General features: G+C 43.5%; 1 protein-coding gene and 1 pseudogene across 3 annotated transcripts; both read left to right on the top strand.

Annotated features, from left to right (window-relative positions):
- The first annotated feature begins 37,869 nt into the window (after positions 1 to 37,869).
- On the top strand, positions 37,870 to 108,296 carry GRB2 (growth factor receptor bound protein 2). 2 transcript variants are annotated; one of them, XM_082679261.1, is made up of 6 exons: positions 37,870 to 38,062; positions 45,359 to 45,547; positions 95,786 to 95,883; positions 102,156 to 102,278; positions 105,268 to 105,436; positions 106,191 to 108,296. In XM_082679261.1, exons 2-6 carry the CDS (start codon positions 45,470 to 45,472, stop codon positions 106,374 to 106,376), a joined length of 654 nt encoding a protein of 217 aa, XP_082535387.1. In that variant the 5' UTR covers positions 37,870 to 38,062; positions 45,359 to 45,469; the 3' UTR covers positions 106,377 to 108,296. The 2 variants fall into 2 exon arrangements, with proteins under 2 accessions (XP_082535387.1, XP_082535386.1); XM_082679260.1 differs by having other exon boundaries at positions 45,332 to 45,547.
- A 5,220-nt stretch (positions 108,297 to 113,516) lies between these two features.
- Positions 113,517 to 113,830, top strand: LOC309838715 (ATP synthase subunit g, mitochondrial-like; annotated as a pseudogene). The gene has a single exon. The product of its transcript is annotated as an ATP synthase subunit g, mitochondrial-like (transcript).
- The last annotated feature ends 1,113 nt before the right edge of the window (positions 113,831 to 114,943 follow it).

Here is a 114,943-nt window from a genome sequence, read left to right as displayed (position 1 = left end):
CACGGCTTTCACCTAGGTTAGTTTTCCTATGGAATTATCCTAAAAAGATCAACGGGCCGTCCCGCCCCCCCGCCTTTCTTTTTAAAATAAGCCCTTTGCAGAGCGCCTGTGTCTCCAAAGCTCCCTCCTTGTTGCTGGGAACAAATACCTCGAGACACCTCCCTCAGAGACCTTGGAGGGAGTCCCTCTGGGACCAATACTGCTTCCAAACCGAAGCTGGAGAATCTAAGGCAATACTGCAGTTTTTCTCCTCAGCTCGGCTGAACTCTAAAGGGAAAAACAAGTTTAAAAAATTTTTTTTTCTAAATAATTAGAGAAGTCGCCTGGGAGACCTCTCTTGGGAAAACAAAGCAAGCCTGTGTCAGTATTTACTTCTGTTTTCCCAGAGATCTAAGTCTGGAGAGTTGTTTTTTTGCTTTTTAGGCTGTTTATAAAACTAGAAGAAGGTCATGGCTGGTCCTGGGAAGTAAGAGCCCCTTCTCCCTGTTAATGAATTTGATTATGTAATTAAATCTCTCTTGCTTTTCAGCTGGACAAGAAGGTGCCTAATCTTGTATGCCTAATCAGTGCCTAATCTTGTATGTTTGAACTGTTTTAGCTGTTGTCTAAAACTGGTAGAATCATGTCCCTTTCCTGAATACAAAAATCTTCTGCCGTTTATCTTCGCCAATAGAAAAAGTACGAATCTCTCTGCCTGACATCCAAAGCCCCTCATAAATCGACTTAGGCATACATTTCCAGGCTTAACTCCCCACAAACCAAACTACTCCTGCAGCCACATAGATTCACCACCATCCCCTAAATGCCTCTGGGACCCTCCCACCTCTGCTTCTTTGCCCAAGAGTTTCCCTGTGCTTTGTAGGCTCCTTCCTACCAATAAAATCAATGTTCAAATCCACACCCATCCTAAAAGTCTACCCCAAACACTACCTGCCCAAAAGCCTTCCCTGACTTTTAGTCATTGAAACTCTGTAGCACTGAGCTTTTCTTTGTGTCTCCACTGCTGCCTTTACAAAAGTATGCTTTGCACAGAATTATTTTTGTAAGACTTCAAGCAACCTGAAGGCAGCTGGCTTATTCTGGCAGTCCACACAGCACCTTATTTGGGGGCTGGTACCCAGTAAATGTTTGCTGAACTGAATTAGTCAATTGCCTGTATCTAATGTCTTTTCACTTCATCCCAGAAGGTTTATATGGCTGCATTTGGAAGGTTAGCAGGTGTAACATAGTCATTCTGCCCTGCTCCACTTTGTACCCCAGTCGCCTCTGGCCATCCTTTTTCTCTGTTCCGTTGGGTTTTATGAATATCACTCAACAAATTTGAACTGAGTGCCTACCAGTTTCAGGGGCTGTGCCACAGTCCTTCACTGTGCACTGACCATCCCCTCTGTCAATCCCCCCAGCTATAAAACTGCCTAAGATGGGACTTCCCTGGCGTTCCAGTGGTTAAGACTCCTTGCTTCTACTGCAGGGGGCACAGATTCCATCCCTTGTTAGGGAACTAGGATCCAGCATGCTGCACAGCATGGCCTAAAAAATAAAAATTAAAAAAAAAAAAACTTTGCCTAAGAAGTAAATCAAATCACTCGATCCAGGGCTTCCCTGGTGGTGCAGTGGTTGAGAGTCTGCCTGCCAATGCAGGGGACGCCGGTTCATGCCCTGGTCTGGGAAGATCCCACATGCCGCAGAGCGGCTGGGCCTGTGAGCCATGGCCGCTGAGCCTGCGCATCTGGAGCCTGGGCTCCGCAACGGGAGAGGCCACAACAGTGAGAGGCCTGCGTACTGCCAAAAAAAAAAAAATCACTCGATCCAAAACGTACTGATACACCCACTCTAAATTCACCCTGGCTAGACTTCTTGTGGCTTTGAGGTCTCTATGGCCATGTCTTCTTGGTTGTGTAGTAACCCCAGGCAGCTGTACCAATCCTTCTTCACTTTTCTGGAGCTTTCCCTATCTCTCCCTACCAAAATGACCTTGATGGGAAGACCAAGGGCTTCCAGGGGAGATGTCTCATCTGCTTCATCTACTCCTATTCCCCTTTCAACATACTTCCAGGGAAGAGATACTCCTCTTCCTTTCCCCATCTGTATCCTCAATCCCTTGCCTCACCCCAGCCTATTTCCCATCTCTAGGCTTAGCTTATGCTGTTTGCGGTGCCTGAAATGCCCTTCTCCTTTCTTTCGAACTCCCGATCATCCTTTAAGATCAGATTGGCTTGTCCCTGCTCTGTAGATAACTGTATCATTTCACTTACCACGTTGTTTTATATCTTCGACAGCAAAATAATATTAATAATACATTAGTATCCAAGGTCTCTCTCTCTCCTCCTGGATTCTGTCTGTGCCTGTTAGGTTGCCAGATCATTGCACAGTATCAGAAGAGTAGAGGAAAGGTAGGACTGAGAAAGGCAAGCCTTGAGTGATTGGGTTTACTTTGGATAGGATGCAGAGTTACTGGCAAGTGAGAGCAGTTGGGTTTGAAAAGGGAGCAGGAGAAAGTGAAGAGAGAAGAGCCAGGATGGTACGGGGTTAGGGAAGAGCCGGAGGAAGTTTGGAGAGAGGAAAAAGAGAAGCTTTAGAGCAGAGTGAGAAATGCCTTAGGGGAGTAGGTGGAATACCTTTCCCCTGTTAGTCTGATACTGTACAGTGAATGACCTGGGAACCTAACAGGTCAAGACAGAATCCCCCTTAGCAGAGAGGAGGAGGGAAAGAGAAACAAAGAATAGGATTTTAGGAAGGTTTCTCGTAAATCATTTATGTAATTCCCCCTTTGACGTTTTTCCCAAGAGACTACAATGAGTTCTGAAGGGCTTCCCTGGTGGCGCAGTGGTTGAGAGTCTGCCTGCCGATGCGGGGGACACGGGTTCGTGCCCCGGTCCGGGAGGATCCCGCAGGCCGCGGAGTGGCTGGGCCCGTGAGCCATGACCGCTGGGCCTGCGAGTCCGGAGCCTGTGCTCCGCAGCGGGAGAGGCCACAGCAGTGAGAGACCTGCGTAACGCAAAAAAAAAAAAAAAAGATCTGAAGTTGCTTTGCAATTACTTTTGAATGCCAATTATCATTTCTTTGTATGATTCTGTATAGATACTGGATGTATCCATCCCTAGGCTTTATGTAGTTAATAACATTGTCTAATTATATGTCATTTCTCTTCCTGTGAGCCCCTTGTGTCCAAGGACAATGTCTTCTTCATCTTTGTGTCACTGTCGATTAACAGAGTGCCTGGCACACAGTAGGTGTCTGATAAATGTTTGTTGAATAAGTGAGCTGGTGCTCAATTATCCTCTCTAGCATCTTTAGTTGCTTCCTGTCCATTGGATCCTTTCCCCTAGCTATATAAACTTTCATAGTTCTCATCTCTCCTTAGAACAAAAGAGAGAGGGGGAACAGTAGAGGGAAAAGAGAAGGAGAAGGGGAGAAGAAAGAAAAAGAGAATGAAGGAGGAGGAGAAAGAGGCCTTCAATACTAAATGGTCTGGGCTGTGTGACGCTCCTCTGCCATATAGCTAGTGAATCAACGAGCAAGAAATTCCCTCTCTGTGAACCTAAAACTGCTGTAAAAATATGAAATCTTAATAAAAAATTAATTAGAAAAAAAGGGGACTTCCCTGCCAGTCCAGTGGTTAAGACTCCATGCTTCCACGGCAGGGGGCACGGGTTCACAGCACAGCCAAAAGAAAAAAAAAAAAACCTCCCTCTCTGTCTGTGATGTTATGTCTCTGTTAGACTAGCCAGTGTAGTAACACCTGATGACTTCACCTTAGCTACTACAGTCAACAGAGAATCACTGCTTCCTTTATTATATTTTGTGGCCCTGGGGAATATTTAAGAGACGTAGCTGAAAAACTCAATGTCGTGTGACTCTAAGAACCATGTTTCAAATATTGTTAAATCAGCCTGGAATAAACTCCTTCAAGACTGACCAACGTGGGCTTCCCTATTGGCGCAGTGGTTAAGAATCCACCTGCCAATGCAGGGGACACGGGTTGGAGCCCTGGGCCGGGAAGATCCCACATGCCATGGAGCAACTAAGCCCATGCGCCACAACTACTGAGCCTGTGCTCTAGGGCCCATGTGCCACAGCTACTGAGCCCATGTGCCACAGCTACTGAAGCCCATGTGCCTAGAGCCCGTGCTCCGCAACAAGAGAAGCCACCGCAATGAGAAGCCCACAGACCGCAACGAAGAGTAATCCCTGCTCACCACAACTAGAGAAAGCCTGCACGCAGCAACGAAGACCCAATGCAGCCAAACAAAAAATACTGACCAACGACGTCATGCTGTGTTAGTCTACTTGCTAATCCGTCAGCAGCATTTACTGAGTTCCCTGCATGTGCCAGGCCTGGGGCTGGATGCTGGGCATAGGTGGAAAAAAAACCTGTCAGGATCACTGCCCTCAAGTGGTTATATTCTACTAGAGGAGACAAGACCTTAAGCAAGTAAATAGTTATGTCATCTCAAGTGTGCAAAGTGAAGCAAATGAGCATCTCTAATGGGATCCTGGTGACCACATCTTGGGTGGCTGGGGAAGGTGAGGGAGGAGGTGGCATGTGCAAAGGCCCTGAGGAAGGAGGGTATGAGACTGAGGAACTAAAGGGGATTCCTGCAGGAAAGGGGAAGAGTGGAGTGATGAGAGATGAAGCTGGAGAAGGAGGTGGCAACTCATTCGGGGTCTTCTGCACCACGTTAAGGGTTTTGACCTTTATTCTGAGAGCACCAAAAAGCCATTGGAGGGACTTCCCTGGTGGCGCAAGAATCTGCCTGCCAATGCAGGGAACATGGATTCGAGCCCTGGTCCAGGAAGATCCCACACACTGTGGAGCAACTAAGCCCGTGCGCCACAACTACTGAGCCTGCACTCTAGAGCCCCCGAGCCACAACTACTGAAGCCCGCGTGCCACAACCACTGAAGCCCGCGTGCCTAGAGCCTGTGCTCCACCACAAGAGAAGCCACCACAATGAGAAGCCCACGCACAGCAACGAAGACCCAACGCAGCCATTAATTAATTAATTAATTAAAAAAGGAAAAGCCATTGGAGCGTTTTAAGCGAAAGAGTACCTGCGATCCGATTGGTGTTTATAAAAATACTCAGGTTGGCTCCTGAGTAGAGAATGGATCATAAGGAAGCAAGAACAGCTTTGAGAGGCCCAGAGAGGAAGCCTGGCAGTAGTGTGAGCAACACTGTCCCTGTGCTAAACTGGTGGCTGCCTGGGTGGTGAGTAGATGTCTTAAGAGATCTTTAGCAGGTGAACTACGCAAAACTTAGTGATTGATTGGACTTAAGGTCTGGGGAGAAAGAGGGAAGGGTGACTCCTAGGTTTCTACGCCCTTGACCTCATATAGTGTCAGTTATAACGACAAAGCACCTGTTCAGCTCCAGGTGCTTCAGAAAGGCTAACTTAGAGCAAAGGACTGAACACAACATCAGCCAGAAAACATCACTGTTTGTTTGTGACTTCACTTCACCTCGATGGAAACATGGGAGGTGAGTAAGAAAATGTGAGCAACTCAGCAGGGCTGATTCAGGTTCTTGAACAAGGAGTGACACGCTGAATCCCATCCATGCAGAAACACGCTCCTCTCCCCTCGCACTGGAGCATCCTTCATCTTGCACCATCCTTTCAGCCTAATCAGGTGTTTAAAAGTGACAGGGTGAAATGGTGATTGTTTAGATTCCTGGGCTGAAATTCTTTTAACTTGTCTGAGCTAAACGCCCCAATCAATTAGAGTCCCTTGCCAGAAATCATACTTTCGGGGTCGACATTCTGCAAATGGCTAAGTGTTGATTGTTGCTGCAGCCGAAGCTTCAGACCCACCTATGGACACTTCCAGGCTCTTTGAAAGGAGGGACCAAATGATCAAAGGACGTGAGCAGACAATTTACATAAGAAGAAACCAAATATTAGGAATTGTTATTTTGGAAGAAAGATTCAATCTCACTAATAAGCAAAGAACGTTAAATTAAAACAAATCCAAGGAACTCCCTGGTGGTCCAGTGGTTAGGATTCGGCACTTTCACTGCTGAGGGCCCAGGTTCGTTCCCTGATCAGGGAACTAAGATCCCGCAAGCTGCGCGGTGTGGGACAGCCCCACAAAACAAGAAAAATGAAAACAAATCCAGAGGAGCCATTTCCCATTTGTTCAATTAAATAAAATAATAAAATTTAATAATGCTGAAACTGTAGTGAAACTGGTAGGTTTAAGCATTACTTTTTGATTGCAATCTACATTCTTATAATATCTGTACTGGGCAATCTGACAGCAGGTGATAAAGAACCATAAAATGATCAACTCTTGATTATCTCTTTTTATGTCAGTACAGCTTTAGGAAATAATTCCAAAGCTTTGTTTGGGTGGGTGGCAGATACAGCAACGAACAAGTAGATAAAAATCCCTCCCCTCACGGAGCTCCCATTGTAGTTGGAGACATGGGGGAGAGTTGCTGACAGATGAGTGTGTCAGATGATGGTAAATGGTATACAGAAAAATAGTTGGGGAGGTGAATGGAGAACACCAAGGGTTGGGATAGTTGGAGATGCGGTGACAAGAGAAGGCTTCACTGAGGACATATATTTGAGCAAACACCTGATTTAATGCATTTTGCACTTACTCTCATCTATAAATATCGTTGTGTATACAGCAGGGCTCTGAATGATGTTGGTCTGGACTTTGGGAATATAATTCAGCCCCTACCTGAATTCTCTGGATAACTTTTACAACCTTGTGGACTTTATTAGAAGTTATTTTGAACAGTGTGTATGTGTGTGTGTGTTTTAACATAGTCGTTTCTCTTGCAGGATCTGATGGCCAACACCTTGAATCTGTTAGCAGAGTGGGGTGGATATAAGGGGGGGGGGGCTTGTGGTATAAGTGGGGGCTTGATATGTCTCAACTCCTAAATATATTTGGTTTTTTGTTTCTTTGTTTATTCAAATGATGACAAAGTCTGGGGTGCGGCATGGGAGTCAAGGGCTGAAATAACATGGATGTTAGGGATTCTTATCTAAGAGGGCAGGAAACTTAGTAGCTAACCTGCAACTACAAGATAGTTGAGTTCTAGATATCAAAAGCACAACACCATGATCATAGTCAGCAATACTGTGTCATATAATTCCAATTGCTAAGAGACGAGATTTTTTTTCTTTTGGCCGAGCTGCACAGCTTGCAGGATCCTAGTTCCCCAACCAGAGGTTGAACCCAGGCCCTGAGCAGTGAAAGCGAAGAGTCCTAACCACTGGACCGCCAGGGAATTCTCTAAGAGGCTAGATCTTAAATGTTCTCAACACAAAAAAAGAAATGATAATTATGTGAGTTGATAGAGGTATTCAGTAACGCTACTATGGTGATCATCATCGCAATATATAAATGTATTAAGTCAACATGTTGTACCCTTTAAACTTACACAATGTCATCTGTCAAGTATATCTCAATTAACAACAAAAAAAAACTTGACATCTAAGCTCTTGGATGGGTTGTCCATACAGGGTCATGGTAGAACTTGGAGCAGAGTATGAAATGTGGGGTCACAGATGATTGCCAGATGGCATGCACCTCGAGAGAGGGAGTTTTCATGAGGAAGGAACCAGAATGGCCTGGAAGGAGTCAGGAAAAAAAAGCAAGGAAAACCATGCATCTGCTTCCCTTCCCAACTTGAGTTTGGGAGAATTCCGCCTCCCCTCAAGAGCTGCAGGAAAAGTGGCCTCTTCATGGGAAAGCCACTCCGTGGGTGAAGGAGGGGTTAGCACGAGCATCCTTTGAAGATGCTGAGGCTGTTAGAGATTTCCTCCTCAAAGAAACAAGGGCTTCAGATCACACAGGAGGAAGGTTTGGAGGGAGATAGCAGTGGAGGAAATGGCTCAGACTGGTATTTGGGGTCGTGCCTGAGGATAACTGGGATGTGAGGCCAGGTAAAATTATCTGGGATGTTGATTCTTGAGTGGGCAGCTCCTGTGTTCCTTCCTCAGCTGCCAAGAGCCTTTTGCCTCTAAGTTGTGAGTGATATTTTTAGGAGAAGCTGCTCCTCTAATATCTGCAGAAAGCTGTGGTGACGTCTCACTGACGAGGACCTTCTCTCGAGCCCTTTGACTCACTCGAGAGATCCTCTGGGGAAACTTTGTTGTAAATACTGAGAATGAGGCAATTCTGACACTTGTTTGTCCTCCTGAAGAGCAATCCTGAAAGAGGGACACAACTTTACAACACAATATGAACATCTGGCTGCATTCCCTTCCCGAGACTTAAATCTCCGGATGACGGTGAATATCCACACAAAGACTTGGTTCATAATACAGCAAATCCCCTACATACGAACAAGTTCCGTTCCGAGAGTGCGTTCGTAAATCCAATTTCTTCATAAGTCCAACAAAGCTAGCTTAGGTATCCAACTGACATAACCGGCTATATAGTACCGTACTGTAATAGGTTTATAATACTTTTCACACACATAATGCATAAAAAACAAACAAAAAATAAAACATTTTTAATCTTACAGTACAGTACCTTGAAAAGTACAGTAGTACAGTACAACAGCTGGCATACAGGGGCACGTTCACATCTTTGAAAGTTGCATACAACTTGAAGGTTCGTAGGCAGGGGACTTACTGTAGCTCCGAATGGGAGACTACTCAAATGTCCATCAGCAGGAGAATGGATAAACAATGGTGGCATGTTCACAAAAGGGAACACCCTGCAGCAGTAAAATAAACAAACCACCGATACACAATGTAAATGAATTTCACAGACATTATAGTGAAAGCAAGAAGTCAGACAGAGAAGATTACATACCATACAGTTCCATTTATATGAACATCTAGGACAGGGATGGGGGTGTGGATGAGGACCGGCTTCAAAGGGGCATGAGGGAAATTTGGGGGGATGAAGCAAATGTTCTATATCTAGATTAGAGTACAGAGTTACATAGGTTTATCTATCAAAACTCATCAAACTATACACTTAAAATCTGTATGTTTTAGTGTATCTAAATTACACCTCAGTAAGAAATACATATATATGTATATATTCTTATTGAGGTATAAGTTAATATATATAGATATATATGTATCTATAGATAAAGATACATTATAGATATATACATATATAGATATATATGTATCTATAGATAAAGACACATTACAGATATATACATATCTATATCTTTAAATACAAATATATCAATATAGCTAGAGGTATACATATATATATATATGCATATGTATAAGTATATATATATATATATATATAAAACGATCTCCTCAGCTGGGTGCGATGGTTGCCCCCAGGGTCATTTAGCAATGTCTGGAGACATTTTTGGTTGTCACGATTGGGGACTGCTATTGGCATCTAACGTGTAGAGGCCAGAAATGTTGCTAAGCAAGCCACAAGGCACAGGACAGCCCCCAAAACAGAGGTATCTGGTCCAAAACGTCAGTGGTACGAAGGCTGAGAAATCCCGTGTAGGCTCAGGTGAAAAGCCATCACTGCATCATCTTACTGACCTCTGGGTTTCCACGTAGGAGAGGCCAGTACGTTGTTTGCTTTCCAGAAATAACAGCAGTTCACTGACGCCCAGGTCTTCTGTGTGCCGCAAAGCAGCCGTTTTAATCTTCCAGAGTGAAGGCCATATTTCACTGCTTAGCGGTGGGGATTGAGACAGATCTACTCTGCCTGTTGTGGTCAGAGAGTCTGGTGCGTCTCGTGGAGGGGCTGCAGCAGAAAATCCTGTTAGAGGAGGTTGGGTCCGTTTTCTGAGGATCCATGAAAGTTATTATTACCTGAAGAAAAAGGAGAATGCTCCCTCCCCTCAAGCTTTTAAACAGAGAAATGAGACGGTCAGGTTTGGGAGGAAGAAAGATGAATTTGTAGAAGATGAACTCGAAAGAGGAGCCAGTGGAGACAGGAAGCCATCGGAGGTGGTCCAGATGTCAGGTGACAGGGCAGCCACCATCCTTACCCCCCACCCCAACCCCAGGCACCATCACCAGCACTTTACTTCCCAAACACCAACTCCAGGCTTCTCTGTCTGGCATTCTAGACTCCTTTTTGCACTGCTTCTTAGCACTTTAGGTGTAAATATCATGTCATTAACTAACTTTTAAGCTCTCTGAGAGCATGGACAGCACCTTACTGCTTTATAATTCCTCACAGATTATCACAATGACTGTTTACATGTACATTCATGTCCTTACAGTGACACCAAAAGTCCTGAAAAGGAAGGAAACTGTCTTCGTTTAGGAAAATACTTGATAAATATTTTAAGGAAAGATGAGACCCATAAGGCCTAGGTCAGCAAGGCCAAACAATAAGAGAATGAACCTAAATGCTCTGCATGAAAAAAATGAACATCAAAATTGGAGCTGGATGAGAAAGAAAGAAAAGAGCAGAGAGGAAGGCTGAACGATGTGAAGGGAGGTTGGAGCCTGAGAGGGCTTTTAGGAAAAAAACATACCCTGGTATGGATTTAAAGTTGCTCGTGTTTCGGGACTTTCCTGGCGGTCCAGTGGTTAGGACTCCGCGCTCTCACTGACGAGGGCCCAGTTCAATTCCTGGTCAGGGAACTAAGATCCTGCAAGCCTCATGGCGAGGCCAATAAATAAATAAATTAACTTAAATAAAGTTGCTTGTGTTTCTACAGTGTAAACCCCTGCATCTCCCCAGTCCGTCAACAGAGAGATCTACTCATACAGATGCCTGTGTGAGTTGTTTGGTTTAGTGAAAATGAAGGCGCAAGTGTATGGGTAACAGGAAGTACACCAGTGGGATTGTGGGAGAATCCCTGAAGTAAACCAGTTCAGCTGGGAACAAGAAAAGCTCATGAGAACATAAGACCCTGCAGAGAATTCTTTCGAATGGGGTTCAGGTTAAAGTTGTCTAGATCTAAAAGGACCAAGGAAGCCCCCTGCTGATATCTGAACTACATTTCCATCGCTGTCACAGGGGTCCTCTACCCTCGTAGGTATGCTCACAGGAGAAGGCAGCCAGCTTCCACCCAGTCCAAGAGAACATTGGCTTACCAACAGAGGGGGCCATATTAGTCAAACAGAGTGGAGCCCGTTAAAGAAACAGTAAAACATCTTGCAGAGGAGTGCTCTCTGTTAGTGAGCAGTCAGGACTGCAGAGGATAACAGACATGCTTCCTGGAACATAAACAGCTACTCCTGGCCCTCTCCTCTCTCTCGGAAGAATACATTTTTCTGCTGGCTTCTGGGTCACTCTGGTTTACCTCCTGCCTCACTTGTTACTCCTTCTGAATCCCCCTTACCAGCTCCTCCTCTGATCAGCCTCCAGATATTGGAGGGGAGGGCCTCCTCTCTTCTCTGCTAGAGTATCTCTCTAGGTGGCCAAATTCAGTCTTATGGTCCTAAATACCATGTACATGCTGATGAGTCCCACACTTATATCAGTCTTAATCTCTACTCTTAATCCCAGCTTCACTTACTTGACGCCTTCACTTGGATGTCTAACAGACATCTCAAATTTAAAGCATCCAGGGACTTCCCTGGTGGTGCAGTGGTTAAGAACCCGCCTGCCAATGCAGGGGACACGGGTTCAAGCCCTGGTTCGGGAAGATCCCACCTGCTGCGGAGCAACTAAGCCCGTGTGCTACAACTACTGAGCCTGCGCTCTAGAGCCTGCGAGCCACAACTACTGAAGCCCACACGCCTAGAGCCTGTGCTCTGCAAAAAGAGAAGCCCGCGCACCCCAACAAAGAGTAGCACCCGCTCGCCGCAACTAGAGAAGCCTGAGCAGGAACGCAGGCCCAACGCAGCCAGAAATAAACAAATAAATAAATAAATTTATGGAAAAAGATAATAAAGCCTCCAAAGTCAAGTTCATAGCCTCTTCCCTATACCAGCTTCCTTCTTCCAGTCCCCCCCACCACCACCACGTGCAGTAAGTGGTACTAGCAAATAGCCAGCTGCTCCAGCCACAACCTATCATCTTTGATTCCTTCCCTTTCTTTGCTTCCTGTATTTGATTATCAGCAAGGTTTATGGGCTCTAACTCCAAACTACAACCCTAATCTGTCTACTTCTCACTTCCAACTCTACCACCCTGGTTCAGGCCGCTATCAACACCTGCTCTACTCCTGCAACAACTCCTAATTATTGATAGCACCCTGCTTCTTCTCCGGCTACCCCCACCAATCCAGTCTCTGCACAGTGGCTAGGGGGATCTTTTTTTTTCTTTTAATATTTATTTATTTAGGCTGCGCCGGGTCTTAGTTGTGGCACGCGGGATTTTCGTTGTGGCGTGAGGACTCTTTAGTTGTGGCATGCGGAATTCTTAGTTGCAGCATGCATGTGGGATCTAGTTCCCCGACCAGGGATCGAACCCAGACTCCTGCATTGGGAGCGCAGAGTCTCATCCACTGGACCAAGAGGGAAGTCCCTAGAGGGATCTTTTTACAACATAAGTCACAACATGTTGCTCCTTTGCTTGAACTCCTTGAATGGCTTTCCATCATACTTAGACTAAAATCTCATGTCCTTACTATGATGTATTAGTTATCTATTGCTGTGTAACAAATTGCCCCCAAATTTGGTATTTTAAAAACAATAACCATCTATTATCTCAGACAGTTTCTATGAGTTGGGAATATGGGAGAATCTTGGCTGCATGATTCTGACTCTGGGGTCTCTCATGATGTTGCAGTCAAGATGCTGGCCGGTCATCTGAAGGCTTGATCGGGGCTACAAGACCCAAGGTGCCTGACTCATGTGTCTGGTAAGTTAATGCTGGTTGTTGGCAGGAGACCTCAGTTCCTCATCACATGGACCCTCCATAGGGCTGTATGAGTGGCCTCAGGACATGGCTGCTGGCTTCTCCCCAGAGCAAATGATCCAAGGCAGAACAAGGCAGAAGCTCCAATGTCTTTTGTGACCTCTCCTTGGAAGTCATGCTCCATCATTTCTACAATAGCCTACAGGTTACACAAGATAGCCCCACTCAATGTGGGGGGGACCACACAGGAAGTTAATACCAAGATGCAGGGATCACCGGGGACCACCTTGGAGGCTGCTGTCACACATGTCCTACAAGACCTTACATACTCTGATCCCTACTTCTATTTCCAATCTTATTTCCCACCACTGCCACCTTGCTGTTCAGCATGCTCCAGCTACACTGGCCTTCTTTCTTTTTCTCCGACACGCCTGGTATGTTCCTGCTTCAGGACCTTTGCACTTGCTGTTCCCAGAATGCCCTTCCCCAATAGGTTTTCTTTTATACATTTATTTATTTATATTTACTTTTGGCTACATTGTGTCTTCATTGCTGCACGCAGGCTTTTCTCTAGTTGCAGCGAGTGGGGGCCACTCTTTGTTGTGGTGTGCGGGCTTCTCATTGCTGTGGCCTCTCTTGTTGTGGAGCACAGGCTCTAGGCGCACAGACTTCAGTAGTCGGGGCACGTGGGCTCAGTAGTTGTGGCTCATGGGCTCCAGAGCACAGGCTCAGTAGTTGTGGCACACTGGCTTAGTTGCTCTGCAGCATGTGGGATCTTCCTGGACCAGGACTCGAACCTGTGTACCCTGCATTGGCAGGCGGATTCTTAACCACTGTGCCACCAGGGAAGTCCCCCAAGACGTTGTCATAACCAGAATGTCCCTTTCTCTGAGGGGACTCCCCTGACCCCCTATTTAACATGCCCCCAGTCACTATCCCACTAGCTTTTTATTTTTATTTTTTAGAGTACTGATCTCTCTCTGCTATATTTTCTTGTTTATTTGTTCATTGTCAGTCTCCTCCACTAGGATACATGCCTCATCTGAACAGGAAATTGAATCTATTTTGGTCATCACTGCCTTCCCAGCACTTAGAACAGTGCCTGGCACATAGTCATGACTTTGACAAATGAGTGAATGAAGGGCTTTCCAAGGTCTGATGAAATATCCACAAGAATATCCACCTGCTTCTGACTTCATGCTTTCTAAGCATCCTTCTGACAGCTTCTTGAGTCTCAGAACCAGCTAGGGGATGTCCAGGGAGACACATGTGACTAATAATAATATTAGCAATAGTTAACCCTTGTGTAGGGTTTACTATGTACTATGCACTGTCTGAAGTTCTCTACATAACTCATAATAACCCTATGAGGATAGAAATACTATCATTCCCATTTCAGAGGTGAGAAAAGTGAGGCCCAGAGGGTCCAAGTAGCTTACCATCAGATCACCTAGCTAATAAGTGATAGAGCAGGATTCAAGCCAGGCAGTCTGTCTCCAGAGGCCAAGTTTTTTTTTTTTTTTCAAACAGCTTTATTGAGATATAATTCATATGTCATGCAATTCAACCATTTAAAGGGTATCATTCAGTGGCTTTTAGTATATTCACAGAGCTGTGCAACCATCACCACACCAATTAGAGAACATTTTCAGCACCTCAGAAAGAAACCCTGGGGCTTCCCTGGTGGCTCAGTGGTTAAGAATCTGCCTGCCAATGCAGGGGACACGTGTTCGAGCCCTGGTTTGGGAAGATCCCACATGCTGCAGAGCAGCTAAGCCCATGTGCCACAACTGCTGAGCCTGTGCTCTAGAGCCTGCGAACCACAACTACTGAGCCCGCATGGCACAACTACTGAAGCCTGTGTGCCTAGAGCCTGTGCTCCCAACAAGAGAGTCCACTGCAGTGGGAAGCCCATGCACCGCAACAGGGAGAGAGCAACTGGAGAGAGCCTGCACGCAGCAACGAAGACCCAACGCAGTCAAAAATAAATAAATAATTTTTTTTTTTTTTTTTTTTTTTTTTGCGGTACGCGGGCCTCTCATCGTTGTGGCCTTTCCCGTTGCGGAGCACAGGCTCCGGATGCGCAGGCTCAGCAGCCATGGCTCACGGGCCCAGCCGCTCCGCGGCATGTGGGATCCTCCCCGACCGGGGCACGAACCCGTGTCCCCCACATCGGCAGGCGGACTCTCAACCACTGCGCCACCAGGGAAGCCCTAAATAATTTTTTTTAAAACTGATAAATAAAGAAACCCTGTTACCCCCTAGCACTCAATTCCACTTGTCCCCATCCTCCTCCCCCAGTCGTAGGCAGCCCCTAATCTACTTCCTATCTTTATGGGTATGTCTATTCTGGACATTTCACATAAATGGAATCACATAACCTGTGATATTTTGTGACTGACTTATTTCACTCAGCACAATGTTTTCAAGGTTCATCTGTGTTGTGATGTGTATCGGCACTCCATTCCTTTTTTTTCCTTTTTAAATATTTATTTATTTACTTGTTTGCGCCGGGTCTTAGTTGCGGTACGCGGGCTCCTTAGTTGTGGCATGCGAACTCTTAGTTGCGGCATGCATGTGGGATCTAGTTTCCTGGCCAGGGATCAAACCCGGGCCCCCTGCACTGGGAGCATGGAGTCTTAATCACTGCGCCACCATTCCACCATTAAAAGTCCCTCCATTCCTTTTAATTACTGAGTAATGTTCTAGTATGGATAGACCCCATTTTGTTTATCCATTCATCTGTTGGTGGCATTTGAGTTATTTCCACTCTTTGACTATTATGAATAATGTTGCTGTGAACATGTGTGTTCATTTTTGTGTGGATGTGTGTTTTCATTTCTTGAGTAGATAGACACCTAGGAGTGAAATTGCTGGGTCATGTGGATACGGAGACCAGGCTCTTAACTGCTTTGCTGTACAGCCTCCTGTAGCAAATGAATACCTCGAACCAGATGGTCAGTTTGGCTTAAACTCTATCAGTCTTGAGGGTCTTAGCACAACTGACACCTGCCAGACCATAGGGCCTGATCGCTTCTGGGTAACCTAAAACCCAAGTGGTGAGGGGTTGGCCTGAGAATGACAGAAAATTCCCCCAGAGGAAAAACCATTGCCAGTTGCAGATTCCTATGTAAGGTCCTTCCCCCACTTCCTTTTCTAAGGGGAGAAATGGGTTTGTATCCATTCACCTGCCATCTTCTCATCCATGGCTCTTTATGATCAAAGGCAGAAGCTTGGGAGGTGTCGGGTTAGTGTCTGGAGGTGCTGTCAATACCTGGAAATAGAATATTCCTGTTCCAAAAAAATTGGTCATTTTAGGGATCAAGTTCAGCTGAGGTCTTTCCCAGCCCTTCAGCTCAGGCTCACACCACCTTTCAGCCCCTTAGGAGCGAGGCTGCGTCCACTCTCAGTGATGGGTCTTTCCTCCCCAGGGAGCTTGTTCCAGCTTCCAGCATCAGGATGTACAGATGAAAGGAAGCTAGCTATGCAATCCGCAGGACCCACCAGCCTTAAAGAAGGGGCAGGATGGATTTGCCTGAGGGCAACACCTGGGACTTCCCCTTCAGGTGTCCCTGCTGAGCTCTGCATAATCCCTTGCCAGGTTGGCGGTGTCACATGCTTCAGCTGTGACTGCCACCTTGCCCACCTGAGGGGGCCAGCCTCAGGGGCTTACTGGCACAGTGAGGACTGAGTGATCAATGTCAGCTCATAAACACAGGTGCCCTTCCTGGGGAGGCACTCCGGGGCTCAGGAAAAGACGGCCCCATGACTGAGCAGTTCATCTGGGGTGTAAAGGTCAACAAACACAGGCTGTTGCCTTGGTTTTGTTTTGATTTTATCGTGGGTGTGGTGAGCGTGCTGTTCAGAACCAAACGAACTTTAGTATTCCCTGAATGTCTTTATTGGACTGAAGTTCAGGTCTGTTTGCAGTTCTCATAATAACCCTTGAACTCACTCGCCACCTTTCCTTTGGGTCCTCACAGAGCTTTTTACTGATGACCTAGGACATCCCTGTGAAATGGCCTGCAGAGTCAGTAACATCTTATCGTATACATAGCCTAGAAGGCAGAAATGCAGGACAACCGCGCCAAGTGGTTTTGCTCAGGATCGCATAATAAATGGGCTGTGGGATGAAGCTGAAAACAAGCCCTAAGCTTGTCATTCATCACACCCTTCCCACAGCCGGAGAGCTTAAGCCGAGTTTGCAAGGGGAAGGGGCACGAGGTGTAGGAGCAGATGCCTGCTGCGTGCACCCGCCCATGCCCCGGATCCCAGCTGATTCGAACGTGCCCTTCCAGCTTCTAGACTATAAGGGAAAATCCCAGCTTAACTTGAAGGTACAGTATGTAGCTGGGTTTTTTTGTCTTTATCCTCGATAAACAGCCAGGTGATTCCAGGCTATTCCAGGATCGCAGAGGAACAGTTCGGTTCAAGCTATTGATGTGTAGTCCACAGATTTAAAAACTGAAAAGTGATAAAGACCAAATTTACCTGATGGGAAAAAAAGGGAAAAAGCTTTAAATAAGAAAAGATACACATTTTTATATTCAGCATTGTAATATTAGTTGCTTGATATAACTCATAATTCCCAAGTTAAGAATGATGTTTAAGAGGCCAGCTGGGGAGAAAAATTATGTTCCTAAATGGTAAACATGTGAATTTCCTCTATGAAATGCATTCTCAGTGGAGGCGGTATTGCCCCTAGAGGGGAAAAAAAAAATCGGTTCTTTTTTTCTTTTTTAGATTCCATATATATGTGTTAGCATATGGTATTTGTTTTTCTCTTTCTGACTTACTTTACTCTGTATGACAGACTCTATGTCCATCCACCTCACTACAAATAACTCAATTTCGTTTCTTTTTATGACTGAGTAATATTCCACTGTATATATGTACCACATCTTCTTTACCCATTCATCTGTCGATGGACACTTAGGTTGCTTCCATGTCCTGGCTATTACAAGGTTCTAAGGAACCTAGGGGCAGGACAGGAATAAAGATGCAGATGTAGAGAATGGACTTGAGGACACGGGGAGGGGGAAGGGTAAGCTGGGACGAAGTGAGAGAGTAGCATTGACATATATATGCTACCAAATGTAAACTAGATAGCTAGTGGGAAGCAGCTGCATAGCACAGGGAGATCAGCTCGGTGCTCTGTGACCACCTAGAGGGGTGGGATAGAGAGGGTGGGAGGGAGACTCAAGAGGGAGAGGATATGGGGATATATGTATATGTACAGCTGATTCACTATGTTATACAGCAGAAACTAACACACCATTGTAAAGCAATTATACTCCAATAAAGATGTTAAAAAAAAATTGGTTCTTGGAAGATGAAATAAATGAGATTTTGTAAGAGTTTGTCGTCTTCCAAAACTTAACTCTGCCCAACACAATCTTATTTCTTAGTATTTAATTTCTGTCATGAAGGAGAATTTCATTTACTTTTTCCCTTTTGGGGGAAATAGTGAAAATTTAAAAACATTTTCAAACACTGCTCCAAGAGAAGGTCCCCTTTCTCATGGAAAGATTCCGCCAGCCACAGCACATCTTTAGCTCTGATTTTTTTCTACAAGTCAATTATTAATTGGGAGTCAGATTCCCAGGGTCAATCATTGGAATGAAGGCAGTCAGTCCTGCATAATCTGGAGGATGGCATCGTGCTGGGATTTGCCGGACAGAGATGGTGAACACTGGGAAAGAAGAGGGTCTCGGGGCTCAGGCTGTCTCCATCCCCTGTGCTTCCTGGCCACATGGTTCACTCCGGTGGTCGCTCTCACTTGCAAGTGGTTAAATTCAAGAGTGTCATGGATGCAAACTTTGAGAAGGAAGGTAGGAGAATTTCTTTTTCTGCTGGTGCTAAAACTGAATCACTGTGACCCTCATTATTTAAAATCAAGTGTATGTCCCAAAATACTCGACCTTGGACAGAACCTGACCAGGACTAGAGGAAGACAAGGACCCTCGCTTGATCCAATGAGATAATATATGTGAAGATCATGATTAGATGACATAATGCATGTGAAGATGCTTTTTTTGTGCAGGATCTTAGTTCCCCAACCAGGGATGGAACCCGTGCCCCCTGCAGTGGAAGCTCGGAGTCCTAACCACCAGACTGCAAAGTATATAAAGTATTTTGTAAATCCTCCCCCTAAAGATGTGAATAAGCTACATAAATAAAGGCAGGTTTATTTAAGGGTGATGAACAGATCCCTGCCTTGATTTCAACACAAAAACTTGGAATAATTGATGGATGTTTATGAAACTTCTCTATCTTTGGGTGACAGGGGCTCCGTGAGAGTGTGTGACATGTTATCAGCTGTTACTCCACCTGATATCTGCAGCCTCGTCTCGAATTGCTGGATGCTTAGTTATTTTTCATTACAATCCTGTCCTTTCTTCTTGTGTCCATAGAAACTACCAGTAATGCGGGGACTTGTCCTTTCACGGGGCCTCTAAGATTCTCACAGCTTTGCTCTGAGCCCGAGAGCTTTGCCCCTTTAGCCAGAAATAGGGCTGGTGCATGTACTGGTGGTGCCTTCTAAGTCAAACCCAAAGTGTCCCTTTTTCCATTTGAATGCTGCCTAAGATGTGTCCCACTGAGAGCGTCCTGGCTCAGGATTTGGTCCTGGGGGATTAGAGGCTTCATACTTTGATAAGCCGGAGAGTCAGTCGTTCTGCAGAATAATCAGTGCCTCCAACATAAAAAGGCACATGTACTCAGAACCCAGCTTTGCTCCCGTGCAAAGAATGTGCATTAAATACGTTGCATCACTTTTGTGCCTTTTAAGTGTTTGGTTGACAAAGGAATTTGTGAGGAAGTTCCTAATATGTTTGATACAGTTGACATATCAGTGTTCTTACAGTTACTGAGGCAGCAGGCTGTGAGGGTTACAAGTAGGGCCCAGTCAGATAAATTCAAGTTTGAATTGCAGATCTGATACTTACTGGCTCTCTCAAAGTGGGACCTCCTTGAAGCCTCAGTTTCCTCATCTGTAGAATTTGGGTAATAAGAGAACCTTCTCACTGGCTTGTGGGATTTTGGGGGGTTTTGCTGTTGTTGTTGATTTTGGCAGCACTACACAACTTGTGGGATCTTAGTTCCCCGACCAAGGATTGAACCCGGGCCCCCAGCAGTGAGAGTGCAGAGTCCTAACCACTGGACCACCAAGGAATTCCCTAGCTTGTTAAGTGAGATAATGAGATCATGAACAGAAGATGCTGAGCCCAGTGCCTAGGACATAATGAGTGTTCAGTCAAAGGTAGATGTGGTCCTTGTGATTGTTAGTGAAATGGGGAGGTGAGTAAGACAGGGGGGAAAACGTGATTTGGAAGAAAAGGAGCTAAGTGAAATTCCACACAGATTTTTACAAATCTTATGTTTAAAAAAAAATTACCGTATTTATTTTGGAATAGGTAATCCATGCACATAAATAATGCAAAAGAAACAAAGAGAGATGAAAAATAGGTCTCCCTCCTACCCCTTACCTCCCAGTTCCCCTCCCCTAGGCAACTAATATACCAATTTCCCGAGAATCCTCCCAGAAATTTTCAGTATTGAAAAAATTACTTTGAAATAGACTCACAGACATAGAAAACAACCTTATGGTTACCAAAGGGGGAAAGGGGTGTGTGTGGATAAATTAGGAGTTTGGAATTAACAGACACACACTACTGTATCTAAAATAGATAACCAACAAGGACCTACTGTGTAGCACAGGGAACTGTATTCAAGATCTTGTAATAACGTACAATGGAAAAGAGGCTGAAAAAGAATATGTGTGTGTGTGTGTTTGTGTGTGTGTGTGTGTCTATCTATCTATCTATATCTGAATCACTTTGCTCTATACCTGAAACTAACACAACATTGTAAATCAACTATACCTCAATTAAAAAAAATTACTTTGGAGGGAAATGAATTTTGGAGGGCAGAAGACTTTGATATAATAAAGACAGCTGCCTGTGTGTCGTGTTGGACCCCAAGTGGAGGGAGTATTTTGAAAGCATGTTTAGTTCTCTGCAGCCTGAGCCAGACTGGGTGAAGTCTTTCTAGCTATAATAAGACACATGGGCTCAGAAAAGCAATATGATTCAGAAGCGGGATTCACAGCTCCCGAAGCAGAGCCCCTCATGTTTGGTGAAGGATGTCAGGGCAGAGCAAAGCCATACTGTGAGATCTGAACTCTGGACTGTGGATTCATTCCCGACATTCCCCATGTGCCAAGCCCGCATTGTCGACATTCCCCTTGGGCTTAGGTCCTCTGCTCTCCTCTCGGACAGGGATCCTCGGGGTCACATAGTTTTGCCTTCAGCTGCTGGAGGGGCCAGAGGACAGGTTAGAGGAGACAATGATCAGAAACCAAGGATCCTTTCTTGCATTCTCCCCCTGGCCTGCTGGAGTCCAGTTTCCATTCTGTAAAATGCACAGATCTTATATTTACCCAGGATCCACTGGGGAAATTTAAACATGTGCAAGTCCCCAAATGCACCTGTTTAGTGGATAAACGGGGCTATTTGTTAACGGGGTATCTGTGCGTATATATGGAATCGAGGTATATATATGTCTCCAATCTTCTGTCAAGCAAATGGGTATTGAATCACCCAACTGAACGAGATTCTGTGACCTCGGTAACACATTCCGGTACGTAAGCCTACGTCAAAAAGTTCCCACTTGGATCTAACCTGAATTCACTAAGCTGAAATTTGTCTGGTATCCAGTCATTAAGGAAAATGGCAGTGATCATCTTCCATGTACTGGAAGACATTCATTAGCCTTTGTCCCTTTAATACTAAAGGAAAGTCCATCCAGGTTCTTTCATCTTCCATTTACATTCAATTTCTAACCTCTCAGTTACTGCTGTGACTGTCTGTATGCTCTCCTTTCTTGGCCTCCAAACCAGACCAGAACTTTCCCTGTTCAGAATATCAGGAAAGACCCCTGACATAGCATCTTTTACTCCATTTTTCGCTTCCCCTGCAGCCTCCAAGCCTTTGGAGCTGCTTGTCTGGTTCATCTTCAGTCTGCGTGTGTATAAGCTCAGCTATATAAAGCCGATTTTCCCCATCTGACATTCCTAAATATCAGAGTGAGTGAATAAATGACACTCCCTTCTGGTCTGTAGGCAGTTCTGGTATTTATATTGATCTGAACCCATGATGATGCTTGTAGAGTGTTAATTTTCCTAAAGTCCAAACACGTTAATTTGGGAGAGGGTGGAGGTTTGAGTTCTTGAGTTGAGCCAAAGACTGAGGGACGGAGTTGATTCCTAGACCCAGAAAGCCTGCTGGCAACCCTGTGAAACAAGTTGCTTTATCATTTTGGAGCTCAGAGCAGAAGAACAGAGATTGCCTTAGTAAACTTCCAGGGATTTTGTGACCAAGTAAAGTCTCATAAAACACTCAGCTGGACAAAAAAGAAGTACAAGAAGCGGGGCAGGGTGGGGGGATGAGGCAGAATTGGGAAAGCAAAAAGCATTAGAATTGATTTACAAGCAATCCTATCCTGTTTTCAAATAAAATGAGCCTTAAGGAAGCAGGTAAATGTACATTACTATTTCTCACAGCACCCTACTGTTATTATGGCTGAGGACCCTGAAGCTTAGTTAGATGAGATCAATTGTACCAAGTGCCCCATACAGCGCCCTGAAACATAGTTGGAAGTCAGGACAAGTTCGTTCTCTTCCTAATTGTATTGCTATTAACAAGAAGGGTTAAAGGAGTAATGGAGTTGACGTTCTGTTAGTTGCCAATTAAACCCTCAGCTATATTGCCGTATAAAACACAGGCAGTAAATTGCGTCTGTAGCCAAACTGCCCAGGGAGGGTTGTTCCCGGTGACAATCTGGTTTAAGTTGTCTGGCCACCTTGGGAGGGGCCTTGGGATGCCATTGAATCCCTGAAACCAGTCTTGTTTCTCTCAGTCCTGACAGTTTTCTTAGTGTCATAGTCCAGACGCCATAATAACAGTAATAATAACAGTGAACATTTCTTAAGAGTTTACTGAGGGCCAGGCTCTGACTTAAACACACTCCGTGCATTATTTCATTGAGGCGCCTAAGACAAAGTGTTCAGACACGGAGGATCCTTGCCAGAAAGGAGGACACCAGAAACCTGGCCGCTAAGCTATCAAAATCTGAAAAAGTTTGAGAAAGAGAGAATAAATTCCATAACGCTCTGCCCTTGGGTCATAAAACCAAGAGAATAGACTAGCAGAGACGAAAGATATTTCACACGAGAAGCAGGGAAAATGCAGCTTTGTGGTTTATTCAATAAATGGGGAAATATGACTTCTGTTCACTGGTAACCACAAAGAATTGAAACGAGCGGTTAAAGATTGAGGGGTTAAGGAGGGCGAGAGGGGAGGGTAGTCTTGTTTCTTCCTGATTTGTGTCTGATTCCAGGGAACTGGGGTTTCCATTGCGTAGGGTGCAACTGGATATTTCCTCCATGTTTCGTTGCTGGGACCTGGCAAACGGCATTTCCTGGCACTCGGAAGCAGCGAGTCCCGACAGCAGCGAGGTCGAATCCATTTTTGGAGCCAAACACCAGCATTCTTTTGCAGTGAGTTCTGCAACCTCAAGGTAGCGCTTCCCTAGAGTGACCTCTAGTGATGACCACAGGAGTTGCCCGATTTTCCAGCCTATGGAAGAATCCCCCTAAAAATATTGGACTCCTTGCGACAACAGAAGCCTCTTCCTTCTTTCCCTCACTAATTGCCCCGTGGAGGTGATGACAAGCAGGGCTGGCAACATGAGCAAGTTGAAGTCATTCCACTTGCTAATCAAAACCATGAAGTATGCTTTCATGTGAAACACAAAAGCCCTGAATGTTTGAATGTTCCCAGCCTTCCGACCGCAGCAGTGATCACCCTGCATTGGAATGAGACACTTGTCCACCTGCCAGGGGTGCAGCCTGCCTGGTCACAGGGTGGCAGTGAGTGTTTTCTCTCTAGAGAGGCCTTAAGACTTTGTAGGAAAAATAATGGTGATAATCTACAAACTGTTTTGAGATCGTTGGATGGTTGGTAATATAGGTGTGTCTACTCAGGAGCCAACAGCTAAAAGATACGGCCTGATGCGTTTTTGTTTTAATCAATTATTTACTTATTTTGAAATTTTATTTATTTTATTTATTTTTGGCTGCGTTGGGTCTTCGTTGCTGATGCACTTTTAATAACTATGGGAAATGGATCCATGTGGGATAGGTAAAATGAACATGGGGAAAACTGAGAGGTGTGTCTAAAAGGTTATGGCTCAATCATTTTGCAACACTTTTACAATGCGTTATCTTATTTTGCTTATTTGCTATTTTTCACAACCACTCTGTTTGGAGATGTATTATTTTCCCCATTTTTTCCCTGGTAAGGAAATTAAGTCACAAACAGATGATACCACATAACAGAGATTACAGTGACAGAAAGACTAGCACTGGAACTGCCTCTCTCGCCTTCAATCCTATGTTTATTTATACGCTGTGTCTCCTGGGTCAGTCCTCCCAACCTCAAACTGGAAACTGGGGTGTCATCCTTCGTTCCTCGCTCTCACTCACCTCTCACTTTCAACCCAACAGCAAGATGCAATCACGTGTCTCCACAATCCGCTGCTGCAACCTGAGGTTTCTCCCTGCAGTGAAGGTCTCAGGTCTGTCCATCCCCACAGTCCTTCTGTCCATCTCCAACACATCGTCCTAGTCCAAGCTCACTTAGATGGTTGAAACACGCTTCTGAAATTGTTGTTACATATTTATTTGTTGACTGATTTGTTGTCCACCTTTCCCCACGGATTATAAGCTCCATGAGAGCAGGAACCTTGTCCTTTTAAATTCACCAAAGCACCCCTAGGGCCAACCTCATAATGTGCATTCAATGTGTTTGTGGCATGAATGAGTGAAAGAAAACATGCTAATTCAGCAATTCCACAGCCTATTAAAATACTCATGTCTAGAGCCCAAACCCCAGAGAATTTTTTTCTTTTCTTTTCTTTTTTTAAGATTTAATGTAATTAATTAATTTTTTGGCTGCGTTGGGTCTTTGTTGCTGCCCGCAGGCTTTCTCTAGTTGTGGCGAGCAGGGGGCTACTCTTCGTTGCTGTGCACGGGCTTCTCCATGCAATGGCTTCTCTTGTTGCGGAGCACGGGCTCTAGGCGCGTGGGCTTCAGTAGTTGCGGCACGCAGGCTCAGTAGTTGTGGCTCACGGGCTCTAGAGTGCAGGCTCAGTAGTTGTGGTGCATGGGCTTGGTTGCTCCGCGGCATGTGAGATCTTCCCGGACCAGGGCTCGAACCCGTGTCCGCTGCACTGGCAGGCAGATTCTTAACCACTGCACCACCAGGGAAGTCCCAACCCCAGAGATTTTAATTTATCTGGGTTGGGGACAGGAATCAAGATAGTACTTTTTAGGACTTCCCTGGTAGTCCAGTGGGTAAGACTCCTCGCTCCCAGTGCGGGGGGCCTGGGTTCCATCCCTGGTCGGGGAACTAGATCCCGAATACCGCGACTAAAGATCCCGCATGCAGCAATGAAGATCCCTTGTGCTGCAACTAAGACCCGGCGCAGCCAAATAAATAAATACTTTTTAAAAAGTGTACAGTTCAGTGGCATTAAGTACATTCACGTCACGGTGCAACGATCACCACCATCCATCTCCAGAACATTTTTCATCTTCCCAAATGGAAACTCTCCCCTCCCCCTCCCCTCAGTCTCTGGTAACCACTATTCAATATTTTTAAATATTCATATTTGTAAATGTTTATAAATATTCATTATATTTTTTTTACAGCTCCCCAGCAGATTCTTTTTTTTTTTTTTTCTTTTAGCAGCTCTGTGTGAGGCATGCAGGATCTTAGGGACCAGGGATTGAGCCTGGGCCACGGAAGGGAAGGTGCTGAGTTAACCCCTGGACCATCAGGGAACTCCCCTCTAGCAGATTCTAACGTAAGGTCAGAATTGAGAAACGTGCACAGACAGTCCATCCAGTCCCATCTTTCAGGCCCTTGGCTTCCCTCCTGATTTCCAGCCATCTTTCCCTCCGCCCCACCTCAGCCACCCATTGCCATGGTCAGACCCTACAGCTTGTCATCACTACCAGCCACGGCTGACCATCCCCATTTCGAGTGTCCCATTGTCTAAGCCCCATCTTCTATCTTCCCAGCTCCTTTTTACTCTCGTTTCCCCACCCCAACAATCCTTTGGCCCCAGGGAAGCTTTAATCTATTCACCCTACTGCTTTTACACACACGTACACACACACAAACACACTCTCACACTTATTTCTCCCTTCTCTTTTTTTTTTTCTTTTTTCATTATGGTTAAATATACATACATAACATAAATTTACTGTTTTAACCATTTTTTTTTTTTTTTTTTTTTTTTTTTGCTGTGTTGGGTCTTCGTTTCTGTGCAAGGGCTTTCTCTAGTTGTGGCAAGTGTTTTAACCATTTTTAAGTGTACAACGCAGTGTGCAACCATCATCGCCACCCATAAGGTAAGATAAGAACTTTCTTCTCTCTCCAAACTGAAACTCAGTCCCCAACAAATACTCACTTCCCTTCCCCCTTTCTTTCTTGCCTGGCTTAGACACCAAGACCCATCCCTGTATCTGGTGCCTTGCATGCACCCTCCACACCCCGACCCCTCCCCTCTTTGGTGGTATTGGCCTGGCAAATCCCAAACAGGCAAAACCAAGTTCTTCACCTGCCCTGTGTCTGCAACCAGGCAGCTGAATGTAACTTGTTAAAAACAGGCAATCAGGCTGAGTGGCCTCTTTTAAATTTACACTCACAAATCTGAGTGGGACCCTAGCACCACCTGCAGTGTTACCTAAATCGACTTGATCCCCCCAGTCCAAAAGTTCAGTTTCATACCTTCTGATCAAAACAAACCTCCTGGGCTTCCCTGGTGGCACAGTGGTTAAGAATCTGCCTGCCAAGGCAGGGGACACGGGTTCAAGCCCTGGTCCGGGAAGATCCCACATGCTGTGGAGCAACTAAGCCCGTGCGCCACAACTACTGAAGCCCACGCGCCTAGAGCCCGTGCTCTGCAACAAGAGGAGCCACCGCAATGAGAAGCCCGCGCACCTCAACGAAGAGTAGCCCCTGCTCACAGCAACTAGAGAAAGCCCACGGGCAGCAACGAAGACCCAACGTAGCCAAAAAAACCTCCTGCACTCTTTTCCCCCTCCCCCACCTCAGGTGTCAACCCCTTGCATTTAACTGAGAGAACAGAAGCCGTCAGTATAGAAAGACTGCATCTGCCCACCACCACTGCCATCCACCCACCTACATCTGTTTTCACTTATGCCACTACTTGTCCATGAAAATGGACGAATTGCAAGGACTTTGCTTCTCAATTCCCGTCTCTCTCCTGTATCCTAAAGTCTCCCTCTCTACTAGATAATTCCCTTCAGCACACAAAGCATGCCCTAATAGGTCCTATATCTAAAATCTCTTTCTTGGCCATCCAAATCCCACTCTTTTTTTAAAATTGTATTTTATCGAAGTATACTTGATTTACAATGTTGTGTTAATTTCTGCTGTACAGCAAAGTGATTCAGTTATACATATATATACATTCTTTTTCATATTCTTTTCTTTTCCTTTTTTTTTTTTTTGTCTGCGTTGGGTCTTCGTTGCTGTGCGCGGGCTTTCTCTAGCTGCAGCGAGCGGGGGCTACACTACGTTGCAGTGTGCAGGCTTCTCATTGCAGTGGCTTCTCTTGTTGCAGAACACGGGCTCTAGGCGAGTGGGCTTCAGTAGTTGTGGCAAGCAGGCTCAGTAGTTGTAGCGCACGGGCTTAGTTGCTCCAGGGCATGTGGGGTCTTCGTGGACCAAGGATTGAACCCATGTGCCCTGCATTGGCAGGTGGATTCTTAACCACTGCACCACCAGGGAAGTCCCCATATTCTTTTCCATAATGGTTTATCACAGGATATTGAATATAGTTCCCTGTGCTAGACAGTAGGACCTTGCTGTTTATCCACCCTATATATAATAGTTTGCATCTGCTAACCCCAAGCTCCCAATCCTTCCCTCCCCCTTGGCAACCACAAATCTGTTCTTTATGTCTGTGAGTCTGTTTCTGTTTCATAGATAAGTTCACTTATGTCCTATTTTAGATTCCACATATAAGTGATATGGTATTTGTCTTTCTCTGACTTACTTCACTTAGTATAATAATCTCTAGGTCCATTTTTTTGGACTAATATCTACTATTTATTGGACAATTTGCAAAGCACTGTGCTACACATCACATACATTATTTCAACTGTTTCTCATGGAAGCCCTATGAGGTAGGTATTGTATCCACATCTTACAAAGAACTCAACACAAATGCAAATGGCATTATTTCATTCCTTTCTATGGCTAAGTAGTATTCCATTGTATATATGTACCACATCTTCTTTATCTGTTCATCTGTCAATGGACATTTATGTTGTTTCCATGTCCTGGCTATTGTGAATAGTGCTGCTGTGAACATAGGGGTGCGTGTGTCTTTTTGAATTATATTGTTTTGTCTGGATATGTAATCCCATAAGTGGAATTGCTGGATCATATGGCAACTCTATTTTCAGGGGTTTTTTTTTTTCTGGCCGTGCCCTGCAGCATGTGGGATCTTAGTTCCCTGACTAGGAATCGAACCCGGGCCCCCTGCATTGGAAGTGGGGAGTCTTAACTACTGGGCCTCCAGCGAAGTTCCTATTTTTAGTCTTTTGAGGAACCTCCATACTGTTCTCATAGTGGCTGCACCAATTTACATTCCCACCAACAGTGCAGGAGGGCTCCCCAAATCCTACTCTTTGCTCTGTTTTATAGCAAAACTCTTACAAAGAATTATCTGTACTTACTGCCTGCACTTGCTTACATTCCTTATTCTCTTTTCCCCCAATTCTTTCTCTAATCTCCTCCATCAGACTCTCACCCCACCAGCTATTGAGACTGTCCTTGTCAATATCACCCACAACCTCCATCTCTCTAAATTCAGTGGTTGACTCAGTTTTCACCTTGCCCATCCTCTAGCAACATTGGACACAGCTGCCTATCCCCTCCTTATGGAAACACTGAATTTCGCCATCCAGACATAGTCATAATATCTACCACGTATTGTTATTGTAGGGACTAAATGAAATAATGTACATAAAGCCCGTAGACTTTTCCTGGCCCCAAATTAGTGCTCAATCCCTGCCAGCTAGTCTTAAATATAATATTTTCATCTTTCATGGGAGGATGGGTTCATTTAATACTTGTCTAATTAAGACTTAGTTTGTAAAAAAAAAAAAAAAAAAATTAGGGAGTTCACTGGTGGTCCAGTGGTTAAGAATCAGCCTTCCAATGCAGGGGAGGTGGCTTCGATCCCTGGTCAGGGAATTAAGATCCCACATGCCACAGGGTAACTAAGCCTGCACGTCACAACAAAGAGCCCATGTGCCACAATGAAAAATCCCACGTGTCACAACTAAGACTCGACACAACCAAAAATAAATAAATAAAATTTTTTAAAAAAGAAAAAATTAAAAAGCCAAAGGACATCAGAGACTCAAATAAATTTTTTTAATGGGAAATTTTAAGGGAGAAGGAGAGGGAGAGTCTCATATGCAGAATATCTAATTTTAATAAAATATATAATAGAACCAATACTGGAGAAACTTCCTAGTATTAAAATCGCTAATGCTTCTTTCTCGCAGGCATAGGAACAGTGGGGACATTTCCACCCTTTGGATACATCACTTGCAATTTAGCTCAGGCCAAAATGGAATTGACTTCATCTCCTTAATGAACAGAACATATTCTAATGAAAGAGCCACATGGAAACTGAAACAGAAGGAATAGAGAAGGGCCACCCTCCTTGAACTTGACTCTGACATTGCTCCAGAGAGCTGTCAGGATCAGAGTCCATTTGCTTATCTGGACTTTTAGTTTTTAATTTATTTACAATGTGGTGCTAAGAAGTACCACCCGCCCAGACCTCGACCACGCCAATGGGCTTTACTGGCATTTCTCAGCCACAGGCAGCTTAAGACCCAGGGGAGTGCACTGGGGAAAGAGTCCCAAGTTCTCTCCTGCCCATAGCAACTCACATCCTGATTCCTGTAATCAAGGATACATTGGGAAGATCCCAGAATCCCCACGACTCAATTATTCAGTAAGTATTGTCTCTCAAAGCCTGGTCCAAAGATGACCAGGCTAAGAATTACCTGCAGCTGCTTATTTAAAATGCATATTTCTGAGCCCTTCCCAGACCTAATGAGTTGAATATCTCTGGGTCACTGGAGCTCGCATTTTAAACAGGTCTCCAGGCAATTCTCTTGTGCATTAAAATGTGAGCACTGCTACATTAGGGAAGAATTGTTGGCCCTTTTCTCCATTTTAAAAACTTGCTATTTGGTCTAGAGGGGCCTCAACTTGGTTCTACCTATTAGAATGCCAGCTACTCTTCAAGACAACTCAGATACCACATCCTCTGTGAAGCCTTCCTGGACTCCCTATCCCCAGGTTCTCTCTCCTGGACTCCTTTCACCCTGAGTCCAGTGCTCCAAAAGCACTTGTTATGCGGTATTGCATTATTTGGAGTCAGGCTTTATCACCACGGGAGTTTATAAAGTTCTTAGCGACACTGACTTGTAAAAATTCATTTTTCTACCCATCCATCCTTGTCCCTAGTTCCCAATCTTGCACACAGTGTTCAATAAAAATTAGTCACATAAATGAATATCGTTTGGTAAAACTGATTTGGCGAATGACCTAAGAGAAAAGAGGAGTGACGGCCGAGAATGTGGAAGGAAGGAGACAGATAAGAAAGAAATTACAGAATTATAGCTGGTTACTATACTATGACTGTCAATGCCTAAGAAAAGTGGCGAGTGAGCAATATTTTAAGAAAAGATAGGATGTTTTGGCATAAATGTCTCTTAGCGATAACCGAGGAAGTAAGTGCTCCCCAACAGGCATGCCTCTTCGTTTATCTTTTCTCTTTCCTTCCTCTTTCCTTCTTTCCCTTCCCCTGTTCCTTTCCAGCATTTCTCATCTACTTCCTCTCCCTTGTTTCCATTTACCTTCTTTTAAAAAAAACTTTTTTATGAGAACGTAATTGATTTTCAATGTTATGTTAGTTTCAGGTGTCTCCATTTACCTTCCTTAAAACTCCTTCTATCCTCCTACCATACCTTAAGCCAGCCTGTCATTTGGTTGTTAAACATTAATTACAAGGTGTCGACTGAAAAAAATGCACAACCTAAAGTGAAAAATTATGTTTTATTCAGCGGACATTCTGAGGACTTCAAGCCCAGGAGATAGGACTCTCAGATCACTCTGAGGGAAGGGGGGTGGGCCAGAATATATAGGAGTTTTTGCAACAAAGACCAGGTTGTCAGAACATCAAAAGATTACTGTTAATTAAAGAAAACCAGATATCTGCAAGTTAAGGAATTTAGCACTTTTCTGTGTATGGGAAGAGGCAAGAGTCTGGGCTCACTGAAATCATTCCTTTGAAATGCACCTCAGCTATCTGGGGCCAGTCTCCAGCTTTTCTCCATCCTGAACCCCCTCAGGGTGCACAGTTGGGGATGACGGCAGTACCTGAGGGCTTGGCAGTGGGCAGCCTGTTTGGCTCCAACGTGAGTTCCCTCAGGGCTCACCACGGGGGCAGCTGTAATGTGATGGCTTGATGGCTGCAACATCCTTTGTTTACTGATATGGCAGGCAATATATTTCATCCACACAGGCATTAGATTAGGTGTGAGGAGCCAGGAAAACAAAACATGGTCCCTGTCCTTGAGGAACTTGCAGTCTAAAGGGGAGAAGGACAAGCAAGCAGATGGCTCACATATGGTCTTACGAAAACAGGAATGATGGAGTTGCCAAGGGTGCTATGAGAACACATTGGAGGGACCAGAGCATCATGGGAGGCTTCCTGGTGGAGGTGGCACTGCGTTGACATTTGGAGGACAGACAGGAGCCAGGCGATGGCAGGGAAGGCAGGGAGAGGAGGCATTCTAGCCCGAAGGGGCAGTATGCACAAAAACTTGGAGGTAAGAGAATTGTACAGTCATTCAGGAAGCTGCAAGTCATCCAGAAGACTAGCTGAGGGCTTGGCAGTAGAAGAGTTGAAAGGGCTGAGGCTGGAGTTGCTGGCAGCGGCCAGCCACGAGGGCCATATGGGGCATGCTAAGGGCCTCCTCTGTGACCCCCTGATTTGACTTGTATTTCAGAGAGCCCACTCTGGCTGCATTGTAGTGACTTAGAAGGGGGCAGGATGATCGGTGAGCCCCCCAGGAAGGATGGTGGTGTGTGGACCAGGTGATGGAAACGGAGTCAGGAGGTAGAGGAAGGGAAGTCACAGGACTTGGTGTCCCAGTGGTAGGCTCAGCATCAGAGGCCACCCTCAAAGCTTGAGAGGTATGCTAGAGCAGAGGAGATTCTAAGATAAGAACTTCCAAGATCAATTAAACAGGTGGGAGTAGAATTTCAATGACCAATTTTGGTTGTCACTGGCTGCCTGGTTCCTTCCCACTAAAGAAAAACTCAGAACAGTGGTCTCAGAGGAGGTGCCTGAGATGGGCTTTCAAGGTTCAGTCAATGCCAGGGCAGTGTCCAGTTCTGACCGGCAGGTGGCACCACCACAGCTCACAGAAAGCAAAGTGAGAAACCCTTTCCGGCGACTCAAAATAACCGCAAACCCCAACCGAAAGGAGAGCCGTTTGGTGATTAATTTCTGCATTCCAAAGCGACTGATGTGGCCAATTTGTAATTAGCAAGTTTTGCTACAGTTGCAACAGCGTTTCATACCAGGGAGTGGCTTGTACCTCACAATTTGCCTCTTGCTCCCATTTCTTTTTGCTATTTAACACACATTCTAAATATTACTGCTTCTAGTGTGGATTTTTTCTCTGCATGCAATGATCTTGGGCAGCATTCTCTCAAGTTTCTGAGTCTGTGTCTGCATAGAGGAGTTTTTAATCGAAGAGGCAATGTAACAGATGTTGAAGGGTTTTTTTTTTTTTAAGTCATCCCCAATTGCTTCATTTCAACACGATTATTTTTACTTTTAAATGTTCCCTTCCAAATCTGGTCCATAGGCATATATTTTCACATAGACATACTCAGAGTCTGTTTTATCAATTTTAAAAGGAAGCGCATCATTTTTTTTCTTTTCCCTTAGGTATCTAGTCTCTTCTGAGATCTCACCCACTTCCTTAGCTTCAAATAACACATTCGCACAGAAAGGCAGCCACATCTTTATCTCTAGTCAACTTCCGGTATTTATTCATCCATCCCTCCCTCCATCCATTAATTCAGTCCAGGCACTGTGCTGGGGGCTGGGAATACACATGTGAGAAGGTGTGGTCCTGTTTGGGAGCTTGTAGAGCATTTGGTGGTGGATGGGGGAGGGGGGAGAGTGAAGAAACCATTATGCAGCAGTGAGATTGGAGGTCCAGTGGGAATTTTGAGGAAGAAACCTTAAAACTGACTTGGGGGCCTAAAGAAGGGGGAGAAGACCAACTGAGCAGAGGAAACTGAACGTGCAAAGATACAGACCCTCAAAAGATCATGACACCTTCCGGAAACCACAGTGGTTTAGAATTGGTGGAGTGTGTGTTGGCCAGAGACCGAGAGAGTGGGGCTGGCAGGCAGCGGCCAGATCCATGAGGGTCTTGCCCAGATCTTAGGACATTATCTTGTAGATGATAAAAGCTTAGTTCCAATTGATTTTTCACTCTGCAGCTAGAGTGTGAATGTATTTTGTAGATGAAAAGCTGACCACAGCCCACCCCGGCTTCAGTATCTCATAGAATCAAGTAGCAAGCGGGATCTTAGTTCCCCGACCAGGGATCAAGCCTGTGGAAGCGCGGAGTCCTAACCACTGGACGCCAGGGAAGTACTTCACGTCCCTAGTTTTTAGCAGCACTGGAAAGGCCCAGCATGCCCCTCTCCAAATGCTTCACCCGTGTGCCACATTCTTCATCCCAGCTGTAAATGGCTTCCTGGAGTACTCTCTTACTGTCTGGCCTTTGCACATGCTGTACACTCTCCTGGAATACTCTTTTCCTCTCAGGCTAACAGAGTCTCAGTTGGTCTTCCCTGATCCTGGACTAGGTCAGGTCCCCTGCCGTGTGCTCCCAAAGCTGCCAGTCCTGAGAGTGTTATATTCTCAGCGGTATGTCTTCCCCTTCAGACTGCGAGCTCTGTGACAGGTTATCCTGCTGTTTCCAGAGTAGATGCTCAGCTAATATTGTGGAGAGGAAGAATGAATGCACTGAGCTTTTGGACAGTGTACTGGATATTTCTACCTGCATGTCTCCCAGAATGATGAACCCTACATTTCCCAGACTGCGGCATCATCATCTTCTTGCCTGTCCCTTCCCTGTACATGCCCTGCCCCACCACTTCCTGCCCAGTCAGCTCCCCCTCCCTTTTAAAAAAATATTTATTTATTTATTTGGCTGCACTGGGTCTTAGTTGCGATATGCAGGATCTTTAGCTGCGGCATGCGAACTCTTAGTTGCAGCATGTGGGATCTAATTCCCTGTTGAGGGATTGAACTGGGCCCCCTGCGCTGGGAGCATGGAGTCTTAGCCACTGGACCACCAGGGAAGTCCCAGCTCCTCCTCTTTATTTTTTATTTTTTATAACAACTTTATTGGAGTATAATTGCTTTACAATGGTGTGTTAGTTTCTGCTGTATAACAAAGTGAATCAGCTGTACATAAAGATACATCCCCATATCTCCTCCCTCTTGCGTCTCCTTCCCACCCTCCCTATCCCACCCCTCTGGGTGGACACAAAGCACCGATCTGTCCTGTTTTAGAAGTAAGGAAGCTGAGATCCAGACTAACTGGCGACATGGCTGGTGAGTGGCAGTCAGGATTGGAACCCAGTTTTCTAGGCTTTAATCCATCCTTCCTCTATGGGGTGGATTAATCCGGGCCCCTGTGCCGTGGAACCTGGCACAGTGCCTCTGTCTGCTTTTCCCCATGCTGCCATCTGCCTGCCTATGGGGTTGCCTCTGACAGCTCAGCATTGTTGGGCAGTATTCTGGAAAGCCCCCCCCTCACTCATCCTTTACAAACATTTTGACCACATCTGCAAAGTTCCAGCTGTCTGGCTCCGCCCTGAATCCTGGCGTTTATGCTGATTTGGAAATTGGAATCAGTAGGCTAACTGTGGCTCTGCTGGTGGACTTTCACTTGGCAGGAACTGGCTCTTCATCCTGGGTGGTTTCCAGCAGGAATCCCCCTCTGCACTTCCTACCTGTGGAACCTAATCTCCATTTTTAACACGAGGCCTCTCGGATGCTGTGCAAACCGACTTTGACACTAGTGTGCAGTTAACCAGTGTTTACTGGAGGAGAGGCTCAGCAATGGAAAGGATCAGAGCTCCCCAGTCCTCACTCAGTGTTTTTCAGTTGATTAATGAAATGTGACTTGTGTTCTTCCTATTATCCAGCTCTAAAATGATATAATAATGTGTTAACGTTTGTGAGGTACCATATATACGTGTTGCTACAGTATCGACATTCCTTACAGGAAAGCTGTAGTAAAAGTCCAGCGTCCAAAAGTAGAGAAGACGTTGCCTGGATATTAGCAAATTTCAAGAACTTAACTTCTAGGCAGCACACTTTAAAAGGGATTTTTCTCTTCTGTCTCAGGAAATATGGCCACAACGTTTTCTTAAGAGAATCTGGCATTCGGGGAGTTTTTAATCTCAGAGAGACCTGTGTAGTTGGGGAAGGTTGCTGGGCTGTGAATGGGGACGAAGCACAGGGAAATGGGCAGTTTTCCAGCCTTGGTTTCATATCAACAAGCAGGAGTCCTTACTGCCCTACAGGGTGGGAGTCCTGGCAGAAATCCTCTGCAACTGCAAAAAGACAAAATCCACTTGGAAGGTAAAGCAGCAACAAAAGGGCTTCGGTTCTAATTACAGTGTTGTCAGGTTGAAGAAAAATGGTTGTGGGATAACAGGGAGATGAAAAACTTGGTTCTTAGTACAGTGGGTTTTCCTTGGGAAGCTTTAGTTCTTGATTCAACTTCTTACGCAGGTGTGGATCAACCGTGTCTTCCGTTGTGCTCTTTCTCCAGCTGTTTTGTAGATCAGCTGATGAACCATTTCCTGGTTTTTCAGAGGTTGGTAGAGGTCCTTGCTGTTCTTGTGCTTACTTGCTCGTTTGTTCCTTTATACATTTATTTATTCACTACATATTTTGAAAGTGTTTTTGCATTGACAGAAAATACAGGGACAAGCCCTGTTTTGTCACTCAGACCTGCTGGTTTGGATTCCTTTCACCTCTCTTCTCTGCTGATAGTGAGGGGAAGGGTCCTGCTAGTGTTGGAGGGTCTCCTGCAGAGGCGGAGTGTGGCTGTGTGTCACCGTGAGGGCAAGGACACTGGCCCCAGCTCCTCCTCTTGACTGGCAAATTTGTCTGCTGTTCTTCCCACTCAAAACGAAGAACTGCAACTTTTCCCTCACTTCCTTCTCCTCTGTGCTCAGCAGCTAAGTCCTTCCCTTTCATTTCTTTTTTTTTTTTTTCTGGCCACCATTCTAAAACAAAGTATCAAAGTGGGGGAAAAATATGGGTTTCAGAATAAGACAGGCCTAGGCTCAAATCTCAGATCTACTATATTTGGGTTTCCTTGGGTAAGTTTCTAACCTCTTTAAGTCTCAGTTTCCCAGTCTGTAAAATGGGGATATTATCCACCGTAGAAACTCTATGACTTTAGTATACATCGGGTGGTGAATAGATGGTCCTCTTGTTATTTTCACCTCATGTCAGGCATCTCTTGCTCAAAAACCTTCAGAGGTTGTTACTTGTCAATGAAGCCTAAACTGTACATCTTGGCCTTGCCTTTCATTATTCCTCCCCCTAAATCCTAAACTCTGGCCAATCTGAAATATTGGCTGACTCCATCCCTCTTTCCTCTCTGCTTTCATGTTGCAATTCAAACACCAAGTCCTCCCTGATTACCTGAGCACCAAGTAACTGGCTCCCTCCTCTGCAGTCCTGTATGTAGTTCAATGGCACTTAGGGCCAACTGTTTTGCCTTGCAGACTAGGCAACTCTCCTGTAGATGACAAATTGCTGAAAGCAGAGACTTGGTTGGGTTCATCTATCACCCTGCATAGTGCCTTACATGCAGCTGATGTGAAAGAACAATTCATTCTCCTTATTTCAATGGGCTTGTTTTCTCTATAGAATCAGATGTTTGGTTATTCTCACCTCTAACTATTTTGTTGGCTTCCAGGAAGCACCTTACCATTAGATGCTCTGTTCTCTCTTTTAACTGGAAAGAGCTTTTGGAACTGAAAAATAAAGAGTTACTCCTACAAGCCTCATCTGCCACTCCCCGGTTACGAATCGAACTACTTAGCATTGCACAGAACACGACTCTCACACCTCCGTTCCTTTGTACGTGCGTGACGTTCCCTTCACCTGGAATGCTATTGCCCGTGCTTCTCTGGCGAACTCCTACACATCCTCCAAGACTCGGCTCAGACGTCACCACAATCACCTTCTCTGGGTAGGCTTTTCTGAGATGGGCAGAGTAGCCCCCCCCCCCGCAACTTTTTAGCTTCCTCAGCACTCTCCAAATAATTCTAACAGGACTTAGGTATAATTTGTTTACTTTTCTTCCACTCTTCTAGAGTATAGAATCTAGACCCTGAATTCCTTGAGGGCCAGGATTTCTGTTCGTCGTTGTACCTTCTACGCTTAGCATGTATTAGGCGCTTGATTCAATCTATGAGCGACTGTGTTAATTCATCTAATACTGCAGAGTTTGTTCGGACCGGATTCTCAAATATTTCAAGACCTGGTCCTCTATTTGGAGTGCTTCACGCTGGAGGGAGATTCTCCCTCCAACCCCCCAGCCAAATTGCCTTGGTTTGGTGGAAGGGGAAAGGGCGTGGATAAGACTTACTCCTTCAAGGGTGAGCTCTATTTACCCGCTCTGGCACCGAGAGGGTTACAGCAAACCCGGGGGTGGAGCCCTGCCGGTGCCACCTGCTGAGGGGCGGCCCGGCGCCTGCGCCCTGGCCTATAGCTGGTCTACCTGCGGGGGCCTGGCCGAGGAGGAGCGCTTGCGCTCTGGGCCTTTTCCGCTGGGGGAAGTCTCGCGGGGGCGGGGCGGGGCGGGGCGGGGCCGCGCCGGGAAGTTCTCGCGGGACCGCGACGAGGAGCGGAAGCGAGGCGGCAGTACCGCTTCAGCGACCGGACGACGACGACGGCGGCGGCGGCGGCGACGGAGACTGTGGCGGTGACGGCGGCGAGAACAGTCGCTGCCCTCGGGGAGCAGCAGCGGGGTCGGCGGCCGCTCGCACCGTTGCGGAGGGGCCGGCCGGGCGCGGAGCGGAGCAGCTGCGCCACGGTGAGTACGGCCGGCGGCGGCGGCGCTGCTCCCGTACCCCTTCCTCCCCTCTCCGCAGCGGGAGTCGGCCCGGGGGGCCCGGGCCTGCGTACCGAGGGCTGCCGGGCCTGGAGGTCGGGACAGTGAGGAACGGGGCGGGGAGCGGAATCCCTGGGCTCCCCGGGAGCCCAGTTTCCCTTTCTGGGGCGCTTCCTTCCTGGGGACCTTTCCTCCCCTGTCCCTTGGCTCGGGACAGAGCTTCGGACCCCGGGGCAAGAGGCTGGGGGGCTCCTAATTAAATTTCGTGCCGTTTTCGTGGGGGTTTGCCCAGAAGGGGCCCAGGAGAAGCCCGAGAGCACGGGGTACTCATTCTGTGAGTCAGTCTGACTTGGTTCGGGAGGCGGGGGATTCGCAGAGGGCTGCAAATGTGATTGATGCTCCTTCGACCTGCACGGTCACCAAGTCACCGTCTCCTGGTGTTTCGGGGCCGAATTTTGGGAGGAAACCCACCAACCTTATTAATACTGTGAGTGAGGACGTTTGCTACTGGAGCCAGTCAAGATGCCTTTGCTTCTGTAGCGCCTTTTTTTTTTTTCTTTTTTGACTAGTCTCTGAAAAACATTGGTCAAGAAAAATAAGCAGCAGTTGATTGGAATGCTGCGAGGAAAGATTTCAGTAAGAGACGGGAGGGAATCACTGGTATTTTTCATTTGCAGCGCTCTCCGTGTCTATGATTTACATGTGAGTTGCAGCTTATTTAGGGAGTTAAACTAGGCTGGCTTCAGATGCAGTAAGAATATAATTTGCAGAGGAGCCAAGTGCCTCGCGGTCTGACTTTTGGTACTGTGGGTTATCAGAAAAAAGTGGGAAAGACACGAGAGAAATTAGCATTAGTTTCTTTGGCTTTCTAGTGCCTCTTTCGCTTTGTGCTGCCCAGTTGCCTTCCCTTTCTATTTCTCTCCATTCCACTGCGGACACTAAATGTTTACTCCTATAATGCAAGTCACTTGCCCCCTCCCCCCCTTTTTTTCTAATCTACTTCCCCTTCCTCCTTTTTGTCCCCTCTCTGGCATAATTTTTCGAGGTTTCGGCTCTTTGGCACAATTCGTTTTTTCCCTCATATAAAGATCCCGTTTCTCTCCCGGGAAGATGCCCTCTTTCCTGCTTTATTCTTCATTTTTGAGCGTCCACTGTGTTCCTTCAGTCTGCCAGAAGGGTTGCTAGAGAGCCATGGGAGACTTAACGTTCTCCCCCTGGGAACTGGGAGGCGCAAAGGATTGAATTCAGCTCTAAGTAATCAATACTGCCACTCGGTCACAGGTGTAGCTTGTGTTTTTGCGTTTTAATTGTTTTCTTCACTTTTAGATCATGTTGTTGTGCCTGCTCATGCTTTTCTTCTTATGTCTCTTTTATGTTAGTAAGGGAGATTGGGTCATTTTGGGGCTTGTGTGACTTCTTTTTGGCTTTTAGTGGGGGTGGTGAATGTTAAAAGCGAAAACCAACCATAGTCCTATATTACAATAGAATTAAGATAGCTTGAAACATTTAAGGGAATAGAATTTATTTAGACCATTGATGAATTAATTAAAGCTTGCCCATTGTAATAGTACTAATTTATTCTTTACCAGCCTTCTAAGATAAGGTGTCTTTTCCTGCATCTGTTACAATCAGCCTTCTTTGTTGTTGGGTTTGGTTTTTGTTTTTTTTTTGACAGAAAGAAAGAAATTTGTTCTCTTGCTCCTTCCTTTGTTCAAAATTTTCTGAATCCCAAAATTAAAAGTTAATTCTTGTAATCAGCTCTCTTTGATACTAAAAGAAAGCATTTAAATGTTTGAGGCAGTTTCCTTAGCCAGTGTATTCAGATTGGAGGGACTACTATTAGATTTTAAATACTAAGTTGGTGGTACTTAGAGATTTTTCTCAATAATTCCTGTTATGTTGCACGTTATGCCGCAACAATTCTAATTGTTACTTAGAACAGAAGAGTAATAGATTTTGGAGAAATGAAGTAATACAGAGTAGAGACCCGCCATGGTCTCCTGAGAGAAACTAATATTGATAGTTACTTGATTAATTCAGAAGAACTTTCCAGCACTCCTGAACGGCCATTGAGAGCCTTTCATTTTATTTGTCAAAGTTGGGTTTTTCCCAGTTATGCCAAGTGAATATGAATTATTGTCATTTTATGCAAAGACTTTGTAGTGCATTGTCTGAGATGCAAAGTTTAAAATCCAGTCAAGGCACCCTTACAGCACAGCAGTGATTTTTTAAATTTAGCATGCATAAGAATTACCTGTGAATCTTACTTAAAATTAGGTTCCGGGCTAAGGCCACTACCTTGCCGAACTCCAGAAGGCACCTCACAGTGAAATCAGTCCCTGAATGGGATGAGTTTGATGTAGCTGATCCAAGAACCAAAACTGTTGGTACAGGATGCACCCGTAAATTAATGAGACTGAAATGTGGCTTTAAATTACTCGAAGGTACACTTTCTGTATATACACAGTAAATGTTTAAAAGCCCAGTAGAATAAGTGACTATAGATGTGATTAGTTTTATATATGTGAATATTTGAGCATTGTTAGGACTTGATTTGGAGGTATTTAATTTTAGTTCATACTTAATAGACTGTTAATTTGCCTATCAGAGCGTTCCTCTGAGTCCATATGTAAATGGAAGTTCTAGATTTACTGAGAACATGTGGACCGATATTTGAAGAGGTACTGGTGATGCTGGTTTAATACCTCTTAGCACTTTATGCCAGGGACTCAGCATTTACAGGTGCTGTCTCTTTTAATTAGCAAAATGACCTTATAAGCTGTAGATGCTATTATTTTCCCCATTTTCTAGCTGAGGGACACTAGGGATTAGAAAATGTAAGTTATTTCTCCAGTGTTGCCCACCTAGTTAGTAAGTGGTACAGTGACAGTTGAATCCAGGTCTAACTCCAGAGCGCCAGTAAGATTTGTTTTTGTTTTTTCTGACTTACAAAAGCAATACATGCTTATAGTAAAGACAATGAAAATACAATTGAGGTGTATGGTACAGAAAGTAAAAATATTCTGTGAACTCGCTTCCAGAGGTAATCATTGTTAACCTTTTGAATTTTTTTTTTTTAGCACACACTGATGTATTATTTTATGGAAGTATGATAAACTAATTTTTCTGCAGTTTTAAAAAAAACTTGATAATAATGTATCTTGATATATAGAAAGATATTTCTTGTTATGCTCAGGGATACATGTATTTTGCACATGGTATTTGTGTCACTATTTTAGTGAGATAAATCTGGGACATGGCATTGCTTGTCCAAGGGTATGTATTTTATTTTATTTTTTATTTTTATTTTTTTTTTGTGGTACGCGGGCCTCTCACTGTTGTGGTCTCGCCTGTTGCGGAGCACAGGCTCCAGACGCGCAGGCTCAGCGGCCGTGGCTCACAGGCCCAGCCGCTCCGCGGCTTGTGGGCTCTTCCCGGACCGGGGCATGAACCCGTGTCCCCTGCATCGGCAGGCAGACTCTCAACCACTGCGCCACCAGGGAAGCCCAAGGGTATATATTTTAAATTTGTCAATAGATGCTGTAAAATTACTCTCCAAAAAGATTGAACTAATTAATTCCCTGACAGAGTGTGAGCTCTGTGGTGATTTTATTTTTATAATCCAGTACTAAGCCTATTGTTAGGCATATAGTAGCTGTTCAAAATGTTAATTTAGTCTGAGAATCTCTTTATCCATAGTATCGCAGAGACTGGATGTTATAAATCTTTAAAAAATTTGACAATTAGTAGGTGAAAGAAATCTCATTGTTTTAATTTGCCGATTTTTGTTTGTTTCGGTTTTTTTGGCTGCGCCATGAAGCTTGGGGGATTTCAGTTCCCCAACCAGGGACTGAACCCGGGCCATGGCAGTGTAAGCCTTAATTTTCCATTTTTAATAATGAAGACAAACATCTAATATGTTTTAAGTAGAGTCACGTTTTAACTTAGAGTGACTTAATGTCAGGCTCTGTCTGTAGCGCTTCATATATGTCTATTATCTGTATTACCTAATTCAATGCTCAGTGAATTTTATAAAGTTGGTGATATTATACCCATTTTACAGATGAGAAAACTGAGGCTTGTTTAAAAGCCTTGCCCAAAATTATAGCTGGTAAGCATCAAGGTCATTACTTGAACTTGGGGTCAGCCTGCCTTTACAAATGATGCAGGGTTAACACTAAGCTATACTGGCCCAGTGAAGTGTCGTGTATTTTATTTTCTGTGAATTTTGGGAAGAAGAGAGTTGAATGGAAGACAGAAAATAAAATCCTACAAATACCTTTAGGAGACTGCAGTTTACGATACAGTGCGTATTGCTTTAAATGAACAGTTCAAGCTGCTCTTGCCTTGTTAAAATTCTCTGCTTGTGATGGGCTGCAGGATGTGTGCTGGTAACAGTTCAGACATACTCTGTCATCAGGCTTCAGGGTTAAATGTACTCCCAGCCCATTTTCTTGAGAAATTTACAGCAACATATACTCTGTTAAAAACATTATACATTGTGTCCACTTTCAGATTTCTTTCTTCCTTTTAAAGTAATTAATGTGGTGTATGTGATAGAATTTTTTTGTCTTTAATGAAACACACCCTTTTGAATTTCTTGAGCCTGCATGTTTTTCAGTGGATAGCTTAAAACCTGGCCTTCTCAAGTTTTCTCTGTGAAACGCTAATTTTTACTTGGCATCACCGCAAAAGTATTGATTGGTTGGTTTTCATTCCTATTAAACTGTATCTTACAAAGCAATTGTTACTTGAAACACGATTTTCAAGAGTGTTGTCTGTTTAAGTTTTCTCTAGGAAACCTGTGGTAGATAAGTTGAGTAACAGCAGGAGAGCAAATGTTGAAAACTCTTGGTTTTTATGGTCTGGCTGTTCAGTCACACTGCAGCTGTCTGGAATCATGAATGACATAGAAGTTTATGCCCTGTACTGCATAGTACCTTGACAGTGACAGTGCTTTAGGTTTCTGTCTGATTTCTGTTTTTCAAAAATGAAACTTCTGAAGTTTTTTGGATCTGCGCAATTATTCTTCAACTTCCCATCATTGATACATAGTCCCAACAATCAGACCTGAAGACCAGTGAAAATAAATGGTCAGGTCAGGGTATGGAAAATATTGATAGGCATGTAGCGGAGATTTTGGAGCAGCTGTAAAAAGTTTTAATAGGTACACACTGGAAAGTAGGCAAAAAAGGAGAAACAGTTATTATTTCCGGGAAAAATTGAAGGAGTGTACTAGAAAGGAAGGTTGGTTACCATACATTATTTAAATCACCAGTGAACGATGTTTCGTAATGTAATAACTACTGCTTAAACCGGAATATGTGGCATTACTGGGATGGGGCAAGGCAGAATTGGCAGGGGTGGAACAGCTAAGTCCTCATCTTTCAGGTGATAGGTGATGGCTGGAATAAATTAAGAAACACCAGTAGAAGGGTGTTATTTAGAAATACTGGGAGTAAACATAAAGAGAAAGCTAAAATCAAAATTGAGGGTGATTGCTTGTGAGTGTTGGGATAGGGAATTGCTCTTTTTCATAAGCCTTTTAATGCTCTGACTTTTAAAATTATATGGATTCATTTGATAAATAAGTAACTGTGGTGAGTATAAGTAAAGGGTGTTTAAGGTCACACGAAAGTACTGAGACTAATCTTTTTTTTTAAATTTGCTGGGACTCTTTTTGCTTTCCTGTTTTAGAGCCAGCACAACATAGGATATCCTAGGTATGGCCTGATAGAATGAATAAACGTTGGTTTAGTTTATTAGTTTACCTGCAGTGGAATGTTTGGCCTTCAGAATTCGGCTGAAGGACTTTTTATTACCGGGTGATTCTTTCCTCCTTGGTAATACTCATTTCCCTCTAACCTTAGTATTCCCAACTGGTTTACTCCTTAGTCCTTTTGTAGCTATGCTTGATTAATGCCCCAGTTGTTAACTTTAGAACAAAAGAATAATAATCACTCGTGCCCCTCAAATGAGGTCTCTGCTAGGTGGTAATTATCCACCAAAGGGTGTCACTATAAATAATCTGTCCCCGTTCTGCCAGTGTCAGTGTTGTTTTCTGCTTTTATTTAGCCTGTATGAAAACAGTGACTGACAAAAGAAGAATGGGGCTTCGTTTTCCTTTAGTTACGGGAAGGTCTAGGTTGTGTCCCATATTCAGGGCTCGAGACTCCTCACTTCCTCAGTGATTGTACTGCCCAGCTTCACCATCACCTGGTACACTACCTAAGGGTTATTACAGAATCTTTGCCTGTGAAATGCAGTTTGGATCAGTCTAGTGCTCCCCTGGCTCTGAGAAAAGCACCTGTTCTCAGGGGTAACTGTGAGAGGCTTCTGTTTGGCTTTTGGGCAGTAGCTAAGATTCTGAAAAAGGGATTGCTTTCAAGTGTAGATTAGGACTTCAACCTTGCTCCGTAGGCTAGTTAGGAATAATGCAGAGGCAGCTTTTGGAATGCTGAACCTTGGACGTCTATTTTCAAGGGCTGTTGGGGCCCCCAAAGTGTTGGGGGTCTTCGAGGGATAGGGAGCCTTGTGCACGAGCAGGTCTCCACCCACCAAAGGCTCTGAGCTGGATTTCCTTTCTCTGGTTACCTGAGCTTGCCGATCACAGTTGGCAAGTGGAGAGGGAGAGTTGCCTATGCTGAGAGTAGCAAACTGAATAAGAAAGTAGTTCCTAGGGTCAGTTTCTTCCACTTTCCTAGGGGCAGACCAAGGTTTAGTTTCTGAGAACAGTTAAAGCAGCTCAGGACCACAGCCCACATTGCTGGCTTTTGACTGTGGATAGGGGACCCAACATTTTCAAAGCACCAGAAAGGTTGGCAGGGAGAAAGGAGGGAGAGAGGCCTCTATAACTGAGAAAAGTAGGGTGCCATCCCGAGGGCGAGGCCTTTCTTTGCGTGGATTGCATTTCGTGCCTGGAGAAGAGCGTGAGGGGCGAGGGAGGAAAGGCGGAGACCGTTCGGACTCCAGCCGGTTCCTGCACACCGAACACACCCAGCGGGAGGGAAGAGGAAGTGTGTTCTGGAATAGCTTGAGCAGCTGCCGCCATTGGCCGGCAGGCCTGTCAGTTGCCTGGGGACCGAGGCTGGAAAGAGGAAGGAGGAGCTCAGGGCTCCTGCCTGGAAGGGAGGGAGGAGGGCTGAGCCAGGCCGAGCCAGGGGGCGTGGGGGCTGGGACGGCAGGCCGACTGGCAGGGCGGGGCTGCCTTCGATCCGGCCACTTCTCTCAATCATTGCTCTTCTGATTCAGGGTGGCATTGTGTGTCCCGCCGTGCAGGAGCGAGTCCCAGCTGAGAGGCGAGGCTGAGCCCAGAGCACTGGGTTGCTTCAGCAGGGAAGACTCCCTTCCCCCCTGCTTCAGGCTGCTGAGCCCTGAGCCCCGCTCAGAATGGAAGCCATCGCCAAATATGACTTCAAAGCCACCGCAGACGACGAGCTGAGCTTCAAAAGGGGGGACATCCTCAAGGTAAGTGTTGATGCCCAGCAAACGCTCAGATGGCTTCTCCTTGTACTCACCTGCCTTCTTGTGCCCTGATAACACACAAAGAAGCTGTGCTTGTTCTTTTTTCATTGCCCACTTTTAACATTTACCATCCTGTGTGATTTGGAGAGCTAGATGCTGAGTAGAATATCAAACATGACTTCAGAGGGTTGGTGTGATGTGTGGTCTTTAACTGCCTTTGTGTGAATGCCTTGAGCATTTCTGTGCTTCTTGATATTGGTAATTCAAGTAAAGTCAGAGCAATATGGTTATAGTAAGGAAGCGTATGAGTAGATTGGGTTACCTGATCTACTAGAGTTATATAAAAAAAAGTGAGAGGATTTTTTTAAAAGACACAAATTTGAAGTATTTTTGTAAAAGCACTCAATTAGTCTTATCTTACATAGTCAAAAGATTTTTGCTTCTGGAATGTGATCCTAGTAGGTTAGAAATTAATTTCCCCTAGTTTAGAGAGGTGGTTAGAAGTACATGCCAAAACTCGTTAAAGAACCTCAGTGTATTCTTATTCTTTGTGAAGCAACTAATGGAGTTCTAAATGACAAGGTTCAACTTGCTGTTGTACCAGTCAGATTTCGATTTTCTTGAACTTGAGGGGCAGTTACCCCATATTAAACTCTGATTGCACCAATGAAACCTGCTGACAGTTTAAAAATAAGCTTCCTTACAGTTTGCAGCTCATTTTGAGCCCCACTATTTACATGAGGTTCGCCTTCCACCTGGCACGTGTTAATTATGTTGTTTACCCAGTTGACTCGAGCAGCTTGCTCTTTTGGATATGTAATTTATTTTTACATGGGTGGGTGTTATCAAATAGTGTATCAACTCTGAGAAAAACCTAAAATTTAATGTTTGAGTCTTCACTGTGTCTCAAGTTTTGACTTTTTTCCTCTAAACCTGATTATTGGAATTTGCCATCCATTTGTTTACTACTGTTGAATGAAATTATTAGGATTTTATAAAGAAGAAAGTGGAAATACAGAAATATGATTCTTTATAAAAGGACTAGTGACTTTTGTTTTTAAGTTTTGCAGACCTATGGAGAGTTGTTATTTTGTTCACTGCCCAAGGTGTAGAGTTCTGCTCTGAAGTTAGTTTTTGTAAACTACTACTGTACAGTAGTTTTTGTAATGTTAGAAATGTAGGTTGCACTTCATAGAAGGTGATAAAGAGCCCTTTAAGGAGAAGGAAACTGTGAGCTTTTTTTTTTTAACATCTTTATTGGAGTATAATTGCTTTACAATGGTGTGTTAGTTTCTGCTTTGTAACCAAGTGAATCAGTTATACATATACATATGTTCCCATATCTCTTCCCTCTTGTGTCTCCCTCCCTCCCACCCTCCCTATCCCACCCCTCTAGGTGGTCACAAAGCACCGAGCTGATCTCCCTGTGCTATGTGGCTGCTTCCCACTAGCTATCTATTTTACATTTGGTAGTGTATATATGTCCATGCCACTCTCTCACCTTGTCACAGCTTACCCTTCCCCCTCCCCATATCCTCAAGTCCATTCTCTAGTAGGTCTGTGTCTTTATTCCTGTCTTGCCCCTAGGTTCTTCATGACCTTTTTTTTTTTCCTTAGATTCCATATATATGTGTTAGCATATGGTATTTGTTTTTCTCTTTCTGACTTGCTTCACTCTGTATGACAGTATCTGGGTCCATCCACCTCACTACAAATAACTCAATTTCGTTTCTTTTTATGGCAGAGTAATATTCTATTGTATATATGTACCACATCTTCTTTATCCATTCATCTGTTGATGGACACTTAGGTTGCTTTCATGTCCTGGCTATTGTTAATAGCTGCAGTGAACATTTTGGTACATGACTCTTTTTGAATTATGGTTTTCTCAGGGTATATGCCCAGTAGTGGGATTGCTGGGTCGTATGGTAGTTCTATTTTAGTTTTTTAAGGAACCTCCATACTGTTCTCCATAGTGGCTGTGTCAATTTACATTCCCACCAACAGTGCAAGAGTGTTCCCTTTTCTCCACCCTCTCCAGCATTTATTGTTTCTAGATTTTTTGATGATGGCCGTTCTGACCGGTGTAAGATGATACCTCATTGTAGTTTTGATTTGCATTTCTCTAATGATTAATGATGTTGAGCATTCTTTCATGTGTTTGTTGGCAATCTGTATATCTTCTTTGGAGAAATGTCTATTTAGGTCTTCTGCCCATTTTTGGATTGGGTTGTTTGTTTTCTTTGATATTGAGCTGCATGAGCTGCTTGTAAATTTTGGAGATTAATCCTTTGTCAGTTGCTTCATTTGCAAATATTTTCTCGCATTCTGAGGTGTGTGTGAGCTTTTTGACTGTATTCTCAAAGTCAGCACTAAATTAATCAGAAAGCAGACAGAACCAGCTATAGGTTTTAGAGAGAAATACATCATCTGTTTCTATTTCTTTAGCTAGAAATCGGCAATCATAACTTAGACTACTAAATTACTCTGTATCATTGATGTACTGAGGAGATAATTTGGTGTTTTCTTAGGTGATTACTATTTTCAGCAGATAACCTGCTCCTGATATCATAATAAGATTGGCTACTCAGATAAAGGGAAAAAAGATTGGCTCCTCAAGTAGCCACGTTTGTCACTTGTACAAAAATGCTTTGGGGCCAAGCTTGGGGGTTTTTTTGGTTTGTTTGTTTACTGAAATACAAATTAGATTTCTCCATTAAGTAGAAACTTGAAACTTGAGCCTGGAAGTTCATATTTTTTCTCTTAGTCTATCCAGTTGCACATTTAGCACTAAAGCAACAAATCAAAACAAAACTGTGAACTTTGAGGTCTGTTTTAAAGAATTTTTAGACAAGAACTTTCCCTGTTTACTGCCACTAAATTTAGTCTTGGACCATGAACATTTTATAAGTTCTCCACCTTAAATTGGTAAACTTCGTGAACAAGTGTAATGTCCTTCTTTCCCATCCTACAATTAGGATGGTGCTGTTTAATATTCCCCCAGAAATTTTTATGATGGGAGAGAAAGTGAATCAGAGTGCTCACATTTACTTTCAGATTTTCTTTGGGGAGAGAGAAACATACATATATTTGGTTCTTTCCAGTTTGGCAGATAACTGGCATATGAAGTCATAATGCCATTATTGCTTTTGAATGGTGGCCGTTAGCTGTTTGTTAGTAATCTTGTGGCTTTACTCCAAAAAATAAGTGACGATACAGTAGTTGCCCTTTGTCTCATAATTCTGTGAAACAGCTGAGTGAAGAGGAGGGACATTGCTTTGTCTTAAGCACTATTAGTTTAAAAAAAAAAAAAAGGCAGCGTTTTCTTCTTTGATTATTCAGGGAGTAACTGGCTTCATTTGAGTGGCTCTGATTTGATTTGTTCACTCTTTAGGATGCTAGTTGTGAGCCAGATCATGTTTTGAAGTGTCTGGAAAGCACTGACCAGTTTCCCTCGATTGAAATATGGATCTATTTACCCTCTGTTGATAAAAGGGACATGTGCACGTGGGTACTGAGTACATTTTACTTGAAGATAATGAAATAGAAAGGGGCTCAGCCCTCTTCCCATGACCAGGTTCAGGATTACACCCTCTCACTGTCTTGGAGTTCCTGGTTAACTTTTGCTGAATGTTGACTCGTGTCTCCCAGCAGACCACTTCCTTACTCTCTGTCCACATGTTGACTTGTACTGCCCTGAGAAGAGAGAGCAAATTAAAAACATCTTACTGGAAGCCGTAAATAGAACTTAATGCTTGGATATATCTGCCTTTGTTAATTTCCCTCTTATAAAAGCTTGTGTTTTTCTTGGGGAGGGGTGGGGAGGGCACTGGGGCTAGGTATGGAAGAAATTGCTCTTCGTTCGTGGATGAAGTGAACCTAAATTTCCCCACCGTTGTAGGGCAGCCTTGAGATAGCCCCAGGGGTTCTCCACTGAAAATGAGGCCCCTGAATACTCTGCCCTAGGCACACAAAATGCCTGAGCTTACCTAAAAGTTGCGTTTGCCATCTAGAGGCTTCTGTACATGTATTGATACTTCAGACAGTGCTGCATAGGAATGAAGAGACTGTTCTGAGCTCTCAAACCTGTGCTCATTGCATTCTGTAGCTGGGTGGTTATTTTCTATCAAGACAGACCTTAGACTCTAGAAGAGAACCAACAGTAGATCATCTCAATATCTTCTTCTCTGCCTGGCACGAACTTCCTTTACCAGTTTCCTAAACCGCTTTAGAATTAGGTCTTGGGTTCAGGGCTGATGACACTATTTTACTGTTACATTTACAGAGCGTCTCCTTGAGCCACATCCTGGGGCAAGTTGCTTTGAGAGTTGGGGGAGAAATAGAAGATGTACTTTCTCCCTTCAGGAACTCTAAAATCAAATAAGAGAAGTGAGGTTAGTATGTGAAACAGTATGTGACAGTGTGTAAAATTAGAGGATCTGTATTTTTTAAAGATAAATTTATTTATTTATTTTTGGCTGCATTGTGTCTTCGTTGCTGCACATGGGCTTTCTCTAGTTGCAGCAAGGGGGGGGCTACTCTTCGTTGCACTTCGCAGGCTTCTCATTGCGGTGGCTTCTCTTGTTGCAGAGCACGGGCTCTAGACGCGCGGGCTTCAGTAGTTGTAGCACATGGGCTCAGTGGTTGTGGCTTGCGGGCTCTAGAGCACAGGCTCAGTAGTTGTGCCACATAGGCTTAGTTGCTCTGCGGCATGTGGGATCTTCCCGGACCAGGGCTTGAACCCGTGACCCCTGCAGTGGCAGGCGGATTCTTAACCACTGCGCCACCAGGGAAGCCCTAGAGGATCTTTAGAACAGGAAAAGACTTCCTTATTTTAAGGTGAGGAAATGGTGGCCCATGGAGGTGAATGATCTATCCAAGATCACAGCTATTAGTACTTAGTGCTGAACTGGTATTTAGCAGAATGCTGAAGTTGTGTTACACACTGTAACTGCCAGTGTAATTTTGAAGAGAAGAGATTGGTGAGAGCCGAAGTCCAAGAAAGCTGTGTGGAAGAGGCATGACTTGGACTGGACCTTGTGAAGACCAGGACAGGGCTAGGTGAGGACAAGGGAGGGGCGGGGGCTGTGCTTGTTGTGTTTAAGACAGGAATGCTAGAATAAGGTTATAGGCTGTGACGGAGTGGAAAATAAGGTAGAACTGGAGCCAGATAAGAAAAACCCAATAAGAGTTTGATCTTGTCCTTAAGGCTCTGAAGGTTATCAGCTGATGACGAAAGTGTCCTGTGTGTATAGTGGAAGTGTCCTGTGTGTATAGTGGATTGCAAGGAGGGAAGCCTGGAGTCCCAGCCTGGCAGGTTCCAGTAATCAGGTTGTGAGATAAGTGCCTGTACAGGTATAGGAGACTAGGAATGAAGGACAGGGGGTGCTTTGAGGAAAAGAAAAAATAACGGGATTTCTGCCTGTCAGCTGGGAGTATTTGAATAAGTCTCCTGTGTAACTGAGAAAAGAACGTCCATTGAGTATGCTCCTGAGAGCCAGGAATGTGAACTAGAGTGTGATTGGTTCCAGTTTTCACAACAGCTCTAAGTCCTGAATTTCAGTACATGAGTCTCATTTCAGGTGTTTGAACGATCAATCCTAAAAAATAAGAGGTTGGGATGGGGTTTTTTCTTCACTATTTCAAAGTACTGGTATCAGTATACTTTTTGAAGTATTTCTTTGCCTATTGATAAGAATTGTTATCAATCTTGTTAACTAAACTCAGAATATTGCATTTAATCTTTAAGAATGAGGACAGTTTGAGTTCTCTTACAACATAATTTGTTTGCCTTTCATCATATTCGTTTCCCCCCTGTCATCTGAATGGACTGTTTCCAAATAGGTGCTAAGAATGAACTTTCAGTTCCTGTACAAGACTCCTTTGGGGGTGGAGGGGGTTGCTGGCTGAAGACCAGTCGTCCCTGTTTGGAGAAAGAAATGTCTAAGGAAATGCACCGTTCCTTTGGGGTCTTCAGTTTTCACCTCTGTGAGCCATTATAGTTAAGTCATCATTGAATAGCTACTACTTATGAAGCATTTAATATGTGCCACAAAGTTATACGTGATTTCTAATTTTGGACATCAGAAGGTTGGCATTATTAGCCCCATCTTATGGGTGCAGAAGTTAAGTAACAGGCTCAGGTTCACACATCTAGTAAGAGGCAAAGCTGGGATTTGATCTTAGGCCTGGCTGCAGTGCTCCCCCTACAGTACATTAATTCCCCTGTTAACTGTCAGGTATGAGTAAACCAGAAATATAAGCTTATCTGCAGTCCTGAGTTACTCACCTGCCAGGCATGGACAGCTGTCTTACGGCACTGCTTCTACATAGTGACGTATTGGATATCCTATCTAAGTAAGCTGAGGTTAATAATAAAAGAAATGAAGGGGGAAAAAAAGGGTCATTTCACCTTTCGGATTAGCAAAGATGATAAAGACTGACCCCACCCTCTTTTGGCCAGGGTGTGGGGAAATGGGTACTGTCACCTCCTGCCAGTGGAGGTTTGTACGAATACAGTTGGTCTTTTTGAACATGGCTTGGTGATACATATTAGACCATAAAATGACCCAGCAGTTGCACTTTCAAGAATTCAATCTAAGGAAATTCACAAACAAGTTTTTTTTAAATGTAGACATGGGGGGGGGATGTTTATTTCAGTGAATCTGTGTGCCACCTGGAAATTTCTGCAATTAAATTATGAAATATCATTTCCAAGATATTAAAAGGTGTAAAAATAGGCATCTTCGAATACATGGAATTACCATATTATTAAAAAAAACCTTAAGTAGCCCATCAGTGGGAGGCTACATAAACAGATTATGGTGCTTGTAAAGTGGGATACTGTGAAGATGTTAATGTTGATGTAAAACTATATGAATACAGTATATGTGTTGCTCAGACAAGTGTTTATGGATCCTCTTTTAAAAAGTGAAAATATATCTAATTTATTGAGTTCTTAGTATATGTCTGTGCACTAAGCTAAGTATTTTACTTGTATTTTCTTTTAATCCTCACAATAATCCTATTAAGACAGATGCTATTATCCCCAATTTACTGATCAGGAACCTGAGGCTTATGTTAAGTAACTTGCCCAAGTTCACATTCAAATCCAGGCCGGTTAAGTCCAGATTCCATGTTCTTAACCACTACCCCGTGGGGCTTTTTTGTACCCAAATGAGGTCAGATGAGGGAGGGAGGGAGGGGGCGCGAGCCCATTTAGGGAAAATTGCTATCTATTTCATTTGCTTATTAAATACATAGACTTCTTTCTGAATGATCCCCTAAAAGGTAACAGTTATCTCCAAGGAGCTGGATTTCAGGTGATTCTTACTTCTTTCTTGTGCTTTTTTTTTTTTACATTACTTTAATTAATTTATCAGTTTTATTAAGTCAATACAGCTTTATTCAAATGGTAAGTAGTTAACATTTTGCATGTTTTACCTTGATGGTTATTCTAGGAAGTTAAAGTGCTCCGGTCAGGGCTTGGTTGGTTGTGTATTTTTAATGACTGAGATTTAACCTGCTGTTAGGCTAAAGTTCACTGTGCCTATCTATGTTCAGAGTCATAAAACTTAGACACCTTTTTAAAAAGTGACTCACAACACCTTTTGGAGGAAAATCTTGGTCTTTTTGGCAGATACTTCCTCTGTTTTACCTCCTAGTGTACGTGGAATGAGAGACACCTGTGGTATTGTGCTAAAGAACTGCTCCAGGGCTAGACCCACCTTCTTCTTCTGGCAGATCTGGCCTTTTGGTCTTGGGAAGCTGACTCTCCTTTGGTTCTCCCATCCTCAAAATGGGAACAATAGCGTCTACTTTCCTAGAGTCACAGTGAGGATTAAAAGAATTAATATGTTAGTGTGCTTAAAGCAGTGACGCGTAAAGTAGATAGTAATGCTACCTGCTATTAGTTTTATTAATGTTATTCAGACGCACAACTTTGATTAAGAGGATGTCAGTCCTACTGCTGGCTCAGGTAACTGTTAAGTCACATGACTCGACACATAAAACTGGCTGGGTGCTTGTCCTGATACTACCTCAAACTCAGAATTGTGCAAACTTTGTCCCAGAACTTAGCAGAAAGCATGGTATTGATGGAGGATTTTGTGAAAGACAAGTAGTTTCTCCATTCTTAAAAGTCTTTGGCCCTCTCTCAGGGTTAAACCTGAAAGCAAAGAGGTGGGTAACTGCACAGTGTCCTGTTGGGGACCTCACTTTTGTATATTTCTTGGGCTGAATAGAGCTTTGGGATTATGCTGTTGGCAAATATTAAGAAGTGATAGAAGAAACAGCCTTGGGAAAAATTCGTTGCTGTATTTACTCTAAGGATACTAAGGAATCTTTCATTATTATGTGTCCTCAGGGAGGACATGTGGGAGAACATTCTCTCTGGTCTCCATACCTAGAATAGGCGTATTTCCCCCTCAAACAACTTTTTTAAATCTTAAGGATGCTATAAATAATGCTTTGATATGTTTCCTTCTTTATCTTCTAGGAAAGCTTAGAGCCTACTATGGTCCCATTTCTAGCAGTCGCTCTTATACTTTCTGTCCTAATATTTTTGTTGAAACAGGTAGTAATTTTTAGTGGTAAATATTTAAAGTTTTTCTCACCCTAACAATGGCTTTGATTTTTAACTAATTTATTTATTCTTCAGTTTAACAGCAGACTTTTAAAATCTAGATTTAGCAAAATGGCAAAGCCTTTTGTAGTACTTTGCTTTTGAAAAAATACAAAAAGCATCAGTTTAGTTTTAAAGTGAGAGGAAATGCATTTTGGACCTTAAAACTGTAGACTTCACAGAGAACAAGAAATCAGTGTGTAGGCTTCCCTGGTGGCGCAGTGGTTGAGAGTCCGCCTGCCGATGGGGGGGACGTGGGTTCGTGCCCCGGTCCGGAGGATCCCACATGCCTCGGAGCGGCTGCGCCCGTGAGCCATGGCCGCTGAGCCTGCGCGTCTGGAGCCTGTGCTCTGCAACGACGGGAGCGGCCACAACAGTGAGAGGCCCACGTACTGCAAAAAAAAAAAAAAAAAAAAAGAAAGAAAGAAAGCAGTGTGTGTTTTCAGTCAGAATATTGATCATGCAATGTCTTTGTGTCATTTTGTAGATCTTTTATTTTCCTAGATAAATATGTATGGTTTGAAATGGATTGCTAGAGGAAAGAGAATAAATTTACAGCATTTTATTTTTTTGGTTTCATTGGGTCTTTGTTGCTGTGTGCGGGCTTTCTCTAGTTGCGGCGAGCGGGGGCTACTCTTCTTTGTGGTGCGCGGGCTTCTCATTGCGGTGGCTTCTCTGTGGCGGAGCACGGTCTCTAGGCGCACGGGTTTCAGTAGTTGTGACTCGCGGGCTCTAGAGTGCAGGCTCAGTAGCTGTGGCATGTAGGCTTAGTTGCTCCGCGACACGTGGGATCTTCCCAGACCAGGGCTCGAACCTGTGTCCCCTGCATTGGCAGGTGGATTCTTAACCATTGTGCCACCAGGGAAGTCCCTACAACATTTTATTGTCAATATTTCCATTTTTCCTTAACATTTAAAATTACTTTAATATACATTAATAGAAAAAAAGAGGAAATTCAAAATTCTGCACGAACTCCCCACTCCAGTATTCTTACTGTTGCAGATCTCTTCTAGGCTTTGTTATTGTATAAACATTTTTATACTGCTGTAATTATAGTGGCCTTAAAATACAACATATGTTACCATTTTCCTGTGTTTGTTTTACTAATTATTTTTAATGGTTTAATGTTTTAAAATATTTTTAAAGTTAATGTTCTATAATTGACTTAGCTATTTCCCCATTGCTGGATACTTAGCTTGTTTCTATTAAAAGTTTAGTTTATCATCTCAAAGGAGGCTTTTGATTATGTATGATGCTCTATTGTCCAAAAGGATTGAACAGATTACCTACTTGAGGTCAAGTTGAATGAGAATGGCCCATAATCTTAGTCAGAATACATAATAGTAGTGCAGCTAATGTTGGCTTCATTTTCTGACCTCCTTTAACAATAGAATATTATTTCACAGTTTGACAATGTTTTATAGGACTGTGAAATGATTTGTGAAATGATTAAACCTCTTCACTCAGCATCTAAGATACTTGACAACAGCATCTAGTTTTTCTGAAGCACGTTTTATTTTGTGCTGTTCCTTCAGGTGATTAATTTGCTTTTTTATAGCTGTGTCAAGTTAAGTTAATAAGTAATTTTGATAGCTGAGAAATTTGATGTGTACTCATAGATGTAGTTTTAATTCAGTTTTACTTCTCTGGTTGAATTAATCCCTTCTGGAGGGAGATAATCCATCCTCACTCATGTTTGGAAAAAGATGGAAAGACAGACAAACCAGCTTTGTTTAGTTGATGCTGCAAATGTTTAGCTTTAGAGCCAGAAGGCTCTGCTGAGAGCTTTTGAGAAAAAAGTGGAGTGATTTATTGAAACATCCTCATGCTCTTAACATGTACTGAGATATAAAGAAAAAACAAAACTATCTTGTTGGTTCTCTCTGGATGTTGGGATTATGGAGAACTGTCACTTTCTACAGCATGCATTTCTATAATGGATGTTTTTACAGGCATATATTAGTTTCTTAATCAGAAAAGCAGTAAAAACCAAAAACACCACAGTAGTTTTCTAGATGTAAATTTACAAGTCAACAAACATTTTAGGGTCTATTTTGATTTCTTAAAAGGAAAAAAAAAAATCAGCGTACAGCTTCATGGAGTAAATTTGTTCATTTCTTCTTGGTGAAGACAGCACAAGCATCTCCAAGTTATCTAGGACTGTTACATAGACTTTATGTAAAATAGAGAATACACAACAATAAACTAGAAGCGGGCTCGGCTCTTTTGCTTATGAACAAGTAAGATTGGCCCTAAAACTGGTCTTGCTGCCCAGATTTCTAGTTATATCTAGCTTATCTTTTCCCTGCACCTTATATGAAACTAACGTTATGTGCTTTCTTACTTACGTAATTTTGACTTAGGTCAGTCTCCAAACTGGATTATGGCTAGCAATGCAGCCAAATTGCAGTTCTTCCTAGGTTTAATGATCCATGTTGCCTTCCTTGTCTCCTGTCCATATTTAGTCATTTACATTTTATTTATCAACTCTATAAAAATGTTTGGCTCTGAAAGGTAAAATTAAGAGACAAAATAAAGATTTGCAGTTATTTGTGGGTTTTAGTTATCTGTTGTGCATTGAAAAATATCAGGTGTCTTCATTTCATGCTTTTAAAATGTTTATTAGAGTTATTGAAAAGTGTAAAAGAAAGGCCATAATCCCTCCTGTCACCCAGATAACTTTTTTTTTTTTTTTTTTTTTTTTTTTGCGGTACGCAGGCCTCTCACTGCTGTGGCCTCTCCTGTTGTGGAGCACAGGCTCCGGATGCGCAGGCTCGGTGGCCATGGCTCACGGGCCCAGCCGCTCCGCGGCACGTGGGATCTTCCCGGACCGGGGCACGAACCCGTGTCCCCTGCATCAGCAGGCAGATTCTCAACCACTGCGCCACCAGGAAAGCCCAAGATAACTTTTTGAAATAAAATAAAACAAATGTCGAACTCATTAGAAAATGTAAAAGGCAAATACTCTTACCAAAGAAAATAACTATTCTGTTTTTCTGTAACCTTTCAGGGAGAAAGACATTTAATGACTATAGCTATAGTTACTTTTACTGTACTTTCTGGGTACGATGAGAAGCACACAGAAACCATATTCAAAATTGTAATAATGAAAATAAGCAGGTACTTCATCTTTGGAAGGAAGGATGGGGTTTCTGTTTAAATGTACTGTACCTCTTTAGAAAAAAAGCAGTAGCTAGAAAGGTCACTTTGCCAGGCTATTAGAGAAGATCATAATGATTAAGACTTTAAAAGTCACATGTTAAAGCTGAGTCAGAGTAGATTTCGAACCTGAAATTGGTGTGAATTTTCCCAAAAGTTGTGCTGATATTGTCTACATCAGATATTCAGATGAATTTGTGACTAATGGCCTCACTTAGTGCTAGAAGTGGAAACTTGTAGCCCTGCAGGTCTTTCCTTGAGATTAATTACTTTATTGGTCTCCTAAATTTAGGTTACTGGTTGAGAAAGAACCAGTACTTTACTTGGAAAGTCATTCTCTTTGTGTTCAGATGCCCTTTATTTGCCTTCTTGGAGCACCTAATATAACTACATACATCTGAACAGCTGTTGTCCTTAAAGACTGTAGAAGTAATTTTCAAATTCAGTTATTAGTTTGTTGGTATTGTGTATCAAAGTGTAAGCTTTCTGCATGTTCTTTCCCTCCTCTTCTTTCTTATTAGATATTAAGGGCCTCGCAAAAGGGGCATGCTTCTCATTTGCATATTCTCAGATAACCTGATGAAAAATTATTGATCACCTGCTTTTGGGGGTGTTGGGTTTTATAAATAAAAGAATAGCAGCCTCAATTTGAAGTGAACTATGGCATGTTTTTCCTTTTAATATAAATGTTTATCTTGTGCTGTTGGTAGGAATGTAAATTGATAGAGCCACTATGGAGAACAGTACGGAGGTTCCTTAAAAAACTAAAAATAGAACTACCATATGACCCAGCAATCCCACTACTGGGCATATACCCTGAGAAAACCGTAATTCAAAGAGAGTCATGTTCCACAATGTTCATTGCAGCCCTATTTACAGTAGCCAGGACATGGAAGCAACCTAAGTGTCCATCGACAGATGAATGGATAAAGAAGATGTGGCACATATATATAATGGAATATTACTCAGCCATAAAAAGAAACAAAATTGAGTTATTTGTAGTGAGGTGGATGGACCTAGATACTGTCATACAGAGTTAAGTAAGTCAGAAAGAGAAAAATAAATACCATATGCTAACACATATCTCCATATATATATGGAATGTAAAAAAAAAATTGTTTCTGAAGAACCTAGAGGCAGCGCAGGAATAGAGACACAGAAGTAGAGAATGGACTTGAGGACACGGGGAGGGGGAAGGGTAAGCTGGGATGAAGTGAGAGAGTGGCATGGACTTACACATACTACCGAATGTAAAATAGATAGCTAGTGGGAAGCAGCCGCATAGCACAGGGAGATCAGCTCGGTGCTTTGTGACCACCTAGAGGGGTGGGATAGGGAGGGTGGGAGAGAGACGCAAGAGGGAGGAGATACGGGGATATATGTATATGTATACCTGATTCAGTGTTATACAGCAGAAACTAACACACTGTTGTAAAGCAATTATACTCCAATAAAGATGTTAAAGATAAAGTGATAGGAACTGAAAAAATATATATATATAAATGTTTATAAATACCTAGGCTGTAGCCTTAAATTTCCCTCTAAATGCTGCTTTAGTTGCTTCCCATAAATCTGGGTATGCAGTTGTTTTTGTTTTCATTAATTTCAAAATATTTTCTAATTTGTTGTTTTTTTCTTTGACCCATTGGTTATTTAGGAGTGTGTTGTTTAATTTCCACATATTTGTGAATTTCCCAGAATTTCTTCTGTTGTTGATTTCTATTTTAATTCCATTGTGCTTATAGAACATACTCTGATTTCAGTCCTTTTAAATTTTTGAGGCTTGTTTTATGGCCTGGCATTTGGTCTGTCCTGGAGAATGTTCTGCTGTGTGCTTGAGATGAATGTGTATTCTGCTTTTGTTGGTTGGAGTGTTCTCTAGATATCTGTTAGGTCTAGTCAGTTAATTATTTTTTCCTAGAGTATGTCATGATAGTTGTAGAATTTTGATGAATTCTTAAGAATACTTACCTAGTATCTTGGTGAATCATAGCAACAAATTGAGTATCTCCTAGGTTAAGGGTGTTATGCTTAGTGCAAAGGGTTGGAGGTATAGATAATATTTAGTAATACACTGTTTTAAGAGCTATGCTAGAGGTATGCACTGGGTGTTCTGAATGAAAACAGACTTGGTAAGACATGAGTATTGAAAAGTTTTCTGAGCTAACTTAGAAACACTCATGACTGCTTTGTCCATCCAGATATGCCTGACTTACTGAGGCCTTCTGTTTCTAACATTAGCGAAGCTTACTGTCAAACTCTCAAGAGTTGTTGGAGTTGTCCTAGAACACTTAAACTTGGAAGGTTAATTGCCTTTCATTGTATTTGGCAGTTAAAAAGTAGATATGAACCATATTGATACCAACGTGGCAGACGCAGATAGCATCAAAGTAATTATGACACTTCCTTCACGTTTTGTGAAAAACTTTAGATGAGTGCCATCAATCTCAAATTTTATGCCCATGACGCTACCACCCCACTTTTTAAGAAAATATTTTTATGGAAATAGGTTTCTATTACACATTTGCATGTAGAACATACTGAATAGTGTTTTTAAGTGGGGTTACTTTAAACTAGAACTTTCCAGGTATTGAAAATAGCATGAACTTTACACTAGTATTATGGTAACATCAGAAATGGAAAGGATTAAACATTTTATTTTCTCCAACACCATATGAATATGAATTATATTTAACAAGTTTGTGTATAGTCCAGAGTAATAGACACCTGAAATCTGCTATCTAGATGTTAGTTTCTAAAGTTTAAAAAGTCTGTGGTCAAAGAAGTGGAAAATGGAATACATTTTCATGAAGCTTTTGAAAAAAAATTACTCAAGTAAATAAAGAAGTTCAAGATGCCTCCTCGTAGACCTGAAAACATTTACTCAGTCGTTTATCAAATGTAAGTATGGAAGCCCCCAAATTCAGCATTCTGTTTACAGGGAGGATAGAATAAGATGTCAGTGCTACTTGTGCTCTCAGCCAGGGTCCCTCAACAGGATCTTCTCATTAAGATAAAAGTAAAACTGCTACAGCATCTTTACTGAACATATATATTTTTTAAACTTTTTTATATTGGAGTATAGTTGACTAACAATGTTGTGTTAGTTTCAGGTGCACAGCAAAGTGGTCCAGTTATACATATATCTGTATCTATCATTTTTCAAATTCTTTTCCTATTTAGGTTGTTACATAATATTGAGCAGAGTTCCCTTTGTGAACATAGTTTTTCTTAACATAGATTTTTAAATTTTAGAACATTTTTAGATTTACCAAAAAAAAATTGCAAAAGTAGCACAAAAAGATCCCATATATCTCACACCCAATTTCTCATTATTAACATTTTATATTAGTATAGTACATTTGTTACAATTAATGAGCCATTATTGATACATTATTATTAACTAAGGTCCTTATATTATTCAGATTTCGTTCATTTTTCCTAATGTCCTTTTTTCTGTTCCATGATCCCATCCAGGATGCCGCATTGTTTAGCTGTGTCTTCCTAAGCTCATCTTGGCTGTGTTGGCTGAACATAGATTTAAAAAATATATATATATATATACACACACACACACACACACACACACACACACACACACACGCTTAAAGTTTAATATTCTTTTGATTCTTTGATAGTCCCTACTTAATGAAGAATTATTTTCTAAAAGCTTATAAATTGGTGTTTCTGTGGAAGATGTTATTTCTCATGTAACGCTTATTGACATTTTAAGGTTGGACCACATAAGTATTTGGCTTCCATATGCCGAATATTTACCACACTCTTCTGTACTATAGCCACTGGCCTTATATGACTTATTTAAATTTAAATTAGCTAAAACATTCAGTTCTTCACTTGCGTTGGCCATGTTTCAAGATCTTAATAGCTACACGTGGCTAGTGGCTGCTGTATTGGACAGTGCAGATACAGGATATTTACGTCATTGTAGAAAGTTTTCTTGGACAGTGCTGCTGTAGAACGTCACCACCCAAATAACAGTGTTTTTGTGTTCAAAGTATTTTGGGTTTCACTTGGAAATGCTAGGAATCATATCCTCCCTCTTGTTGCAAACCATTAGTGGTTACTCTGGTCTTTGGAGGTGAGGCCCTTGGGTAGTACTGGGACGGGGGTGGGAAAGTAGGATGCTGCTGTGGACTAGCAGTAGAACTGGGGTAAGATTTTCTCTTTCTCGTGAGTTCTTCCCTGTCTGCACTACTCCCTCTCTTGAGAACCTTTGACTTCCCAAACCCTTTTCTCCACAGCCCTGCACCTTGTCTCCCCCAGCCCGTGCAGACAGAGGCAGATACTGGGAACTTGTTGTCATCTAGTGAAACCAGAGGAGTGCTCATAGAATGGCTCCACTGGGGTGACATGTAACATGTTGTTGAGTCCAGTGCTGGCTCTTCTAATTTGGGTTCCTTGTGTCATTGGATGTGTAATGTGGTCTTGAGCTGAATGTGCAGACAGCAGCATCTGAGGCACATCGAGAGAGCGGAGGCAGCATTTCTTTGAATTCAGCAAAACCATAATTATTGTGTTTTCAGAACTGTGTTTTACATAAATATCTTAGGCAAAGTCTTACTCTTGTTGTAGAGTCATTTTGTTTCTTTGGTTTAAACTGCACCAAAATTTTGCACAATTAAATATCCTCACCCCAAAAGCTCTACAGTGTTTCATTAGTGAACATATTTGCCAGTAATGTCAAATAATGGGTTGATTAATCTTTGACTATATTTAAACAATACTAGGTCAATTTTCAATTAGTTCCATCATTTCTCTGAACACTGAGCTATTTCACACCTTGTGGTCTTCAGACTTGGCGTTCCTTTTGTCTAGTGTAACCTTGGCCACCTTCCATTCTTTGTGACTTAGAGCAAGCCCACCCGAGCTCCAGAAGTCTTTCTCAACACTCTTCTCTCCCTCCGGTGCCCCAGCACTGCCCCTTAGTTGTGTACCTCTGGCCGTTGGCATATTTGTTTTCCCAGGCCTCAGATTCCTGTATGTCAGCATCTTGCACAGTGCCCAGCAACATGGTCATTTAGTTTGTTGGAACAGAAGAAACGTTGAAACCCACACCAGGTTCATTCCACTCAGTATGAATTGAGTCCAAGTTGGTATTGTCTTTGTTACCCGGTATTGCCCTGTCAGAGGTCAGACTTGGTTCTTATGTTGCCTCAGCTGTTTTTGCATTTATTTAGGTGACATAAACCAGAGATAGAAACTCTGGAATTTCTGCTGTAATTTTTTATTCTCTTATTTTTTCACCACCTTAGGCTTCTTAGCTACTTTTCCTTTAAATCTCTGTAAGGTATAATTACACTTTACTCTGCATGTGATCTAAAGAATATTCAATCAGCTTTATTTTTGTTACTGTCCAAAAAACATTCCCGGTTTCCACGAATTTTTGTTTTTGGACACTTATTTCATCTATAGTCGTGGCATTTTATTTCAGCAGATGGTTCATACACATGTAAGAAATATTGCTGTAGAAGGAGATTCTAAACATTTTGGCTTTCTCTCCTGAATTTGTTCTTTATTCTTTAAGTGTATAAGAAAAATGAGAAAAAAATTTACAGGAATAGTTTGAAGTAAGCCTGTTGATTTGTTCTAATTTACATAGTTTACACAACTCCCAGCCTTAGAGAGGAAGAACACTCTCAGGGGCTGGATCTCGGGAAGAAGAATCTTATCGGATGTTCTCCTGAGTTTACTTCACTGCTAACAATGAGGTGGGTTGGGGGAAGAATTTCTTCTTGTTTTTCAAGCTTTGCCAGAACACTTTGCTTACAAGCAACTGTGCGAACTCTTACTGGTGTCCCTGTATTTCCAGGGACGCTTTCTGACCTCCTGTTAGCGACACAGCTAGGACTAGCCATGTGCTTTGTGGTGCCAAACATAGCTGAAGCAAACCTGGAAGGCGTCCAACCTGAACAAGATCCTGAAGTCAGAACGAGCAAGTGGTGCAAATGCTCTTAGTCAGAGTCTGGAAAGTCTTCAGAAGAAATGAATGCAGGCGGATCTGACAGGCTGATGAAAATTTGTTCATAGACTGACATTTCAGTTCTTCTAGGTCCTGAGTAGTTGGCTTCAGTCAACAAGGCACCAGTATCTCCTTTTAAATTTGCTCATAGAAACCAGCTCTTGGAATGTATGCATCCTGGTGATAAACCTGGAGCTTGAATGTTGTTAAGATATTCAGAAAATAATGAATTTGCAGCTCTAGTAGGACCTGGCTTTAACTTTGACTCTGTAAGTCAATCTAAGCCTCAGCTTTAAGCATTCATTAATTTTAAGTGTTTGTGCCTTTTCGTTGGTAATATGATGGTTCATGTTTTGAGTAAATACTGCTATCCTTAAAGGAAAGGAGTACATATGTTTTGAGTTGTTTTTCTAATTGTGGTAAGTATACTAGAGGGTCAGTAAGTTCTTTTTTTCGGGGGGGGGGCTGCGTTGGGTCTTCATTGCTGCACGCAGGCTTTCTCTGGTTGTGGCGAGTGGGGGCTACTCTTTGTTGCGGTGCGCGGGCTTCTCGTTGCAGTGGCTTCTCTTGTTGCGGAGCACAGGCTCTAGGCGCGCAGGCTTCAGTAATTGTGGCTCACAGACTAGAGCGCAGGCTCAGTAGTTGTGGCTCATGGGCTTAGTTGCTCCGTGGCACGTGGGATCTTCCTGGACCAGGGATCAAACCTGCGTCCCCTGCATTGGCAGGCAGATTCTTAACCACTGCGCCACCACAGAAGTCCCAGGGTCAGTAAGTTCCTAAACACCATCGCTGTCTTGAGTGGTGCCATCTTAAATAGGCTGGTTGGCTAGAGTGAGAAAGTGAGCCTTTGACCAGCCCAGCCCATACCAGCCCACAGTCCTTGTCTCAAGAGTCTTACGTTGTGACTCTCTGGATGAGCGCAGAAGAAGCAAAGGAATAAACTGGCATTTTTCTCAATACCAGGGTAGATCAGCATCTTTCAGCTGAGTAAAGCAACATATGGTTGTTTATGCCTTCTTAAAGTTTTATATCTTCTGGTTGTGGCCTTATAGTGTAAAGAAACCTTCAGTTTTGCTAGAACTTTAAGCTGCTACTCCTTGTTCCAGCTTAAAATCATTTAAATAAGATAGTTTTGATATATCCCATTTTGAACTCTGAGGAATATCTAGTGGCACATTGACACAAAATGTAGAAAATCATAACATATTATATTGCTTTTTTTTTTCAGGTTCAACTAATATTTATTGCATACTTAACCCACACCAAGAACTGTGCCAGCACTCCCTTTATAATATCTCATCCAATCCTCTAAATAACCCTACAAAGAATATATTAGTATCCTCCATTTCTACAGCTGAGAAAACTTGACTAAAAAAAGTTAACTAATCTATGCAAGGTCACACAGCCAGTAACTAGAGACCCAGAAATGAAGTACAGGTAGCCTGACTTAAATTCTAGCATGCTTTCCACTGTTGATTAGACTGTCTCCTAAATTTCATCAATTCTTTAAAGTCAGATAATCTGTTACCATGTCCAAGGTACGTTTAAAAAAATCTCTAACACAGTTCAGGGAGATGGTGCTCTGACTGGGTGAGCTGAATATCTGGATTCATGTGGTAGTTCTGTATTTCATTATAAATTAATATATAGGTATTGTGGCTAACTGGCAAGTCTCTTGTGAGTTCCTGCTACACCTCTGGGGAAACTGACAAAATGGAGTTCCTGAAAAAGCAGAGAACCAGTGTTATCCAGATATGGTTTATTTTAAGGACTTTCCTTTACAGCAATATGGCTTCTTCTGCTTTGCTCTTTAGGCAGAGAAGGCTTTTAATTCAATGTCTGACTGATTTAAACTATGACACATTTCCTCCCTGACATATTACATTTCTCTCTTTTTATATACTACATTTAGGTTGGTCTGGAAGCTTTTGAGTGTGTGCCAAGTAGACAGTCTCAGTCTAGCGGGGACTTAGAGTTGAGCTGGTGAGGCTCTGTATACATATTTGTGAAACAGTTTGTAAAGAAGACAGTTATAGGAAGTATGTCTTCTGATTAAACGATGATTTAGAGGATTTATAGCAAGATAGAATCAGGTGTAGTGATTGTGTACTATAACTAAATAATTTTGGACTCAAGGTACTAGAAAATGGTAGCTTCCATCCGAGTAATCAGAGCCTTCTAGGTGGGAGGAACATGAGAACAGAGATGGACTTGAACATAGAGGTACCTTACTGAAGGTAAAGTTTTCATATGGGCCCAGAAAATTAGCTCTTATTGAGCTCAGACAGACTTGGGAGCCAGGCAGGCTCTGTACCAGGTACTTTGCTCTTTAATCCTCTCAACAGTTCAGTGAAAGAATTTTTTCCAGTGTGTTGACAGACGGGTTGAGTAACTTGTGTAAAATTGCACAGCTAATCGGTGGGAGAGTAGACTTTTGAGCAAAATCTGATCTCGTTCACATTTTGAACGGTGGACTGATCAGAAGGCAGGCATTTATGTTGATGAAACAGCAGCGTTTTCTAACAGGTCCTGGAACAGTGAGTTTACCCAAATGGTGTTTTAGAAAGACTGTTTTGAGTATTACAGGATTAAAGAGGAGAAAGATTAGAAGCAAGATGGAGCGTAGGGATGAAGAGCCCAGGCGGGAGCCAGACCATTTGGATTCAGACTTCAGCTTTGCTGTTTGCCATGGTTGTCATGATGTGCAAGTTTTTAAACTTCTTTGTGCCAAAATTTCCTCATTGGGAAAATGGGGATAATAATAGTACTTACCTCATCAGATTGTTGTGAGGATTAAATTAATTGAAACATGTAAGCAGTTAAAATGGCAAATATACAGTTAGTTATTATCAAATAGAAAGCAGTGGAGTGTTTTTGTTTTTTTGGGGGGCCGCACCTCGAGGCTTGTGGGATCTTAGTTCCCCGACCAGGGATCGAACCCAGGCCCTAGGCAGTGAGAGCACAGAATCCTAACCACTGGACTGCCAGGGAATTCTCAGAATGCAGTTTTGTTTCAGGCAAGCTGCTGAAATAAGTTAGTGGGAAGTCCAAATCTAGAGGGTGTTATAAGGGAAGAAATCACAGGACTGGGCAGGAGATGCAGTCGAGCCAGAGGATTCTGCAGCTTTGAGACTGGGGAGAGTATTGGTATCATCAACAGGATGGGAACTTGAGGAATTACCTAATTGGGGAAGATAAAGGATTGAATGCTAAACCATAGGAAGAGGTTGGACTAAAAATCTTGTGGACAGTGTAGGCCCTCCCCACTGCAGAATAGAGTGAGCAAGCAAGAAGCAGCCTTTATGTTGAGGAATAGGAGTCACCCCCCGAGACCGACTGCTCCGGGCAATTCCTGTTTCACTAGCTGTCTTGAAACAGAGTAATAGTTGGGAGTATGACCCTTTGTGGCAAATGCTGCATTCCATTGCTGTAGATTTTCTAAATTGGTTACAGTACAACTTTTTATTTGTGGCTAATAGTAAGAATAGTGTGGCCCTATTCATTTAGAAAAATTCAAGTGAGAATTCTCAGTTATAAGACCCTGAAGTACTGAAACCTTGGTTAATTTTATGCTCATTGTTAGCCCCATTATGCTGCTGTGCTTATTATGGCAGGCTTAGGAAAAGCGCCCTGCCGGGGTAAAAAGATCACAGGTTCAACAGCTCATTCATATAAACACAGGCACTCCTCCCCAGGTCCGGCAGAGAGGGACCTTTAACAGTGCTGTCCGTTGTCAAGGGAAAGTTCTGTGTTTGCCTCCATTTCATCAGAGTACTATCCATGTGCGATTCCCAAAACCTTGTTATACACTCAAAATGTGACTAGAAATAAGTTTCTCCACTTGTGCCGACTGACATGTATCAGGAGCTGTTTTACCTGGGAATCTTTGGCTTATTGGTGGTCTGTTTAGTTATGATTTAAGAACTATTGGTTGAATCTCTAGTGCAATAGTTCTTAACCTGTTTGGGGGCCATACCCCTTGGGACTCTATTAAAAGCTATTTCCCCTCTTCCAAATGTATATAAATAATCTGTATTTAGAACCTCTGCTTTATTTTATAATAGAATATGCTCGGCGTTGAGACAATTCAACATAAATGTAAAACAGTTCCTGCCCTCCAGTAATTTCGTATTTGGTTGAGTAGAAATGACTAATACAGAAGCAGTTATGTTTAAATGTAATAACATAAAGTGCCCAGGATTGTAGCATTATAGTAGGTTTTCAGTAAATGAGGTGGTTATTGTAATGGTTGCTAACTGTTGAAGGCATCAAGCATTCAGAGAAAGAAGTTGTTGGGGATTATAGGTAGGAAAGAAGAGAAGCACTGATCCTAAATGGCTAAGATTTGGACAGTAGATTTGGAAAAAGGAGAGTGGCATTTCAGGTGTCAGGATTCACAGAGAGTTGGCATGTCAATGGAATGAGTTTCAAAGACAGTGATCAATCTGACAGTCTCTTTTTTAATAATTAATATATATATGATAGTTAATGGTCAGTACCCAAGTCTAGCCCAATCCATTGCCCAGAAATAATCAGTTTATTATCTTTCCTAATAATCATTTTTTTCTGGACGTTTTTAAAATTAAAGGTCATACTGTATATGAAATTGCCTTTTTAAAAGATAAATATTTTCCCATTGTGTTAAGCCACTCTTGTTTGCAAATAACAGGATACATTACTCATACTAGTCTAAACAATAAAAAGTATGTATTGGTTTATATAATCAAAAAGTTCAAAAGTAGAATAGAGATCAGATATAGTTTGATCAGGGTTCAGCTCTGTATTTCCATGAGTTTTTGTAGCTATACCCTGTTCCACGTTAGCTTTGTTCTGAGGCTGGTTCCCCTTGTGACCAGTATGTCTATCGCCAGGGACCTTGACTAGAAGACATGTCGTTAACATCAGAGGGAGGGAGAAGTTTGCCCTTCCCACCTCCAGCAGGTGTTTTGAGATTTGGGTTGATTGGTATAGGTAACCAAGGACTGAGCTGGTCATTGTGGGTTAGGGGAGATAGACTTGCCCTGGGAGATTTGGTTGGGGGGTCAGTCCCACCCAAGCTTCATGGCTGCTTCATAGAGGCAGAATAGAGGTTGAGGAGACCACCCATTGTCTACCCGACCCGTCCTATTATAAACTCTTAGTAAATAACATTTGTGGGACTTCCCTGGTGGCACAGGGGTTAAGAATCCACCTGCCAATGCAGCAGACACGGGTTTGAGCCCTGGTCTGAAAAGATCCCATATGCCGCAGAGCAACAGTCTGTGAGCCACAACTACTGAGCCCGTGTGCCTAGAGCCCATTCTCTTGCTCTGCAACAGGAGAAGTCACCGCAGTGAGAAGCCCATGCGTCGCACCGAAGAGTAGCCCCCACTCGCTGTAACTAGAGAAAGCCTGGGCGCAGCAACAAAAGACCCAAAGCAGCCAAAAATAAATAAATAAATAAATTTGTTTTTTAAAAAAGTAACAGTTGTAACAGCTGCAGAGTATCTCATCGTATGTACCGTAATTTAACCATTTCACTACTGCTGTTGGACATTTTAGAGTGTTTCCTCCCCCATCGCCCCACTATTTTATTTTCTTATTTTTAAAAAGTTCTTTATTTATTTATTTATTTTGGCCACGTTGGGTGTTCGTTGCCGCACGCAGGCTTTCTCTAGTTGCGGCAAGCAGGGGCTACTCTTCGTTGCGGTGCGCGGGCTTCTCATTGCAGTGGCTTCTCTTATGGAGCATGGGCTCTAGGCGTGCGGGCTTCAGTAGTTGTGGCCAGTGGGCTCAGTAGTCGTGGCTCGCGGGCTCTAGAGCGTAGGCTCAGTAGTTATGGCGCACGGGCTTAGTTGCTCTGCGGCATGTGAGATCTTCCCGGACCACGGCTTGAACCTGTGTCCCCTGCATTGGCAGGCAGATTCTCAACCACTGTGCCACCAGGGAAGTCCCCCCCGCCACTATTTTAAAAAATGCTTAGGTGAACATCCTTATTATATTTAGAGGTATTTTAAAGAAGAGTAAAATTTAATACTTGATTAGACTTGGATATGAAAGAAAAGGAGAAATAATTGTGCAAATGGTAGTTTCATAGACAGACCTGATGAGTTGGATAGTAGGGAGACTTGGGAGGACGATTGGTTTTGGTTTTGGCATGTTGAGTGAGATCCATTCCTTGGGTGGTTCTGTTCATGCTCTTGGGCAACCCCTGGGTACCCACTGGTTATTAATTATTCCCTCTTACGTTCTTGTTTTACCTTTTAAAAACTCTAAATGTACTGATGGTGCTTTTTTTTTTCTTTTGCTCATTTTCTATCCCCCACTGTCTTGTTTCACTTTGATTTCAGCTTTTCACCGTGGTATAGATGGTACCAGGTGTTCATTTCACCTGAAGCCAGTCACTCCTAGCACAGTTGCAAAGGCAATATCTTGCCAGAATAGCCTGTACCTGCTACTCTCTTCCAGTTTTACTGTGTTTAGCTTCTATTAAAAACGCATAACTGATTTACTCTGAGTAAAAGGACAGCTTAATTTAATTCATTAAAGTAGGAGTTAGAATTTCTTTGATATAAGATTCTGTCCAGGAAGGTTTAAATGATTCTAATTTAGAGGGTTTTTGGTTTTGTTTTTTTTGAGACAGCTGAAAGTAGGAGATCTGGTGTAAGATGAGCCATTAGCTTCTGCCCCCTTCCTGGACTTTTTCCCAGTTTAAATGTAAGCATCTGGGTGGGCAGCAGATGGAGCTACTGTAGGATTGGTATCTGACACCTGCCAGCTTGTGAAGCTCACATATTCTCAGTATCACAATCATTTGATACTAGAACTGCTAGAGAATGTCCTAAAAATAAAGATAGCCAAGAGCAGAGGAGAGACTTAACAAGATTAGTTTGATCTTACTTTTTCTTCATGGTCTGCCATTAGATGTTTGGGTATATGGCTCAAAACTACCAAATAAAAAGAATTTTCATATTTGCAGACTGCACTGCCTTCCCAAAAAATGGGAGGAGTTATTCCGTTTGAAGATTGACCTGAGTAAATAAGTAGTTGGTAGATATCTTTTTCCTGTGTGGACCTCAAAAAACTTTTTGGGTTGGCTGAATTTCTCTGTCTGGATATTATGGGAAGATTAGGTTGGGTACCAGATGCTTGTATGTGAGACAGTTTAGAGTCATCGTACTATTCTGAGCTCATTGTCCATAGCATTCTTAATCCGAAATAACTCTGTTCCCTCAGCTGCAGAAAGTATAAAACCCTAATAGAAACCTAGCTAGATAATTGATTCTGTGACGTTTTAGACAGAAATAGTGCAGACAACACTCTTTGGGAGGCCTGTTAAGGACGGTGTAAAATAACGCATAGTGAGAAGTATGCACAGAGGTTACAAGCATGACTTAAGAATTGGTCAGACCTCAGTTCCAGTCCTACCTCTTCCATTAACAAGCTATCACTCCTTGGGCAAGTTCTCTGGCCTCTTTGAATGGGCCTTAGATTCCTCATCTGTAAAGCAGAATAATACCTACCGACCTTATGGAGTTGTTGTGAGGATGAAATGGCCTAATATGTCATGAATTCTGGCACATGATAAATGCTTAATAGATGTAAGCTGTGTTATTTTAGTAATTTATTAAAGGAGATAAACTCATTCACCAAACAGGCATCGAGTGTTTATATAGGTATGTGATAAAACTAGATACTACTTTGTGGTTGTACAGTTAGTTTCAGTTCACTAGTGGAGATGTGTACAAGGAGAGTGGTGGTGATAGATTTCACAAAGGATGGACATTACAGCTAAGATTTGGAGAGTAAGATAAGACTAGGTGAACAAATATGGAGGGAAGGGCATTCCAGGCAAAGAGGGCAGAGGCATGAAAACACAGAAGGTGAGGGGGAACAGCAGATGTTTGGCTATAGACAGGACGTGGGGTCTTCATGGGGGAAATGGCAGAGGTCGTTGGAGAGTTGGGCAGAAACTGGAGTTTGTATGCTGAACTAAGTACTGGACTTGATTCTCTGAGGGTAGGAAGTAATTGAAGGATGTTAAGCATGGAAGTAACATCAGTTGCATTTTAAGAGAGAAATTGTTATACCAGAGTGCTAAAGAAAGGGAAGTTAGGATATTGCACTGTGTAGAAGTGATAGACATTTTAATTGAAGATGACATCTATTTACATGATAGAAGGAACCAGACTTGGGGATGGATAAGGAAGAAGTCTGACTAAAGCAACTTGGTGGCTCTGGGTGCTATTAACTGGGAAAGGTAATATGGGAGATGGAATACTTTTTGGAACATCCTGAGTTCTATCTGGTTGTGGTTAAGTTTGAGGTGCTTGTGAGACATCCAAGGAAAGAGATTAGGTTGTTGAAGAGGTTGATTTGGGCTAGAGAAATTTGCGTATATCCAAGTAGAATATAGGCAGTAATGGAAGTTTGTGTGGAGGTGAGTTTTTTCTGAAGTGAAAATGTAGGCTTAGAACAATACCAAAAAGAGAACCTTGAGAAATGTCAAACATTTGAAGAGGAACTAGCAGTGATCAGTGCCATCCATGGAGGCATTCCTGCTGTCCCTGAAACAGAAAGAGGCCATTGTAAAACTTTACTAGGAATATCTTAGGTTGACTTTTTGGAATGCAGTCATTATATTGACTTTCTGGTACATAGGTCAGCTGTGTCTTTGTGTTCTTTGGCTGATTTGCTCTTAGGACAAAAATTCAGAGTTGTGATTTCATAAGAATGAGACTCAGTAAAACATTTTGCAGGTATAATATTTTTTGCATTTGTACTTTTGGGTTCCTGAAATAATGATCAAACAGTATATCTATCACTGCCCTCTAGATAATCCACATAGTTTTCCAAGGTGGGAAAGGTTTTCCAGAGAGAAAGCTTAAAAGCAGAAGGTGCTTTTGTGAGTGGAAATGATAGGATCCCCCTTAGGTGATTTTAGAGGTCAGGAGTATAAGACCTGACAGTCACTTCTTAGTGGGTGGGGATTGGCGCATAAAGAAGATAAGTTAGGTGTTCAAAACCTTTGAAGAAGGGTCTCTTGATTGTTAATTTTAGAATCCAGGGGATCTGTGTGATGGAAAATAATCTCCCTTTCCCCCCAAAACAGACACATACCCTTTGTGACAGGAATGGATTATGAAGTATGGCATGCAGAACAAACTCTCCACTCCTCACCTTTATTTTTGCTTCTGTTTCCTTCAAATACCCAACTCAAACAAACAGTTCTAAATTTTTTTTTTTTATCCTCTAGACTTACTTTTCTTCCTTCCTCTACTCCGCAAATGAGAAAGCCTTTAGCTTTTAACTGTAGTACTTCATTTGGCTGTCAGTGTTTATCACATTAGTAATTGGGTGATCTTGGCTGGAGGTGGGGGGCTGTAATGCCCTTTTGAAGATTGGCCCACACATCATTGTACTTAGGTGCCCACACAGAAGCAGAGGCAAAATGGCTGGATTTTGAATGCAAAAGCATGATACTGTGGGTGGGAGCATATATAGTTTTAGAATTTTTAAAGGCAAGACAAAGCCATGCACCTAATGGGCCGGTGGAATAACCTTTACAAAAGAGAATTTTTGTTTCTGTTTTTCTTGTCCTGCATCTGGCAATTTAAAATATTGAGAACAGGAATAAAGTGACAGTTGTTCAGCACCTGTATCTATCTCTTATTATTTTTAATATAATATTTTAAAAATAAATTTATTTATTTATTTTTGGCTGCCCTGGGTCTTCGTTGCTGCACATGGGCTTTCTCTAGTTGCAGCAAGCGGGGGCTACTCTTCGTTGCGGTGCATGGGCTTCTCATTGCAGTGGTGTCTCTTGTGGAGCACGGGCTCTAGGCATATGGGCTTAAGTAGTTGTGGCATGTGGGCTCGGTAGTTGTGGTGCACGGGCTTAGTTGGTCCGTGGCATGTGGGATCTTCCTGGACCAGGGCTCGAACCCCTGTCCCCTGCATTGGCAGGCGGACTCCCAACCACGGTGCCACCAGGGAAGTCTTCTATCTCTTATTGATAAAGATCAACACATTAAAAAAAAATCCGCTGGCTCCCAGATTGTTAATACTTCCTGACTTTTGTGTGTTCTGAGTAGTTTGGTGGAGGAGATGAGCTGGATCTTACCTTCTCAGCGGGAGTGATTTCTCCTCTCCCCCAAGGGGGAGAAATTTGGTGGTTGGAGGGTGAAAAAAACCTTACTCTTTTTATGCATACAGTACATAAATAGATATTCATGTATCTGTGAATCAAAATTTCATGGTGGGGGTGGTGGTGATGTTGGGTTTTTTTGTTTGTTTGTTTCGTTTTTTTAAAGGCTGAGAAATGTTGGGCCTTTTCATTCTGGTACCTGCAGTGCCTTGAGCCCCTGTGTCTCAGGATGTTAGTGTACCTTCTTTATTGTTCTCATCTCTAAACTGGCCTGAGGGTGACTAGCTCTGTCACTAATCTGAAGCGCTTCAGGAATGCTTATGGGTATTTTTAGGATTATGGCAAAACGTGATTCTAACACTTACCAAGAGTATGTATATAATGCTTCCAAAAATATATTTATACAGTTCATTGGGGAACTTTGAGATGGTTTAAACATCTGAAAATAAGCTGAGAAAAATACTAGGAGTGGGAAGACATGAATCCTAGGATATTTGCAACATTATAATTTACAATATTAATTTAATAGTCTGTATGAATGGAGTTGCTCAGTTAGTAACAGGCATGTAATGAGTGTAATATATTTTGCTCATGGAATCATGTTGTTTTCAGAGATGTTAAAACCTACTAAATTGGGAAGATTTTTCCCCCTAATTTGGTGAAGAGTTTATTGTCCCGCGTGCCTGCTCCCCACCCCACCCCAAACCATGGTTTTTAGGATGGTTCCTCAAACTGCCTCAAACATACCTTCATTCAAGATGTTTGGTATTTTGCAAGTAGATATATGAGAAGTAGTATGACGGTATGTCCTGGTAGATTAAGCAGTTGGTAAAGAAGTGATAACATTTATGATGACAATATTAAAGAGCCAAGTGTTTGGGCCCATTTGTCTTAGGATTTCTGTATCCCTACTCATGGCATAGTGGATTGTCTTGACCTATTTTTCTGTTCTTTTGCTGCCTGCAGGAAAAATACTTATCTTTGCCAGTCTGTAGTTTCCTCCCTCCCTTCCTTCCTTTTTTCCTTTTTCCCTTTTCCTTTTCCAGGAGGCAGATCAGCACGTTTTTAAGAACAAGCAGACCTGAATTTGAATTGAATTACAGTTTGTTTTTATTAACTGTGCAATCATCTATAAAATAAAAATACTCTCTCTGTGAAGGGTTGGCCTTAATATACATATAAAGGTCACATAACAGGTGCACAATACATTGTGCCTTTTTAAGTTCTAAGTTTAAAAAAGAACCTAGCATTCCAGCCCAGCACTCTTATTTCACAGGGGGTTTATATGAGGCCCAGACAAGCCAAGGGACCAGAGCAAGGTTAAAGGGAGGGGCAGCACTGATGCTACTAGATCTCAGTGTTCTTTTCACTCCAGTCCACTTTCCTTTTGTGTCACATCATTCCTTATTGTGCAGACACACGTGCTAATGGTGGTATTTTGTTTCCTGTGTGAACTAATGCTGAGTTTGACCTAAATTGCATGGGTAGAGATTACATTTGTGTAAATTCTTAAGGATAGTTCTGTGGAAGCCTTCTAAAATAGGATAGTTATCTTGCCTGTATTTGTGACTTCATTTACTAGGTTTTATAATAGGAAAATGAATTGGAAAATCTCCTAAAATCCCATCTGGTCCCTTGATTTTTATGTGAAGGACTGACAATTACCAGGAATTGTTCCAAACACATAAAACTGGTCCCTGTTGTCCAGAATAGTCTTTCTAAGATGTGTGTGTACAAGTGTGTGGGTGGGTGAGAGAGAAAACGAGAGAGAGAGAGACACACACACACTAAGTGCTTGAAATCTGTTGGAACCATACTTTTGAGATTTAAGCTACTGAAACATTTGCTTATTATGAATAAAAAGAAAACCAGGCATAAAAATTCATTATGTAATAATCACATTTCCTGATTTACATTTGGGAGATAGTTTATCATTTTTTCCCTGGTGGCGCAGTGGTTAAGAATCTGCCTGCCAGTTCAGGGGACACAGGTTCGATCCCTGGTGCAGGAAGATCCCACATGCCGAGGAGCAACTAAGCCCGTGCACCACAACTACTGAAGCCTGCATGCCTAGAGCCCGTGCTCCGCAACAAGAGAAGCCACCGCAATGAGAAGCCTGCGCACCGCAATGAAGAGTAGCCCCCGCTCAACACAACTAGAGAAAGCCTGGACGCAGCAAGGAAGACCCAACGCAGCCAAAAATAAATAAATAAATTGATTTAAAAAAAAAAAGAGAAGAGAGAAAGATCTAGAATATTTTTGTGACATACTATTTCGCCAACAAAGGTTTTTCTTGCAAGACATGCCCTTGAGGATACCAAGGTTAATAGATTGAGGCACCTGCCCTCAGCTCAATCTAGTAGAAAAGACAAGTAATTACAGTGCATTGAGACTAGTATGATGGTAGAACTGTGATAATAATACAAAGATCCGTGATTGCAGAGAGGAAGTGATCCTTAAATCTTGAGCTTGCCATCTTAGCCAGAGGAAACACATATACGAAGTCTGAAAATCATAAAACATCTTGGCAGTTGGGAAGCAGCTTGCAGTAGCTTTAGTATTGTTGGAATTTGGAGTTCAAGGAAGGAAATAGCAGGAAGACTGGAGAGTTAGGTGAGGGCCAGGTAATTGAAAGCTTCGTGTTCGGTGCTGTGCTACCTCACACCAGTCAGGAAATGCTGTGGACTTGGAGCAAACGATTGATGAGTTTTGCCATATTAGTCAAAGGTGAGCTCTCTGGAATTGATCATCTCTGTCCTTTCACTTAAGTTAGTTATTAGAATCACTGTCCACACAGATGAGTATAGAGTAAGAAAAATAGCTCTTGTTGGTAAGTAAATATTTAAACTAAAAATGTAGCCATTAGGCCTGTTAAGATGAATTGATTCCAAATTGCATTTTACCTAAATTGTTTTTTAAAATGCTTATATTTAACATTTGATTAGAGTTTTAAAGACCTAATTCATTTTACTAAGTATCTTCTACATTGTGGGTGGTTTGCTGCTGTTGGTGGTGGTGATGGTTGTTTTAGTCCCAATTCAAGTTGCATTATAGGCTCTCTCTACAGACATACTCATTCCCCACTCCCTTCCAGTGTTGGTGAGTGTTCAGTGTGTTACACAATACAAAGAACAGTAAACAAAGGTCACAATATGATCGGAGAATTTGTTGTCAACAAAGGTAGAACCGTCATTGAGAATAACAGACAATGAACACTTCCGCATTGTCCCAAAAAAGCTTGTGGCATTGGAAATGGTGTTCAGCTACTCTTCCTAAAGATACCTGCATCTAGAGCTCTGTTCACTCACTCTAAAGCAGAGTCTCTGTTGTCAAGCCTCACCCACTTCCAGTAGAGTTCCTAGGCTGCTTTCGTTTTGCCTCAATTTTAAATATGAATGCACAACCAAGGAGCACCAGATGTTAGAGGAATGGGAAACCATTGAAGCATTTTAAGCACACTGACAGTCCAGCTTTTTTTTTTTTTAACATAAGCTTTACTTTTAAGAACAGTTTTAGATTTACAGAAAAGTTGTACAAAGTGTTCAAGTATACCCCACACAAAATTTCCCCTATTCTTAGTATCTTATGTTAGTACGGTGTATTTTTTTTTTCTTACAATTAGTGAACCGATACTGATACATTATTATTAACTAAAGTCCATACTTTATCCAGATTTCCTTAGCTTTTCCCTAATGTCCTTTTTCTGTTACAGAATCCCAACTAGGATACCGCATTACACTTAGTTGTCGTGTTTGCTTAGATGACTCCTGGCTGTGACAGATCTGGTTTATATTTTTTCTTTTTATTTATAAATTTATTTACTTTATATATTTTTGGCTGCATTGGGTCTTCATTGCTGCGCATGGACTTTCTCTAGTTGAGGCGAGTGGGGGCTACTCTTGGTTGCGGTGCGCGGGCTTCTCATTGCAGTGGCTTCTCTTGTTGCGGAGCACAGGCTCTAGGCGTGTGCGCTTCAGTAGTTGCAGCACGCAGGCTCAGTAGTTGTGGCATGCAGGCTCAGTAGTTGTGGCCCTCGGGCTCTAGAACACAGGCTCAGTAGTTGTGGCACACAGGCTTAATTGCTCTGTGGCATGTAGGATCTTCCCAGACCAGGAATTAAACCTGTGTCCCCTGCATTGGCAGGCAGATTCTCAACCACTGCACCACCAGGGAAGCCCCTGGTTTACATTTTATTTGTTTGTTTATTATTTTTAAAACTTTTATTTATTATTTATGGCTGTGTTGGGTCTTCGTTGCTGCTCACGGGCTTCCTCTAGTTGCGGAGAGCTGGGGCTACTCTTTGATGCAGTGTGCAGGCTTCTCATTGCGGTGGCTTCTCTTGTTGTGGAGCACGGGCTCTAGGTGCTCAGGCTCAGTAGTTGCGGCATGTGGGCTCAGTAGTTGTGGCTCGCGGGCTCTAGAGCGCAGGCTCGGTAGTTGTGGAGCACGGGCTTAGTTACTCCGTGGCATGTGGGATCTTCCCAGACCAGGGCTCGAACCCGTGTCCCCTGCATTGGCAGGCGGATTCTTAACCACTGCACCACCAGGGAAGTCCTGGTTTACATTTTAATGATGTTATTCGGGTTTGCAGAATTGAGTACATTCTGAAGGGGACAAAGTGAAAGCAGTGAGACCAGTTAGGAAGCCACTATGTAATAATTCAAGCAAGAGATAATAGCAGCTTGGACTAGAGTTGTAGCAGTAGAAGTGGAGAGAAGGGTTTTTTTTGCTTTTTAAAAAACTTTTATTTTATTCATTCATTATTTATTTAGGCTGCGCCAAGTCTTAGTTGCCACACTTGGGATCTTCGTTGCAGCACGTGGGCTTCTTAGTTGCAGCATGCATGTGGGATCTAGTTTTCCCACGGGTTCAAACCCAGGCCCCATGCAGCGAGAGTGCAGAGTCTTACCCACTAGACCACCAGGGAAGTCCCTGGAGAGAAGGGTTTTGATTTAGGGTATGTAAAAGCCATTAGACTATATGAGAAAATTAAGGGGAATGAGAGTAGATAGAGAAGAAAATAGGTTCTGGGTTGGAGCCCTTGGGATCCTTTAAAAGTTAATGAGATAAGAAAGGCACTAAAGGGATTTCCCTGGTGGCACAGTGGTTAAGAATCCGCCTGCCAATGCAAGGGACACGGGTTTGATCCCTAGTCTGGGAAGATCCCACTTGCTGCGGAGCTACTAAGCCCGTGTGCCACTAGTGAAGCCCGCGTGCCACAGCTACTGAAGCCCGTGTGCCTACAGCCCGTGCTCCGCAGCGAGAGAAGCCACTGCAATGAGAAGCACGTGCACCTCAACGAAGAGTAGCCCCCACTCACCACAACTAGAGAAAGAAAGCCCGCATGCAACGAAGACCCAACGCAGCAAAAATAAATTTAAAAAAAAGACACTAGCAAAGGAGACCAAACAAGAGCGGCCAGTTAGATAGGAAGAAAACCTAGGATGTGTTGTGTCATAGAAGCCAAGAAAGTGTTTCAAGGCAGAGTAAATGATCACTGTATTATGTGCTTCTGATAGGCCAAGTCAAGTAAGGGTAGGGAATTGACCTTTGGATTCAGCAACAGGCCATCACTAGTGACCTCTGTGAGGAGTTTCCATGGAGTGGTGAGAGCAGAAGCATGCTTGGAGTGGGTTCAGCGAGAATGGGTTGGGACAGGGAAGGGGACATGGGGAAACTTGCCAGGGGGGTGGCGGTGGTTATGTAAATTTTACAGCAAAAGAAAACACTGCAAAGTAATATTTAACTGTTGTTAATAATATGTATGCAGAAGTATGTAGGAGAAAGCACTGATGTCTGCAACTTTGAGATACATTAAAAAATAAAATGGATTAATGGAAGGTTGCATAGATAGATATGTGATAAAACACATAATGGCATAATTTAGGTTGTGGGTAAATATGTGTTCATTGGAAAATTCTTTTAACTTTGCTCTACGTTTGAAAACTTTCATAATAAAATGTTGGGGATGGGGGAGAGAACAGGAGGAAAGAAATTGGAGACAGAATGTGAACAGCTATTCCGAGGAGTTTTTATGTAAAGGCAGTAGAATCAAAAGAAATCTGCTTTCATCCCGATCTCAAGAGTTGGGAGAAATAACAGCATGTTTATTTACTGATAGGAAAGATCCAGTAGAGACAAAAAATTGATGATGCAAAAAAAAAGAAAGGAAAAGTACTTCAGTGAAATGTCCTTGAGCAGGCAAAAAGGTGGGGTCTAGCACAGAAGTAGAATTTTCTTTTGTTAGGAGCATGGACAAAAGTAACAGAAGGCAGAGGGTAAGGATATAGGTATAAGCAGTTGTATACACGTGGTGGGAGCTTTTAAGGATCTCTTCTGTTTTTTCCGTGAAGTAGAAAGTAAGATCATCTGCTGGGAAGGATGGTGGAGGAGCTGTTGAAGCTCAAGGAGATAGGAAAATGAGATAGTCATCTAGGAGCGAGTGAATGGACTCAGGAGATACAGTGCGAGCCCACTTGAGGTCTTTCGTGAGGTCTAATAATTAATATTTAAAGTTTCAGAAGGAGAACAGTGCAAATGAAAGACACTATCAGTTTTTTTAAAAAGAAAGAAAAGATAACTTCTCATAGCTGATGGATGTGGATTTTTGGATGGGAAAGGACCACCAAGTCTACCCAGCAATATGTACAAAAATAGATCCATGCTCAGATAGGTTATGGTTAAGTTTCAAAATGACAAGAAGAAAGAAAAGGTTCTAAGAGCATCTAGAAAAAAGAAGCAAGTCTCTATAAAGAAATGATAATCAGATTGCCAGTGAACTTTGTACAAACAACTTCAAATACCAGAAAGCAGTGTCTTCCAAATGCTGAGGGAAAATGCTGTTCGGCCTAGAATTCCGTTGAATTCTACACCTCATTGAACTGGCGTTCAAGTATAAGCAAAGAATCAAGGCAATTTCAGACATGCCAGGACTGAAAACATTTGCTTCCTAAGCACCCTTTCTTGGGAAAGTATTAATATTAATGGTGCACTACCATAAAAACCAAGAATGAGGAAGACATGAATTCTAGGAATCAACACATCCAACCAGGGAAAGTATTGGAGGAAAATCCCAGAATGGTAGATCGATTGAAGAGTTAAATGGGTATTCCAGGCATTTTTATACACATACCATCCTTGAAAAGTTGTAATAATTTAAAAATATAATAAAGCCAGAAAAATTGTTTTAAGGCCATTAGAGCTCTAGGGAAAGCAGAAGGCCATCCAATAAAGGGAGTACAATTTTTAAAACCAGCTTAATTTTTATCCGCCAGAGCTGCAAACTGTAACTTCAACAATGAGAATTCACCTGTAGAAAGCAGGGCGTTTTGGGGACTTCCCTGGTGGTCTAGTGGGTAAGACTCCGCGCTCCCATTGCAGGGGGCCCGGGTTCGATCCCTGGTCAGAGAACTAGATCCCACATGCCGCAACTAAAGATCCCGCATGCAGCAACGAAGACCCAGCGCAGCACCCCCCCCCCAAAAAAAGCAGGGCATTTTGGTTCTAGTCAGTTCAGATTTGATAACTTAATCATTATAGATCTATTATGCATAGCCATTCATAGCCTTTGACTTCGCTGGGTGGGGGGTTATAAAGGCCTAATAATACTATTCCGTAGTGGCAAACAGTAGTCATACCTGAGTTGATCATAATATGGCTGATGATTTTTGTAATTTGGGGAAGCTAGTTGTTATTGTGGGCAAGAGAGCGAACCTCATATGCCTGGTTTCCCCTTGCATTTACCAGGCAGCACGGACGTTGTTCTGTTGGCTGACCCAGAATTGTGGAATGGGACACAAGTCTCCCAGTTTAAATACTACGTGAAATCAGGAAGTTGTCCTTGTAGTCTGGAATTGAGGGTCTGACAAGCCCATTGTTTGCATTAATACACCTATTATTTAGTCCTCTTAGTCCCTCTGTTCTCTGCAGGTTGTGACGTTTTGTGGGACGACAGTGCTGATTTTGTACATGGAACAGTCTGTAGGTGCTCAGATAAAACTACTAGGCGGAGCAAGGCTGGGCTTGTCTGCTTTTGATGGTACAGGCTGGGAACACAGCAGCCTGGTTGTTCTCCGGCTGCCCCCACCCCCCCCCCCCGCCCTCCCCCCAGGCCTCCCTGCGAACCTGCCCTCTGAGCCCAGCAGCTGCCTGAAGGAGGCCATGAAAGCTGGTTAATTACTAGACAGGCCTCCCTTGCAGCGGTAAAAGGAGGGGTAGTTAGTTTAGCCTGTCTGTTAACAACAGCTATGTTTGTCTCCAGTTCCGTTAGAGAGGTGCCTAGAAAAAGTTGTCACATCCTGAATTCTGATGTCTGTTTTCCTGATGAAAATGTCCATATTTGGGGTCACGTTTGGAAGTAGATAAAGTTTAATATGGGAGTAAGCATATGTCAGGGTATACTAGTTCAAATTGAGTATTTTCATAGATTCTAAACATTGCAAATTATAGTTATTTGAATTGGTTGTTTGAAAAAGTAATGTCAGTTTTGTGTAGATTTTTAATTATATAGCAATTAAAACATCACCTCAGCACAACTGAGGGATTATCACTTTTATAAATTTATTTTTTAGTTTTATTTATTTTTGGCTGCATTGGGTCTTCATTGCTGCACACCAGCTTTCTCTAGCTGTAGCAAGTGGGGACTACTCTTCATTGCGGTGCGCAGGCTTCTCATTACGGTGGCTTCTCTTGTTGCGGAGCATGGGCTCTAGGCGCGCGGGCTCAGTAGTTGTGGCTCATGGGCTCTAGAGCGCAGGCTCAGTAGTTGTGGCACACGGGCTTAGTTGCTCTGCGGTATGTGGGATCTTCCTGGACCAGGGCTCGAACCCATGTCCCCCGCATTGGCAGGCGGATTCTTAACCCCTGCGCCACCAGGGAAGCTTCGGGATTATCTCTTTTATACACTTTCTTTTTATTTATGGTGGAGAGTAAACTTTAAGTTTTAAATTATGTGACCTTGAGAAGCTAGTGATATGGCTTGAAATTTGATATCTGTTCCCTGTTCCTGGCAGAGGATGGAGGGGTAAATTTAGAGTCTTTAATGTGTATGGGTTTTTTAATGTTCATTTTAGGGTCTTTTCAAAACAGTCAGAATCCCCCCACCCTAGTCCAAATGTCCATCTGCTCTGGCCTGGCTTACTGCAGTAGCCCCGTAATTAAGTGGTCTTCCTGCTGCCACTTTCATCCCTCTCAGATCTTTGTATCACACAGAAACCAGAATCGTCATATTAAAGAGCAAATTCAGTCCATGGTTTCCCAGAATCCTTATTCTACCCTTCAGGGCCAGAGCCCTGCACAGTCTGGCCCAGTTCCCTTTCTCTCTAGCCTCCAAGGCTCTGCTTTTCACAAAACTCCCTTGGATTTGTCATTTCAGTTCTACACTGTGCTAAACTCCTTCTCACCCAAGAGCCTCTACTTACGCTCTTCTCTCTGCTTGGAATATTTCTCCTTGCTCTCATTTGTGTCCTCCATTCCCACCCCCAAACCTGGCTAAGACCTACTCATACTCAGGGTTTCTGGTTGAAATGTTACTGCCCAGGTGAGCTTTCCTTGACACACCTCTGCATAGTTCGATTAGGTCTCCCCAAGGTGTGCCCTCATACAGAGCACTCTGAACTTTTCATCGTAACTTATTATACCTGAAGTTATAATTACAATCCCTTCCCTACTATCTGCTCCTTGTAAGTAAGGATCATTTCCTTATTGTGGTATCCCCAGGACCTAGCACAGACGTTGACCCAAAATGGACACTCATACTTGTCTACTCCCTGAGTCTTAATATAGTACATCTTTGATTACTTTATTAGGATAGAGTCCTAAGAATGGCTGGGTTTTACTGGGTTAATAGGTATGAAAATTCATATCTTTGATACGTATGGCCAAATTGCTTTCAGTAAAACCATACACCTTTTTATACTCCCACCAGTACCATCCAGCCACCATCACTGAATATTAACTTATTTTTATCTTTGCCACTGTGATCATCCAAAAAGAAGAGGAAGGGGGGAGGTCTGTGAGATCTCTGAGTGATAGAAACAGAAGACTCGAGTAGGCCACTTGATCTAGTTATTCCAGTCATGACCACGTGATATCGGGTCCTTGAAGATTTCTGGGCTGTAAGACTTTAGCCTTCCTGGTGGCACTTGAGCACAGTGGAGGAGACAGCGAGGAGGGTGACTCGTCTTACGTGTTAGGCAGTAGTTTTCGTGCAGTGGAGTAGCATTGCCATGGTGATTACCTGTAGGAAGTGACTCTGCTTGACTGAGCCACATCCAGCCATCCACAGTGTCTGTAATTAGTTTGTCACTTAAACATGTGACAGCTCCATATCGCAGAAGGGCAGTGTGTAGCCTGGAGGAGGACAGCAAGTAAAGTGTGACTTAACAGCAACTCTCTTTTTTTGAACCCCATTTTAAAATATAAAAGGGAAGATGGCCTTGTTTACCACATACTCTTACACACTCTGTGTTGCTCTGCCTTTAGGTTCTTGCTCTACTCCTGCACTCTTGGAAGTTGCCCCTTTTCTCGTTTCTCCAGACATGAATTGAGTTTTCTGTATTAACTAAGCAGCTCACTTGGAAACATGTAGCTGTGAGTTCCATATTCAACTCAAAATCAGCAGTTTCCCTTATCCCACTTCTTACTTCTTCCCTCATTATTTACATACATAACTCCCTTATCTGTAGGGCAGGGATTGTGTCTTTCTGCCCCCACCCCCCCTTTAAATCCCGTTGCGGCTTCTTAGCAGAAAGCTTTCAGTGGAGTAGACACTCGAACATTAACTGAAGTGCAATTCGAAGAGGACAGCGACGGTAACTCATCAGGACAGCCTAGTAATGACCAGATTACAGATCCTAGATTTTCATACTTCCACCACCTTTCTCAATTCCCTGTAACTGTTTTAATAGTAAACAGAATTATTTAGCTGCGTAAGATGGTGGACCTCAAGGCTGTTTTACAGTTTTCTTCTCCCAAGTTGTTGGTAGAATTTGGATACTTCCTGTGATCTGTTTGCCTCATAACAAATGTCACTTTGTATAATGAAATATCTCCTCAGTGAGTTCCAAAGGATGGATAGAACTGATTTGAGAGGAATTTCAGTCAGGGTCCTGGTAGGAAACACATGACACATTTAAACTGGCTAATTTGAGGAGATTTTATTAATGAGACTATTTACAAGGTGTGGGCAGGGTTTCTCTAGAAACCACAGGGGACGGTACAGTGCCCAGAGCTAGTAACCGGGTTCCCATTTTGAGGCCTGCAGAAGACAGTGGGGCAAAGGAAGGGGGGAGGGGTGTTACCAGAACCTGGAGGAGGAAAGGACTGAGTCAAGAAGGCTGAGACTTTCAGTTGCGGGTCTAAGACTGTCCACAGAAGCCCCGGACAGGAAGCTGCCTTCTGCGGCCTCTCCACTGGGGAGCTGGGAAGCCTGTAGAAGAGCCTGCTGTTGTGGTCCATACAGGTGGAGGGCACAGAAGGGCAGAGGAGAATGTCAGCTGGATCTGGAGAGGCACGGGGGTACCATCTACCTTTTACAATTATGCTTTTTACTCACGGTGGCTTTAAAAGAGGGAAATTTGCCAGCAGCTCTATATAGCTGTTTTTCTAAAGTGCTTTTCAGAAAAAAAATTGGTGGCCAAGAGGGAGGCCACCGAGTCACATATGCCCACGAAGCTCTTTTGATTCCACCTCAGAAAAGTATCTTGAATCTGTCTCCTTCCCTCCACCACACTTTCCCACTGCAGTCCAAGCGCTGGCGGCTGTAGTTGTTCCCGCCTGGTCTTCCCTGCACTTCATTCTCACAGTGCAAACGTTGGAATGTTTGAAAAATGCAAACCTGAATGTCACTCTTCTGTGACTTATAGTTATCATCCTTAGCATACCCATTTGAACTTCCTAATTTGCACACTAGAGCCTTCTGACTAGACCATTTATAGGAGATACTCTGGGTGTCCCCTCAGGTGTTACTCACTGACCACATTCCCCGTCTCTCCCAGACTAGGGTAGGTCCCTCTCTTTTCCGCTTCCTAACCCTGTGCTTAACCTAACGTGAATCCACATTTTCAGTTTAGTGTTGTACTTATTAACCTGTTTAATTGCCTGCATTCACCTCCACCCTGGGAATGGGGTGGGGAATTACCACTGCACCCAAGTCCCTCTGTCTGTCATGTGGTTACAGACTCTCCTGCCATGGAGCTAGATTAGCTGCTTCAGAAAATTTTGGAACTAGGTTTTTTTTTAGTTCAGAATGGTAGCATTCTAGGTGTAAAGACCCCCCTAGCCTCGAGTGTTTCAGAACCATAGATCTTTTTTTTTTTTTAATACAGCAGTTTCTTATCAGTCATCTATTTTATACATATTAGTATATACATGTCAATGCCAATCTCCCAAGTCATCCCACCCACCTACCCCCAACACTTTCCCCCCTTGGTGTCCATACGTTTGTTCTCTACGTCTGTGTCTCTATTTCTGCCTTGCAAACCAGTTCATCTGTACCATTTTTCTAGATTCCATATATATGCATTAATATACAATATTTGTTTTTGTCTTTCTGACTTACTTCACTCTGTATGACAGTCTCTAGGTCCATCCACGTCTCTACAAATGACCCAGTTTCGTTCCTTTTTAAGAGCCATAGATCTTTATGCAGTTGCCAGTGATTAGCTGAGTGACTGATGCCTTTTTTTCTGTTACATTCTGTGAGGTGACTTTGGGGCACGGAATGACTAAATCAGTAGACCCTATTTAGTTCACATCTTGAATCAATAAGGCCTAAGTTAAACTTAATGACCTCTGTTGTCATTAATTTTGGGGCGGAGGAGGGCTTTTTGGGAGCTCCTGTTTTTGGTTTATTTGCTGAAGCAACAGGAAGTGAGTTAGATCTTAGAAGGGGGAGCTGATGAATGTAAGCAGGTTTGCCTGTCATCAGAGAACAGGCAACTGCTGCTCCCCTGGCTTAGGAGGCTTTGTTTGCTTTTTATTTAGTTTGGTGTTTTTGAGGAGAGGGTTGTAGAATTTAACCTAAAATTGAAAGCCTTCTGTTAATGAACAAGGAGAGTAGCTAAATACATATATATTGCTAAAGTAAAGAATTAGCCGTAGTTTCTGATTATTTTGGTTATTTCCAGTTAGGAGTTCTTATACCATTAGTAAAGGTTTTACTTTTCAACTTAAGGAAACTTAACCAATCTTTTAGTTAATGACTGCCAAGTGTGGCCAAGGAAACCATCCGTCCCTACGTTTGCTTGATAGCAAGTTGGGAAGTCGGCCATGTTCCTTCTACTCAAAGTTCTATACAAGCTGAGCAGAACTAAAGATGCAAACAAAGAATATAACCAGGGGGCAGGGGGGATAGGAAGAATATAACGTAGCTCACACTTCCCACAGGAAGTTTTCCTGTATCCCCTAAGCTGGACTTAGGTCTTTCCCTTCGGTGTTTGGAACGCAGATATTTTCTGTTGAATGGACATTTGCCACAGTACCTGTAATTCCCCGACTCCTGGAGTCCATCACACTGTGTTGCAACTAGCAGTTTACTAGATAGACTCTAAGCTCCCTGGGGAGAGAAGGGTGGCCATTGCATCCTAAGCTTACCTAGCTCAGGGCTTTGCACTCTTGTTGCAGAGTGCGTGCCTGGTACAGGCTGTCACATGATTGCTGAGTTTTTCAAATGTACAGAATCTTCTCTCTTGAAACTCCCTCATATTTATCTTTGTCTCTGCCCATCCCCTGCGCCCAGCTGCCCCAAATCCCTGCAGTTGAAATTCTGACACTCTTGAGAGCATTTCGCTCTTCTGTTGAGCAGTCAGCTACACTAAAGCAGGGTGTCTTCCACAAGACACAAAGCACAGACGACAGTTACTTTGAATGGAAACTCTTGGTACCCCTTTGGTATAAAGAGTTTATTTTGGGGTACTGCCTGTGCGTTTAGGTTTCACTGCCTCCAGATTCATCTGGGTGGAGTAATAGCTACATAAGTGTGAACAACCTTCCTGTTTTGTTAAAATGTCATGAGCAGCTTTTCTTAATGACAGCTGAACCTGGAAAGGTTGATAAGTGTCTGATTCGTTGTTTTGTTGTTGTTGTTTTTGAGATTTTTTTTGACGTGGACCATTTTTAAAGTCTATTGAATTTGTTACAATATTGCTTCTGTTTTGTTTTGATTTTTTGGCTGCGAGGCATGTGGGATCTTCGCTCCCTGACCAGGGATCAAGCCCGCACCCCCTGCATTGGAAGGCGAAGTCTTAACCACTGGACCGCCAGGGAAGTCCCTCTAATTCGTTTTTTGAACACTAAAATATTTCTCAGAGAAAGAAAAATATCCTGATTTGGTTATTCTTCTTACAATTATTCTTATAATAATAATTTGGTTAGTCATCTTAATTGTTCATCTTGCTACATATGTGAACATTATAAAGGAAGTCTTCCATTTTAAAAAATGTGTGAATGGCCCTGAACTCTTAATATAATCAGTGTGTGTGTGTGTGTGTGTGTGTGTGTGTGTGTGAGAGTGTGTGAGTGTGAGAGAGAGAGAGAGATCATTTTTCTTTCTACATCAACTTGGCTGCCATTCAAAAGAATAAAAAAGGTGAAGGTCTTCATGGTGTCCTTTGTAAAGCTTTTGGTGGAGGAGTTGTAGCTATAAAATTAACACTCTGCAAAAGTAAGTCACTAGTCAGACATGCAGGCTGAACCAGGCATCCTAACATTCCAGGAAGTGCCCCCATGCTGAGAGCTGTGAGTCGGGACACGTGTATAGATACAGAGCTGCAGCTCTTCCCTCCCTAGTCCACCCAAGGCATATTTTCTCAGTTTCATACTGAAATTTCCCTTCCCTGCCTACCCACCCCACCCTTACACTTTTTTATCTTGGAGAAAGTAGAAGCAGGTAGTGTTGTGGAAAAGATGTGGGGTACCCCGTTTTGAGGTGCTCGCCATAGAAGTTTTTTGGCAGTGATGTTTAAGGTACAGGAAGACTGATTGCCTCATTCTATTACTTCCTTTATTTTGCATCTCCTTGCGGGGAACAAATTCATGACAGTCAGTCTTCTTTCCAGGGTCTATTTAAGATGTTATTATTTTCACCAAGGAATTTCATGGTAATGTATAATGTGTGGTGCTCTTTCTGTTGTCCCTAGACCCAGCTAGCTCTGTGATCCTGTATGCATTACTTAGAACAAAGCCCCCACATACCAGTCAGTTCCTCAAAATATGCTAGATGCTATTCTGAGAACCATGGAGAATACCGATGAGAAGTGGCATGGAGCCAGCTTTAGGGTGCTTGCAGTCAAGTTTAGGAGAGGACCAAAGCATTCCAGTACACAGTACAAAGCAGTGGTAGACGAGATGTGAATAGATGAGGAAGAGAGGAAGCATGAGAGATGCAGTACAGTGTGTTTAGAGGTCGCTGAGTTGACTAGCCTGACTGAACTGAAAGGTTCATTTAGAGAAGTAGTGGGTGGGAAGAACTGAACGTAGGTGATGGCCAAATTATGAAAAGTGGAATGCCAAACTAAGAATAATTTGGATCCATAGAAGGCTACTTAAGACTTTTTAACAGAAAAACAGTGGTGTTTGAAGTGATTCAGAGCACTAAATAGATTGAGGTCAAACCAGGACAACCTTAAACTATGAAACCTGGACCTTTTGGGAGGTGGCGGGGCAGGGTGGGGGGTAGGCTTGGCCTCTTGATCCAGCAGTGTTTCCCTTTCAAACTGATGCCCATTGATAGCAGCTGTTTAGAGAGGGTAGAGAGAGCCTCTCAGGCAATGGGAAAAAAGGCACTGTTCCTGGGGTGTAACTGGTTTGTATTCAAATGGCAGTATATAAGTGATGAGTGATTTTTACCAATAGAAAATTTGGGAGTTTGGAGGTTTTCTTTCCTCTCCCTTCCTCCCTCTTTTTCTTTCTTTTCCTTTTAAAATTGTTAAGAGGGCAAAACCTAGCATGTGTCATTAGTGGTCAGAAGGTAAACTTGACCAACAAATGCCCTTTGGATTTCTTTAGTTTGGTAAATAGAATCCTTTCTTAAAAGGAAAATGATGTAAAAAATTGATTTAGGGCTCCTTGATCCCCAAAGAAATGAATCTTCTGGAAATACCCATTTCAAAGGGAACTAAAAAACACATTTCGTGGCACAGATATTATACTTTTGTTGAAAGAGTTCATCACCATAAGGTAAAAATACCCCCTTGATTTGATACCATTACATAAATTTGGAGTAACTCATCTACAGTGTGGGTGTTTTTCATGCTTTGGCACACAGTAGAGCAAGCAGCGCAGCCAAGATGTTTTTCATGTTGAGCAAAAACTTTAACAGATGGAGGTGGTGATTGTAGAGCACTTATTTAAAGTGTTAGGAATGAATCAGTGTGGTTTGAGGCTGAGGCAGTAATCCATACTAAGGGAGTCTGAGAAGTTGAAGAGCATCCTAATAATATATGTAACAGGCAGCTGAAGAGAACTGATTTTAAATGGCTCTCCCAGTACTGTTACCCTAGCCAGGGCCCTATAGAATTTTTCTTAGGGGTTAAAGTCTTTAAAAAGCCACTCTGTGTGCATGCGTGCGTGCGTGTGTGTGTGTTTTCCTTCCCTATTCTAAGAACTTGAAATTATGTGGTAGGGTCACCATAATTCTTTAAATTTGTCTTCAAGTCCTGGCAGTATTTCAGTGTTGCTTGTGTGGGATTGATTGATCTTTAAAGAGCTGGGGAAACTCACTGGCTTATGTAGAATTTCTGTAAAGCAGGGACCAGCTGTAAGTGGTATTTTTGTTTTTTAAGTGGTGGAAGAGCTTAAATATGTAATTGTTCCTATCTTTTATGCACAAATGCTCTTTCTTATAAATTGCTTCACAAATGCTATAAAACTTTGAATAATTTTTCCCTGAAGAAATGTTGAACCCTGTGCAAGCTGTTAGAATTAGAATGTATGTTGAAAGCTTTGATGGGACTACTGTTCTGGAACTGCATAGCTTTTTTTTTTTTTTTAATCATGATTCCTTCTTCTTTTTGTTTTGTTTTGTTTATTTACAGATGACTGCATATGTTCAGGCAAGAAAATACCCCCATATTTCAAAATACAGCAGTCTATAAACAAAATTCTTATCTACCATTTTCCTAAACGACACATTTTTTTTCCTGTAATTTGTATAGAAAATTAAGTGCAGTTCTTGTCTCCCAGGATTTAAGGGAGACAAGAACTCCCTTATGGGAGTTCAGGGAAGGGACAGGGAAGGGCATTACCTACTGTAATCCTCGAACTCAGCATTTAAAATTTTTTTTGAAGTAAACACAGAAGTTTTGTACTCTGTGTTTCCAGAGTATAACAAGAATCCCAATTCTCTGTTAATACGTGTGCTCTGGGTACCCATGGGCAGCATTACATCAAAGATACCTAATTTGGTAAAACTCAGCCCCAAGGATAGCCATGTTTTGTTAGATCTAATACTGCTAAATGTGTAAGGCAGAGTAACTACTGTGAAATAAATGTGTCCACTGCAACAGCTGGACGGTAGCTCTGTAGTGAGCCATGCTGCTCATTTTCTCATTTAACCCCCTCAGTAACACTGAGAGGTAGGTATTATCACCACTTTATAGATGGGAAACCAAAACTTAGAAAATGGCCGTATGCCCAAGGTCACATAGTTCATTGCTGGTGAAATTGGAATTTGAACCCATGTGTTTATTCGCCTCTTGAATCCTACCAGATCAGGTGCATCCGAAGGGGTCTGAGCCCTAAATCTTCGAGCTCTGGCTTTTTTTTCTTTCTTCTTTTTTAAACTATTTGGAAACCTTTAAATTGGTATTAGTAAAGATGGAAATTTGCATTGCCTTTAGAATGGTCTCAGTTTGGGGGTGGGGTGGTGGCAGCAGTGAATAAAGTTACCAGATTATATAATATAGAAAAGTAGAACATGTGGAATGCTCTGAGTTGTCCGTAGTGAAGAAAGTTTTATTTCTGGGAATTTTTTTCATAGGTTAGTGATGGCAAACTATCATGGTGGGGGTTTCTGAAGCCTCGTTTTGTTATTTTCTGCTCCGCTGTGTATTTTTGGTGTGAAAAGTTTGTACCGGAGGCGTATGAGGCCCTGGTGTGTGTTTCTTACATCTAAATTGGACCATAGTATTACTGTGTTCTCTTGACTGAAATACTTCTTTCAGTTGAAGTATGATATATGTGTAGAAAAGTTACATATCGTAAGTGCACAGTTCAGTGAATTTTCACAGACTGAATACACCCAACTTGCAGGTCAAGAAGTTTAACATTAGCAACAGCTCAAAAGCACCTATTGTGTCCCTTCCATCAACTGGAATATTTTAATTCTCCTGTGTGAACCTCACATCATTCCTTATCTTTTAGGTTTCTTCCTGATTGTGGCTCTAACATTGTCTTTCTGCAACCAGAAAAAGAACAAATAAAAACTTCACTGAAACTTGTCTCTTCCTCCTTTCATAATCTTATCTCTTGATCAGTCTGCTTCCGTTAAACCAAAGTGTTTTGATGGCTACAAAGTCATAACTTGAGGGAATATGGGGGTTGGCATAGAACATGCAGCTGTGGGGTAAGAGCTAAAAACATTCCTTGGAATTTTCAAAACGGAATGAAAATTTGGTGGTCGAACTCAACCATCTATTTGTTAAGAGGTAATGAATGAGCGAATGGTAAGTTGCCTGTGTTTTGGGGAAGTGGTGATAGGAGCAGTTCCTCCTTCTCAGAACTCTGATGGGGCCTTAACAGCTTACTTGTGAAGGATGTGAACTTTCATCTAAAGCCATAGCAAATTCAGTACAGTCTCTGTAGGTGCAAACTCATCCTCCACATGTGGTTCTGGTGCCCTTCCCTGCTCTACTTGAGATTCACTTATGTCAGTTTGTGCCCTTGGCTGTTTTTTGTTGTTTTTTTTTTGTGGTACGCGGGCCTCTCACTGCTGTTGCCTCTCTCATTGGGGAGCACAGGCTCCGGACGTGCAGGCTCAGTGGCCATGGCTTACGGGCCCAGCCGCTCCGCGGCATGTGGGATCCTCCCGGACCGGGGCACGAACCCATGTCCCCTGCATCGGCAGGCGGACTCTCAACCACTGTGCCACCAGGGAAGCCCCCCTTTGTTGTTTTAAGCATTTGAATAAAACTTAATTTTTAACTCTGAAATTATGCCATCCTGGGCTTTCAGGGCTTGCGTGTGAAAGCTGATGTACCAGCTGGGTAGAAAAACCTGATCCCAGGTGGCCCCAGGCTTGTCCTGTGCTTTGTCTCCCACAGAACCAATCTTTTCTTAAATTATCGAGTAAAGAGATTTACAGGCATGCACAGCCACACCTTGGCTTTCTGGCAAAGTGATATTCTAGATACTAGAATATTCTAGAGAACCAAAATTTTAGCCTCCCATGTATTCTGACATTACATTAAAAATAAAGCGGGCTTCCCTGGTGGTGCAGTGGTTGAGAGTCCGCCTGCTGATGCAGGGGACACGGGTTCGTGCCCCGATCTGGGAAGATCCCACATGCCGCGGAGCAGCTGGGCCCGTGAGCCATGGCCGCTGAGCCTGCGCGTCCGGAGCCTGTGCTCCGCAACAGAAGAGGCCACAACAGTGAGGGGCCCACGTACCGCAAAAAAAAAAAAAAAAAAAATCTAAGCATTGGTGAGTTCCCTGGTGTCCTAGTGGTTAGGATTCTGGGCTTTCACTGCCGTGGCGGGGGTTCAGTCCCTGGTTGGGGAACTGAGATCCCACAAGCCACCCGGCCAGTATTCTTCTTCTTCTTCTTCCTCCTCCTCCTCCTCCTCATCATCATCATCTAAACGTATTAGTTCCATTTTTCCCTACCTTCTTGGGGAGAAAAGCATACAAACACCAAGTATTAATTTTGTTCTGCAGAAAACCATAGTTCTAAAATGGTGCCAAATCTGGGAGTTGCCCTGGAGTTTCTTTTATTGTCGTGGGGCATTTTTTTAGGGGGAGGTTTGCCTCTGTCCTAACAAAGGTGACAAGAAGAACGTGCAGTGCTTCCCTAGTGGTGCAGTGGTTAAGAGCCCGCCTGCCAATGCTGGGGACACGGGTTTGAGCCCTGGTCCGGGAAGATCCCACATGCCACGAAGCAACGAAGCCTGTGCGCCACAACTACTGAAGCCTGTGTGCCACAACTACTGGAGCCTGTGCGCCTAGAGCCCGTGCTCCGCAACGAGAAGCCACCGCAATGAGAAGCCTGCGCACTGCAACAAAGGGTTAGCCCCCGCTTACCACAACTAGAGAAAGCCTGCGTGCAGCAACGAAGACCCAATGCAGCCAAAAATAAATAAATTTAAAAAAAAAAGAAGAACATGTGGTTGGTTCTAAGAACTCCTGGCGTGTAGAACCTTTTCTGCAAGGTTATTGGTCACAAATTAAAACTGGCCTTTTCCAAGTGATTACCTTATTCTGTTTTCATGTCCAAATGGGCCATAATGCTTTATAAGATAATTACTAGACCACATTTTTCTTCCAGCCCTTCTTTTTGGTAGACAACAAAATCCTGGCCTAAAGCTCCTTTGGCTCTTGTGCTGTTGAATCTTCTGTGATGCTGGTGGGTTAACCTTGGTGCTTAGGGACGGACGTTGATGTCATTGTGGCAGGGAGTGCCTTAAGAGCCCTGTCCCTCTCAGACCTTCGTCCTTGGTGTGCGGGTGTGCTTTATAATTGTCTAGCAACAGAATAACTTTTCTGGCCACAGTACAGTTTTTGAAATGCATATTTTAAAATTATAAGTGTATTTTACATATATTAGTTTATTTCATCACAGTATTTAATAAATAAATAAAAATTTTTAAGGGAAAATTGATGAAAAGAAAAAAGTTTTCATCACTGAGGCTGATGGGATTTAGCAATAGCTTGTTACCTTATCTTGTGCACATGTAAACTCAGTGACTGACACTGAGGGTCCGAGGTTAGCCAGCATCACAGATAGGCACCAGCTTTGTAAAACTCTGCAGGGCATAGCCTTCTTTCAGAAGTGAATTCACTGGTCGGCATCATTAGTGCAACTTAGCTATTTGTTGGTATCTATCAGTCTTATCTACCCTTTCCAAAGTTGTATCTCACTTGGAAATGTCAATACATATACATCAGGCAGTCCAGGTTCTAATTTGGCAGTGAGTACAGCATTGTTCAGCATCATGAGTAAATAATTTGGTAAAGAATTTTACCAACTTCCTTTTAGAATTTTGCTCTGTAGTATAGATTTACTACCACTGTACTAGTCCATCAGCATTTTCCTGTGTTCGCCATTTTTGAGTTAGGCTCACATGTCTATTTTCTCTTTTAAGTTACTTTTTAAAATGTCCTATACCCTTTGCCTTTTGTTAGAAATCTGGAATTCAAAGGGTGGCTTTTATACTATGCCTAGATCTATTCTGCCCACCCCCCCTTTTTTTTTGGCTGCACCATGTGGCATGCGGGATCTTAGCTCCCTGACCAGGAATCGAACCCATGTCCCCTGCAGTGGAAGCGTGGAGTCCTAACCACTGGACCACCAGGGAAGTCCGTATTTTGCTCCCTTTAATACTCTGCAGATGATAGGCTATCCATATAAGTCAGTATTGGAGAGCACACTTGTTTCAGTTTTGAAAATCTACATGGGATTCATTACCCCGTAACCTTGGGTAGGCTGTTTTCACTTTGCAGAATGCAGGGGCTCAGTTGTGTGGTCTCTGGGCCTCCCCTGGAATGGGGCCCATTGGTGTGCTTCCAGCATTCTCTAACTCGGACACATCGTGGCCCTTGAGGGTAAGAGAAATAAGTAGGACTTACCGTGCTTTTTCATTAAAATACGGTTTTCCCACACAAGGGCACATGGCTGTGCATGCAGGTAGCAGCAGGACGGTGGCTGGCCCATACTTGGGATAACCTAGAGACAGTATGAGGAAATCCCAAGATTGGATCTCTGTGATTCTGGAAATTGGCTTGAAGATCCCTGGAGAGGTTTTCAGGCTCTTTCTGTTGCTGCCCAGTTGTTGTGCGGTTATACCTACTCTCTTCCTTTATTCTCCAGTGTCAGTGTTTGCTGTTTTCCAGAAATCTCCTCACAGAAACTCATCTTTTATTTTTCCCTCTCTCTGCTTTTCTACTGAGGTTTTAATGCTAGATGTTTGGGAACCTGAATTCTCATTTCCAGACACAATTCCTTTTTCTTTTTAAGTATCAGAGTTGACATAATGCTGGTTGTTTTAAAAATTACAAGTTTTGCGTCCATGTAACTGATAATACTCCAAATAACACCTTTTACAAACAAACCTAAAAGGCAACATAGTCGTCTTCGTGGCTACCCACTTAAGAGTGAAAAGGAAATGATTGCTTTTTTTTCCTTGTCTTAATTCTTTTCAGGTTTTGAATGAAGAATGTGATCAGAACTGGTACAAGGCAGAGCTCAATGGGAAAGACGGCTTCATCCCCAAGAATTACATAGAAATGAAACCACATCCGTAAGTTGGGCTCTGCTGACCCTCCAGGGTCAGACCCATCTGCTTGTTCAAATGATGTTTTTAAAATTGAGATCATTGGGATGGATGTCATACTTTTTATTCTGTCTTCTCAGGGAATTAAGAAAGCATGTTGATTTTTCCATGTTAGTAAGAGTATATAATGAGAGCATAATAGTCAATAATAGTGTATGTTTTAGGTAACTGTCAGTGATCTTCAAATGATAAAACAGCAGTTACGCAGGTCCATAATTCTTTCTCTGTGAAACCCTTTGTGCCAGATGTGTTTCATAATTCTGCATTTTTTGAGTTTTAGAAAGGGTATTTATCACGTGGTTTTGTATTGACATGTTTGATATTCCTATGGGACCATATCTTAATAATCTTGGTATCACCAGAGCACAATACTTGGCATATAATTGGTTCTCAGTAAATGTACACTATAATCACTGCCCTACCCCTCCATTTTAGTGTTCCCACTTCAGAGAAAACAAAGTGCTCTCCTACTCCAGGCTGCTGAGAGCAGTGAGAAAAAAAAATTTTTTTTTAAATTCCAGAACCGTTTATTGTTGATATATGACATGGTGGGATCCTGGGAGCCCTTACAGACCACTTTCCTCCCACCCTTACCCACCACCTCTTTTATTGTCTCTGCTCCTCCCTCAAAAGCAGTCATTTTCTTGTGAGTATGTCAGGGAGAACTGAAGCATTTAATGCTCAGACTAGAATGCCACTGAAACACGAAGAAACGGTAGATCCTCTGTATCTACTTGTTTTAACACAAAATGGTAAATAAGACTTTCAGATGACTGCCCCACCTCGAGTAGCAACCCATTTGTCCCTCTCCCCCATTGTCACTGTTCTGATGTGTCCCTGTCATTTCTCTTCCCCCAAGTACTGGAGCAAAGATCTTAACCACATCTTATCTTACACAGCTTTTACGTCATCTTACAAAGAACTGAATGCTGTAGAGCTCAAAAGCGCCTTGACAACAGTCTAGTTCATTCCTCTTTATGCTGCAAATTAGGAAAGCTTCCAGTATTTTTATTTCAAAACTACTAATTTATGAATTAATAAACTAATATACTTCTCTTTTTTTAATATTTTAATTTTATTGGTGTGTAGTTGATTTACAATATTGTGTTAAATTCTTTTCTCATATAGGTTATCACAGAATATTGAGTAGAGTTCCCTTGTTGGTTATCTTATATATGGCAGTGTGTGTATGTTTATCCCAAGCTCCTGATTTATGAATAGAGTTCTCATTTTAAAAGACTCACAGTGTAGAAAACTATAGAGCAGTGTGAGTTTCTCCCCATACATGTACCCCTTTTAGAGGTAACCACCACTAGCAACTAAACATGAGCCAAATGCTACCTTTTGAACTGAATCTGTTCTAAAATGCTTTGCCTCTATGAAACAAAACAGATGATTCAGGAGCTTCACCCTAAAACTGTCTGTTGGATTCATGTTTTGGTCGCTGAACTCTTGCACAGTTCTCACTATGTGCAGAGACCGTGCTAGGTGCTGGGAAGTTAGGTTCTGTAGTTAAGTTATGGTATAATAAAACGTCCATGTAGTTAATGGGAAGTTCTTTGAGAGAGCACATCCAGGAAGCCTGGAGAGAGATTGGGTTACCCTGCAGTTTGGTAATAGGAAGATACCTATGCAGAAGTTTCTATAATGAAGAATCTGTGAGGTCCTCAAGGAAACTTCTTATATTTCAAGAAGAACCAGGCACCTTATAATAGCTCACTAAATGTTTCATTGAATGATTTAAAAGGAGAAAACCAGTCTAACTGTGAAGTATATTTTTCTAGTTTTTGTTTGAAACTTGTACTATCGTGTATCTTTGTAACTATGTGAGTTTGATCTCTCCCCTTCTCCCCTAAAAAAGATACTAGATTCCTTGAAGAATTTATGTCTTCTGCTTTCATACTCCCTTGTAACTTGTGCCTTGCCTCTGCACATAGTAGCTCAGTAAGTAGTTTTGAATTGATACTCAGATGCAAATTCTTGTACAAAGGCTGGGACCAATTTGTTCATGATAATAAAAGCCAGAAGTATTAAGTCTTCAGAGGCGTACGTGGAAAAGATTTGTGGCCCCTGGTCAGTGGATTGATAATGTCCCTTATTTGAGGTCCCTGTGATGTTAGATTGGCTGTTATTAACACACAGCCATGCCCAGGTTACTAAAATGTAGGCACAAGCAGTGATATCCAAGAAACTACAAAAGATGAGCATGAGATTATTATAGATTCCCGGGAATTGTACTAAGCACAGTTTTGCATTCTTGTGGCCACTTAGTGTCCATATTTGCTTTGGGGGCTGTGTGAGCTTTTCGTGGACAGCATCACGGAATACACCCCATGGGGAGAAGCAGTTGGATAGTGGTTACTGGGAGTCACATAGTGCATCCTACCTCGGTCCACACAAGCCAAAAATTGGTGCACATCTATTCCTACAATCCGCCCTCAAAATAGATCAAGGATTGGCTAAACCTTTTCTGTAAAGGGCTAGATAATAAATATTTTAAGCCTTGTGGGCCATGTGCAGTCTCTGTCATGTCACATATACTTCTTCGGTTGAATTTTTTAAAACAATCCTTTAAAATTTTTTTAAATAGTCTTAGATTGTGGGTCACAGCAAAACTGGAAAGATTTAGGCTGAGGGCCATAGTTCGCTGACTTCAGCATTAGATCCAGTGATAACAAAATCAACTTAAGTTCCTTTTCATTTTTCCTTTTTTTTTGGCGGGGGAGGCTACATTGTGTCTTCGTTGCTGCGGGCGGGCTTCTCATTGCAGTGGCTTCTCTTGTTGTGGAGCATGGGCTCTAGGCAAGTGGGCTTCAGTAGCATTTGGGCTCAGTAGATGCAGTGCATGGGCTCGGTAGTTGCGGTGCATGGGCTCAGTAGTTGGGCGCTTGGGCTCAGTAGTTGTGGCACACGGGCTTAGTTGCTCTGCAGCATGTGGGATCTTCCCAGACAAGGGATCGAACCTGTGTCCCTTGCATTGGCAGGCGGATTCTTAACCTCTGTGCCACCAGGGAAGTCTGCTTTTCATTTTCATATTTCCAGGCTGAAGGGGAATTCAGCAGAACATCAGACTGTAATTTTTATATTAAATAAAATGCCTGTGGCTCTAAATCTTTGTTTTTCTTCAGATTGTTTCAGGTGACGTCGGCACTTCAAATCTGACTGTTGGGAACATAGGAAAGGCCACCTTCCTTGGATAGTTGTAGTTACTGACCTGATGGATGGATTAGCTTTTTAGGAAGAGTCACTCTCATGCCTGCTCCTCTCTCCCCACTGTAAAGAACTTTGGAATAATAATTGATCAGGAAGCGTCCAGGCCCCATGGTGGTGTTCTTCACAGACTCTAGCTGGAACGCAGGCAGTGTTCATCCATCCAAGCTCTGCAAAAGGAAACCATATTGCCAGAAAAGACCATCACCCTGTACCTGTGCAGTGGTGGGCCTCACAGGCCTGTTTCACATTAACAGGGCTGCTGTGTGACTGGATGTCCATAAGTACAGGGTCAGTGTTGGTTTCATAGCTATGGGAGGGTACAGAGTACCAGGCCCCTCCTTCCATCTCCCCAGCCTCCCTTACTTCCCTTTTTTAGTTTTTGTTAGGGAGCAAGAGGGAAGTTTAAAATGGGGTATGGGGCTTCCCTGGTGGCGCAGTGGTTGAGAGTCCGCCTGCCGATGCAGGGGACACGGGTTCGTGCCCCGGTCCGGGAAGATCCCACATGCCGCGGAGCGGCTGGGCCCGTGAGCCATGGCCGCTGAGCCTGCGCGTCCAGAGCCTGTGCTCCGCAACGGGAGAGGCCACAACAGTGAGAGGCCCGCGTACCGCAAAAAAAAAATAATGGAGTATGACCTAATATAGCATTTGAGCTAACAAATTAAACACAGACTACGAAATGATTGTTGGCATTAGTGTTGCAACATGAGTTGTATATACTGGGGGTGGATCCAAATATGTGCTTTTCACATTAAATGCATATGGATGGGTGCCTATGGGATGTAATAAAGGCTTGAGTTGGAAATAAGCTGCCTCCTCCCATTAGCTTTCTCCCTTGCTAATTGTATTGTAGTATAAACCCATCTTTTAAAAAATTTTAAGAAGTTTGACCATAGCCATGTAGTCACACGTAAATATCACCATTAAAAGAAGTTAAAGTTATAACAGTATAAAATGCTAAGGAAGTGTAGGATGGTGGTATTAAATGTTATAACTGAGAGTGATAGCTGTTCCTCATAGTGTCATATCCCTTATGTTGTGGGACATCCTCTTTTTCTAGAGGGAGGAAGCGGGGGAGGGAGTGTGTGTGTGTTTAGTGAAAATGGGAGCAGGTACAAAAGAAGTATTTAATAAAATGGTCTCCAACTAATTTTCCATTTTTCAATCTGGGTGCTTATAACGGGTGTTTTTTATGAAGTAAATCTTTGTAAAAATTCCAGTTAGAGTACTTTGCTTCACCACAGGTTTTGTTTTTTTTTCCAAGTTGAAAATAAAAATGAGTTAATTTTAAGCTGAGAGGAAGAAAATACTGCCACCATATCTATATATTTGTGCACCATAAGGGAAGGTCCACAAACATACACATCTAACTGCCAACAGTTGCTGCCTCTGGGGAGTTTGAGGGAAGAGTCTTGCTTATTTTTACTTCACGTACATCTAAGCTATTTTAATTTATGTTCATTACTTATACCTTAAAAAAGGAAAGCAGAAAGGAAAATGCCTGCCTGCTGGAAGATTTGGGGGGGTCTAGGAGGAAAGAATGTGACTGTTGGGGAACTTCTCGCCACCTCTCGGCCAAATGGCTACTGAGTGCACGGGCACTGCAATGTAAACCAGAGAGCACAGATGAAAACAGAAAGTACTTACGTGATCTCAACACTATGAGCTGTCCTTTCCTAGTGGGAGATAGTTCTGTTGTGTTACTACATGATTTCTCCTGTGTGGCCTTACTTCCAGGCCCTGGAAGACTTACCCTCAAGTTCTTTGTAGGTGCAGGAAGATAGGTCGTACCAGCTCCTCAGCGGCTTGGCATTACTTCACTTCAAATGAGAAAGATACAAGGCTGCGGATTTTAGGAATGTTTAAAGGTTACTAAGGGCAACTTCTGAATGTATCCTTCCTAGCAGCTCCCATCCTTCTGTTTGAATTTTAGTATAGTGTATTGTTTCAGAGACATCTTGCAGTTGCTTATAAGTAAGATAGATATATGTTAGATTTATAACTTTAACAGACTCCTTGTATCTTTGTTATTCTAGTTTGCATATTTAATGCATATTAGTTACCATGTATGGAGTCTGATGAAGCAGGTAGGTCTTTATTAGTTACAAGTGGCATCGTTGCTTTTTTTAAAATAATAACACAGTAACGACAAGTTGCAAAGAGAACCTTGTTTTCACAGTCATCTATCCTAATTAGTTGTGGCTTTCCTGTAAGAAGTGAGGTGCCTGTGACTTGAAGCTGTTTCAGAGATTTCTCCTCCTCTTCCTCATGGTCAGCCCCAGCCCCTGCTGCTCCTACCCTTTTCCATGAATTCACCCACTTTTTCTTGTGACCAAGGTCAGTTAGCATTGGGAGCAGAAGAATCTGTAAGTTACTCCAAATGAAAAAGTGAATTTTGCAACTAGCTGCCTCTGCACAGAGTAACGCATGGCATTCCTAATGGTTCCTGAAAACCAGACTCTGAGCGGTGACAGCAGAGAGTGGCCTTGAGAGGAGTGCCAACTACAGCTACGAGCAGAGGCTGCTCCCTCACAGCCTGAACCTCTTCCCTTTGTGCTGTTACAAGAAGTGGCCCTGTCCAGCTTCTGGGCCTTCCAGCTTTCCTACCCCTGTTTCTCTTCATCCCACTGTAGCAAGGCTGCTGCCTTATCAAGTGGCTGCAGGAAGGGCCTGTCTCACCTTAGATGGTTCATCATGTGCTCAAATCGATAGGCCTGGGCTTTCCCTGCTGCCTTGCTGATGAGTCAGTGGGGGGCCCAGTGAGCTTTGGCCCAGGAGGCCCATTTTTAAGTGTCTTCCTGTATAGAAAGTGGCCCACGATTGTGTCTTTTGAGTCACTGGGGAATGGAGGAGATGGTTGCAGGGAGATGGTCCCCCTCTCAAGGCGTGATGGGGCATGTGGAGACAGGAGGGTAGAGAGGGAGGCCCTTCCTTCAGCGAGGAGTGTTCTGTTACTCATATTTCAGAGGCTGGATATCCCGTTTCTTTGTGGGGAAGCAGATGTTGACTGGCTTGCCTTCCTTCCTTAGGTGGTTTTTTGGCAAAATCCCCAGAGCCAAGGCAGAAGAAATGCTTAGCAAACAGCGGCACGATGGGGCCTTTCTTATCCGAGAGAGCGAGAGTGCTCCTGGGGATTTCTCCCTCTCTGTCAAGTAAGTATTTACTACTTGGATTGCCTGGAATCCTGTCTTCAGATGATGGAAATTGTGAAGCCAGAGGCCAGGTGTCTGGGTACACACACCAAAGGTGGCAAACTGGGAGAGGTTGAGCCTAAACAGTATTTTATAAATCAGAAAAATTTACATTAAAATCCTAATTTCTGGCTCCTCTTAAAAATGACCTCTAGCAGCACTGGATTTAGATTCCCATGTGAAAACTGTCTTTAGTTGCTGAGCAGCAGCTGAGCTTCAGAGAGCAAATACTTGCCAGTTTTCCCCAATCCCCACCACTCTGCAGTGCTCTCCACACACACGGCTCTTCCCTTATCCGGGCACCCCTGCCCTCTGTGGGATTCCTGCAGCTCTGTAACAGCAACTGATCACTAGGTCAGCTGCCTTGTGCACCTTGACTAGGTGTCTCTCTGAAATCTACCAGTGTCATACTAGGCCTCACACTGACTTAAAAGGTGACCACAGGGGTTTGGGGGTTTTTGCTTTCCCCAGTGGTAAATTTAAATGTGGAAGGGAGCTGGTATGCAGGGAGTAGGGAAGGCAGGGAGTTATACCACCTTGGTATAACTCCTTGGTATAGAGAATATAAATTGGAACTTTGAGGATCCTAAGCTAATCACTTCCCATCTGTGACGTAAGGATTTTGAATCAAATTGTCATTTGTCCATATGTGTTTTGACTCTGTCCATTTCTAGTTAATATATTATCACAGGAAACCCTCCCCTAGGAATCTTAGAAATCACATCATCATTTATGTGACAAAGAGGTGACTAGATTAAAAACTCAGATCACTTTAGTATACATTTAAAATGAAGGCTGTAAAACAATTTATTTGCCATTTACAAATGATATAAAGATTTTTCAGTTTCAAAAATCAGCTCAGTATCTTGTTTCATTTTAGGACCAAATGTGCAGTTAAAGTGTGGGTTTCTTTAATATAGATTTAAATATAAAATTTTTGTGTTTCTTTTCTCAGTGAAGATGTGGGAGGTGGTTTCAGGTGACATTTGCAGTATCTTTCGTATACGTTTCCAGTATAGTTAGGTTTTAGTCCCAACATGAAAAAAATCAAACTGGATCTAATAGTTTTTTTCCTCTTTTAACAATGGCTTTTTTTTTTTGAAACTTTCTTTTTTAGAGCAGGTTTAGGTTCACAGCAAAATTGAGTGGAAGGTACAGAGTTCCCGTGCACCCCTTACTCCCATATGCTTAGAAACAGTGGCTTTTTGATGTGCTTGATTAAACACCTGCATATGAGGACCTGGTGGGCTGAGAGCACCTTGAGGTGGAAGAGTCCTTATGCTTCTCATTAACTTGTGTTTCCGCCTCTGTTTTCCTTAACGTTTTATACTGACCTGAGTATAAATCGAACAGTGGAGGACAAGGAGTACAAGCAGTTATTCCTTGAATGATGGCCAAAAACCCCATGGCAGTTCGGGTTCGGTTGTCTGATGACCATGCGCTGGCTGCCTGCCCGCCCATGCTCGTGCGCTGGCTGTCGGGAACCTCCCAGACTCTTCCGTTTTATCAAATAAAACCTTTAAAGTGTTCATGTATTTATTGCTTTAGAAATAAAATTTGAAACAGGTGTCATAACCACCTCTAACAACACAAGCACCTGCACCAAGGAGGTTCAAGAGTGTGCAGTCTTGAGTTTCAAGGCGTTGAGTCTAATGGAAAAACTGCAGTAGTTAACAGCTCACCGTTAGGGACCCTGTACCCCTTTCAGAAGCCACCTGCATTGCACTGTGGGAGTGGGCTCCCACGGGCCCAGAAGTGCCATTTCAGTATGTCCTTCTTCCTCATAAAGCTTTCTTCCTCGTCCACCGTTTTTCCCATGAAATAGTGCTGTTTCTAAGCACTTCGCACTTGTACTCAGTGGCTTCCTTAAAGCTCAGTGCTGCCACCTGCTGGGTTGGTTTTAAGAAGTATTTACGCTTTAATACCAGCGATGGGAGGAGAGACTCTTAGTCGTTCATTTAACAGATCTTCATAGAGCGTCTTCTGAGGGCTGGGCGCTGGTGTGGACCTCAAGGACTCGGCAGAGAGTGGGACAGGCAGGGCCTTGTTTGAGCTGATGTTCTAGGCAGACAGCACGACGGTGGTGGGCCATTCCCACTCAGCCAGGCTCATGCTGTTTTTCTGGGCCATTGTAAAGAGAGCATTTGCCTTTTTACCAGGTGGTAGAGAAGCCTTTTATGGGGGGTGGCCTTTTATTTATTGTCCCAGCATGTTCTTTGCTTTTGAGATCTTTTCCCCTTAAGTAGAGCTAAAATCCCTGAGTAGAAAACATGACTTTAAACTCTTCCCAGTTATAGGAAAATTGTTGGAAGTTGTCCAATCCCTCCTTTCCTCACCTTATTTCCTATCTTATCTTTTGTAGTCTTCAAATGTCACACAAGATTTCAGTTCTGTTTTTCATTTGGCACAGTGCAGGGCACATAGAGGCATTATATAGGTTAGGACTTTTTTTTTTTTTTTTTTTTGCGTTACGCGGGCCTCTCACTGCTGTGGCCTCTCCCGCTGTGGAGCACAGGCTCCAGACGTGCAGGCTCAGCGGCCGTGGCTCACGGGCCCAGCCGCTCCACGGCATGTGGGATCCTCCCGGACTAGGGCACGAACCCGCGTCCCCTGCATCGACAGGCGGACTCCCAACCACTGCGCCACCAGGGAAGCCCAGGACATTTCTTTTTACTTACAAATGTTTTCAGAATTAGACAGACTGACAGGGTTTCCCTGTCTGGCGAGGATTCTTCCTGTTGTCACTGGTAATTGTCATCCTAATGGAGGGTCTCAGGGTGCTCTCCAGCCAGGAAGTCAAGTTGTGCTACAGTCCTGGGCACCCAGCCTGTAAGGGGCATGGCCAGCACACAAGTTCTCCAGGACACCTCCTTGGTGGGCAGGTGGCCCCTGGGTAGCTGGGACAGAGCCCTCTGGCCTGTTCTCACGTGTATCCTCTACCCCTCCCCAGGTTTGGAAATGATGTACAGCACTTCAAGGTGCTCCGAGATGGGGCTGGAAAGTATTTCCTCTGGGTGGTCAAGTTCAATTCTTTGAATGAGCTGGTAGATTATCACAGATCTACATCCGTCTCCAGAAACCAGCAGATATTTCTCCGGGACATAGAGCAGGTGCCACAGGTAAGCCTCGTAAGAGACATTGGGATCATTCTTAGCAATTAAGAATAGCTCTTTAGGCAAGCAGGTGTTTTTTTAAAAGGTTCCTTTTGGACCTTCTGTGTTCATTATTAAGTCATGTTAAAGATTTGACGTTTGAAACAAAAAATAGTTTTGTCTTTTCCAGAGGCTGCTTCTCTGAAGCATTGTGTTGCTAGTTATCTTGTGTCTCTTGGAAGAAGGTCTTTAACACACCCTCAAATACTCTGCCTGGAAGTAAACTTCGGGGAAAATCGTACTGTAAGGGAGTGAAGTCCACACTCATTCCTAAACTCCTTCTCACACGTGACGGTTATTACCACCTTGCTTTATTCAAGCTCTTACCCTTCTCACTGTATAAAACCTTAAGGATTTTCTAAGTGATAAAGCGATAGGAACTAAGCCATTTTCACATCTGGGATTGTAAACAAAACCCCACTGGCTGTTTCCGAAGTGCTTTCCTCTTGAAGCAGTACCTGCTGCTCTTTGCTTGATGCTGGGGTGCAACCCGCCTCCACGGTGGGGACACCCAAGTGGTTTTGAGCACTGGTGAAGACTGCACGACACCCACCTCGGGTAAGCTGTAAGAATTGGTGGGGAGGGGAGGAGAAGTGAGGCGTTATTCCAGGAAATGTGAGAAGGCTGGCACACATCAGTTTCCCCATCACCGGTCCGCTTACGAGGGGCTGGCCACGATCAGGGATGCAATGTGTGTTTTCTCCCTGCCCCTCTTCTGCAGCAACCGACGTACGTCCAAGCCCTCTTTGACTTTGATCCCCAAGAGGATGGAGAGCTGGGATTCCGTCGGGGAGACTTTATCCACGTCATGGATAACTCAGACCCCAACTGGTGGAAAGGGGCTTGCCACGGGCAGACCGGCATGTTTCCACGCAATTACGTCACCCCCGTGAACCGGAACGTCTAAGAGTCAAGAGATTATTTAAAGAAAGCGAAAAATTTTAAACACGTACAAAAGAATTAAACCCATCAGCTGCCTCTATCAGCAGCCTGTGAGGGAGCTCAGAATACCCAGCTGGGTCACCTGGTGACCCTCTCACTTTGGCTGGAACTCTGGGGGGTGGGAGGGGGAGTTGGATATAACAATGCCAAAACTTACCTATAAATTAAGAAAAGAGTTTTTATTACAAATTTTCACCACTGCTCCTATTCCTCCTCCTTTGTCCTTTTTTTCATCCTGTTTCCTCTTCTATCAGTGCATGACATTTAATGCCACATATAGTCCTAGCTGATGCCAATAATAAAAGAAAAGAAACCACGTGGGCTGATATTTTCTCTATGCAAAATGTCTGTTTTAGTCGGGACGACAGAAAGAACAGCCGCTTCTGTGTCCTGCGTTTACATGCACACACACAGGAGCGGGCCGGGAGCGGGCGGCCCTTGCCCTTTAGCTTCTGCCGGAGGAGGGAGGGCAAGTGGGAACCTGCCTGCCAGCCCCCAGTCCCCACCAGAATGTTGTGTCAGAGTTGGATGGGCGTGGGGGTGAGTGTGCCCCTCAGGGCTTCCTGCGAGCCAGGCCCCAAACCTGTGTCTCTCTTCCACGTTGGTTTCCCTTTCCGATGGTGTTCCTGAGCATGTTGTTTTTCTTAGTGCCTTCTGCCTTATTTCAAGGGTTGCTTATGAGTGGTGGTTTTTATTTGTTTTGTTTTAAAAATAAGTTAAAGACAGCCAATTTGTTTCCTACTCTGTAAATATTTTTTTCCCTCGGGGGAGGGGAGGACAGGGTAGGGAAGAGGAGACAAGTGAGATGAGGGTGTGGGCGTCCTGTCTGTGCACAGCCAGAGTCTTTAAGGTTCAACTTTAATATTTATAGCCCCTGGAGGTTAAGGGAGCTGGAGCCCCAGGGCACAGTGGGACCGGGTTACAGCCCTCCCTGCATCTGACTGGAGCTGGCTGAAAGGGGGGCCAGGGTCCTTGACCTTGCGGTCTCAGGTGTTGTCTGTGCCCTCTGTAGCCCCAGACACCCCCAGACACCAGTCTCTGGAGCCAGCAAGTTTCAAATGCAGGAAGGTTTAAATTGTATCAGGTTCTACCGTGTTCCTACACTGGGGTGGGGTGTGCGGGCAGGATGAGCGTTTTCCCTTCATTTTTCTTACTCTGAAATCTAGGGGTATCTGTTCAGGGCTTTCACCTTTTGTGTCCCCTACCTGAGCTGCCCAGGTGAGCTTCAGGCCGCATTCAGGAAGCAGCCGGGTGGTTTTTCATGTCTCCATTCACAGCGGGCTGTGTTCATAGCTGCTCCACCCGACCCCCTGAAAAGGAAGTGTATCTGTGACGCAGTGACTGTTGGAAGGAAGATTGGAACGATAGGAAGGCTGAGTCCATTGCAAAGCTCTTTCTGTCCGTCTCCTGTTGGCTTCTTCTCCCTTGTGGTAACACGCCTGTGATCATCTTCTCCCCACCCTTCCCACAACAAAAACGGGGCCACTGGGAGTTGGTGGTGGCCTTTGGCTTCTGAAGTGGTCGGTCGGCGTCTCCCCTGGACTCTGGTTATGGAGCCGGACTCGGCCTGGAGTGGCCTGAGACCCAGGAGGCGCTGCCCTCCCAGACACAGCGTCCGCCTCTCATCACCCCTGTCCACTAGCTTCTCCTCTCCTTGCTGATGATATGAGGAATCTCTGGCATTCTGCACCTGGACCATTTGATTGTTTTATTTTGGAATTGGTGTATATCATGAAGCCTTGCAGAACTAAGTTTTGTGTGTATATATTTAAAAGAAAATCAGTGTTTAAATAAAAAGACCTGTGTACTTAATCCTTTAACTCTGCGGGTAGCATTTGGTAGGTAGTGATTAACTGTGAATAATAAACATACAATGAATTCTTCACTCTGTATCTTTTCTTTTTTTCCCCTCGCCTTAAGGTAAAAACCTAAAGATTCTGTCAGGGAATCAGGACACTTGTGTCCTTATTTCCAACTCACCTCACTCCTTGGGGACCATGGGGGTCTCACTGGGCCTCTGGAAGAGTGATGCCCACATCACTGTTGATCAGAATCCCTGCAAGCATGTTCCCAGTGCAGAGTCCCACACGCCAGACCCCACCCTCAGATTGCGTGGAGGGCACCAGCAGCGCCCGGTGTTCCCGACAGAAGCCACAGGCCGCAGTTTGAAAACTGGTGTAGTCTCAGTGCCTCGTAAGGACTAAGCACGGCTGGCTTGGTTCTCGTCCCCTCCTCCCACCTAAATAAATAAAGGACAGAAGGACAGAATAAGCCATGTTGAAGGAGTCTCAGTGTCCCAACTCGTTACAGCAAACTCATTGGCCCAGCGGGCTGCCTCGGGGTGACACTGGGCCTGTCACCACCCATAGAGCTGGCTACAGGAGGTCAAATAAGACTCGTTTAGAGAGAGAACAGGAAAGAAACCAAACCCAAGGAATTTCCACTTACGTTCATGATCCTGTTCTTACACAGAGCCCCAGCACGCTTCCTCGCTTGTGGCTGCCCTGCTTGGATGAGAGAGTCCCCACTTTTCCCCTTCTCTGCAGTGACCGCGAGACAGAGCTTGACCCAGCGCTGCCCTGCTGGAGGCCACTGGGCTCAGGGTCCACCCAGGCTGACCGAGCAGAAGCCAGCAGAAGTTTCCAGAAGGGGCCATTGAAGTGAAAACTCCAGGCAGTGACTGTCAGCCTCCTTGAGGCTTTTTGCCCTGTTTTTTGACTCATGGCCTCAGAATAGCTTCAGAATTAATGGGAAAATGGCTGCTTTTGCACTACCAGTTTGGTCACAAGTTTCTTGGTGTCTGTGTCCCCCTCCAGCCCTGGGTCTGTCATTTCTGGCGAGGGAAGGCGTCTGGGTGGGAGCGCCTTTGGGGAGACTGCACCGTGGGATGTAGTGGGCCGGCTCGGCTGCCTGTGACGACTGAAAGCTCTGGTGGGTGAGTGGCCTGCGGCCTGCTCCCTGAGCTCCTCCCAGAGCAGCCCTCCGACCTTCTTCACACCTGGCGACCTGGGAGATGGCAACAGATTGTGGAGGGGCGGTGGTGACAGCTCCTCCCCAGCGCTCTGAGTCAGTGCCGCGCTGGAGCTGCTGAGGTGACACATGGAAGGAGAAAGGGGATGGGCACAGTGGTCTGCCTTTCCTCAACACTTGTCCCCTTGACCTGCTTACAGTAGGTGACCTTCAAGTCAGAACGTCTGGCTTTTCCAAAGTGCCTGGATAACTAGGAACGGTGAGCGAGGAATTGTATTTACGCGTGCGGGATGTAACTCCTAAGACACTGGATTTACATGTTATGCAAATTCTCCAGGTTGGATCTGAGAGACATAGAAAAATAGATGTGATCTGTTTTTCACAGGAGAGCAAGGAGAGGTTGTGTACTCACAGAATGTGTGTTCCTTTGGACACTTCTTACTCTGGGGCTCAGGGGTTATAGGCACCTCCCTCCAACCAAGTCCCGAGGCAGGGGCCAGATGAAGCAGGGCCATGTAGCCACAGAAGGAGCTGGAAGTGGGCAACCCTGGGAGGGTTGGGATTTTTTGTTTTTGTTTTCAAGGATAGCTTTACTGAGATACAATTTACTATCCTAAAGCCACCCATTATTTATTTGGCCACAGCATGCAGCGTGTGGGATCTTAGTTCCCAGACCAGGAATCGAACCTGTGCCCCCTGAGGTGGAAGCTCGGAGTCCTAACCACAGGACCGCCAGGGAAGTCCCACAAGTCACCCACTTAAAGCAGACCATTCAGCGGTGTTTAATATTCACAGGTTATGCGGTCAATTTTAGAACTTTTTCATGGAAAAAGTGGAAACCATGTATCCATTATCAGTTACTTGCCATCTTCCTCCAGCCCCTCCCAGCGCTTGGCCGCCACCAGTCTACTTTCTGTCTCTATGGATTTGCCTATCAGAATAGGCAGTCCAGAATAGGCAGTCCAGAACTGTTTGCATAAACGAGATCATAAATACGTGGCCTTTTGTGGCGGCTTCTTTCACTCAGCATCGTGTTTCCAAGGCTCATCCATGGAGTGACACGTACCAGAACGTCATTCCTTCTTACAGCCGAATAGCACTCCCTGGTATGGAGACACCCTGTCTTTTTTATCCGTTCGTTCAGTGATGAGCATTGGGGTTGTTTCCACGCTTTGGCTGCCGTAAACGATGCTGCTGCAGACATTCACGTGCAAGGTTTTATGAGACACACCCTGGAGGGTTTGAAGCAGAGGAGCAGACACAGTGCTGTTTGGCTAGAAGAGTGGAGAAAGGGGGCCACGGAAGAGACCCCCTGGTGAGCAGTTGTCCTGCCGAGCCAGGTGGGTGGCAGGGGGAGCGAAGAGAAGCTGGTTGATCTGAGTCATATGTAGGAGGACCGGTTGGCAAGACATGGGGGTCAAGGAAAAGGAGGGGTAGAGATGACCCTCGGATCCTTCTTGAGCAGCAGGGGCCCTGAGGTTGCTGTCGACTGAGACAGGGAGCCCTGGAGGAGGGCGAGCTGGCATGCAGTGGGGAGGGAGGGTGGACCAGTTGCCTTTGGTGTCTGTGGCAAACGTCTGGAGCAGCAGAACGTGGTCACCTGGAGCTCAGGAGACAAGACTGAGCAAGGGATCAGGGTTGTGGGTGTGGAAGTGGTCCTGAAGCCCTCGCCCTGGGTGAGCCCTCACCCGCTCTCCTCAAAAGAGGGAAGAGGGCAGAATTCGGGGCCGGGCCCTGGGGACTGGACGAGGAAGCAGCAAAGGAGACGAGGAAGAGGCCAGAGAGGCAGGGGGCAAACCAGGGCTGCACAGCGCGGGGGCAGCTGGGCGTCCAGGAAACGGCCCCTGTGGCCATACTCCCCCAGGCCCCTCGACCTCCACCCTGCTCTTTTCCTGCAGGTCCCGGTTGTACCCAGACTGCCTAGCACGCCTTCCCTCTTCTTCTGAGAGACCTTCCTCCGCTGCCAGGTTGTTGAGAGGACAAAGTGCATACTCCTGGCCCGTAGGTATGCTGCAAGGTCAGAGACAGTGAGCTTGGAGTCGCGAGACCCAGGGCTTTATTCCAGGCTGCGTGGCCTTGGGCAGGGCCCTTAACCTCTGCTCCCTTCATTCATCTGTTTTCAAACAAGCCCATGTTGGGACTTACCTGGTGGCGCAGTGGTTAAGAATGCTCCCGCCAATGCAGGGGACACGGGTTCGAGCCCTGGTCCGGGAAGATCCCACATGCCGCGGAGCAACTAAGCCCGTGTGCCACAACCACTGAGCCTGCGCTCTAGAGCCCATGAGCCACAACTACTGAGCCTGTGAGCCACAACTACTGAAGCCCGCATGCCTAGAGCCCGTGCTCTGCAACAAGAGAAGCCACCGCAATGAGAAGCCTGCACACCGCAACGAAGAGTAGCCCCCACTCTCCGTAACTAGAGAAAAGCCCGCGTGCAGCAATGAAGATCCAACGCAGCCAAAAATTAATTAATTAATTTAAAAAAAAAAAACAAGCCCATGTCACCAGGTTGGCCTGAGGATCCAGCGGGATTGCATCTGTAGATGTCTTACAAACTTTCATGTGACGGGACCGGTACTGATTATGATTTTGGCGTTCAAGGCCTTTCACAGTCTGAGCCTGGTCCAGTCCTCCAACTCTTTGGCCTCCAACCCTTCTGAGGGTCCCTGGCTTTCACGAGCATCCACCGTTCTCTCTGATCTGAGGCCAATCTGCTCAATTTCCTGACCTGCTCCCCGTGAACGCTGGTTCCACCACAGTCTCCAAACTCCGAACACAGGACCACTCCTTGACCCGTCCTGTGAGCCCACCCTCCTGCCTCCATCAAGCCCGATGCCCTGCTTCCATGACCCGCTTGCCGGTGGTGGTCAATCTTATCTGCAGCCGGGAGCAGTGGAGCCACGGTGAGGACTCCAGACTCTGGGGTGGCCTTGGACGGGTCGCTTTGAGAGTTAGTAACCAGGTCAGTAACCTTAAACAAGTTACCTTTCTAAGCCTCCGGTCAAGAAACTGAGGTCAATAAACCATCTGAGGATTGCACAGGATAATGTGGGTTAATCAGTGCTAGCTCCCACACCTGGTAATTTATTCGGAGTCCAGCCTACTCCTGGGCAGCCCTGTGCCCACCCACGACTCTTGTTGAGGGCAAGGGAATTCATCCAATATTTTCATTTTTTTTTAATTTAAATCTTTGATCCGTTTGAAGGCTGTCCTGGTGATCAGTGAGAGCTTGGATCCATCTCTCTTTGTTTCCAGATGGCTGCCCAGTTGCTCAGATAGTATTTCTTAAAAGATCCATTGTCAGGGACTTCCCTGGAGGTCCAACGGTTAAGACTCAGCGCCTCCACTGCAGTGGGCGTGGGTTCTATCCCTGTTCGGGAAATCCCGCATGCCACGCATGTGGTACAGCCAAACAAAAACAAATTATCCATTGTCAGCTCTTAGATCTGAGAGGATGCATTTTGTACACTGAGTTTCAGTATGGTGGGGTCCTATTTCTCCACTTTACGTCCATGGGCCCGTGCTAGGCACGCGGGGGTGGTTCCTGAGACTTCACAGCAGCTTAGGACATCTGATGGGGCTGTACCTCCCCCGTCGCTCTCCCTTCTCGACTCGTCCTGGCTCTTCTTGCTTGTTTATGTTTTCAACGTAAACTTTAGAATCAGCTTGTCTAGTTCGAGAAAAAAAAAATGCCTCTGAGTGTTTTTATTTGGCTCATGTTAGATTTATAAACTACCTTCGGAAGAATTGGCATTTTTTAAAATTTATTTATTTATAAATTTCGGTTGCATTGGGTCTTTGTTGCTGCACGCAGGCTTTCTCTAGTTGCAGCGAGCGGGGGCTACTCTTCATTGTGGTGCGAGGGCTTCTCACTGCAGTGGCTTCTCTTGTTGTGGAGCACGGGCTCTAGGCACGCGGCCTTCAGTAGTTGTGGCACGTGGGCTCAGTTGTTGTGGCTCGCAGGCTCTAGAACGCAGGCTCAGTAGTTGTGGACTTTGTGCATGTCGGTGGGAATATAAATTGGTGCAGCTGCTGTGGGAAACAGTACGTAGGTTCCTCAAGAAATTAAAAATAGCCTTCCTGGCAGTGACATTCAGCCGGCCAGTCAGGACGATGGACTTTCCGTCCTAGAAGCATGGCCCAGTTTGTCCGTAACCACGCAGAGAAGGTCCCGGCACTGGTCAATGCTGCTGTGACTTTCTCAAAGCCTTGATTGGCCACATTTTGCCACTATGCCAAGGTTGAGCTGCTTCCTCCAACCTTGCTGGGTTCCCTACAGCTATTCAGAGCTTGAAAAAAATTTGTCAATAGTGCTCAAACTGGTAGCTTCCAACAGCTCACAGTTAAGCAAGCTCTGCTCAATGGTTTGGTGGCCCCTGAGGTGTGTGGTGGTGGTTTTATGTTGTCAAGATCATAGACAAGCGTGGCATCATTGGCTATGATGTTTGAAGACCAATCTTTAACATGTGATTATATCTGTTTTATTATTTGGGTGTTCTTGGACCATGTGTGAGCAGACTGGTATTTGAATAAAATGAGACAGTGTGTCAAAAAAAAACATTAAAAGTAGAACCCTGTGATCCAGCCGTCCCACTCGGGGTATTTATTCAAAATAACTGAAATCAGAATCTCGGAGAGATATTAACATTCCTATGTTGACTGCAGCACTATTCACAATAGCCAAGATGTACAAACAACCCACATGTCCATCAACAGATGAATGGATAAAGAAGACAGGATACACAAACACACACAAGAAGACTGTTCAGCCTTAAAAAGAAGGAAATTCTGCAACATGCAGCAACATGGATTAACACTGAAGACATTATGCTTTAGTGAAATAAGCCAGTTCCGGAAGGATGAGTTATCTAAAGTAGTCAAATGCATAGAATCAAAGAGTGGAATCGTGGTCACCAGGGGCTGGGGGAGGGGGAAATGAGTTATTGATCAACAGGCAGAAGATTTCAGTTCAGCAAGATGAGTAAGTCCTAAAGGTCTGCTTAGTACATTTTATGTGTATAATGTATACATAAAAACTTCAGAGGGTAGCTCTCATGCTGTGTTCTTCTTTTTAATTTATTTTATTATTTTTTAAATTAATTAATTAGTTAATTTTTGGCTGTGTTGGGTCTTCGTTGCTGCGTGCGGGCTTTCTCTAGTTGCAGAGAGCAGGGGCTACTCTTCATTATGGTGTGTGGGCTTCTCATTGCGGTGGCTTCTCTTGTTGCGGGCGCAGGCTCTAGGCTGGCGGGCTTCAGTAGTTGTGGCACGTGTGCTCAGTAGTTGTGGCTCGCAGGCTCAGTAGTTGTGGCACATGGGCTTAGTTGCTCCGCGGCATGTGGAGGATCTTCCCGGACCAGGGCTCGAACCTGTGTCCCCTGCATTGGCAGGCAGATTCCCAACCACTGTGCCACCAGGGAAGTCCCCTCGTGCTGTGTTCTTACCACAATAAAATTTTAAAAATTAAAAAGATATAAAGAAAGCTCATTGGCTATAATAGCTGGTTCTGGAACCTCATGGAAGAGAGAAAGTGGGAAATACCCATGTGAAGGAAAAAAAATA

Source organism: Grampus griseus, assembly GCF_964374135.1.
Source record: "Grampus griseus genome assembly, chromosome: 20".
NCBI classification, from domain to species: Eukaryota; Metazoa; Chordata; class Mammalia; order Artiodactyla; family Delphinidae; genus Grampus; species Grampus griseus.
Note: the sequence above shows the minus strand (reverse complement) of the source record. Positions and strands in the feature narration are given on the sequence as shown.

Bases quoted from the DNA above. Each gene is read 5' to 3' on its own strand.
- GRB2 (XM_082679261.1), top strand. From the start codon at position 45,470: ATGGAAGCCATCGCCAAATATGACTTCAAAGCCACCGCAGACGACGAG. The intron at 95,884-102,155 runs GTAAGTTGGGCT...TTCCTTCCTTAG, and splicing joins ATAGAAATGAAACCACATCC to GTGGTTTTTTGGCAAAATCC. The intron at 102,279-105,267 runs GTAAGTATTTAC...ACCCCTCCCCAG, and splicing joins GATTTCTCCCTCTCTGTCAA to GTTTGGAAATGATGTACAGC.